The sequence below is a fragment of the Phaethon aethereus genome, assembly GCF_964289735.1.
Source record: "Phaethon aethereus genome assembly, chromosome: 12".
NCBI classification, from domain to species: Eukaryota; Metazoa; Chordata; class Aves; order Phaethontiformes; family Phaethontidae; genus Phaethon; species Phaethon aethereus.
The window spans coordinates 9,511,363-9,645,287 of record NC_138588.1 but is presented as its reverse complement, the minus strand read 5'-3'; the positions used below and the strand labels follow the sequence as shown (position 1 = coordinate 9,645,287).

The 133,925-nt window shown below is 41.0% G+C and overlaps 1 protein-coding gene across 1 annotated transcript; it reads right to left on the bottom strand.

Annotated features, from left to right (window-relative positions):
• Positions 1–15,917: 15,917 nt before the first annotated feature.
• ARNT2 (aryl hydrocarbon receptor nuclear translocator 2) lies at positions 15,918–116,897 on the bottom strand (the record flags this gene model as incomplete). Its single annotated transcript, XM_082005348.1, has 19 exons — positions 15,918–16,016; positions 18,470–18,606; positions 20,756–20,921; positions 23,062–23,200; positions 25,800–25,899; positions 30,047–30,170; positions 30,328–30,400; positions 37,786–37,937; positions 42,042–42,116; positions 42,990–43,124; positions 45,162–45,238; positions 54,278–54,363; positions 54,856–54,921; positions 56,919–57,021; positions 76,692–76,905; positions 79,058–79,271; positions 85,068–85,115; positions 91,337–91,448; positions 116,867–116,897. 19 exons carry the CDS (start codon positions 116,895–116,897, stop codon positions 15,918–15,920), a joined length of 2,151 nt encoding a protein of 716 aa, XP_081861474.1.
• Between the last annotated feature and the right edge of the window lie 17,028 nt (positions 116,898–133,925).

The following is a 133,925-nucleotide window of genomic DNA, read 5'->3' as shown; positions in this document are numbered from 1 at the left end:
GTCAAGTTCCTACTTCATGTATGACAAAAATGGCAAAAAACTTTGCTTTGTCAGATATCCATCGATACCATCAATAACCAACCCCACTTTTATTTAATTTCAAAGTCATTGGTACATGCTTGGCTTGGATGGTACTAGGCTTGTGTTATATTTAGGAGGGATAAGGAGGAAGAAAACAGAGGGGAGATAAACTAACTATGAAATATTCCTGAACTCTTTCTTTGTGTTTAAATGACAGGAAAAATGTTTTGTCACAGTAATTTTCTGGGGTTTCCAAATTGGAGTGAGAAGCTCCCAAACTCTGCAGACCCGTCTACCCGTGAATGTAGTGCCGCTTCTTGTTGTTGAATGGGAAAGGCTGAGTTAATTGCCAGGAAGTGGAAACTGTGCTATAATATCTTGGCGAAAGCGCGTATGATGAAGGGCTGCTTGCTGTACCGGGCTTGCAATGCTAATAACATACATGTGTCCGATGGACTATGTGCCATTTAGAAGCCCGCTGTAACTGTGGGCCTGCGCGGCGTTGGCGTGGATCAGGCATTAATCAGAACCTGGCAGCTGGGCCCGGGACGGCGCGGCGAGGAGAGCCGCAGGGACGGGCAGAGGAGCTGCAGAGCTGTCCCCGCGCCGGCGCCGCACGAGCGGACCCTCCCTGCGGCAGCGTTAGTCCGCGCCGGGCCCAGGGCATACACAGCCTTGGGGCTGCCGGGGTCTGGCGTCCTTCTCCGGTCTGAGCCAGGGCACCGGGGCAGGCGTACCCGCCCTCGGCACCGGTCAGGCACACGCGCTAAGTGGCTGTAACTAAGCGCTTACCAGTCTCTCATTACTAAAGATTATTCAATGTCTGCACCACTGGCAAAACCTGGAACTGGCCGGGTTTGTTCCTCTTGTTCCTCCCAGAAAGTATACGTGCCGTCAGCACTATTTAACCATTCCCAGGAAGAGATGAGTTTTCCTGACAGGAAATCAGTGTTTCATCCCCACCCAGAAAAATCAGCAGGACTGGATGAAATCCGCACTCTGAGGGGGCTGTGTGAGCCCAGGGGCATGGCTAGTGAGCATGGCTGTACGAGCCCTCTCAGTCCAAATGAAACATTCATGAAAATAGACTTAAGCGTCCAAATTTCTGTACTTTCAGTGTGAAACAGAGGAAGCCCAGCCTGGTTCGGTTCCCTGATCCCTTTCTTTCCCCTTGGCTTTCTGCCATCGTCTTCGGCAGAGGTGGGGCAGCTGCAGAAGCCCAGGGCAAGCGGGGCACTCTCTTCTCTTGCCCATCATGCTGATTATTCGTAGCCCTTAAAGGTATTTTCCAGCCCTTACATGTTTTGCTCGAGTGTCTGTAAACACACAGACACATATATACATTTATACATGCACACACACCTACTTTAGACATATATTCCTGAACATCCACACACTTGTACGGTGACCTTGGTCCTTCAGAAAGCGCGTCAGACTCATTTCTGCCATGCTCATATCTTTCCAACAACAAATGTACAACTCCCACCTCCTTTCCTGCAAAATGCTGACGCAGAAGGGCAGGAAGAACACACCATGGGAGCGTAGCCCGGCGCTGCCTTACACACTGGCACCCCAACGCCAAAGCGGGGGGCAACGGGTGGCCAAACTGGGCTTGTCTTTGGTGGTTGTGTAACACAGCTCGTCACAGCTCGGCTCCTAATTGCTGTCTCCATCCAGGAAGGACCCTAAACACCTACACAGCTTTTGCAACAGTGGCCTTCAGGCCAGGCTCTCGGGCTGCCGGGGCGTCGTTTAGTGCACCAGAGCCCTGGGCACCCTGAAGCAGCTTTCAACATCCTCCCTCCCCTCCGGGCAAACCCTGGCAGCAGTCCAGCCGCTGGAAGCTGCTTCACTTTGTGTCAGCAGTACCGGTCCCCTCCGCTGCCTGCACGCACCGCGTTTCGGTGTCACAAACGCATGCCCTTCCCGGACTCCTCTATTGCTTGGGAGACCCTGGGTCCAGGAGCAGCTTCCTGTAACTGCAGATTTTCAGGCTGCTGAGGTCGGCTTTTCTTCCCTTTCCTGTTCCTGGGACAGGCCAAGGCATCTGGCTTTCATTAGTTTTCAGTGCTATACTCTAGGAAGCAAATTCTAGTTTGAGAAGGACTTTTTGCTTTCCAGATCTTGCTTTGAAGAAACTACTGTTTAAAAAAAGATGTTTTCTCATCCAATGTCATCACTGGTAATGCTGAAAGGCTGCTTTCAGCCTGCCGGAAACTGGCCTCAGGGAGACCTCAACACCTGCTAAAATCCTGCCCTGAGCTGGGGCCTCAACAAAAACCCTCCACCACAGTTCCCGTCAGCAAAATTCAGAGCCAGTCCATCGCCTCGGACAGCTTACGAGGCAGCTGGGTGCTCTTCGTCCAGCCTCAGCGTAACGGAGAGCAGAGGAGCCTCACGCGAGAAAGCCAGGTCTGACAGACCCACCAGCAACATCACGCAGCTGCCAACAGGTGCCCGGCTGGGATGGGGCTGGTGAACCAAATGGCATCTCCTTGTGAATGCAGCACAGCTTCCCGGCATCTCCTCGGGAACCCGGCACAGCTTCTCCAGCCCGCCTGCTGCACGGCTGCACCGCGTGGGGCTTCGTGCCCCAGTAACGCTCGTCTTTATTGCTGGTGTAATGTAGAGAGGAGGCTCAGAATTGCCCACCTGGGTGAGCTGAACAACTCTACTGACCTACCAAGGCCAGAGAAGAGGTTACATCCCCAGTACCGCTAATGCTGGGGGCCAGCACAGCCCGGGCCAGCTCCAAATCACTGTGCACAGGGCATGGATCACACTGAATGCATCCAGAGAGGCATTTTCTCACCCGTCAGGTGGGGTTAACCCCTGGAGACAAATCCAGAGCAGAAAGGGCTCGGGATGGGAAAGGGGAGGGCAAAGAAGAAGGGGAAAATCATGGAAGTGATGGTCCCAGCGGGAAACCCAGATATGAAATAAGCCACGAAAGCTCCCTACCCATGATTTGCTCTGTGAGAAACACCTGCTCTCAGCCTTGCCAATGTAGGCACTTTCTTCAGCATCCAACACTCAGACTTTCTTCCTGCCCGTACTAGGCATTCGTGCTTAATTAACACACCTGGAATTTCTGAACCATCTTTCATTTACTTCACTAGGACAGAGACTGCCTTTTTATTTTTATTATCCACTGCCTAGCATGACAGCGTGAGAGGGGCTCGGCAGGCTCCAACACAACCCCACTAAACAAAGAACAAAAATCATACATCAGCAATACCCAGAGCCGTAGCCGGAGCTGTGCCCTTTTGCAGTGCTTGGCTCCTTACTTACTGCTGTCACTCAGACTCCAGCCCCAGAAGACCTCTGTGGACCTTGAGGACCCTGTGGGATAAGCTTGCTGCGAGTGACGCAGGAGGTGAAGGTCTCTCTTTCATGTTGTCTCCGTGCAGTCGGCAGCACAGGACCAGCACGCTGGGTCGCCAGCCCTGCGCGGGAGCAGCTCCCCGGGGAAGCCGGCTCTGCATGTAACTGCTGGAGAGGAACAGAGAAAATACTACTGATAAACGCTGCAGAAACAACGTGAAACACGCTGTCAGAGTCTGCTCCGGCAGATCAAGCTCCGCTCCTGTGGATAAAACTTTCTGCTGCTTTAGAGCAGAGTACGGAGCGGTGAGATCAGGGAAATGCTGTCACTCAGCAACTGCGTTAACACCAGAACCTGAACCAAACTGTTCAGAAGTGAGAAATTTCACTGTTTTTTGATGCAGCTGTGCCCACACACTAGAGCAAAGGGAAGTGATTGGAGTTCTGGAGTGCCTGTGCCACCTACACAGCCACGAGAAAGGCCCTTGACGGTGAACTAGGAAGCAAGTACAACAGTGATTTTTCTTTTAAGACATACATGAGTCCCACCGAAGCCTGAAATATTTTGTCCGAGAGGAATCAGCTCAGGCAAATGCTGGGGTACTTACCCAAAACCGCCGCTTTTGATCCTCTTACAGTGGTAATAAATGGCGACCCATCCTCTGTTTTTTATAACAGAAACCAGCAAAAATTAATTGTATCGGATGTTGCCACAACTGTGTTTGGGAAGATGGGTCACATTGGTGTTAAATACATCACTTGTTCTTCTATACTGTGCAATGCTCAGGAAGAAAAAGGGGATTTTTAGTAAAAGAATAAAGATCTCTCGTTGGGTGGTTGAATGTGTCCTACTCCAGGCAAAGTTTTGTCTTCCCATAATACAGGCAAAATGAGAAAACCTAATAATGAACATTGAGGGCGCTCAGACCTCATTATTATTCAGGAGTTTCAGAACTCATTGATGGCTTTGATTCTTACAGCAACTTATTTTCAAGTAGGGGAGAGGTGGTTGTTCGATGGCTCAGGAAACCTCATAAGGTGAAGAGAGAGGTGCCTTCCCCATGCGCCATATCGGCATCAGCCCATCCATCCCCAAAACCAGCTCTCCAACAAGAAGCCAGATTGGAAAGTAGTCTGGTAGAGGGGAAGAGGCTCACTGTTCAAGGGGAGATAAATTTGGGCATGTCACCCATAGCTCCAAACATCAACATTTGCTGGAATTATTTTGGTTTTCCTCATTTCCCTATATATATATAATTTTTTTTTTAAATATCATTTTGGAGGAGGGATTTAGGATTTGTGCTTACAAATAAAATACACTGTAACTTGCATAATGAGAGCAGTTCAATTTTATATGGTTGTCTCTTGACATGTTTACACAGCTGGACAGATACCATTAAAACATATTTTCTCAGGAGGCAGTGTGGTCTAGTGAAATGAGCACGGGCCTAGGAGTCAGGAACTCCCACGTTGTAATTTCGGGTCACCAGTGATTTGCCTTGGTGCACAGACTGAGTCATTTAACCCCTGTGTGCTTCAGCATCCCAAAAAGGACATCTCCTCACAGCTTGGTGTCGAGGATCAATGTGTTAATCCTGGGGTGGGAGAGGACTAGGTCCTGATGTGGTACCCAAGGTCGAAAGCACCCAAATAAAGACTGTGGAGGGGTGCATTGGCTCTAACTTTCTTCTCTGTCTTCACCTCTTGGGGGTTTGGGTTAGCCATCCTCTGAGTCGGAAATGATGCATCTGACATGGTCTTGTGCAAGTCTTTCTGCCCCAAACTGAGATCATCCATAAGCACGCGGCAAGAGTTTGTCACTTTTCCTAGCAGTAAAGGAACACAAGCCTTCTTGGTAAGACCACCACAGCTTTGCAGATCCTTAGTGAAGTGAAAAAGTGAGTAAGTAACAGTGCTAACTTTCAGCCCAGAAACATTAATGATTAAAAAGCATCAATTTCCAAAAAGCTGATGAACATACCGAATATTGCATCTGAACAGGAGCTGGCATAGCGATGGGTTTCTAAGTACCATGGAATGATTGGCTCTAGTTCTAGCTCAGGCAGTTAAAAATCAGAACCTAAACTGATATTGAACTAGGGCCTATACCGTGACGCCATTTGAAATGACAGCCCTCCTTCTTAGATTCCTTCAGGATGTTCAGGATGTTTTTGCCATATCATCGAGATTACCGAGTAGACATCGCATTTGACCTAGAAACGGCATGCCCACCCATCCATATCGCTTCTGGGTGATGACAATGGAAAGAATCCCACAGGAAGATACTTCACCTGGTAGCTAAATTGTGATCTTACCCATTAAATAGCCTTGTCGTTTACTTCTCCTACTGTTGTTACATCCGGTAACTGTCGTGTTTGCGCTTTACTCTGCTGTTAATAGGGGGTTTATTTGATGGAATATTGGAGATCATCCAGAAAAAAAATGCTCCAAATCAGGCAATGGCTATTTCGTTGCTTCCCTCCAGTTTCTTTCTTCCCTCTCTCGGTTTCTCAGGGCCTGTAATAAAAAGGGAAAGTTGCTTGCAAAACTCAGGGGCTGGCCTTGCTGATAGACTGTATCTCTGGGGTTTTGTCAGCAGCTTGAGGGGATTTTTGTCAACAGCTTGAGTCATTTTAGAGAACTGGTCTGCTCTTTGTAAAGCAAATTTCTGCAAAGGAGGGTGGGTGTGGGAACAGCTAGGCAGCACAACATCTGACAGGCACTGTGGTACAAACACTTTCTCAGGGCTACTGGATATGGGGAAAGGATGTGTCAAGGCGTGAAGGAGACAGCGCTGGAGGTGGCTGCAGCCCGAGAAAGTCCTGTGGCCATATACGTTCAGTCCTGCGGCTGCTCCAACTTGCTGAGGAGGCCAGGTGGACTTTTTAATTGTCTCAGGGTCAGCGACCACGTAAGTGTCTTGGTGCCTTCTACGACTCAGCGGTTGTGCTGAGCGCTGGAGCTGACCCCACCGAATCCAGGAACACCGGAGGTACAGGACCTGCGGGCCCACCTCTTCCAGCCCCTGGGGAAGCAGCGCTCTCCCCAGCTTGATACCTGGTCACCCAAGGCTCTGCCCAGCCCAGGATGGAGACAGCAGGACCCGGCAGCCTGTTCCCATGCTGCACAACTCTCTGAGTGAAGCAGCTTTTCCCAGTGTCCAAACTGAAGCTCCTGAGCCACAGGCTGTGGCTGCACAGCCCAGCTGCGACCTGCGGTTCAGAAATGAGACCTTCTCCTCCATTACTGCCGAGGTAACAGAGCATTTAGTGCATGTTCTCTTCATGAGAAAACAGAAAGAAACAGAAAGCTTTTTTTTTTTTTTCCTGAGATTATTCTCTTCTGGATGGCAGACTGTAACGGCAAAGAAATTTGAGCCTTCAGGGTATCTTTAACCCAATTTTAGAACCTCCTGGAAGTAGAAGTTATTAATGGACTTGTTGCTGGAAGCTCAGCTCCAGTGTTTTAAATGGCTGTGAAACATACTCCTGATGGGAGAACAAGCACGAAAACAAGAGAAAACCAGGAATCTGTTATCTGATATTCCCCCCTCTGCTAATAAAGTTCTCTCTTCAATGCTGAAGTCTTGCTTGGTTTTAAAACAGTCTTGTAAAATTGCCTTGACACCTTATTAACATCGGTACAAAATTCTACTCACCCACCCTTTACTGACACAGTGGTACAAGGGATAAAATGGAGATTTTACAAACCTGTCAAAGGAAATCTGTTGCCTGAGCTCGGAGTGGGTGTACAGTCTGCGATGAAGTGTCATGCATATCTATAGTGATCTATAAATATCAAATATTGCCACGTACTGAGTTAGGGCTTTTGTCTTTTAGTAGCCTTGTTTATATAATTGACACTTGCTTCAGTGGGTTTGCTGCAGTATTTCATTACCAGGTGATATATCCAGGTCAGCCTTGGTAGGTTAGTGTAGAACCCCACTCCCTCAGCAGGATCTGTAAATTTAGGTCAATTCGCATAACTTTGATGAATCTTTAGAACTAAAATGATTAAAGTGACAACTTCCACTGACTCCCTGCTGAGGTCTCTGACCTTAAATCATGGAGGTCACAAAAAATATGTTAAGAATCCAAATAAACCCCAATTCAGAACCCCTTTAGATTAAGCATCTCTGTGCAGTGGGGCCACCAATATGACTTAAAGGAAGCGCACAACACTTTGTAAATAGTTCAGTAATTAAAACTTTCCATAAGAATTTCACAGATTTCAATGCATACCTTTTTTCTCAACCCCACCAAATGCATTTTTTTAAAAGATAGTGGAAAAGGTAAGCACTTCAAGTTAACAAAGGATCAGTTCTGCAAGTTCTTCATAAAGCTGTAACCGTGTAGTTTCAGGGTTGCACAGAATAAAATCAAGACATTTTTCAGTTAACGGGTTTGATATTTTTCCACGCCGCATCAGGACAGATGCAAACACTCGGTGTTTGAGCTCCGTGGGTACAATGACAAAGGCTCCTTCCTACGTCACTGAACAAATCACCAGGCAAGAACTTTTCCTGACTACTCAAGACAACCACGATGACACATGTGCTTGGTATTAAAGGAGGAGGCTGAGATTAGTCGGTGCTGTGTAAAATCGATGTCCAAACCCAGATTTTCTTTTACTATAGCACAATTTGTTCTGTTCTGAAGAGCCCGGCAGGAGCTCTGGGGGTTGAGCGGTCACATACGGGAGAGCACCAGGGGGAACGGGGAGGACTGCAAGTCCACCGCTGTAAGCTGGTGCCAAAGAGATGCTGCAAGGGGGGTCGGGAGCTGTTTTTTCCAACTACCTCTTTTATGAGGAAAGGATGCTCCGTGCGCATTCATGCTTCCCACAGCAGACCGTTCTGGGGCACGTGGACCGCATCTTTCCCTCACACCCACAGAGCAGCCCCCATTACCTCAAGCAGCCCTAAATTTTCACGCAGAGTACTCCGTGCTCTCCTGGTGGCTGGAGAAGGTGGCAGCAGGAAACGGAGGGAGGATGTGGCGTACCCATTGACAGCTCCTTTTAAAAAAAAAGAAAAATGAATTTAATTCTGCAGTCACTGGCGTTGAACAGTGTTGCCTCCTGACGTCTTTTTCTCAGAATTACGTGAACCCGAAACAAAGCCGTGACATTTGGTTGAAAGAGGGTTATTTACACAAAGGAAGGAATCCCACAGCACTTGTGTCTCCTCTGTGAGTCATGTTTCGGTAGCCCTCGTCCTGGGCCTTCGCACACATTTGGCCCTGGACACGTTGAAATTGCACGCAACGAGGGAGATCAAAGAGAGGAGGGCTGCTTTTGAGAGAAAGCCCACAGTACAAATTCCTTCGTTAAGTGGAAAGTATTACGATCCAGTCTTCGCCTCCTGCTACATGTGCTGAAGAGAAGACAGCGTGGGCTGTGTGTGCGTGTGCCAGGGCAGCGTTTTCCCTTGTGTTTTTAGCGAAGTGGAGGTCTCAAAACAAGGAAAGCAGCAACTTAGGCCTTCAGTATCTTTGCTCCTCAGTGACAATGGGTCTGTCTGGCCAGTAATTCTAGCGTTAAGTGGAAAATTGTACTGTGATTTTATTTTGCAGACCAGAGCTGTCCCCCATCAGGGCCACACACGGAACTGCTGCGGGCTCCAAGGGAAGGGTCATTAGCCACAGCAACCAGGGATGGGCACATCTGGGGGGAGGCTCTGCGAGCCACCCAAAACATGCTTTGGATGATAGGGTGCACCAAAGTAGCTCAACTGCTTCTATGCTTCAAGTCCTCTTGTTTTTAAAAAGATTTCAAGTGTTTAAACCCTCAACTTCTTAGCTAAATGGAGGAACTTGCTATTTATAAGAGGCAGCAGCGCGCCGAAGCGTTGGGCGATCTAGTCTTCTCTAACTGGGTGTGTGCACTGGGGCAGGTTTTCAAGCTGTCCCTGAGAGTTGCGCCTGCATATTTGTAATTACAGCAGTGTGGGTACAGCTGTTATTTTTTTGTCTACAAGAACCATGGTAATTGCACTTAAGCACTGCTGCATCTTCCATGTGTGAGCCTTGGGTTGTCATTTTTTTTTCAATTGGGTCAAAAATGGCACATTTTGTATATTAGTATTTGGTGCCAGTCTATAATTAGAAGATAATTTTTTCCAGAGCTAATGAAACGATGCCCTAGCAACCTCTGGATCTGATCCCAAATCCATTAATACAGTTCAAGTAATTCCATCTTATTTTATGTGGGCCAGACCAAGAAGTTTGAAGAAAGATGCTGCCAAGTATTTCCAATCAGGAATATACTGAAACTTGGTGGAACAGGATGAAGAATCCATCCTGTAGCTGTCCCTGTTACATCCAAGTTGGAGAGAAACTGGGAAAATTAAATGAGTAACACTTCCTGAACTATGATGATATATTGATGGAAATGTGGCTAAGAATTAGGTCCCATGGAAAAATTAAGATAAATATATTTCTATCATCGTAATGAAGACTTAAGCTGTTGCTATTAGTCATTAGTGCCAGTTTGTAGAGCCAAAGATGATAAATGTAAGAATACAGTGAGCCTCAACTACGTTTCTCTCCTGTGCACCAGCCTTTGTGTGTGGATTTCTACGATGGTGTCCTGCTATGCTGAGCTGCAGCTACTTTTTGTCACCAAACATTTGGCTCTATTTCCCATATAGTGTCATTAAATCTGGATTCCGCACCAAAATTGCTAGCTCCCACCACTTTCACATCCAGTTGTCACCCTGGTGCCCAGAAGTACACTTGATTTAGCACATGAGAGCACAGGTTAATGACGATCAATCCGAAAGGACTGCTGGGGGGACCCTAAAACAGCCCAACCACACCATACTCTGCTTGGCATCGGTGCAGCACGCATTCTGTGTGCGCCTTTCTGTTTGGATAATGCTCTTCAAAAGCAACTAACAGCCTAATAAAATGCACCGAAAAGGCTCCAAACAGCCACCATGATAAAGGTACGCTGCATTTCCAAATGGGGTTCATGGTCTGGGCATATCCATTCATCAGAGATGTTCACAAGCGTCTGGGGAAATGCCAAAAGAGCATCACTTTGTTGAAAGTCCAATTTTCACAGTAAAACAGCGCGAACGGAACATTTTCACTGAGCAACCTCTCTCTTTGGGATGAGCACTTAGCGAGCAGAGCCTGACAGAACAGGTGGAGCTGGTGGCTGCATCTGACAAAGCACATCCCGGCGCACTGCTCTGACCGCGGCTTTCCCATCGGGTCCCCAGCAGAGCCCATGTCTGTCCTCCACAGGCTCCTGAGAACGGAGCGGGGGCTGTGAAAACCTACCCTGCACCAGGAACGCATGCCCGAGAGCACGGCGTCTTCAGTCTCTGCTGTGGTCCAGTCATCAGCTTGTTGGATTTATTAGCAAGGTAAATCCCGCTCACAAACTATCAAGTCGACAAAGAAATACAGTATAAAACCAATAAAGAACCACTGTGAAAGGCAAGTGCACTTTACATAAGAAAGTCTGAAAAGGTCACCAGAATGTTTGTGGGAAGGATACAAGTATTTTTTAACTTTGAACAATGAGACCAAAAGGTGGACAAAGAAACCACTGTGTTACCACCCTAGGGAGTGAATAAAAATTGCCACAGACCATGAATGAATTCTAAATCAATTGTGCTCTAATGAAACCCTCTACAATACAGATACCGATTCACACACCTCCGGGTCATCAGCAGAACTGGGCTGTTAATGAATGTTTTTCTGGAACTTCTTTTAAAAGCTGAGATCTCAAACTACCATTCCTCTCCCGCTCTCCCTTGGACAGCCTTTATACAAGACAGATAAAAGGGAACTTCCCATCCACAACCACACAGCACAGGAGGAGATTTCAAAGAGAAAGATCAATGCCTAATCTTCTGATTTTTGGCATGAATCTTGTAATTCAGGGTTATTTCCCAACAGCATAACTAACTTATTTACAGAAAGACAGGAATTAACAACAGCTCATGACATTTTTATTTTAATGAAATTTAAAAAGGCAGTTATTAGTTATACATACACACAACTGATTCTGTACTTGTTAGTCATAAATATAGAACATTCAGAAGTACAAAATACACTTTATCCACAGCACAATTTCACATCAATATGAAGAGTTTAAACAGATAAGTAACCAAGTGCCTAACAATGACAGAAGCCCATTTTTGGAGTTGTTTTCTTTTTTTTTTTTTAAAGACCACTAATCTACATAAAGTAATCAGTGCCCACAGACATCAGTTCCATGAAATGCATTCTGGTTTACAATAGGAAAAGACTGACCTTTTAAAGATAATTAGATGCCATCACCTTTTCTTTACTCCATTAACAGAAACAAAACCACATTCTCCTCTTCTCACAGCTAACAACTGTGAAAAATGGGACTCTGGCAAAAATCACCTGAAGCCAAACTTGAGCACTGCCAGGAAAAGTGAAAATATCTGAGCTAGAAATTAGTCCACTCGATACCTTGCAAACAAAGAGCAACAGCAGTATGACACTGATAAGGCATTAATGACAAAATGGCTGTATTATTCTCGAAAAAAGAGTACACCTATGTATAAAAATATATGTCATAGCAATTGGGTAAATCCAACACTATTTAACACTGTGCCCAAAGTAATTAAGAGTTAAAAAGGCAGTACTGCAAGAAGTATTTACAGTTTCATACTGTACTTCAAAAGAAAAAACAGGCAACAAAGCTACAAATGGAACTATCTGGTTAAAGCATCACCACAGATACTGCTAGTAGCACTTGTAACAAGTAATGCGATGGAGTCCCTCTTGTTAAACGGGATTGCTTGTCTGAATAAAGGAATGTAAATATTTAGTATCTAAAATCTTCTCAGTCTATATGCCCGCTCACTGACATATCTCACCCAGACCATTATTATTTGCAGTTTTTTGCTCTATCAGTTTAAAAACCAAATGATTCAGTTTCAAGAAACCCCGTGTTTGCAACACAGTTTGACAGAAATCACAGCTTTATTTCCAGCTTAAAAAATACAAAAGAAACAAGAAATCCACCACCTGTGAAATTCTGGAAACTGGCAGCCCAAGTGCCAGCAAAGCTACACCAATGGCACGTAATAAAAACATTAGCATTCCAAATGCGCTTTATAACTGCAGCTATAGGATAAGTTGCTTTAGTAATGTAACACGTGACAAAAAGGTACAGCACAGCCAACGCTATGCAGCTTTTTTGGCCACAAGACCTGGGACGAGGCTGTTTCAGAGGAGCAAGCCACTGACACGACAGCAGCACACGGCGAGGGCAGCGCAGGATGCCCAGCAGCGGTAGCAAATGCTGAACTTGCTCGTTCGCTCGGTCAGAAGCACAAAGTTGCCAAACTTTAAGCCCGTTAAGCGCTCCCTCCTCGCTGGCTCGGGAACGGTGACCCAACGCCTCCCACGCGGGCGTGGGAAAGCGCTGCAGAGACGGGATGGCCGGGAACGGGAGGGGAGGTGGGGAAGGGTGGAAACGCCAAGAAGAAAGCACTGGCTCAGGATGGCAGAACAGAAACGGGGGACGATAATGGCTCACAGGGAAAAAACAAACCTGGCACTATCTGGACTGCCCCTTAACTGAGTAGCCAGCCCCTTTCCCAGCCAGAAAGGCAGGAATGGTCTACAAGGCGAGAAGCAGTCCATGCTCTGATGCCTCAAGCATGCCGGCTTCAAAAAAATAATACTGTATTTAAAAAACAACAAAAAAGAGAGATGTGCTTGAAATTCTGCTAACAGTGCACTTCTAACTGCACAACCAAATTCTGTACATGAGAAGGCTTCTACAGTAGATTCAAAACCATGACACACTAAGGAAGCTATCATCGCTGATGCTAGGAGAAAGAAAATTACTTTAAAAAAATTATTTTTAGATTGAATTCAGTAACAAAAGTAAATTATAAATATACTTTGAGTAGTTTGTTGGGTAAAAACAGAGGAACAGTATTTTTTCAATTAATTTTTCACTTTACAGAGAGACTTTTTAAAAAATTTTAGAAGAACTGACATTCATCATGTCAAGCGTCTTCTGTGCAGAGATATAAACTGCTCATCTACTGCTCACTCTCTGTCATTAGCCCCTTTTAAAAGCACGCCTCACTGTACAGACGCTGACCACCTCGCTCCAGCCAGTGCAGCATCTCGGCACCTTTTATAGACATCAATGAATTTCATTCCGGGACAGCAGAGCTTTGCCTACCTAGTTCAATGAGCAGTCATTGGTCTGAGCAGCATGAGCTGAAAGGAAGAAGGCTCCAAGAGAATAAACATCCATGTATTTAAAAGAATAGCGCGTAAACTCATGGCTTGCTCACCTAAGAAGGTACTTTCCCAGTCTCTGGGAGTGAAGAGATACGAGGTTTTTCGTTTGTTCTCAGCGTGATTTTGGTGAGGCAAGTACAGACCAGGAGATCTGAGGCCTCTCCAGTACTGCATCTAGAGATATAAAAAATTCCTAAAAAAAGAGTCCCTAGCCCCATTTGCACACAGGGTAAGAGATTGGTCCCAGATTTAGCGAGAGAAGCAGTAGGAAGGACTCTTCCTGGATATTGAAAACTACATGCTGTTCTCGGAGAAGACCAGGAAAGCCAAGTCAGATGGGACCACCACCATGTGGTTAACTGCTAAACGCGCGTCCCTGGGTTGTGTTCTCTGCAGCCCAGCCGCCCACATTGCTCGTCAGCATGAAACCTGTGTGGCCAGAGCAGGCTGCAGGACAGGGGCCTACCTGCTTTTCAAGATATTATCATGACAAGATGGACTGCAGTGATGTGCACGGTGCCTCCTGTCAGAAGGCACCCCAGAATTCAAGAGGAGCTACGAGAAGGCAGACCTTAGTACTGTGAAGTCTAAGAATTGCTGTGGACATTGAGATCTTCTAGATGGGGCTATGCCCTGGGGTTGCTGTTTCAAGGTCCCTGATGGTCCCTGAATACACAAAGGCTGAAGGAAGCTGCCCCCTTCCTCCTCTGCAAAGGCTGGCTACCACCGTCCAGCCTCAAAGGTTACGAACAACCTGCACGCAGGAACTCTGGGCTCCTTGTCCTTCATGAGTGATACCTTCTCCTCCCATGTGAGAAGAAATGATCTGGATAAAAATGCTGACCTTACAACCCAACCTTTGTAACTTATCATGCTTATGAAATACCAAACAGAAAACTTTCTACCACATTTCTGATGAAGACATATGGTAGGTGATTCGCCCAAGAGGAAGGTGACGAACTTACCTCTGCAGAAAAGCATGTAGCATTCAGAATAGTCAAGAGTCCTCAACACACTTGGTAAGCTGAAAATCCCATATTTAACATAATAGTGTTAACAGGGTTTAACAGAAGCAATTGCTTGGGAATCCAAGCAAAAATTCAAGTTATCACTGTGTATGCAGTGGACAATCGTCCAACTGATATCTATTACCAACTCACTCTAAAAAAATTATACACTACAAAACCATCTCACTGCTTGCAGCAAATGAGCTTGAATGATTTCCTAGTAATAGGCCACCACCTTGCACTGTTAAAATATGAGGTTTCACAGTATAAAAAAGTACGTCACAGAAGGGAAATGCAGCTAATATAGAAAATGCAATCTTGATGTGTTTACAGTCATTTTTGATGAGGCAAATATTTTTAAGAAAGCAAGAACAATAGAAATTAAAGCAGCCAGTGAGAAATGTATAGAGTTATAGGCCTCAATATAGTGCAAAAACAGACTAATAGCTTACGTAAGTAAATGTTTGTTCTGATAGAGAACCACCCGAATTAAAAGTAAGAACACCTAGGTGAAGTGATGGAGACTCCCATGATATCTAAATCCTCCACATGTATCGTCAACCTTTTCAGTAGACTCCAGAACGGACCCTTTGTAAGGGCAAAAGAAACCAGTACAGGAAATTACTTCGTACAGCACAAGAGTTTGGTTGGACTCATTGATCTTAAAGGTCTTTTCCAACCTAAACAATTCTGTGAATCTAAGATATACATAAAGTAACAAAATGTACACACATTCAAGTTTAAGTTAGAAAAGGTGGAGCTGAATCTTCTGGTGAGAGAGGCCTACATTATGTTGCTTAATCTCCCATTTAAAGTGACCTAAAACCTACAAGAGTCAAAAAAAACAGAATATTGTGTCTGCTTCCAAAAACTTAAGCGTAAAGCAAGGCATCGAAATTGAGCGGTAGGCACTGTAACAAGACATGACCGTACCTTTTCTCTGTTAGTCTTTGTTACTTTGTTATCTATTTAAAAATTACCATTCAAAAGAAATATTAGGTATCATTCACATTCAAATATTTAAGACTCAGAGATTTTTTCTTTTAAATCAAGCAAAGTTTTTCATCTCTGAGGTAGATGACAATAAAATAAAAAAAATAAATGGAGCTGTCAGTGAACACTAACAAGTGCTGGAGCTCCTCTGTTGGCACTGACGCACCCCAGGGAGGAGAGAGCAAGCCCTACACCACTATTTGAAACATGAGAAATGTGTCTTCTGGTTTAGTTGCTTCTACAGAAATGCAACACAGAAAAAGCAGAGCCAAAATTACACTGAAATGGCCTTGGAGAAGAACTTCCATTTCTGCTTCACAAGCTACTCAGAAAATGGTGGAAACATGCCCAGGTCAGCAAAATCTTCAATGTTGTAATTGCCGGTACCCTGCGTCGGATCTCCCGGCATTGGCAGCATGTCCTGCATGATAAGAAAAAATCAAAGCAGAGTGTCACTTGCAAACACGTTATCCAGACACAAACTGTTTCCTGTTCATCTTTTCAGTCGAAAACCAGAAAGGCCAAAGGTTAGATAAATAAGGTGAAAACCAGACCTGTGCAGGGGGCTGGGCTAAGGTTTATGTGCTACTTACGTTTTGTTGGAGTGTTTCTGAATGGGAGGTGGGACTTTAGCAGGGCAGACGTTTTGGATTGCTCCTCTGAATAAGGGACATTTGAGCTGCCCCATACTTCTCCCAGGCTGAAACAGCTCCCCTTGGAATGGGTAGCTACATATGGAGAGAAGCAAACTCTGTGGTTTCACTATATGGGAAGTATTCAATGCCTCACACCCACACCCTACAGAATGGAGCTCTCACTCTATCAGCATGGGTTTGGGGAGGGTCTCACCTCCTGACTCTGTACGTGAATGTATTGCTGCTCTTCATCCTCTGAGGAACACTAAAGACTGGACATCCACCCCAGCTAACAAGATGCCCAAGCAGCCTTCATGCATGTACAAAGGCAGAGGAAATAGCAGGAACTTCTCAGGAGAAATGGGACTTCATGGTAATTGCTCCCACGTGTCTTGAGCCAAGTGAGGTCCCTGCAGGAGGCTTCAAAAAAACCTCAACCTTTCCTCTCCGCAGGGACTGAAGCCACAGGGAAAAGATATCCCTTCCTGAGAAAACCAGAGTTTACGCTTGCTTTTCCTGTCAGTCCTTATAATAATAAGCTTTTACTGCAAAGTCAAGTTTTGCCAGAGGGATGGCTCATTATTCTTACAGTAAAACAAAACCTGAAGAGCAAATAAGAAAGCTCACAGGATCCGCTCTGTGAAGGAATAACTACTGAGGGCTGCTGTGTATTGAGAAGTTACCCCAAAATAAAGACAGATTAAAATCCATCCCTGTAGCATCCCTGTCGATGGTGGTGAAAGAGGCTGTGAACACAACAGGCAGTTTCTCAGCTGCCAGGGTCAGCCTGTGTTTTCTGACCAAAACTTGCACTTACTAAGTTTTCCCACATTCCTCCCCAGCCAAGGGGAAGTTGGAGCTGCCCCTGCCTGTTTAAATTTCCATCTCTTTGAAGGCATTTCTGTTGCTGGGGCCTCTGAGGCAAGGTCTTCTTAGGTACAGACCTGTCAGGGTAGCTCCCCTCTCGCATCTGCCTCTCTCCTTATGTCCAGCTAACCCAGGGCTGGCTTCAGGTGCAAACAGTCCAAGCAACTTCTTGGTGGCCTTTGAACTGAGCTCATCCAAGCTTCTCATCACATCCAGCTATTATCCTAATTCCCTCCAAATGCACAGTCACGTCCAAGACCTCTGCAGGTGAGGCCAGTATTCCCTTTCTCCCTCGGCCCTCCTTCCCACTAATTTCATAAGATGTTTGCCAGGACACAGCACTTGCCTGAGACAAAGCAAGATGCTGCTTGGAACCCCGTGACTCTGTCGGTCATCAAACCATGCTGCCGTTGGCTCCACTGGAATTACCCTGAATATACTTTTGGGTTAAAGTACGTGCAAAACAATTAAACTTTGCTAACAGAGAGCGATGCAACAGATTAATCTTGCCTGGGCCATGGGGTAAGAGCATGCAGACAGGTAGTTATTCCAGATGTAGCGATGTTACTTGTTCCTGTGTGAAGCAATCGTTCATTCACACAGGAATATTTTCAGGCTAACATCTCTTCTGCAGTGTTCCTGCGAGCAAGTGAGCACGAGCCTGGTCTTGCAGGTGAATTTACTTTCTAAAAGATAATGAGGTGCCCCACTTCTAAACCTTGTTTGGGGCTTGAACTGGTTTTTTTGCATTTATCTGCATTGTTTTGTTGCAAACTGTCTTCTGGATCTAATTTAAAAGCAAGTTATACAAAGACAGACACTTATTAGTTAATTTATAAAGTCCCACTCCATCTGTAGTGAAGGCCCAAAATTATACTTAATAGTTCAAGATTAGGTAGTCAAAGAGGATTGTTCACCAGCTGATACCCAACTGCATTTAACCTTAAAAAATTATTGGCCACTATCATCTATGCAGTATCAGACTCCTTTCCTGCATGAACTATCAAAAGAGAATTACAGTGATGTTTAATTGGACTTGACCGGGATCTGAGAGGCCAGCACCAGGAAAAGACAGACACTCTATCTGGGACTATTTCACGGCTTCCCTGCAAAACACGCAAGTCTAAGAATAGGGTGCAAAGAGAATGGAAAACAGCATTTTAAATCAGCAAAAGTGCTGTTCTTTGGCAGAAAACAAAACCATCTCAGTTGTAGCTAATGCCAGCTAACAGCAGTGCAAACCCACGGCAGCACACGGCAAGAGGTAATTGCTCCAACGCCTGCTACCATCCCAGTCGTCGAGGGCCACAGTTCTTCAACTCAGCAACAAGAAACTGTCAGAGGGACTTTGAGCTCGCTGAACTCTCCTCACCTGGAACACCTCGGTCTGACTGGGCTGCGGGTGCGAATGCTGGTCGCCGCTTTGCTGGTTGTGATGTTGGCTCTGCCACTGGGACCAGACTTCGGAAGGTCTCCCCTGGAACTGGCCACTGCTCTGGCCACCTTCAGCTGGACAGGGAGAGGAGGGGCAGAAATCAGAGAGCAGCTCCTTCAAAATGCCTGCCTGCTTTTGAGGCTTTTTCTATCAATTCCTGTGTTTGCAAATGAGTCTTAGAAAAAAGACCCTGAGTAACACCCTGCCCTTGTGGGGTGGAAGCCGAAGGGAGTTTCAGCCCTGGTTGCAGGGTGGGGGCCAACCCGAGAGCAAAGCTCATTGCCGCGGCTGCACGGACGCAGCAGGTGAACTGCTCACAGCAAAACACAGTGACGCCACAAGCCAGGTACTGGAAGACAATTTTCAAGCATCCCCCCCGCCCCGCTTTTAACAGGAAAAAACATGATGCCACATAAATTTATTTGGTCACCTATTACACATACAATTTTCATGAGTACAGCCACAGGTCACACTTAAGCTGGACTCATTTTACCATGTACTTCTACAGACTGGCCCCAAATATATTAATTTTTGGATAATCTTCCTTCAATTATTTACAATGTCTCCTTCTAAGAATTAGCATTTTAGAAAGCTCGCCACCAGGCTTATGAGTTTCCTCCAAACATTTTTTCCTCTTTTTTTCCTCCTTTTTTATATAACTACTACAACTATTTTTGCCTATTTTCCCCTCACTACAGAGAACCAAGCTGGGCAGATCTGGTTCTCCGCAATTATCAGCACCCTCTGCCAAGGGTGCCAAATTTCCTGTGCCAAACTTCCACACACGTGTAATGTCAGGTCTCATAACCAGACTCGATCATGTCAAACCAGTCACTACTCATAGTCACGGCCTCAGAAAATACAGAAACATGTGCTTAATCCAATCCTTTGGGCTACCAGCTAAACAGTGCAAAACAGATAAAGTGAACATTTTACAGAAAAGTAAACAGGCTGTAGTGATGTATTTCTGTCACAACTGAAGTAGATAATTACAGCTCTTCCCTTACTGACATTACCACAACCAATAATTCAGCTGACTCAGAAACCCTGCAGGCATTTTATGGGCCAAACCAAAATTCATCTAAGTTACCCTTTAAAAGAAAGCTGCAAGTTTTGATTTTTTTTCTCAGAACAATACACTGAAATTAACTCAGTGAGGCAAACGATGCTTCTTTTCAGCAAAGGGGTTACTGCCAGCCGGAGGTTCAATACATTCATCTGTGTGAAGGCTGTGTTATTAATAGTATCCAAACTGATGTAGGTCAGGAAATGTTTCTCATTAGATGAAAGGGTTCTTGCCAAGTAGCTTAGGCCTGAAATGCAAGGCTGTCTTATAAACAAATGTACAAAGCCTGGTGGAAATGGAAATGGAGGCATGAATAAGCTCTGTGGGAAGAGCTCCGAGTTTCAATGCACTTTTTCAACACGGCGCAGGTCTGCACTCAGCGAGGCTAATCTGCAACAGGTCTGTGCCAATTTTATTCTCAAGAGACAAGAGAAAAATGACACACGTTAGCACACGGCTACCTATGCTTTTTGGAATTGCACATAATTATCAGCCAGCAATATTTTTCATGGACTCCATGTGTGTTTATCACTGATGGATCCATAATATTTTTTACTCTTGAATATTATTCTGTTGTGGAGTGCAGAAAACTTGCCACTGGGTCATGGTCTGAAAGCCACTAAATTAGCATGTAATAGGAAAAGAAAACCAGAAAACCATTTCAAAACATAGCACCTACTCTGATTAGGTTAGTAGCAGTGGGGCTACAAAAAAAATCCTGTCTCCAGCCAAACTCCAACAAGCCATCTCTGGGCAACAGGACACCACATGGAGTCATGAAAAGAATGTAAATTTATACCATACAAAAGTTCTCCTGAGAAGTGAAAAGAAATTGAACCTTCTGACCACAATTTGGGAGGATGTGTACTAGTGATGTAAACAACTTCTGATTCTTTCATGACACCATTTACTGGGAAAAAGGAGTTCCCTTGTACCATAAAACGCCACAATATGTTGAAGTGTGTTGGATGTGGAGGAGATGCAGCATGGAGGGAACTGGTCACCTCTGTCCTCTGTGCTCAACAGGAGAAAGCAAAACCCTTTCACCACCTGGGCTTCCCAACCAATCCACCAAAAGAACAGGTTGGAGGATTTTTAATGAAGTTAACGCTTTTCATTTTTATGGGCATTTCTGTGTTACATCATTTAAAACTTACCAAACCCTGCACTTCGGTTTGCTAAGCTAGAGTAGGCATTCCCACTCGGAGAAGAGGTGGCTGGGCTGGAAAGGGGGCTGTATGATGACGGGTCGGCTGGGTAGGTGTGACTTGTTCCAATTCCAAAGGGAGATGACTGAGCCTTGCCAGACTGAGATGGAATTTGCTGAGGAATAAAGGGTAAAAGAAGGAATGAGTTTTATTGTTGAGGATCAACACAGCAGACTCACTTTTTAACAACGTAAAGCAACGACTAAATAAACTCTGCAGAAGTGAACAGGCACATTATTCCTGTCTCAGCTATATTTCATTTCTGTCAAAGCCAACTTATTGCTGTGTAAGGAACACAACAGACTGCAAACCAACACTTACAGCTCTCCTGCTGATTAAATCACACGTACTCAATATCACAGCTATTTGGAAAAACATGATTTCCTTCACCTCTATTACAAGGATAAATCTCAAACTGAACAGGTATAAAGAATTCATCTTTATTTGCCAGATGTTTTCATTTTGCAGTGCCACAGTAAAACCACGGTTATCTGAATGCCTTGCAGAATATATACAGTTCTCAGATGACCAGAGTCTCCAGTGCTTGGGAGTAAAAAGTCAAAGACGTTTCAAAGCTAATGAGCTGCTTTCTCTCCCTGCCTAAGAGGTACAGGCAGCAAAATTATTTTGCCTTGTAAAAGGCTTGTGAGGGAATGTGAATCACCAGCCCTGGGAGGAGGGAAGGAACAGTCTAACTTCGCTTTAACTGGGCAACTGAGTTAATTCAAGGGTATTAAAAACCAACTTGTTGTCATTTTCATCTACCTAATGGCTTCATCATAGGATCCCAAGAATGTTACACAAATGATTAAACACTGCAGACTGGTATGAGACATGTACAACATGTACACTGAGACTCAGGGAGGTCAAGTGTCTCATCCAAAGTCATGTGCTACAGCAACGTATAACGCTACTGACAGAATCTGCTTATAAATCATTTCCCACATTATGAACAAATTCAGCAGTTCCAAGAAAAACTCACTGCCTAACCAATTCCACAAATAGAAATTAAAGGTGACTACATGTCTGGATACTTCTAATGATGTGTACTGTTACTGGCAATCAATGCACTCAAGTGAAGCTATTCTCTTGGACAAATGCAGAGGAGCTGGGGCAGGAAAACAGATCCCAACAGGCATATAACATGATGAAGATGCTACTAAGTCTTCAGCTCAGTTCAAAGCTAAGAAATCATACATTTCTAAAGGTTTCCACAATGACAGTGAGAACATGACGTGTCACTTCTGAAAGGCTTAACTCTATTTCACTTTATTTACAATGGATAAAAGAATTCCAGTTTTCCTACACTCACATACAAACTCTGTTGACTTGGACAGAATTTGGACAGTAAGAGTGATAAGTAATTTTTTTTTAGTTACTTTTAGCATCCTCCATATCATTTAAAAAAAAGTTAATGTTACGATTGGATTTCATTAAACAGGTGTGACAATAACCATGGCACACAGCAAGGGCTGGGAAGAATCAGTGATTAATGTGGAAATAATTCAGTTACTGAAAAATTATTTAGTGCCCGCCAACATGCCATTCTAGCCTATGGAACAATGGAAAGTCAAGAGTGATTAAGAACAGCATTAATGATAGATCAAACATGATTATTTCATATTATTTGTCTTTAACTGAGTTTCAAAACAGGGTTTTTTTGTTACACGGAACAAGAGGTGATTTCTGGGCTAACATCATCAAACACAGGGCATCTGATGGAGCGATGTGCTGTTTCCTCCAGCACATGACACAGTGTAAGCCACACCAGGCAGTACTAATGGAGGGGCAATGGGCTAAGTAGCCTCTGCTCTGACTTCATGCCTGGATTTGTATGTGCCCTTTCTGATAACTCTGCTAGCTGTGGGTAACATTGCTAGCTGCAAGGTCTTGGTCCAAGAAAGACGTAATTCACAGACTTAATACTAAAGCGTAACAGCTGTCCTCTTTTACTTCATTCAGTGCACATATAAAAATAAGTGCAGGACCGAGACCTCCCACTGGGATTTATGTCAGCATAGTCACTGCCACTATTATGAACACTACTACAAATTAAATGCAGTTATGCATAGGGCAGCTGTCTCAAATTATTATAACCTGCCAAGGAACAAAAATGGGGGAACCGATTTCTCTCGAACGATAACGACAAAGTATATTTAATCACGTTATGAGTAGGGTTTACTAATTCTTTTGTAAAAAGCACAGAGATTGCAAATCTTTAACAACCATGAAAATAAAACATCTTTAATCAATACCTGTCCTGGAAATGGTGGGCGATTTCCTGTCCAGGCAACCTGACTCTGATTTAGCTGGCGAGATATCTGTGTCAGATTCTGGCCTGTTGATGAAGAAGACTGGATGTCGTTCACACCAGGCACATGTACCACAGATGAACTAAAGGAACAAAAACAGAGCCTGATTTGTAGGATATATTCTCAATGCACAGATAATATTCTAGATATGGAAATTTTGATAATCATTTTAAAAGTAACTGTTCAATCTGCCTTAATAAAAAATGACTTAAAACCATCACAAAACTATGAAACACTGGCATTCTAAAATGTCAGTTCAAAAAGACACAGAGGGCAAAATTATTTTCTTTTATAGACTTCTATAATCTCTTTGAAAGGCCTGCAAGAATAAAATCAGTCTAAACACACAGTGCATAAACTCTTGGCTCCATACTAGTTTAGTATTTAATGCATTAAAAAACCTGCTTGCAGAGAGTATTCAAGCAAGTGCTTAATTTTAGATCTGTCCTGAAAGTCAACAATATTTAAGCATTTGCTTAAATGCCATCCTACATGAAGATGCAAAAAAAGACGATACTTAAAAGTACTTCTTTATTTGTTTCCTACCTGGGAAATGAAGAATTGTGTGTTATATATTAAAAATTTGAGCTTTTAATTCAAATTTTCACCAGTTGATGCTAAAAAAGAGCATGCAGTTATATACCCAGGCAAAAGAATAATCAAGACAAAAACTTAAACTAATGTAATAGCTTTGGACTTAAAAAAAAGTATTTTCAAAGGAACTTGTTTATATGTTGCCTGTTTCCTAATTAGTGAATTTCACTACAGAGAAATTTCTCAGAAATTCCTAATTAGAAGGAAAATTTTATGAAGGATTGCTCCACTTTATGATTTTATTCTCATGGAAGTCTTGAACAACTGAATTGATATAACAACACATTGTGAATGTGCTTTTATATATTTTATACATAAAAATATGTATGTATTATTTTACATGTCATATATAAATACATAAATGAATATAAATGAAGACACAACATATAAAAATGCTTTTGTGCATCAACTGAGACAGCTTGCTTTTTTCTCCAATCCCTTCCCTATTGTCTATTTTCACAATCATTTTACAGAGAAAGAAGAGAGAAGATTGGGAAAAGAAGTCCACAAGGCTGATCACAGAGGAAGCAGGAACCTGAATCCTCTGAGAAGACTGACAAAATCCCTCCCAGAGCGGTAAGCAAAACGTGGCAGGCATTTGAATATGGGAACTGTTATTCTGTCTTTCTTAAGCTGCCTAAAAGCAAAGTGTGTGCTTAGAAATTCTTTGTAGAGTTTGTTTTCTATTTTTTTATATTTGTTTTTTTAAGTTATACTACCACCGAGTCTCCAAAGCAGGAAATGTGGACCAGAAAGTCCATCTAAATTTGGCTGAACTCGGAAGCACCCAAGAGCTGCTAGGGAGGGCTGGCCTCACTGCCGACACCTTCCCAGCTGGACTGGCAAGTCCCATCATCTGAGGCGCTTGGACTGCATCTGCAATATATGCTTTGAAACCAGGAGTCTGCAAAATAGTGCCTAAAGGCTGCCCAGGCTCAGTGACCGAACGGATCAGCCTGGAGAGCATTCAGGGAGGATGGTTCATCGAGGGTGGAAATGCTGGCAGATGTGTCATTACTTGATGTAATAGAACAGCAGTAGGAAAAAACCCTATAGTTAAACATCAGGAATTAACAAAGGAAATGAACAAAGCACACACCAAACCCCAAGACGGCAAGTCAACCATCCAGTAATATACAATAGCCAATTAAAAGACATTTTAATTTACTGTCATATCCCCCCCAAGTTATTCTTGGTTTTAATTTGACAAAACACACGCACGGTAATTTCAGTTCTCCCTGATGAGTTCATTAGCAATTACAACTTTAAGAACATATTGGTTTAAATAAAATTATCGTTTGCAGATGTTTTCTAATTCCTGGAACTGACAGCCTCTGAAGGGCTGTTCTTCCACTTTCACAACCTTGGTTGGTCTAAAACAGGAGAATGAAACTTCAGTATCACAGTCCCAGAACAGTGATACAAAAGGCACTAAGATAAATATGATCACTGTTACCACACTCTCAAAAAGTGACTGGAAATGCAGGCAAACTCTTAAAATTCAGTTTAGCCAAATCTGTATTGCCAGCTGGTAGGCAACGACATGCACTTTGAATAACTCAAAAATGCCTCAGAAAATGCCAGACCACCACCTTATGAGTATTTGGAAGCTGCCTTAGAAAACTATTCATGCCTATGTCCTAGCCCTCACCAGGGACTATGGATGAAGCATCCCCCTATTCCATTTAGCAAGGTGTCCACACTGATGCCCTTCAAGGCAGCTTGCAGAAGTACCGCCAGTTGCAAGTGTAAAACAAATCTTTCCACCTTCCTAGCTTGATTGGTTGTTCCTCGGACCTCTGAGCCTGCCCCATCACCTCTAATTCCCTTCATGATTTGTTGCTGCTTAGATTTTTTCCAAAGACGTCATCACAGCTACAAGTATCTACTTACCAGCCACTACTTTTAACAGTGATATCCACATCATCTCAGCTTGCAAGCCTAGCCTGAAGGCTGAGACATCATGTAGTTCATCCATGTAAAGAAAGCCTTTGCTCTTTAGGTCAGTTTTGTTTCCACTAGATCAAAGACGACAGTCCCCCACTATCAGACAGAAGCTGATACGCTCAGGATCTGGTCTACAGTACCTGAAAGTCTTTCCTGAATGTCCTGGCTGAAATGGGCTTCCCTGTGAGTAAAGTTGCTGGTTTCCTGCTGTGGATGCTGAGGCCATCATTTTTTTATCTGCTACAAAAGAAAAGCAAACCACAGAAAGAGAAAAGTTTAGGGGATGTGAAAACAAAGGCAAAATTATTTAATGACAATCTCAACATATATACACAGCAGGGATTGTTCTTCCCTTCTTAAAGCTTCATGAAGCAGCCCTGTGTAACACATTAATGACACGAAAGGGCTATATGACAATTCAGTATGACACTAGAGGCACAGCTGTTTGTGTCTACCTCATACCCTCTCCCCAGAATGTCCCTCATTAATGCTATTGTTTGCATGGAACACAACACTCCTCTATGCCCTCCGGCCACGCGGCCCAGACCTTCTCTGGGCCTGCTGGAAGCTGCTCCCAACCACGCAGGCAGGAGGGGGAATGGGAAATGGAGAGCGGCTCTGGCCAAGGTGGGGAGTGATGAGTGCGTGGGTCCCAGCTACAGACTGGAAAAGGGAACAAAGCTCTTCTGGAAGGAGGATGGGAGAGTCTGCCCAGGGGAATGGAGGAATGCCACAGGAAACAAGCCTGGTCTGAAGAAGGTCTGATGCACATGCAGCTCTGTGGCCTACCTGGAGATGGCCTCAGATGAGGGCACATTTCTGGCTCCAGAAGCAGCCCTCCAGGGCTGCTGCTGTTATCACAGTCTCTTCGCACTGAGGTAGCAGCTGAGGGTACACACCCCGCTGGGTTAAACATCTCAAGGAATGGTGTCAAAGAGCCCCTGTCCTAATCACCTGTCAGCCCACTTCCCTCCAGAACCTGGAGAGCAGTACCCGACTCCCAACCAGCTTGGTGATCTCACCCTGCAGATCTCAAGGTGACCACCTGCAAACCTGGGTGATCCTGCAGCCCCTACCAGCACTTCAATCTCACAGGTGGCTGGAGGCACTCTGCTTCTGAGACTCTGCAAGACTTACGCACCTGAGCTACGGCAAGGCAAGACACCGGTGTCTCATGGGTTTTGCTGTCCTGTATGTGGCTTGAGGGAGCCATGAAATAAGATGCAAGCATCCCAGTGGGGCGAAAGACAGACTAGCGTAGTGAATAACACACTCATGGAGATGCCATTAACTTTTATAGTCTACTCTTAATGTGGCAACTGGAGATAAATCTCTAATTGAATGAAACGAGATTGGGTGAACAGTGCCATTTAGTTCCTTAATTTAATTTTCTGGCACTGGATTATTCCAAAGCCCAGGGAAACCTCACTGCTACCACTTTTCTTAAAATAATTTAAAGGTCTGCTCCACCACCATTTATTCACTTTCCCCATCTTTCTTTACTACCTCCAAGTGCAAACACCATGCAACTCGCTGATGATTTTGCAACCATTTGTTGCTACTCACCTCAGACGCCTAGAAATCGTCTGCCTCATTTTCCCCTTTGTTCTTTTCAGATTCCCACTCATTTCACAAGATGATCTCCTGGACACAAGGCCCACCCAACTCACAAGTAATAGTATTTTATAGTTTTCCCTAGCTTTTAGAGAGCTTGTGAGTGTGGCTCACAAAAGGCCTCCAACACACACCAGCTCTCCTCTGTTACCTAAATTCTTCTTATGTTATGTTCCTAATAAGAATCTAAACTCGCCTTCCCAGTGAAAAAAGGCACCTCCAATTACCTCACAGGAGCCTCAGAGAAGGAGCAAGTATGCCACTGTCTCAACCTGTCATTGCTTTTCCTCCGTAATGTAGAAATTTGTAGAAATTCCTCACTGGCTACATATTGCCCTGCACAGACACCGAGTCCGAGCTGCGAACCTATGCTCTTGTATAAAAAAGACAAGGAGAAATGGGGACAAAGTCTAGAGAAGGTGGCTTATGTAGTAGGAAGAATTGAGAATAGGTTAGGATAGCTCCAAGAAGGACAGATGATTTCGCCTTTTTTTGCAGTAATGTCATTCTTGCATGAGATGTCTCATTTTCTAAGGCCACCCTTTACAGGGATACCAAACTCTCAGGGTTGGAAGACACTGCACCAAAATCCCGCGGGTACTTTTGATATTTGAGAACAACTCACCAGCAACATTGAGAGTGCCCTAAATGAACTGGAATTCCTCAAGTGGAGCAGAGTTGCCATGGCAGCTACCGGGGTCTGTGCCACAGGATGAGACCAAGACAAAGGGAATAGCTAAACTAATCACAAGCATCAGCTTTAAAATATCTTTCCTGAGTTACATGAAACGCTCTTTAGCCTCTGAATATGGCCCAAATCTCTCCCAGCTGTATTCCCACTCAGGACTTTACACACTACTCTGCTTTCACTTTTGGAACAGCACTGAAAACCTATTTTGGTTTGGTGTTTTACCTGATCCTTAGACCTATTTCTCTCTAAACCTCATCACAGTACTGGTCAATGATATGCCCTTCTCCCAGCAGGAACAGTGTTTCTGCCTATAGAATGAAGATGTCTGCAAAAACCGCGTCATCCTGCGCTTCAAGGCACTTGTATGAATTGGTGAAGCCAGGCTTCTTCTCCCTACTTTTGTTTTTTAATTATGTGTGGTCACTGCATGCAATTATACCAACAATCTCCCTATGTCAAACCTGTATTTTTACAGAACATAGCAGAGAATGAGATCGGGTATCAACATAATGCAAATGTCTTGCAGGCAGCATGCAGGTTTGTCAATATTGGTTTTGGACAGCCTATCTCATCTCTAACTGTGAACCATCTCTTTTTATCATTCAGAGAAGACCTTGATCACAGCTCCCATGAGAAATTCACACAGGGTGAATGTCCCAAAAAAAGCATAGCCTGTAAATTGATAAGAATGAAAAGAGAAATGGCATTTCCAAGAACATAACCTCCCCGCTACCTCACAGCTTGCTAGACCCTTAACCCTAACCCCTCCCCACAAACAGCTGAGAGCTGCCTGAAAAAGAGCCAATAAGGCAGCCAAAAAGCAAGATGTTCTTGCTTGGAAAAACATATTCTGGTGTTTAGGGTTGGAGTCTTGCTACCTTCTAATGGACCCCTTTTATGGCCTCAGCTGTTGACTTCACTGTTAGAGTAGACAGACAAGGATGAAGAAGAATAACAGAGAAGTCCTAGCAACAGGAGGACAGAATATCAAGTCTATCCTGCAGTTACAATGCCTTCTCCATTTGAAAAGGCCAAGCCAGACATAAAAAACCGACGCAGTGAGGTCATCTCCCAACATCCCTGGAATCAAACCCTGTGGGTCGTTTCCTTCATGCACTGCATGACACTTGCACATTGATTTATTTAAAACAAATGTAAAAACGTCTCTTTTTCAGTGTGGACAGTTAAGAACAATAAACAATTAACGAGTTCTTCCACAAGCAGTGGAATTAATGAGCCTGGTTTCCTACAGATATATTTCGGATGACCCCTTCAGCTGCCAGTCTTCTCAACGACTTCTGTCTGTTAGGGCAACAGGCAGCATATGTTGGGGCTAGTTTGTGCCAGCTACATCTGTCCAACTGACAAGTTGGTTGCTACCTCTTGGAACAGGGCTGGGAAATCCTTTGGTGAGGGCACTCGGTAAGGACTCTGTCCTCACAGTAATTTTTACAAAATATAGAAGAACATACTATTTCTGTGACTCCTATCCCTCTTAAAAGAACTTGCCAACAAGTTTGAAAGCTGCGGGAAAAAGAGTAAGGACTCACTGACAGGTAACATGACTGGAAATGCCTCAACTGACTGGAAAACAAGTATATTACACTTCAAGGCAGTGTATGCCCCTGAAAGCATCAATGCAAAAGCTGGTGATTTGATAAAAAACTGCAGGCCTGCATTAAGACTACATGGTAACTTTCTTAATGAATGTCTATTTAGAGAGCTGAACTCACATCTGCTGTTTAAGAAAGAAAATATATACTTAGAAACGGCAAGGTCCGCTCACTATGTTTAGTATCAATGAACACTGCTTACGGCACCACTGTGAAATGAAGACAGAATCAAAAATAGGTAGCTCTGGTGACAGGAAAGCTGTCTTTCCCTCCTTGAATTTACTCCTGAACATCTTTAGGGGAAATATGAACTAAAGGTAATTTCTAGGAAATGTCCTGAAGATTGACGTTGCTTGGAAATTGCTCTGCCATGTTGTAGTTTCTCTTCATTCTCTTGAAGCTGTGCTCCACATCATGTAACCAAGCTTAACATAGTATTAAAAATCAAACATTGGAGACATTCGCTTACAAGCAGTTATTCCAGCAAACATCTCAGCAAATCTTGGATCTCTCTCTTGGGAGAAGATAGCATCAGGCTTTTCCACAGACTTTCCACCCTCATGAACGTTAGCTGATATATTTGGAACAGGCACCTGTTGAGATACACAGAGGAAGGTAATTCCCTCCATCATATTTGGCAAAAAGGAATTCAGAGACAGTCACACTGTATTTTTAATTTTGTTGAAATGTGCCATTGCTTTATGTTTTAAAAGACCGGAGGCATGAAAATAAAAACTTAAGAAATTTCACCTGAGATAAGTCATAGGATGACAGCCCATCTCGTTGATGTACTTCAAGTTCTGCTTGCTGCTGCTGAAGTTGTCTGCAAAAGAGACAAAATGACTTTGCTGCAAAAAACAATTAAGATAGAAAAAGGAACAGCCATGGTCTCCTGTTTTATGCTCCAAGTGAAACATCTCTCAGATGATTTAGTAAATCCTTTCCTGTGAGATTCATCTGTTTTTAAAGCTTTCTCATTGGGAAAGCTTGCACCACAGGAATGTAACAGGGAGCATGAAGACTTTTGCTGTAATAGCACAGAAATGTAGGTGGGTAAGTAATGGAGGATGGAATACAACCTCCTTATGAAGGATTTATGAACCCACTATGAAGAGACCAAGAAGTCTTCCTCATGTTAACTATGAATATACCAGACCACTTCACTGATCCTACTGAAGTAAACAGTGAACCTCCAGTAACATTAATGCAGAATTACACCAGCCAAGAAGAAAAAGTGATCAAAGCTCCCTCTGAAGCATGTCAAACAAAATGGAACAACCTGTTGAGCTAGAAAGGACTGCACGTAAATCCTTCTTTGTAATGAAACTTATTTAACATGCTTTGGTTCTACACTCTTCAGGATCCAAGTCCAGATTCTATTTAATTTTTGAAAGCTTTCAAGGCAGTGAATGTCCAGAAATAAATTGCTTGTGCTACTATATAAAATCGACATCACATAAAATCAATCTGTGTTGACAAATGCTACAGAAAACTCAAGTCTCCTTTTCATGCTAATCAGAACTGAACAAAAAATATCCATTGTTTAAATGAGATAAGAATCACTGGAAGTAATAGCCTTAATCTAATTATATGGATTTATGAAAAATTAAATGTGCAGCAGCAATAGAAAAATACTTCAAAAGAAACTGCCAGAGCCAATAAACCTCAGGGGCCGTATGCCAGAATGAGAAACTTCAGTGTTGAAAACTCTGCAGATCCTTGAAATGCACTCGATTTGTGTTAAGTGTCAGGCACTGTTACTTAACTATGACAATTAGCCAATATCAATAGATAAAATCACTGGAAATTGTGAGACTTAACTGACAGGAGACTTTTCTTACAGATGAAGACCTGTAGGGACAGCATGCAAGTGGTCCTTAAGTGGGGCATGTACACACACTACATGTGCAAATACCGACTATTCATAAAAACGTACACATCTTTTTTTATAATTGTAATATATTCTGAATCCAGTTCTTCACTTGCTTTTTAATTCTGTAAGGACATAAATTCAAAGCTTCTAATTAAAAAAAAAAAAAAAATCAGACACAGTTACATTAACTGTTGCTACTGGAAATTTTGAAGTTACCGTAACAAAACAACTTCAACACAAAAAGCCACTGTGCAGTACGGTTTATCACATATAAAACCCCAATCCTTTTCAAATGAAAGGCAAAAGTGCTGCCGATGCATTAAGACCAGAACTTTAACCATTAAAATGTGAATTCATGCTTTTTTCTTTGGACTTATACCATCCCCATGTCGAGTCATTAGGAACCTCACTTGTCTGGGCGTAGGTCTGTATGATTGTTTGCAGACAGACAAACCCAGCTTTGTCCCATTGCCGAGCTGGGACGGCAGAGCGCGACAGCCATACGATCTTGCCAGCACAGCGCCCTGTGCCCAGGCTCTAGCCTGATCAAGCAACAGTCCTGAACAGCACGGCCACAGCATCACCTTCGCTTCACAACTTCATGTTGAAAGCAGCTGTCAGCCAACAGGCCAGCTGATACACAGGCACAACAGCTTGAGATTTCCTTGTAGAAAGGAAAGACTCTGCCATGGTCCTTGTCTGAAGAAGCATCACTGCCATGGAGAAGGCAGAGTCCCTTGCTCTGGCATGGGGATACCACGAAGGGCACTGAACCAGTCTCTAGGGTGAAGCTGGGAGCTTGCTGACATCGCAGCGTCTCAAGGAAGACTGCCTGTGTAATGACAAAAAACCTCAGCAGCCGCAAAACTATCAAAAAGTTTTACACTTTCTATGAACAGTTGCTTTCTGTTGCTTGGTCACAATTAGCAAGATTACTTCTGGCCTGGGGATGCACATGCAGCATACTATCTCTGTGAGGCTCAGTTAGCAAAGAAGATACAAACCCCCCCAAATCATGCTAAAGCTCAGAGATTAGGATAAGATTGGAGTTGGACTGACAAGAAAGTAAGCTTGGTACTTGCAAATGATACTTGACAGTGCTCACAGTTTCTGTATGCTTCTGGTGTTTTTCTGAAGGAGAAACCGCTGAACAGACAGGGTTTACACACCACGCAGGCTTTCCCCCAGAGAGACACCATCACGTGACAGGTGGTAATAGATGAGATTTTGCAAAATGGCAAGATCGTGGATTTGAAACTCTGGAAAATTAGGATACATTTTTGGCCACAGGCTTGAATTCTAGATTTTTAGCCAAATCTTCTTTTAAATTTTGAGCTCGATAGATTCAAATGTCAAGGGACTGAGAGACAAACTTGCAGACAGTCAAATGAAAAATTAGGCACAAACTGATGGGAATGTGGGGGACCACTCAAACAAGCTACTGAAGTAAGTAGCGGATTTTTCCATCCCTTGATGCTTTTCCGGAAGACACTTCGCTCAGACACCAGTTACTAGGTCCCATGGCAAACTGGACAAAAAAATCTGTTACCTGCAGCAAACAGAAGATGGGAGTAGATGGCCAAAAGCCTTCTGTTAGCCTTACAGTGTGAGAACACATAATACACAGAATCACTTTCATCCTATAAGCAACATGCAAAAAAAGTCAGTCCTCCGGGTCATTAGAGAGCCATGGATTTTCCACATTATTTTAGCCAACAGAAAATTCCTAAAAATTACCTCTGGAATGCAAAGAAAATCTTTGTTCACAAACATAAAATGCATACTTTTCCAACAGAGCTATGGGAGGTAATTTAATCATGGCAAATCTATGGGGAAGTTTTTCTAAATACCACCCCGTGGACAATAAACACCCATTAAATCCTGTTGTTAACGTGAAAGCTAATTACACTGTTTCATTTGTTTTTATTACCAATGACTTGGTGCGTGTGTCAATAAACAGCACATTAGGTCTCTTCTGTGCCGTATAAAGTATGTTTTCCTGATTCAGCCATATACCTACAAATGAGCCAAACAAAACAGCATACTTACTAGTTATTTGTTTTGCAGGCACTTTAACTTAGTGTTCCTTCGCCCTTCTCTATCTTTCATCTCTAATTCTCATTAAGCTGCAGTACAATATAAATACCACACTGTGTTAACAGCACTGAACTTTGGGAACAACCTCCAAAATCCATTTCCTATAAAAACCAAATACTTAAGTGTATCTTCACTGAACTCTGTGCAAGCTATGCCGCACTTAATTACGATTGAAATGCAAAGCCAGGTTAGCATCTTCTGCTTTTGTTTGCTGCTACTGTATAAGTAGTTGAAATGATGCTTCAAACCTGAAAGAAACTGTGCAGCAATTCATGGACCAGCGGACCGGGGAGAGCTGAGCGCTGCTGTCGTGGTTGTTTCAGGCCCTGCCGTCTAACCAGCCCTTTTGACTGAACGGTCAGCACCTGCAGGTCCCTTCAGTCATCCAACTGCTAGATCATTTTTGTAAAGATGATACAGAACAAGAGCTTATTACCAGTTTGGGCAAAACTCAAACTGCCTTCTGACTTTGAAACCAAACCCCAAGCTACCCTTGGTTTCAATTTCAATTTCACAGCTTCAAGGAGTAAATAAAAGAGAAATTTCCTGTCTCTACAGGATACCCAACAAAGCCAGTAAGGTACTGTCTGGGTCAATGCAGGACTCTGCCTGTACTGGAGGAACTCTTGGCTCACCCACAGGTTCAGTATAAAACTGGGAAAGCCCTTGGCTTGAAGAAGGAATGGTTCAGTGAATCTGAAGGTTTTGACAGTTAATTCAAATTTACTTCAGTAAATATATTTGGAGGAAAAGGGAAGGTTCTGTGAAAGTTCCTTTGACACTGGAAAGGATTTCAGCCAAATTAATTCTATGAACACTGAAGCCACCTGTTCCTTTTCCAGGCACCAGAATAACCAGAAAAGGATTTGAACTTTAAAATTAACACTCTCTATGTTGGGAGAGAAACAACACTACCATATCCCTACCAAGCTATTTTTATGTAATACAAGCACATGTGCTTCCTGCGTCTGTTTTGGACAAAAGGGGAGTAATAAAAGCCTTTGGGCTGCCATTGTAAAATCCTCTTTCAGAAACTCTCAAAATCTTCCTCTTCTAGCCTACACTTCAATACACTCCTGTGAAAGGGTCTGTATAACACTGGCCTTAAGGGATCAGATAGCCCACAGATGGCACAGGGATCAAGTAAGTTTTTAGCACCACTACCATAGACTGGAATTTTATCAGAATAGTTGACCTCTTTAGTATTTTGGCCCATGAGAATCCCAACCAGAAAGCATCTCTCCCACAAGCTCGGGCTGATACATCCAGCAGGCAGCCTCCAGAAGTGACCTGTGCCAGCTCACTCCAAGACAAAAAGTCTTGAGACTCAGGATTCATAAAGGCACGCAGTGCACCATAGGACTCCAGGGCTTACAAAAATGAAACATCAGAATTTCCATTTCCATAAGGTCAGAAAAAGATCTTTCATATATATATATAAAAATAAAGACTTTTAGATAGTTTTATCTGTCACCATGACAGATTATTTTAGTCAAACGCTGCTCTATGTGTATGTTAAATAAACGTTGATGACAACTATTATTTCTTTTTGGAAATGAAACAGTCCCAACTACACAGGAAGATGTGGTCAAACGGGGGACTCGTCTTTTCAGCCGAACACAGCACAAATGCTAAACGCTAAATGCTTCACTTCTCCAGGAAGTTTCTCTTGGATGACTACACCCAAGTGAAACTCAGAAAAGTTTTCTTTTCTTATTTTGCAAGGAACTAAGTGAACATTTGAACCTAATGTTTCATTATCCTTCCGCACTAAAAGCAAGTTTGGAAAGTTGACTGTTTGAAGCTTCAAAGGAGTATCTTTATTTAAAAAAAAAAAAAGAAAAAAAAGAAACAAAACAAACCAAACCAACCAAACCAACAACAAAAAAATAAATTAATTCCTCCACAACTGGAACCACCACTGCCCTCTACAGTCTTTTGGGAAAACGCTGTTCACCAACCAACTCAAAATGAGAGAGATTCCGTTAACAGACACACACACAGAGACATAGGTACTGTGGCTTTAAACTACCCTAAGTCAAAAACTGATTTAAGCCTTAAACATTGTCTGTACAATTTCATGCTCAATTTTTAACTGCCTCAAACCTGTATTCTATGGAGCTGGCTAGGTTATCACAATTTGTCTCTGTGCAGAACTGCCTACAACTGCGCAGCGGAAGGCACCCCTGCTTGGCCTCCACGTGAAGCACTCTGCTGGACCCCAGAGCATCTGATACTTCCACCGACACGTAAAGATGGCCATGCACACTGGGGGCGGTGCTGAACAACCAGTCCCAGCAGGAGCTGAACGCGGAGGTGGAAATCAACAGTTACCATGACGTACAACTCCCCAAGGCATCTAGCAAATCAGAAGGCACCACATGACCCCAAATGTGAAAAAAAAAAAAAAATTAAAAAAAAAAAAATCCAGAAACATCCAGGAACAGCAGTACATTACAGTTAGTCCTCTTTGAAAATCTGAGAAGTGGGAGAGAACAGGGGGAAAAACATAAAACAGTTTGAATAATGCATTCTTTCTACTGTTCAAAAGCAGATGTATAATGGGCTGCATCTTGCCGTAAGACTAGAACATTTTCAACATGACAGGAAAGAGGGAACGTCCTGTCAAAGGAGCAGCAGGCAACTTCCATATTAGGTCAACATTTCTGGGTTGTTATTCAAACCTAGCAAGAGAGATATAACAAGAGCCAGAAGCTGGCACAGTCCTACTCATCACAGTGAGTGCTGCGATGCCAAACTGAACAGTATAGCGAAGGCTCGGAAAAAAACATTCCCAGAGACAACACAACATAAGTCTACAGCCCCACTTTTTTGATCTGCGGACTTCTGGGAACAAAGCACAATTAAGCCAGCCTGGGACAGATTTCAGAAGTTGCTTTTTATTTTGCAGCCTGTTTTTGCATATACAAATTATTTGGAAAAGAAATACGGGACAGCAGAAATGTGGAAATATCTATTTTGATGCACAGTGCAGACAGGAAGATATTTAGCTGTCCGATTTCAAGACACATTTGCTTGTTTTCAATGAGCTTAACTTTTCAGTTGTTTAAGCCCAACTTTTTAGGTATGCAGAAAAAAAATGAGCAAAATGATTGTGATGCTGGCTTTCAAGTGAGTGAAAACACAGCCCTTCTAGCCCAGGTATGTGTCATGTCCAAAGGAGCAAGTGAAGGAACACCCAGAGACACTTACTAGCTTTCTAACTTCAAATGCCAAAGCCCCAGGGGTTTGGTTTTGTAAGCGGAGCTCTCAGCATGCATCTCCACTAGTAGACTGCTCGTTCAGCATTTCCATTATACAGTCTAACAGGTTGAGATCTTAAAACCAATAATTTCCTCTGAGCTAAAAACTTGGCAAAAAATCTCTGGTCAGACCAGAGGCAGATTTTGTTTTAGAAATAGATTAAGTTTATATTGGAAAGAAGAACTATTTATAAAAAAACCCCACACTATAAAGCAATGGCTTTATCAAGGCCAGATTAGCTTCTGCAGTTACTGGCTCAGAACTCAGGAGACTCCAAAAGCATCCCTGCTTAGTTACACAGCAACGAACCTCCACTGTACTCCTAGGGTAACCTCCTTCTAATAGGTCAAGTAACAGATTTTTGAAAATATTAATTCCAAGACAGGATGATTTATTCCCCCTCTTAAGGTAAGAGTTTGGCTCTGTCCCCATACTTAGGGATATTCTACCAGATCTTAACTGAGTATCAGGAACCCTTCCCACTCAAGCCTACTAGGAAATAATTTTGACAGCTTTCAGAGGTCGTAAGAGTGGACACAGCCCAAGCAGAAGGTGCGCAGGACTATGGCATGGTATGATCACAGTGAACACGGACATGCAATTTTCTCTTTGGCTTAGGAATCAGGCTAACCATCCTCCAATATCAGGACAGCTGGTCTGCTGCTGGAAGCTCTGTGCTAGTTTAAGGCTGCCTGGACCGAGATCAGTGGGCTCGTCTAATGACATAACAGATAAGTGACATTTCTGCTCCGATGCAGCCAGGCTCTGGAAGCATTGCAGGATAATGACACAGAGAAACAGCTATGCTGTGAGATCTCATGATGCACAAAAAACCCAGTTACAGACTGTACTGTTAACGGAGAAACAAATGGAGCAAGAAACAGGCTACCACAAAATCCGTAATGTATTTACAGCAAAATGCAATGCTTAGATTCTTTCAAAACCAGGTATGTGAGCATCTGAAAGGCACATACTTTACATTAGTGTTGGTGCAGATGATGTATTCAATCTCATCGGAATAGGGATTCTGAAATGTGAAGCTGCTGGTTCTGATCAGCATCCATTCCCGGTTTTTGGTACGAAAACGATACATGACAGACAGGACTTGACCTTTCAGTTTCACCACCTGCAAAACCATTTGGAAGGGTTAATAAAAGGAGATTGCTACCTGCTGTGCAAATGAATAGTAAACAGCAGTAACTGGTGTGTTTTAAACTTAAATTACAGAACGCTTTGGACACAGCATGGCAATTCCTAATTTAAAGAGAATAAGCAAAATCTGATTCATGTTTGCAGCTATCTCCTTCAGAAAGAAACCTTCATGCTTTGTTGTATAAAATGCCATTTTCCAGCCTGCAGAAAGAATACAGATTCAGGACAACCAACATGTTGTGCTGTTATCCCAACAGGGAAGCTTTAAGAAGGGTTTAATGTGGGATGCTTATCAAGAAAGATTGACAGAAACCAGGTATTTCTATGTAAACCATAAACCAAATGCTGCAGCTGAAACAAATGCCCACAAGAAAAAACATTTTGAGGTTGACTATCTGCTTGGATACCTAGCTATACAATTCATATATGTGACATACCAAATCATACTTCAGCATCAAAATTTAGGATAATACTTAAACAGGATGGTGGAGGTTTTTTTAGAAACCATATGTGGTTGGGGTTTTTTTCCCCCCAAACACATTATAAGACTCCCTAGGATGGTAAAGTGCTAACAAGAAACACTTTCTTCAAAAGAGGAAAGAATGAACCAGTGTTTGAGTGGAGAGAACACAAATAAGCCACTGTTCATTTTAATAGTATTAAAGAAAACGGAGAGCAAATTCTTTGCTTGGACAGCCTATTTGTTAATAACTGAGAGTTCAGATGTCTGGCAACACTCAGTTCAAATTCTGGTTTTGGTAGCTGAAATCTTGATGAAGTCAATAGCTGGGCATCAAGTGAGAAGTAAGAAGCAGCCAGCTAAAGGAGTACGCTCAAAACAATACTTTGCACACTGGCACTGTAACTGCATTTTATGTGTTATCTAACAATCTCGGTTTAAGTCAGAAGAAAACTTAGATAGCTTCAAGTCATTCATCTGGCACTTACCTGAGCTATCTCTGCTTATTTTTTATTCTTTTCCACCATGCTACCTCAGGGGTGCCTCAGGGAAGGAAAGGTCTACCACAAATAAATGCCACCTCATTGTAGATTCTTAATCCTTATCCACTGGAATTTATTTTTTATTAGCTATCTGCAGCCTGTATTCTCTAAAAGTAGAAAACCCAGTATTTACCTTCTGTCTTTATTGAAAACAACTGGATTAGGAAAAATGCTCCAATCCTGTTTTTTCCAAAGGTCTGCATTTCAAATTGATCAACTGGGTACAGGATTAAATGGAAAGAATGCAAGCAGAAGACACAAAAAGCTTTAGCAATACCTAGCAAAGTTCAAAATAATACTGAGGTAAATGCCTTTTGAGTTTTTTTTTAAAAATGCTTTTGTAGTTTGAGTTGTGAGCAACATCCCTTTATCAGTAAGTTTCTACTACCACACCCAAGGTAAAAAACACAGAGCTTGTGTAAAAGTGTCCAATCTGAATAGCATCCTGGTGGATATCAAATAGCTGTATTCTGGATCCTTTGATACTAAACTGTATTTGTTGATCTTGGCCTTGAGATTTTCTTACTCTGGCCTGATTTTCCCACCCCGATGAATGAATTTATCTTCCCAAGGAAGTAAAAGTTTTGAGATGGATACTGGCAATTGACCAAAAACTGCAAAACCTGCCCTCCCTCCTGTTATGCACGAACCTCATTCTGATACTGTCAGCAAATCAGAAATGTCAAGTTTTAAGAGGGTTTTAGAAAAAAAAGTTTATTGAAAACCACAGTTACCTTTTTAATGAAGATTTCTATGGCCAAACTAACAATAATAAAACAAACTGCAGTGATCTATTGTCCTGAAGTTTGAATTAAGCAAACACTAATTCTGTAATAATATATAAAGCATAGAGATCGTTGGTGGGAAAATCCTGAACTGTCTTAAAACAGTGCACACAAACAAGATAGCGCAAAAAATTTCAAAGCTAATGTATAACCTTTACTTTCTTACATTCTTTGGAAATAAAAACCACCTGGTGCATAGCTTAACTGTTTACTTCAGTCTTTTATTGCATGATTGAAATAACAGCCCCAATCACACTGCTACCGTACCGAACAAAAATATACCGAAAAAGGAATTGCCTACTAAAGAAACAGCACAGTATTTTCATAGATTGGACACAGGTCGAGTGAACAGGAACTTTCACTTCTAATCTGCATTTTTTCCTCCTGTCCTTTTTGTATGACCTTAAGCAAATCATGTAGGTCCCTGATCCACCAAATCATTTATGCACATACCTAATAGTGAGTAGTGACAGCGAAATCCCCAGCAACTGAGTTCAGGGATACCCCAGCAGCCTCCCACGGCCTGATCTCACTCTGAGTGAAGGACCAAGTTATTAATTTGAACATTAGGTAGTTGGCTCTTCTGAGCCCCAGGCAATCACTTCAAAGATGGATGTTTGACATGTTATTATCCAGCAGCTCTCTGTCATTGTCTCTTAGATAAATTAGTGAAATCAATCATTTGGGCATTAGTGAAAAACAGCCTACGCGTTCTCGTGGCTCTTCTTGCGCCACTGATGTGATCAGGCGCAAGTTCAGGGAGATGAACCAGCTGAAAGCTAGTCCCATGCAAAACTGATTAGTCCCTTAGCTAGCCTACCTGGCAAGGCCATCTGTGCTAGGATCAGGACAGCGGGAAGGGTGGGGAGGAGGTCAGGGAGGAGAGAAGAGAGGTAGTAGGACCTGACTCCCCATGACAGCTACCCATTAGGTAGGTTCAGTTGCAGCATCACACCCTCAGCCAAGGTGAGGCAGAGAAGGCGACTGGGTGTGGCGACCTATTCAAACATCCAACTCCCACAGGGTCCTGCCTACAAATCAACATCTTGAATTTAAAAGGTCTTTAGCTTCTGTTTGGACTCAGTGCGTTCAAGGGATGTGAAGTGGATGCAGAATGCTCATGCAGTCTTTTCTGCTAGCTCAGCAATGGGGTTTGTAGTCTCTGCTTGAGGGAGGGGATGGTGAGAAATAGCTCAAGAGTACTTGAGCTAGCAGAGATATGTAAGATATCTTCCCCTATCTCAAACACTTCTGTAGAGACCATAACCTCAGTTTTACAATCTATTCTATGGACACAGAACAGCATTTAGTTGTTTTCTCTGGAGAAGCTTTTAAAGCTCCATTTTTGCATGCCATGCCTGAATAAATAGTTAGTTATACGAATTATTTTAGAAGTCACTTCATATCCACATTTCACAGTTGAAAATATATCTCAGCATCCAACACAAGATGTATCAACACAACTTGGTTCAGCTATAGGCTGTTGTCAGAAAACCTGGAACCACTTAGATCAACTGAACCTCAGTAGTTGGTTAAACATACTATGCCGCACTTTCTAGTGCAGCAGGGAAGGCGTTGAAAAGACTAGCAACAAGCAGAAGGCTTAGGGAAAGCACTCCTACTGCACATCCCAGACCTATTTGAAACAGTAAGATCTACAACAGAAGCAATGCCTTTGATATAGCTGATGTGAACGTGGCTCACTCTAAAAATGAATCCAAATCAGTAACTCCTTCCGTATGTTGTATTTCTTTTGTTACTTCTCTCTGCATTTCAATTCCTAATAGGGAAAAGGGCCAAATTCTCCGTTGATGTAAAGTGGTTGTAACTCCATTAAAGTATATGAAGCATGTCAGCTATGCTAGCAGAGAATTTAGGTCACAAATAATCCAGCATTAGAGAGGGATGCTGGGTACTTTCAAATCCACAACCCATCCTGGAAGACAAATACTTTCAGTTACTACTTAACATAGTGGGATCTATACAGGCATCTCCAAAACAGCTCAAACTGTGCAGTGAACACTCATTTGATTTTTTGTAAAAAGAAAACAAAATTTATAACTAGGTGACTTGTTTCTGAAAATACAGCCAACACATGCTGCAGTTAAAATTACCATTTATGCATCCTAACTGACTACTAACTGATCAACAAATTGTTTTGTATCTTGCCACTCCTTCTCCTGCATAACAGAAAAAATACCTTTAAATGTAAAATAAAAGCTACTTCTCTGAACAAAGTAATAACAAAAATAATAAATAAATTATGGAAAAAAAGGAGCAGGACGTAGCACCTGTTGGAAACTCTCTCTCAAATGGCTTTGATCTTCAGGATGGCAGAATTCTAAAATATCTTTCCCCAGAAGATCCTAGAATAGAACATAAAGCTGTGTGAAAAACTCAAACCACAGCATAAATCCATGAGCAGATCTGCAAGTAATCCTTGCAGACAGTAGATCTATCACCCTTAATAGGACTACTCAGTTAATCAGGGATGAATCATACAAACAAGGTTCGCAGGCATCGCGTCCCACATTATATTTGTACTGTTGCACAGTTATATGTATTTACAAACAATTTTTAAGTGATTTTTTTTTAATACCTGTGAACTTGTATCTTGAAGACACTAATATCCTCTACTACAGCTCATTTTATGGTAATATTTTTTTTAAGAACAGTTATTATAAAGCTACCTAAAAGAAAAATAAATGGGAAAAATAAATGAGCAAAAAATTATTTTTGCCTCTAAATTGCAACTGTTGAGAGTTATTCAAGGGAAAGTTGTGGTAGTCAGGAGTTCATTTACTATTATACTCAGTTCTGTGACTAGTCTCCTATTCAGAGGAGCAGATGTATGCCTAAATGAAAATAGATGCCATAAATTATATTTGCTTACTGTTCAATAGATAGGCAGTAGTAAAGATCTACAGGATTAAAACTCTCTCCAAGGACTGTTAACTTTCTATGACAGAAATGTCTTCACTGGAACACTGTGCAAGGTTTAAAGCACCTTGCTGTTAGAATTCTAATTGGATCTAAAAGGTGTAAAAAGATAGCCCACATAACAAAAGAGAAAACCGTAAATTTTAGAGGTGTGGACAGCAAAGAAAAATGAACAGCATTTAGTGCATGACATATGAATTGTCAGCTACAAATATTTCATGTTTTGCTGCTTTTGTTTTTAATGTGCAAATAGAATTTTATTCATTAACCGGTCTCTGCATTTCCAGTGACTCACTGACCTGGGGCTGGTAGCCAATGACACTGATGCACCTTGGGTCAACGAAGGTGATGACTCCATCAGAATTGTGCCTTGACAAGAACTCAGTGGGGACTGACATGCCATTCATGTCCATGCACACTGGAGAGCTGGTTACCTAGGGCCAATGAAATCCACAACATTTAGTTCACAGAACAGTTTGACCTTAAGTCAAATTTGATTACACAGCTAAAGAACAAAACCTGTTCACGGGCTGCTAACTACTGAAGGAAGTAATAAATAAAACAACAGCACAGATGAATGATACAGAACAGCCTTTAGTCTAGTTTGCAGGGCAAATACCTCACCCCATAGCACCTACCTAGGCTTAACAGCACAGCAGGAAAACAAATACACCAGAAGTTCCCAAGAAGCACGGATATAATAAAGATATAAGTATAGCTGTATAAAGATATAAGTACAGCTGTATTCATCTCACTTTGTGGCATCACATTAAAGTTAGGCATCTTGGTTCCTGCTTTTGTGAACCAAGAATTTGAGACTAGCAGAGGACAATTCAGTCCACACGTTTTAAGATAGGAAGGTCAATCCCTAGAAGAGGCCAACTCATTATCTGTAGACATATCCAACAGGAGTGCTCAGACTAAACACTCAACTTTCCGGTGAGATGAACCTCACCAGAAACACACAGAGAACCTGAACCTGAAGTTCTCCAGAGGTTGAGGTAAGGTGATATTAGGCTACCAAGTGGCTGCTTGTAATGAAAAAACACAGTCCTCCTATAAATGCTCTGTCAGAGACAACGATGCATTTCCAGCTCTCTGCCTAAAACCTGTGCAATCAGGTCACTTCATATCCATTCACTCCTACTGGGGCTACAAATGAGACCATTGTTTTTCTTGCAACCTCCAAAGCTATCTGTTAACAAGGTCCCAATGCAAAAAGAACAAAATCTCATTTTTTTGCTGTCTTGAAGCAGATTAGCCAGTTAACTGTATGCAAGATTTCAATTTGCTGCTGCAGAACAGAGTTTTTAATTTGTGCACCTTGACTCCTTTGTGATTAAACCCATCCACAGAGCCTCTTCTTGCCCTCCCTCAGACCCTGCTGGCTCTTCTAATGTAACAGATGTTTTGACATGTTATTTTCTTGGAAATCATCTTTCTTTGGCAGCTATAACATATGAAGCCCCATAACTTCCTTTTCTCCATTAGTGGAATGTATTACCCTCAATCACAAAAGCACGATTAACCTAAAAACCATCATGTGATACTTCGCAGCTCTGCCATCGCAATGGCAAATGCTAACACTTGCGGTAACATGCAGGCTGTTCACCTCAGACAAGATGGGCACCTGTGCTCTAATGAAAGGGTCACGCTACCTTGTCAGAAGGAGCGATGCCATCCTAGCAGATGGCAACGAGTGCAGGCCAACAGGAGATCATGCAGCAGGCTCAAACGCGTTCGCCCATGGCAGAATTCCCAGACTGGGAAGATAAAAACTAGCCTCCCTGCTGCAGTGAAGGAGATTCACTGTGACTGCTCTAGCTCCCGCTCAGAACTCTCGTCAGCAATGGACAAAGAAAGAAAAATGTAATAACATCAATTGCAACCATCTGGACAAAAAGGAAGTAAAATTTTATTCTCACAGTTCCTTCAGCTTACATCACATCTGAATGCACAATACAATACACACTGAGAATAAAGCTATTTGTGAAGGGCCTCTTGACTGCCTTATCTTTAACATTTTCAGAATAACTCCTGCAATCACAGTTTTTCAAGTAGTTGATTAGCCAGAGAGAGTGAGCGAGCGAATGAAAGAATAGCAGGAAACACATTACCAGCTTTGGGAGCCACCTTAACCTACCATCTGTGGCACCTGTACTCCCACGTATCTCAGTATCTAGAATGTCCCAGCCCTGTGCACCAGAGAGAATAGCAAGTCTGTATGCCCTCATCTTCTAGGATCGTCTCGCTGCTGTTGTTGGGTTAAACACACATATGCACCAAAAATCACATTGTCATTTTGCTCTGTTGACATGTTCTAAACAAGTCACCGGCTGCACACTGACTTCATGTTTTGGAAGCACATTAAAACAGTCTAGTACCAGAACTTTGTGCAAATCCTTTACAATTAAAGCACAAGACTGATTATGCTTTCAAAAGCAGCTTATATAAGGAAAGACTGGTGTTACCTGAAGCCTTCCTATTGCCACGAGGCAATATTTACTACCTTGTCCCACATCAGCGTCTTCTTCTGGTATAGTCATTCCTAGAGTAAACAATAACAAATAATGTTAGTTAGAAAATTGGGATGAGCAGAGATGCTGCTGGCCTGGTTCTATGCTATTCTATATGCTCTATATCATACAAAATAAACTCAATGTCTTCTTTAGGATTCAGGCATTATCTCTGGGTTCAGATCAGATGATCTTTCTCAGTCGTGCTCAATCCTACATAACTCACACGCATATACAGTACCCACGGCAGCAATTTTGGCAGATACACAAATTCCATTATACATCGCGACGGATGACATTTCCAGGAGTACTGCTCCACACCATGTTACCAGAACCATGTGGTCACTTAATACGTTCAGTAAATGCACATGATGTTCAGTTTCCTTTGTGAATAATGTATCATAATAAGCCTTAAAAACAAGGCACAGCCTAGATTTTTCCTAAAAACTTCGTGCTCATATTTAACAGCTGGTTTTACTTTTTTCTGTAATGGACTAAATCTGGGTCGTTACGTTGAAAGATTGGAAAAATGCAGATGCTTTGCTAACAGTGCTTGTTTCAGTTGTGTAACAGGAGTGATTTATAAACACAGGAATAATTTCAAAACATACATGTGTACTGTTTTCCATCTCAGTGTTTCACAAATAGGAATGTTCAGATTAGCTCTGTTTACTTGCTAGTTGGCTAAACCTTTAGTTAAGGCTATTTCCCAACTCCAGTTTTGAGATACCAATTTCCTATGAAGCACTTGAAAAACCATCTTCCAAGAGTGACAATGCTGACTTATTTTAGGTGATTTGTAAACTCTTTCACAAGGCTTTTCAAGGAATACAGCCACAACAGGCAGTGAATCATTTCAGAGGCACTTTAAAGCATTAATGAAATTAATTGCAAAGCAGCTACCAATTATGAAACAACGCCCATTTTATTCTCAAAACTTGTAATTCCCAATGTAAGTCAGTCTTTGGACCATGCAGAAGATGACAGCATACAACTTTCTTAAATGACGCCTCTGAAAAATGGCTATAAATGCTGCTGAATGCAACACTACTGAAGTAATCTCTGAAGGAAGTATTTGGTATCAATCAGTTTCTAAATATCACTTTATAGGTATCTTTCAGTTCCCATTCAGCTATAAAATAAAATATAAAAAGCATGAAAGAAATCCCCGTATTTTTCTAGAAGATGTTTAAGTGTTATCATAATCTCAAACTTTAATTGCAATGGAATTCACAATTTTGGGGACCCAATTTCATTTGCAGCCCACAACAGATAACGAGGATTTTACCAAGAGATTTCAAGAGTTTTACAAAGCAGGAGCTTTACTGTTCCTTCTAACAAGGGGGAAATTGAGGTGCAGAATGAATTTCTCTGTGACACACAAGGGCTGGGCAGGAGCCCCTTGTGTTCTACACCATGCTCCCTCTATGTGGAGGTACAAATTTGGCCCCAAATAAGTCCTTAGCTTCTATCTATGATATCCCTCACCAAAAGCTGGGATACTCCTTTGAAATGTTTTCTTAGAAGCTGTATGAGAAGATCAAGGTGGCAGTATGTGACCTTAGGAGTACATTTTAAGAGATCAATCATCAAACACATAAGTTAAAAATAACATTGTGCGGAATTGACACGTTATTTTTTAAGCAAATTTTATTTTCTGCTTCCAATAAAGGTTCTTCTGCAGGTTAATGGGAACCCAAACTTTTACTTGAGATCCTTCACCTGATTTAGAACGTCCTTGAAATGAAGACAACCTGCATTTATCCTCCCTGCGGGACTGTTCTGCACTGCCCGCGGCTTATCAGTTTACCCTTCAAGCAGTTAAATTACAAAGCATTTTTTTTATATTTCACACACCACTATTCCAGTCCCTTTTCTACTACACACTAGGCAAACCACACACAAGATCCCAAACACAAATAAGTCCCATGCTCTGAGACACCAGCATAACACAGAGAGCATAAACCATTGACATGAAACTACAGTTAAGAGATATTACAGAAGTATTTCGTTTTCCTTCCTTGCTGTGTTTACACACAGTTATTTCTTCAATATAAGACTTAGTAATTAGGTAATGACAGCTCCAATAGGCAAATGAAACAATTTGGGCTGCCTCTTGAGAGGCAGAGAAAATTACCCTGAAAAAGCAGCAGCAAACATATCTACCCAAAATAGTGTCCATTTAAGAAAAAATTTTGGCACACGTGGCTGCTATCTGTTCACATGTGCCCTATCTGTCCCTTGTGGGGTGCAAGGAAGGTTGAGCTCCCAAAACTAAACCTAGATTCCTCCACATAAACAATTTGAATTTTAAATAGGTAGAAAATGGTGAACTGAAAATTGTGTGCATTTTGCAGGGGATGGGAAGTGGAATCCAGCAGCTTCACCTGAAAAAGCAGTGACTGGAGGTGTGAGCTGAGGGCAGGAACAATTAAATGACGCAGCAGTTTAGGAAAGAGCATGAGGATGCTGACTCTGCTGTGTAAGAAATGCAGCAGTGTACAAAAGCAACCACAGGAGGAAAGAAAGCACCAGAGCAACCGAAGAGTTGACCTAATACTTTGGCTGGAAGATGGCAGCAAGGACTGCATCCCTTCAGGAGATGGATGAGGAGTCTCTCACTCCTCAGTCCTGAACTCCGCACCTACAAGTCCAACTGTCAGCGGAAAGAACAAACAGTTTAAAAGCTGGTGCCTGAAGCAATCACAATTACATTCAGACAGCTCGGTACAGGTGATCTGATTTCAAAGATGGTTGGCAATTCTAGGTCCTATCACCTTCAAAGGATTTTCTTGGTGGATGCCTGATACTTCTGAGAGTTAGGCCACTTAAACACAGGGGCCTAAGTGAATGTTCTAAGGAAATCATTCTAGGCATTCTAGTTGGGTAACCTTGACCAAAAGGTCCCTTTAAAATGGAGTTTGCCATTTGAGAAGGACAAATTTAAAGTATTTTCCCTCGACTTCAAAAGCTTTTTCAATCGTTTCCTTAGCGGCACAGTGTATTGCAAAGGACAGTGAAGATACTCAGCTGGATGGCTTCCACTTCACATAATCTTTTTTCTGCAGCTTTCAAGAACACTTTCCTTTTTAGGAACTTGGTACATGCTTGCTACTGCCCAAATAAACTCAAAGCAACAAAAACAATCTCCAAAATTAAACCTAGCTAAGAAACATCATTCCTGATGTCACTCTGTTGGCAAGGGAGGCTGTTGTTCTAATTTTCACCTTTTTTTTTTTTTTTGCGGAATGGATTACATTTGGTCTGTATAACACACTGGAAAATGTATTAGTTGGGTTATCCCACAAGACACCCTATGAAAAAAAAACAATCTGTCTGGAATTAATCAATATATGACCCAGTGAATTGCTAACCCTTCCCCAAAAGTGACTTGAGTAAAAATATGCCAAAATGATTGTCTGCTTGTCTGCAGTGTAGGTGCTATTACTGACAGCATTCCATAGAGGGAAATTATTTTATTTATTCTTTTGCTGATTTCTGTATTCAGTATTCTGATAAAGCAGGACAAAGATTCAACTGTGGGTGTGCTTATATATGAGGATGCATTCATAGAAGAGATTTGCTTTAGCATCCTTCCTATTGAACATACCACAACACAGACAGTTAAATAAAGATACGTGATTGCACTTAAGACTGGTTTATCCAGCTTTTAACATAATGTAATATTGCTCCTTAAAATCACTAAGTACCATCAGTATCTCCCAAAAAAGTTGCAAAAGCCTCGAGGAAAGCAGCCATGAAACTGATCTTTAGGGGACATCAACAAAATAAACACACATTAGTTATTCACATTCTTTATGTGTAACCCTGTGAAAGGCTTTATTTCTCAACACCAAATACATGCTCTTCTTGAATAATAAATATAGCGCTATGCTTGTTCAAGTTAATATCAACAACTTGCAAAGCTAAGCCTGCAACTGAGCAGGCAAATAGAGCAAATAGAATGCTGGGCCATTACAGGTTACATTTAATTTCCAAGTGTCCTTTATGCCAGCAAACAGTTTCCCACAGGGTAATGGCATGTGTTTGCGTGGACATAAGGAACTTTTTAGTTTTCCCAATGAGCTTCCAGTTGGCTTTAACAACAGAACAGCTTCATTTTCTGCCTTCTTTCTCTATCATTCTGCCCCATATTTTCTGTGAGACACGGAACAGTGTTAGTGGATTTGTGGTTTTACTTCACTACACTCAAAATAAATTATTTATGAGTCTTTAGAAGGACAAAATTTAAGTGCCCAGTGGTTACTAGCAATCCCTTATACTAATGCCTGTCTCCACCAAAACCATTACTGATAGTTACACACCTGTGCATGAAACTGCACTGTGTGACTTTTTCCATTGTTGTGCATGGGAGATAAAGATTTTCACAAGAAAAGGCTGTGGATGTTTACAACATACCAAGGAAAAGTCTTGTAAAAAATCCCAACAAAAACTACATTCTTTGTTGGTTTTTTTTGTGGGTTTTTTTTTAAAAGCCTTAAAAATTACAGCACTGCAAAGACTATTCAAGCAACTATTTTGTTTTGTATTGGAAGAGGGAGTACTTTGCACAAACGTCCAGATTCTGGCTAAAACTTTAAAATAACCTAACAGCTTTGGCATGTTGTGGTTAAGACGTTACCGTAAGTCTGACTTGGAAGACTAAAATGTTTCTTTTTTAAGATAAAAAACTAAGGGGAAAAAAAATATTTCAACATTATTTGAATTTAACATTACTCCGGGACTTTTTATTTGAAGTTTTCGAAATAAGTAACTATCTAAGCCTTTTCTTCACTATGTGTTTTTCTGCAGGTCCTGGCTTTGATTTACAGAAAACTAGCAACATCCTGACAGACTGTATCTTCTTTCTCTACCAAATATTTTCCATCAATTGTTATGGTATAAAAAAAAAACCCTACTAGGAAAATATCATATGGACCACATAAGATTCATTTCCTTCCAGGAATGAGATGCTCAGAGGGGAAAAAAAAAACAAGAAAAGCAAATGCTTGCTTAAACTGAAAGCTGAATGATCAGGAGAAGGTCAGCACTTCTCAGTTTTGTGAGTGGTTATGAACTTGAAGCATCGTCTAGGCTAAGGATCACAAGCTGCTTCACTGGAACAGAGGGACAAAGGCTGTAATTGGTGCTCAGTCAGTTTCAAACAAGGGGTCTTTTTAACTCATTCAAAACAATCCAACACTGCACTGCCATTATTTAATCTAACATAAATTCCACATAAGAAATGAACAATGTTAAGTGGTTGGAACGTTGATCTGGAATACTTGGTTCCTTCTTTGACTTCCACACAAAGTTTACCCTGTTGCAGAAAGCACACTTGAGTCCAACGTATAATTTGTGGAGGTATAAGCGTACATGTATCATGCGGTGGGTTTTGTACTTGAGCTTAGTTTTACCCTTCTCTTGCAGCCACAACAGAGGAAAATGAACAAACCATTAACAAACCCAGCCTGGAGGGACCTGCTCCTCAAAGCAGCTCTGTCTTTTCCCATGGCTCACTCACCCAGAGGCAAACACACTGTATTAAGGGAACAGCCAAATAGCTCCTTTTCCAGGGGAACATAGAGAGCGCACAGGCTGCAGGACTCCTGAGCCTGCTTTGTGAGGAAACGTGGGAGAGGCAGGTGCTGCCCATGGGTCCTGCATGCTCCGAGCTAAGTTCTGCGTGGACGATGAGGTATGATGCTTCCTCTGTTTTCTCTCCAATTTCTTGGTGAAAAAGAGGCTAGAGGCAGCCTGCCAATACATAAGCCTTGCTGCTCCATTAAGGACAAGAAAACAAAAAGTCAGGCTAGATGTGCAAAAGTGTTTTCATGCTGACCACAGACCTGAACCACAACAGAATTTGCTTTCTACTTTAGATCTCTGAAAAAAACAACACCCCAGTCCTTAAAATATGCCACCATACTGAAGCCAGCTGTCATTTGTTTTCACCTGTTTAGGGTATTTGAATTACTTAAGAGATTTAGCATAGACTACTCACAGCAGCAGCACTGTCAAACCTGACAGTCTATCACACTAGTAATAATGACAATGATAATAATAATAATTGTTCTTGTCTTGATATTTCTGTATCGGTACTGATTGCATTATACTCAGTGTGGGACTAAAAAACATTAACACATTAGCCACAGACAATGCAATACAACCCAGAAAAATAAAATACCAGGTGATAAACAAATTAAATTAAGTACAGATTAAGGGCATTTGCTAAATATTTATTTTTTTCATGAAAGTATGTTTTATGTGTTGTGTATTAGTTGTACAATGCACGTGCCACATTGCATGCTCTGGAAGAAACAGATATGGAGTTTGTATTACAGTGTCCACCTGGCAATTGAAAAATAAATGAAAATGATCCTTTCCAGAACTGAATTTTTAAACAGCTGCGATTTAGCACAAACTCGTTTATTCCCAAGAATCCAGAGACAATGCAAAGGCCAGGGGCTTGCTACTGTCTAACTGATTTGAACAAAAGTAATTTTATTACAGAGTAGAAAAGCCTTAGCAAATTCAATTACTGCTGCTGTTATTTCATTTGCTTTGCAGATTATGGTTGAATTACCATTGGAAATGAGAACAAATGCAATGATGTTGCCACTTATTTACCCAAACATACTGGGGACCAACTCAGCCCATGGATATTCCCATTCAACTCCGAAAGTCAATGACAATCACCAACACAAAGTGGGAAAGACTGGAAGGGCTCATAAACACTCATGAAGGAGGCCCCGATTCACTACTATAAGCTGTGAAAAAGGCACTCAGGCATGACTATTTTGAGTAACAATTTGGATGGTAACATAAAAGACCATTGAAACTCCACATAAGGCTGTCAAAATCGAAAACATCCCTTGGGATTGTGCTATAGTTTGGCGGCATTAACGTTGTGGAGGAGCATTGGGATATCATAAGAGAGCACCATGTGATTTTGCGGAGTGGAGTAATAGAAATGGAATGAAATTCAACATTACTAAATGCATAAGCATGCACTTGGGGAGTAATAACAGTCATAAACTACAGCAACAGAAATAGGATGAAACTTTGTATTACTAATTGAAAGATCACATAATTCAAAGCTATCTTTGCTATGAACTGGAAGATCTTTAGCTGACAACTGAGAAAAAGGCAGCCTGGTATATCAGGTGATTTAGGATGCCAGTAGGTTGCACTATACAAAAGAGAAGTATGCTATATCACATACTGCCAGTCAAGATAGGAAATACTGCTTACTACACATCACCACAATCTCACCTGGAAGAAGAGTGTATAGTGCTAGTGACACACATTTTGAAAAGCTAAGTGAAAACACAAACAAGTGCAGAGAAGAGACACATGGATAAAGCAGAGAATGCATTGTGAGAATGGAGATTACAAGAAGTCGGCTGGTTTAACTGTGCAAAGTCAAGACTGACAGGATATGATCTCTTTCTGGAAACGCATCAGAACGCTGGAGAGAGACAGAGACATGAGACTCCCGCTTGATCTTTGGTGAAATATAGTCCAAGAATACATTGGCATAAACTTCCCATAAACTAATGAGCACTGGAAATTACAGAGGTTGTTAAGCATGGGAGAGCAGTGAGGTTTTGGAAGAGCTGGAGACAGCAAAAATGCCTCACTAACACAAACTGGAACTTACAGTGTGATACCTGGCAAGTGGCACTCAAAGATCTAGAAGATCCTTTTCATCTCATGCTCCTGCACTGCAGTGCCTGCTCCCCTTCAGAATTGAGGGCTGGAAGGCATATACTGCTGTCATTGTTAACTGAGAGCTGACATGAGTTCATGCATTTGCAGTTCTGCATTAGCAACATCCACCCCTGAAGGGTTAGAACTCTTTAAACGCCCCATAACATGCAGCAAGCTTTTCATTCGAACTAAGCAAGGAGCTGCAAGAAATGTCATTTGACCTGCACTTTCCTGAACGGACATCCAGTATATCAAAACTAAATTCAATTATGTTTGGAATTACTGACAGAAAAGTTAGTATCTTTGTGGAAGAAAACAAAAAAAAAAACCCCAAACCCCTTTCATTTTCATAGATCAGTTTAAACACACTGTGCTCTCATTCTTTTGAGACAGAAATGAAATTTAAACATTTTGACTCCAAGAGCACACTGAAGTATATTAAATCCTATTAGCAACAAGAGGGGAGGTTTTCCTCGTTTGAAACTGCAATTCAGCAGGAGATCAACGCGAAGTTCCCATCCGCATGCTGATGTCTGCACACCACTGCGCAGACTTGGTGCAAACCACCTTTTAGCATTCAGAAACCCTGGATAAATGTGATTTATGCTTGTGGTATATGACTGCAAAAGGGCAAGACAACTCATGGTTTGATTCATGCCAGCAGGCGTTGTCATATTGCAAACAGCCTCTTCAACTACTGCAAACGCCAAGGTCAGCTAACCCAGCTCATGATGATGTCTGGATGAGCTCCACTGTCTCCTCTTTGAATTTTTCCAAAGGTAAATATTCCCACATGTGATACTGAGTTACAGCAGGTAAATGTTTTTCTCTGTAGTTCAAAGCAATATGCCAAGTCTCGTTTCCCAGAAAAACAGCCTCAGAACAGAACTTATCGCAAACACTGAACATTCTCCGCTAACACCACCACTGTGAAGACCTATGCGTCTAAACTGACATTACACATTTTCATACACAGGTGCTTGCAACTCAGTACTTAAACATAAAAGCACTAGTTGGTGTTTTCTAGAGGTAAAAATGCTTTGTGTTTACCTTCTGAAAATCAGGCCATTTTAATGTTGATTTATCAGATTGAAAACTTTTGGCCCCAGCTACTATAATCCCACATTACTGACAGCTTCTACAGCTCTGTGTGCCAACGAAATTGAGAAGGGTTTCACATGGAAAAATGGGGAGTCCCCGAGCGAGTAACAACAGCTAATTTGTTGATATCAAAAGCTTCTCAAGATGAGACTGAATGGGTTACCCCACTGAAATTCAGCCTGGTTTTGTACCAGCAAAGGGATCCCAAGCCAGGTTTTCAACTGTCTTGCGGATAGTTCAATGAGACAGATACACACCTGCTGGTGGCCAAGCCTTGATATAGCCAGTGCAATGGACAACAGCATACTGTGCTTCGCCTTCTTTTACTGGGCCAAGGCCATTCCTAAATGAAAAGGAAACACAAAAATATGTTGACTGACGTGCAGAATAGCTTTCTGTTTTTAAACTACTACTACTGATTTACTGATATTTGTAAGCTAGAAACAACCATCAACTTAAGAGTTCTGTACAATGTCAGCTCCATTACGAAGCTATTCAAGCCTTACTTGTTTTCCATAATACTTCTTGGAGAAAGATCTTGAAGCTTATTTCAGAGATGGAGCTGGTTAAGACAAACAAGCTGAGTGACTTGCGCAAGGCTTGCAAAAAGATCCAGTGACTCTGCCACAGTTGAATTCAGTGGAGAGTTCTCCTCTCCTGAGACCCAGTGCAATTTTACGCTATGTGCTAATGTAGATATTTGTCCTGCTATACTAGGATGTACTAATACCAGTAGTAGTACAACTCAGGTAGTACTCCTTGATTGAGCATTAGCCCAGTGGAAAATGAGAGTGCTTATGGCAACTAACTGTTGTGGTAAATTAAGTAATAGTACCTGTATCTTTTTCTCATGGTGGTTATTCTGTTCAGAGGTAAATGATCCAGAGGAGCATTTCCACACCTAAAAGTAAATTAATATTTGAAAGGGCTTAAAAATTAATATAAATACCCAAGATGAAAACACATTTTAAGATCTTTATTACTATATATAAGCAGACAATAATGGATATTTATTTCTGACAGTTGCACATTCATGTTTTCTTAGAACTTGCTGCTTCCACAGGCTGAGATTTTTGGGTGTGCTACAAACATTTTCTTTATTTTATAAAGAAAAATAGAAGCGACTACAAAGAGATTCCCTCTCGCCCCTCCAAACCTAAAGACTATTTGAAATAGATATTCCAAGAGTGACTAAAGAATAGATACACTTCAAAATACTATAAAACAAGGATGAAAACTGGAGAAGAATGTAAGTCAGGTCCCCAAATATCCACGCAAAACAATCTCGGTGTTCCAGTAGCTTCCCTGGATAGACCATTTTGACTGCCATACACCAGCTACAATGTTAGTAGACATTAATTTAATGTTTGCAAGAACAGACTATTTACACTGTCAAGTAACTTTGTTTAACACTTGTTCATGTATTTTTTGTGATATTTCTAACTGTGCCTAACTATAATTTTAACAATCCATTTGAAGCTAAGTAAATAGTTAGAAGGGTAAAACCAGTTCATTTTCAATGGAAAAAAGAACAATAACAGTGCAAGAAGTAAACACAAGGGAAGTTCACATTATTTGAGGCTCATTCTTCCCACAAGTTTTTTTTTAATTATTATTATTCTTTTTTTATACCAGTCACTGCCAAGGAGAAGGAATGAACCATTAAAATGAGATTTAGAATTACAAAAAACAATGGGGCTACTGGCATTTATAAAATTACTCTCATGCACTGGAGTTTACAGAATCAGGGTGCTAGGAAATAACTGCAGTCTGAAACGTTGTTTTAAAAGCTGGGGAGCAACTGTAAACAGGACATTAGGCCTGGTTTTCTTTGCACAAAAACATCTTCCTCACACAACCACTATGTGCAGCTTGGAGGAAGAGAAAGAAATGTTCCAACTGTCTCTCTGCCAGGCTGTATTTCTTTTCTCCCCAGTTAAGGGGAGAAAAGGAGCTACAGCTTTGAAGTCTAGTCTTGCAGGTATGAAGTATATAAACCCCTTACAAAGGCGCCCAAGAGCCATACATTCAGCTTCCTCACATGACTGGAAGAATTTCACCACATAAATGGTACAGGGATCTATTTTAATATACCAAATACTTTGTTTTGTGTGTTTCATTCCATAACAAATTTTGCATCATCTGTTTTCAACACATATATTGGATATAAGCTGCAGATGCAATTATGTACTTTCCCCCCCTAACCACACAGAGAGAAATTTATTGCAATAGCAACAGGCATTTTACCCTGTTAGCACTACAACAACAGAAGTGCCCACAAGTCCCAGTCAGAAGCACCAGGCAGGCAGATCTCTTTAAAGAAGCCCAAGCAATGCAGGAGAAGATGGAAAATTGCAAAATAAAAACCCTCTAACAATTACTCACTTATCTAGCATCAACCAGCTGACATTTGGTTAATTCATACCAGGCTTGGGTTAATTCCTACATAGCTGGCAAGTTTGCAACTGAATTCGTGTTTGTCTTCAAGATTCTTTTAATATTATTGGTTTGCTGAAAAAATACACAGAGTTGGGCTTTCATTACACTTGTGAAAGCTTTGTTCCCAGAGTATTGATTCAAGTAATTTGACTAAAAGAGACAATGGCTTACATTCCAGGGGTGAAGCTGTCATGAAGTTCTCTGGGGAAAGCTCCGACACCCCACACTGATAAAAATAACTGCAACACACAAATGAGGTGCTGCTTTGTCACTAATCATAAAGACAGACAGGGTTTGGTTTTACTCCAGTTCCAAAAGCAAGCATTCTGGAAATGCTTAATGGGAACGTCCCCTTACAGCTTTGTTTTTTAAGCAAGGTCAAATTAGTGCAACAAAATGTCTGAAGTCTAATCTGAGATGGGACTGGAACCATTACAGGAATATCAGGAAAATGTGTACCTCATCCTGCAAATGAAAGAGCGTCTTGATCCCATGCACATTCTCATGGAGGACTGCTGACCCTCTTTCTTTACTGTCCCAGTCTTCAAGTCGAGGATTCGTCCTAGAAAAGCCAGGAAAAGCAACTGATTTTCAGTACATAAATTTAATGCCATTTACTACAAACTAAGATGACAGTAAGTTCTAAATGCCGTTAGCCCGGTTAGGGGAAAAAATACCAACAAAAAATCTTGATCCTGGTCTCACATCAGTTATGTGCTGGCTTAACTAATGATGTCAGTGAAGCTGACTGAGTCACAACAGTGATGGCTCTTTTCTCGGTTGGCCCAAGACCAATTTCCAAGGCAAGGTCAAATGTCTGGAGGCAGAGAAGACAAGGACAGCAAGCATAACTTTTTAACTTGATCTACTCGCTCCACTCTTGATCAGGACTGCAGATAAAGCAACATGCATCATTTCCCTAACAGCTGCTCCTCTTTCCCTGTGCTCTCGTGTCTACCCAGAACGCACTCACCATAACACCACCTCATGTATTCAGGGCTGCACTGACAGCATGGAATACGTAAGACCAAGCTTTCTCCTTGATGATGAGATACAGGATATGTCACAGCAGCACTTGTGGTGGGGCCCTTTCAGAGTTGATTAAAAATACACTGACATGTCAGGTTTTGAAGTTGATTTTCAGCTGGATCAGTGAGATGATCTGACTCACCACACAGCAACATGAGTCTATGCAAGGTCCACGGCTGGACCCTGTTGATCAGCATAAGCTGACTATAAACCTCAGTATCTCACCCCACAGACTCAGCACTGAAAAGGGATGACCGCACCAAGTCACCTCAAGAGAGGACAGGAGAGAGGGAATGCTGAGCTGATGCTCCTACAGTAAGTTGGGGGAGGTCTTTATTAAAAAAACAGAAGTAGCAAGGCTGTAACAGATTCATTTTTCCATTCTCCTGAGAGGAAAGAGAAGGCAGTGATTACTACAGATAGGCTCAGATCAGTGATGGCAGGGTACAGGGTATCACCTAGAATCCTATTGTTTATCACCAAAGAACTAAGAGAATGGACTTTTGCATCTACAGCTCAATTGCTAACAGACGACTATAAAATTTCACACATCGGTAACATGAATCACTGGCCCAGAAGCACAATGCTTCAGGGCTGGATACAGCTGCAAAAGTGACAGTGGGCAAGAGGAACGCAGTGGAACAGCCGCTAGACAATTAAATGACAGCCACCAGTGCTGATGACACACGGCCATGAGCAAACCTCTATGTGTTTAAGGTAGGTACAGTATCTTCCAATAACTGAAACCATACAAGTCTAAGCCTTTGCCATGATAAAACTAGCCAAGTTTACAGCAGTGTAAGATACCATACTCTGACTGTGTTAAATTGAAGAAATCATGCAGAATACATTGTCTCCCTCATCAGATTCCTCAAAAGTCTCTGTCCAAAAATTAAGTTCTGAAATAATCCTATTGCCAAACATTAACTTCACAATTACTTTAACTGAAAATATTTACCTCCATCCAAGAATGGCAATAAAATCACTACAAAACAGTTTAAAGATCAGTATTTTAGATAAGGAACTAGGCAGTAGCATTTTATTCTTAAGGTATACTAAAGGTAATTACTTCTGGAGGAAAGCCATCTTTGTCGACAGAAGGTCAAACTGTGTCATTTGGTGTATCTCCAAGGTATATCTCAGATGGTTAAGAAGTTAGCGAGCCTGGGAGCAATTCCTAAAGATGCTTCAATTCAGAGCACTGGGCTATATATGAATATAATGTATGATTCAAGTGTGAGCTGGGAAAAATCATACCATCATATTTCCCAGCTCAGTTATGCTCACTCTGTGATGTAGGATGGATCTAAGGTTCGAACACACTTCCCTTCCCTGCATCAGAGAGTCAGTCTCTCTGCCTGATTTTCTACATCCAAAGCCACAGTCTATTTCACTATCCCCTCAAATAATGACACAATTTAGAGAAATAAAATTTTAGGCAGGAGGCGAACTGACTCACAAATGAAGGCAATACATGACGAAGCAAATAAAGACAGAATATATGTGCAGGACCCAATGGCTGTCCATATGAGCATATAGGCCAAATAAAACCATTAACAGCATTTTTCCCTTTGCACACAATAACTTTGTTATACACATAAAAAAAAGAAGAGTTTCTGTGCACTTTTTTTTTTCCCATTCCAACACAAATTCTTGAAGTGATATTAATAATCAACAAGCAGTGACAGCAAATGTAACTCAAACAGCTAATTAAAATGTCTCAGTTTTTCTCATCCAAGAGCATCTATAAAAATAAGTACACTTTACAATTACGTGGCTGCTAAGCCTAAAATTGCTGACACATGTTCCTTTGGCATGTCTGGAATCCCCGACAACAAAAGTCATAGTTTTTAAATTTAGCTTTTTATTTGGCAATGTCTTAGAAATATGTACCAGATAACAAACAGTAGTCTAAATTCTGCCCTGACTTACAAAATCACTGCAGGGGGTATGTGGGGGTATGAGTCAGAAAAATATGTGGTACATAGATATTATGACTAAACTCTCTCAGCAGCTTGTTTCAATAGTCTGTTGTGCATGTGTTAATCTTGTAGAGCTCTAACAATAGAGTGCAGATTTTGATAAAGAACAAGCAGTTTGTGTCTCATATTATTAGAAGCTTATGATCAAATTATATTAACCGAAGAAGAATTATAGTTTAACAGACTAAGGACAAAGCTTTCAATCTGACTCAAGCCTGTCAGTGCACTCTCTGGGATAAGAGGGATCTCCTAAGAAACAGCTTGCCAGGGCTCGTCTCTGTGTTGGAGTTTTTAAGTTAATAATGGAGTTGCCACGTGTGTAGAGTGTGTCTGGGAGACTAAACTGGGAAACAACCAGCTGAGATCTGTATGCAACCAGTGCGGCCATGCAGCACAGGTAAAGGCTAGCTTTGGAAAAAGGAACGGCATCATAATCCCAAGTGCTTGCACCCTGTGTCTGCCCACAGTATTGCATACGGACCACTGAGAGCGTTCGCTGTTTGGAGAGCCCTCCTGTTTAATGATGGCAATCTGGATACAGTGTTACTCCTTTTTATTTTCATGCTAACTGCCCTCAAAAAAATCTTAATTTCTAGACCTAGACTTACAGCATTTAGCTTTCACCAGATAATTCTAAAGAAGTGCGGAAAGGTGAAAAACAGTGAAGTCAGGACAAGCTGGAGTTGTACCATAGCATTTGTCATGACTTCTTATTGCTATGACAACTCGCAACTCCGACAATACAGTGTCACCTGCTCTCAAAACAACACTCACAGCCGTTCCTCCCCAGGCTCCTCACCACTCCACATGTGACTGAGAGGAGGACAGACCCACAGCACTCCACTTCTGCCAGCACGGAATTGCAAAATCCTCTTCTACCTGCTTTAATATCATCTACAGTTTGCTACAGCTGCTCATGTGATGGACCTTGGCAGGTCCCACACTGCAGCCAAGCAAACTGGCATAAATCACAACTCGGAGTCATACAGACAACTCAGTTCAAGGAGGTGGCATGCTCTGATGATAGCTCTGTCACAGAACCATAAAATACTCATATCTCCATGTGTTCCTGCATCTTTTAGACGAGTGCTGCTACCTTAGTAATAAATGCTCATTTAGGTTTCTCCACAGGAAACACACACTAAGTACATTTGATGTAAAAGTTGGTGATTATATTATTATTAATAAGAAATACTCTAGGATGCCCTGACAACTTCTGCTAACTGAATAGTGCATATGTGCATTTTTTAATTTCTTCTTCTAGTTTCTTCAGAAGAACAGTTTTAACAACGCGGTGCCACCACCAGCTGGTTCCCTTATGAGCTTCCCCATAAATTGGTAATTGCATGTAGCTCATTTTCATGTTAAACTTTTCCCCTCTCCGGCTTCCAGACATAACCCTCAGATACAGCAAATACAGGATGCCTGTCTCCATCACAGTACTACTGTGACTGTCTTATTACCATTTATAGCAGCTGCACAACTCAGAGGAAACCAGAGTTCACTCTGCTGCAAAAGAGAAAGCACATAAATGAGCACAACAGTTATTAAATCCAGCACATAAATCTCTGCAGCGGTCTGGGTATAATTGATAATTTGCTGAAATCTACCCACTACAGTCCCCATTCAGAAGGGGGTATTGCTTAAACCTGTAATAAACCACTTGTCCTCTGAGCAGGAATCAACCATATGACTCAGGAACCTGATATCAGCTGTCATTTCAGGAAAGGGTCGGCAAGGGGACCACAGAGGTGAGGACAATGTGCATGAGATTAATTATTTGTGTAAAATTAGAGAAGCCATATAAAGCTTTTCCCACCGAAGAGGTTAGTTAGTAGCCAACCCAAGTACTGAGGATACATGCCAGAAACATTCCCTGATGCTGCAGTGTGCTTTCAAAGACGCTCTAAAAACATTCTCATAATGATCAAGGGGACAAATGTTCATATTGGCACCAATACGTCTCTTGTGTGTGTAAATAGTGAACAGATTATGCATCCCCTTTTGGATCTTCAGTTGCTACGGTGAATGTTTTACCTTTTCTCTGCTTGCAATGTTTGAGATGAACCTAAGCCAAGGATTGGCCTGGGCCTACTGAAGTTCATGGGGTTTCAAATCTGGAATTTTGGCTAAAATCCATCTTTACACAATAGCACCAGCCTGTTAGAAAATTTGTTCCTCCATGTTTAAGCGCTGCATGCTAAGGTTTATAGCCTGGTAATCAAACACAGTCTGTCCTTTGTTACTGTTTTCAGTTATTTTCTTTTTTTTTTTGGCGGATTCAAAACTCCATAAGCTTAAACATCGAATTTTACCACAAATGATTTCTCTGTTGGATTTCCAGTTCCTAAGAATCCTGCAGTCTGCAATTAGAAAGAAGAGTTGTTACACAAGGGCATTTTGCATCTTCTGCAAAAATTTCAGTGCAAGTTGAAATGGCTGTCTCTAAAAACAATCATACAATATTCACATCCAGTTTACAGCATGGAAATACCCCTCTTTTGCAACAAAGACTACCTGTTTACAAAGATCAGAAGAAGTTTGGTTTGGCCTGATGCACACAAAAATGCTGTTAGCAAAGTACATGATGTGATTTTCTACTTCCTTCTACCTCATCAGTAGATGGCCTGCTGTCTTGCACAGAATCTTGGACTTTGTAAGGAAACAGTCTGAATTAATATATGGAGTCTCACCTTGCCCTCAGTACCTTCAGCAACCCAGCAAGCTTCGTGCTGTAGTTGATAGTGTCTTGTCTTACAAAGAACAAGTTAGATATTTCATAATTATTCTCAGCCACCGGATTGTCTACATATTTCTTTTCGGACAAAATAAAATAAAGGATAAATTAAGTTTGGTTTGGACAAGATAACAAAAGATTACTTTGTGCTCATCAAAAATATTCCACAGGCTACTCAGGGAAGACAAACAGGACACAGGAATACTGCACCCAAAAATCTTTATGAAAACTAAAACCACCTTTATCTTACTATAAAAACGCAAAAAACAAGACAGGGATGCAGGAAAACAAGAGGAAATAATTAAAAATAAAAGCAAAGTGATGGTCAAGGTACTGATGCTTCTGGACATAGCTCCAAATGTAAGCTGACCTTCAAACTGAAGGGTCAGAGAACAAAGGACGACTTCTATGGTGATGCTCTCTATTAGTACGTTAAGTCTTTAGAAAGCAGTGGGAGAGATCAGCTTAAAGACGTGTGTTCTCAACTAAAACTACTAGCTGCCAGCCCATCGTGCAGAAGTGCAACACTGCAAATGAACTATTTATCATCTGTAGGGAGGCAGCACAGAAAAGTCCGTATCACTCATGAGTGTAGCATCAAAAGCCAGCTGTTACTGCACCTCGGGATATGAAAGATGTGCATGAAGACAGCAGTGGCGGTTGGACACTGACTCCATAACAGTTTGTACAGATATAAGATACAGGTCACTGCTTGAGATAAACAATAAAGTTCCAGAAAATAAAATGAAACTCTTCTTTTTTTTAATTTTTCAGTTATCAGTTTACACATATGCACCGATTGCAGTTGAACATTCAGCTTTACACCGAGGTATTCAGCTGGCAGAGTTCCCCTTGAAAACAATGGATGCATTATGAATACATAAAAAAAAGTCTTCAATAAGAAGATTAAATATCCTAAATTTGATCAATTTGTATTAAATTACTCTTGATAAGCTCATGCTAGAGCAAAGCAACTATTCTGCATTAACTCAACAATTAAAATAAATAAAAACCTTTAAAAATTTATACCATTACAATTGTAAGGGATACAATTGTATCATGTTTAACGCTGCTCAGCAAGTGCTTTAAGCTCTATTAAGTTTAATAAACATACATGTGCCCTGCAGATCCCAATATAAAAAAAAATTCCATATTATTTAAGAACACATTAAGAATCAAAACTGAAATGCAAACATAGTATTTGAAGGCTCTCCTTCCAGGACCTCACATTTACATAAACCAGAAGCAGCTCGCAATACAGAAATAAAACAATATACATATTAAAAAAATAAAAATGGTCACACAGCTCTTCTGTCTGCATTCTGGGGTTTATTATTTACATAAAGGTAATGTTCATCAAAGCATAGCATATCTATCACATACATTAGAGTACTCGGTCCCTGTCCTGAAAGTCCAAGTCCCCGGCCTATAAATGACGAGATATCTACCATAGGGTTGGTGAGACTGAGAGCACCTGCCACAGCACAGAAATATGCTGCTGGACATACAAGTATCCTCCAAAAACAGAGCATCCCTTTGCTATCACACCACCAAAGACAGGAACTATGTGGAGTAAACACACTGAACAATACAATCCTAATAAATCCGTACCCACAAAAAATGCAAGGGGAAAGCAAACACATGAGCAATAAGAATAGCCTGGGCATTCAAAACATAGGTGGAGTTAAGACCATCCTAACTTCAAATTAAAAACTAAGGGCAGAACCACATCACTGGCATCAGCTATACTGTGCACCCAAAACCAACGCTGATTTTACAGCATGTCTCTCCCTCACATCAGAGGTAACAGCGCAGCTCTCACAGGCAACGCCCATTAACCTGTTGTTTATTTTAACACCACTACTTCGTATTTGCTAAGTAGTTAATAATCTTTTAAATCTTTAACAAAAAAATACACCAATTCTTGACAGCATTTAAAACCCACCGAGAGGCCACAAAGAATGCATAGTTCTAGAAAGTCTGAGCCTGATGAGGGTGTTTTTACAAAACCAATTTGCTAACTCGTGATGCTTAACTCATTCACCAAAATCCCCTGCTCACTCCCAAACCACCACAGCGTGCAGGCACCGGCACTCCCAACACGCCTTCCCCTGCATCAGACGCAGCACCGCCGCGTGGGACTGCTGCCAGGGCTCGCGATGACGCGGAGCAGATGGGCTCGTAACAGGCAGCAGGCTTTGCCCTTTCATACTTCAGATTCATGCAAAATGAGTATCACGACTGCATTGTTAGCAATGCATATATATTTTTAAATCACTTGTGGAAAGGGTCTGTTCTCCAGACTCTCTGTGCCGTGGGTGCAGGAGCCCCTGCGTTCTGCCTGGAAGGTGCCTGGTAGCACAGGTCATCCCTTACTGGTATCACAGCCTTTACGGACAATCACAACTTCAATCCCTGGTTTATGGGAAGCTCACGACATGGGAGTTCCTGATCATGTGGAGATGGTTGATGTGATCTAAATCTTTCCCAATATTAAAATCATGATCCTATCCGATCTTTCAAGGAGTGGGTCAGTAGGACTGTAGGTGGGAACAAGGTCTCCCCATGCACACTTCCCATCCTTGCTTCCCAGTTGCCCTGACCATACACAGAGAGGAGGCGACTGCACCCTACCAGCAAGGCTGTACAGCCAGACAACATTTATACCTCTGTCCTCTGCCATATAGGATCTTGTGCCCTGGACCAACTACTCTAGAAGAACGAAGGCACGGGGATGGTGACGTACCAGCACCACTTGTAAACACAGTGCAACTGTAAAATCAGTCAGCCTCACACAGTCTGGAACAAAATCAGGGACCACACAGGACTTCCCAGCTGTCATTATACTGCACACATATCAACCAAGAAGCTCGTGGGATGGCAGGGATAAAATGCAGTCACTCTTGCTCCAAAAGCTGGCAGTGCCTTCCACCCAAATGTTAGGAGACTGCTTTAGCTCTCACAGGCTGGGGCTTCACTGGGCTGGCCTGCTCATCTTATCGTGCAGCAGGAAGCAGCACCATATCCCTGCCTCACTGCACGTACCACTACCTTACAAAGCATCGCTAATACACTGATAAACAAAGGTATCAGTATACAAAATAAATAACTGGCTCCAAGCATGTACTTCTTGTTGTCAGACATTAAAGCAGCTTTCAGTGGAGATCCACAGCTTCACTCCTGTTTTAAAGGTGAGGACACTGAAGCCCAAAGGAATGACTGCTCCTGCCTGCAGTGAGCTAGCAGCAGAGGTGCAGCTAGGAAGAGGGTCCAAGCTCATTTAAGCAATATGGGTTCTCAAGACACTGTAGCTGCAGATGAAAATTCTCAATAATATAATCCACAGTGACCCTGAGAAAGTCCATAAAAATCTCATGATGACTATATGCTTATCAAGGCATAATCAGCTTAAATAAGAAATAAACACAATTATGCTACCAAAAGACTATAGGCTGGGCAGATGATTTATCTTTCTTTATATCCCGTGAGAACCTCTTGATATATAAATGTAGAACCTGCAATGAATTAGCCCAAATAAGGAAAAGAAATTTCACTTGAATGCACCGCTTTCACGATGCTACTTAGAAATAGGACATGCTCTCTATTGCTCATTTTTCCCTCTGCACTCATGAAAAAATTCCTGAACTACCTATCCTGTAACGATGGATAATATTCCACTTATAAATATAAACCATCAAAGCTCATTCTCCTCACTGGCCTAGCTTCTCAGGGGAACTATTTGAACCTCTGTAAATATGTTAAGGTTTACATCATCTAATTGCAAAAGGCGTTGTTTAAGCATTAGAGACAAGTTATGACATTCTTACAATAGAATGAAGAGTTGATCCAATCAAAAGCAAAGTTAAAAAAATAAAAAAGTAGTAATGCAATTGAAATGTAGCTATTTTTAAATAACTGTCTGTCCACTGCTTACCAACTGGAGAGACTGACCCGCAAAGGGGGAATTGAAAAGCTTTCTCACCCCCTCTTGTTTTTCAATAAGAAACCCCTCATGTTACACAGTTGTTTGCTTAATACAACTTGTTTTTATAAGAGCTCATGAGGCCAAAAGGTCCCTGCTGTGCCTGCCTTCATGTTTGACTAACCAGTCTGCATCATCTAATTCTCCACAGTGTTAGGCAAATATGCATCAATTTAATTAAATTAAAAAGGAAACTATGTGGGCATTTGAGCCTTGCTATTGAGTTAATTTTAAGGGACTATTTGAAGGGATAGTGTTACAGATCACATGCAAGTTTCTCTGCTGATGGACCTGGAAAAACTGGACAAAAAACCCAAGAAAATAATTCAAAGCACATGTCGAAAGTTAAGTTATAACATAAAAGAACCCCCAAAACGTTTTAAGGATTAAATGTATTTTGAACTCTCAACAATGGTTATTTTATGTATGGGAAATATTCAGCATGCTAAATAAAATAGCTTGTAGAAGGCCATATAGATGTGTAAACTCTCCCTAGACATACACACAATAGCATCTTTCTCCACTTCCAGTTTCCTATCTGCAAAGTGGGATGACAATCCTCTCTTTTTTCATCCTTGCATTGTCCATTTAAACTTTAGCAGTAGCAGCTTTATCTTGTTATAGCTTTGTATAAGTCCTGACACAGCCACATTCTGATCTCCGGAGGTACTTTCAGGCTCAGTCACTAAACAAATAAATACCACAAAGTTCATCGTTCCATGAGCTGGGCAGTTGGGGCAGCACTTCTGTTGAAATTATCACATGTATCTGAAGGAAAGCCTGAGCTGGAGAAAATTATCATACTAAAGTCTGCTAGTGATCCAAGATGCAAAGAGTTCCTCAAAAGACAGAGTAGACTTTCTACAGTGACAAAAGGGATGAAAACCCCAGAAACAGTTATTCCAAAGCACCATCAGCAGGGACTCCCATGACAGGACGGCTATCCAAAATAAGTCTATAAAATGTAATTTATCCTTTTACCATTCACATCTGCATAATGAATCAATACATAAAGGTTGCAAGTAGCTTTTAAATTAACCTATTTGTTTCACTTGAATGCTCAGCAGGAAGCTTTACTAAAAAACACTTCTGCCAAAAAAGCCTCAGCTCCTGGCATTCTGTATTAGTTGTACTTCATTATCAAACTCAAATAACTGAGATATATGCTTTATTAGTAAATAGCAGTATCATCTGGTTCTGAATTTGTCTGCGGTCTGTTCCACATGAGCCAGTGACACACCATGGAATAGTCCATTAGAGAAAATATATAATGACTGCAAGATGATTTTGTGAGACATTTTGCTGGGGACACAATTAAGTTTAAACACAAGAGGAGGGAGAGAAAGGAGGAGGAGAACAAAACGCCCAAGGACTCTGGTTATTTTTACAGGCTACTCCTTTAGTTCAATTAAAATAAGGTGTGTGGGTCTTTTGAAGACTCAAGACACTTACAAGTTACATGCAAAAATCTCCATACTATGAAAATAGAAAGAAGAATGTCTGATGACGTAAGTTCAGATCTAAGGCACTACAAATAAAACAGATCAAACCACAGAAAACTGACAATGGGCCATGTTTACCACTCTGGTTATGTGTTGCTGTATGGGAGGCATTTCCCTCCACGCAGTTTTGTGCAGGATACCAGTGAGGAGCAAGTGGGTACCATGGTCCCAGCAAGCTGGTGGGAGGCCAGGGAAGGGTTAAAGACCATGAAAGTCCTGCCTCTGCTGTTCCTGTATTATGAAATAGGAGAGTTTCTGCTAAGGAGACAGAGATGACAGCAGCATGGGGTAAGTCGGTTATCCCCCTTTTGAAGCAAGCAGACACTCATGGTGGACTACTGTCACTCCAAGGCACTGCTCCTACCTCTGCCTCCCTGGTCTGTTGCTACAACTCATCAAGTAATAATATAATATTTTAGTGCATTGTATTAATGTCATTGAGACAACAAAACATTCAAATTAGGCTAAAGGAAAAGCTAGTTCTCCACTGGGCAGATATTAAGGCTAATACAGCATCTTGTGGAGTTCCCATCAAAGCAGTGAAGCACCGGACATTTACAGAGGGTTGTAAGCAGGGCCAAAAGGCTCCATGAGGCATGCTCAGACTGCTTTACTGGCAATGTGTTAACAAAAGAAGTTAGTCAGGTATTTATGAAACACTAGTATTTTTTAAAGGGGGGGAAAAAATCACTAACTCTATATATTTCATCATGTTTAACAAAACACAGAAGGTTGAATAAATATTGAACATTAGAAAAAAATCACCACCCTTGAACCCAGCAACTGAAAATGATCCAGTCAAACATCTGTGATAACAGACCTAAGTACACGGCAGTTTCCAAGTGAGAAACTCATGAAGACTGAAGAGAAATAACAACCACAAAACCCACTGGCACAGGCATGCCCAAACACCTGAAAATCCACCCTAAAAGCATTCCCTAATGCTAATCTGGTGTAATAAGTCTGTCTCAGAGTACTAGGCTAAAGCTGATTCCTTATTTTGGTAAGAACATGTACTGACCTCTTTAAGCCACCATTATAATTACCAAAGTAATTAAAAAAATGCAACTTATCACTAGTTTTCCTTCCAGCACTATCCACCCGGAATGCCTCAGAACAGCAGAGAGACCTCTGGGTCGCTCTGTGTGTGTAGGAGTTGCTTTATGAACTGTTTTATACATAGCTGGCTTCTCCCAACATTTGGGATTTTTTTCCCCCCAGAGACAGCCCTAGAGACCAAAACAAAACAAAATTCTCTTGGAATAAGTTAGAGAGATTAAATGTACCATACGTTTAAATTATGATCATTCAAAAGTACCTATTTTTTGAGAGCAGACTGGGTTTTTCTTAGTTCTGTGGTATTGTATAGAGTGTCAAAGGGCAGGAATGGCCCTCTAAGGCCGTCAAGTCCTCTTTCTCACACAAACAACACAAAAAGCCAAATTCCACCCTCCACATTACCCTTGTAAGATCATGGGACCACAGTCACTGGTCACACAACCACAACTGAATGAAGGATTTGTTCCACTCACTTCAGCTGAAAAACAGGGCAATCCACTTGCAAAGGAAACGTTCAGTCCCATATGTGTAATTTAACGTGCAGAATGTTTAAAACTTTCCTAGTCTTCCTTCTGGAGAGCCCACCACATTCAGAGACTCGGATGGCTCTCACTTACCTACTAAGCTTTTTTATTTTGTCACACAGAGTTGGTTAACTGTGCTTGATCAAACCAAATAACAACAAAAGAGAAACTGAAGACATGGAGGCTTTGAGCATCACTTCTAAGCACACACTAGCGGGATAGCCAAGATGTAGATGCCATCTAGGCGTAGTTTCCTTGTTTTTTGCTCTTAAGCATCTACTGCACCAATTCATTTGCTTGCAAAGAGAATGAGGATGAGGGAAGCAGAACATTAATTTCTTCCACCTGACATGTAAAAAAACCCAACAGCTGAACAGACTAAAGCTGAAAACCCAGAAATTCCTATGCTTGACACTGCCCAAGTTCAAAAGCCACCTCTGGCTGGCGCTGTGATCTTTCTGCTATGAGAACAAGCAGTCCATAAAAACGTGGGCAGATTTTTTCTTTAGAACAATGGCACGGCAACAGGCTGGTGTGTACGGAAAGTCTGAAAGATCTGAAACATCCTCTTCACTCTCCACAATGCCGGTGGGACCACATAACTTTGCTGAAAAACAGGTATCACATGGTGATTTGGTAATTGTCAGCAATGAGCCAAATCTCTTCCCAAGATTTCACACTTGAAATAGGAAAAGATGCCTTGCCAAAATTCGCTTTTTCTACAGTAAAACCACACTGAAACCTGAAATACTCTGTTCACACGAATCACTCATATATAGTCTATACATGGCAATATGTTTCAAGAATTCATGTCCTGAAAAAGAGGGGATAACCTCAGTGTTGAAGCCTCTATTTTCAGAAATCTCTCCCCTTCCATTGCAGGTGCAATAATCCTGGCACAGCTGTCTCTGGCCTTCACCCTTCTAAGGAATAAAGTGGGGGGCCTGTGGGTATGCGTGTGTGGGTGGAAAATCCCATAAAATGTTAAGTTTCATGCAGTCCTGCAGAGACATTGAATATTTCAGGACATCTTGTATCATGTATATGGAAACTCTCTCTCCTCCCCATCCTGCCTGCTTTGCATCCTCTGTTGTTTACTGGGTGCCTGCTTGACTTCACCCTACAGGTTCTTACGTTTCATGGACATTCAATGACAACAGCTGGTGATGAACCACTGTTTTATCCTAGGACAAAAGGCACAAATAGCTATTAACTCTCTCTATAAACAAAAATTTATACAACTCATTCCCTACCTGCCCAGAGGCTAACGGTCTTACTGGGTCAGTCATCCTGTGCTAAGACATTAAAATATAAACTACTGAGATCTGGTTTTAATTCTCTGTACTCTGACTCCTAAGCTGCTGGGCTGGGCACGTTTCAGAGACGGATAGTTCTTTAGGGCTCATGTACTTAAAAGAGTTCACAGACAGAAGTAAAAAAATAAAAAAATCAAGTGCTATCAGTTGAAACAGTCCTTTACGCAGAGCAGCTTTCCAATCATAAACCTCTGATACATGTGCTCTTCAGAACTAAAGGCTAGAGAACAAAGTCCCAAAGGAGCTTTACTACAGCTCCTCATTTTGTCGACTGTCTCAGCAAGGTCACAATTCTCTGAACAGAAGGGATTTTTTATTTTTTATTGTTTTCAAGGAGAATTTCTGGGTAGAAAAGCATCCATCTTTGGCAAGTATCTTAATTTCTACAAAAGACACAGGGATGACAGAGCATTTGACAATTTATTTTTGTTATAAAATCTGTGGCACCAATACATAAAATAGACTTTCTTATCCCCTTTTTTTTTTTTTAAATAAATAGGCTGACCCACTTTTCAACTGGATGAGGAGAAGCTCCCTGGTTTGCTAATATAATGCAGAAGTCATCCCATTAATTAAATGTTTTGATAACATATTACTTTTTCACCAGACGTGAGTTTTACTGCTACCGATGACGACATTTAAGGCTTAACAATTATATTTGCTAGGGCTGAATTTCTGGTCATGCCTCAAATTAGGCCTTGAATTTTTCTGGAGAATTTTGCACGTGAAGCCAAACAGGAGTCTCTCCAGCTCTTCTCCATATCAGTTGCAGCTCACTAAATCATTCACTGAAGTCAGAGTTCAAAACAGTGATCATGAACAAGAGCCACATTTGCATTCACTCGCTGGCTCTGCGTATGAGAATTCCCTTTCTTCTAAGAAAGATCATGCAGAAATCAGAGTTGGAAAATTGACATGGGAGCATAGTACAGCTCACAGCACAAAAACTCCTGCACTGATTTTCAGGAAGAGGATCTGTTGTAAGAGAAGTTACTCCTAATTTTCTCTTTCACATGGTTATTTACCACTCGTTGAGCACTTCCCATCTGTTCAGTGCTGTGGAAAGCTTTACTTTCCTTCTCCACTGGTCTCTGGCACTGCCCTCTTTTGAGTTTAACATTATTTTTCTCATTTTTACAGACAATTTGACTCTATCTACAGCATCTGGATTTTGTGGTTGCATCTACAAACTGTGCGTGGTAACAGAAAGCTTTGCAGTTGGACAGAAAACTGCATATGCTGAAACCATCATTGCAAGACAACATATTATTTGAAGGTTCCATGACACAGGTTCCCCAATCCAAATCTCTGCTTGCATAACATGGAGTGATGTTTCCATAATATTCATCAACCACAGCGAATTGTCACACAATGGTCTTTTCTTCTAAAAAGGTACCTATCAGCTCAACTTTTGCTGGGGTCAGTCACCATTTCCATCATAAAGTTCTACTTTTTTGTACTTATAAAATATAGCAATAAAATATCATGCCAAGATTAAACTTGGTATACAAGTTCTGTCCAGAAGTAACCTCAATTAATCTTTTTCAGCAAGTAAATTGAGTTAGTCATTTTTAAATCACTTGAAAATTAAAGCTGAGGTTCTGGTTCCCATCATTTTCTTGCAGTCACAGGTCTGCAGTTTCAGCACCCCTTAACTACTCAGCTAGAAGAGTTTGCAAGGACTCCTGATCCTGAACGTCCTGAAGAGGTTTTGTGTCATGGATGGGATTACATATGCTGCTCCCTGTCTTGCCTTAGCTATAGAGACTGAGGCTGAAGGAAGGCTGGATTACTATGTGCTATGCTGCTTGGAGCTCAGAATTGAATGTAATAAACTTGGGCGTTTCCCATTTGCTCCACTGCAGATGCTGGCTGCAGGAACAGAGACCTCACAGCCTTGACAAGCATCTCTCAGACACATCATGGAATCACTTGGAGCATTTCCAGGCAACGATACAGAGGTATCCATATTTCTCATTCTACTCTTTCATGAACTGCCTATGGAGAATTAGACTGGGAGAAATCAGTCTGGCAAAGTGTTCTGGAACACCATATTTTAATGGAAGCAGAGTCTACTACAATACTTGCTCAGTCGTTTTTTGGAGAGTAAATGTAGCAGAGGTATTCTTCAAAAGCCGTTTTTCTTTGCACTTAGATTTAAGTTCTGTTCTCTGCGCCATCAGAGATTTGTTGTCTGCAGCTGTTTAGAGGCTCTCACTTGCATTAGGATTCCACCGTGCTGTGTGCTAGTCAGCCCTTCACAGCTTCCCATTCTGAACCTGCATCTGAACCCAACATCCATCAAGTGTCATCAGCACATCCTAAGGGCAAAGAGATCTTTGCTAATGGATCCTACTGTGGTATCTGATCTTCATCCATATTTGAAGTGATTTGGTTTCCCATCTGCAGATTTCCAAGAACAAAGAGGGGAAAATAAATTATTACTCTGAATATCTGCCCCATTCTGATTAATCATGCCCATGATGCATGTAAAGACTCCTTGGAAGCACTATTTGTTGCTATCATCAAGACTCAGCTGCTGTCGTTTCTAGAGCATTTCAAACCATACATCTACTTCACAGTTCAGCTTTCCTGTTGCTACAATGTGTTAGCAATTAATGTACAATAAAAAGCAGACAATTGTTCCATTTCCAGGGAATAAAATCTCCACGGATATAAAATGGAATAGAAACTATCCATCCTTCCCCATATCCTCAGAATTAAAAATAGAGCAAGCAATTAACTCCCCAAACACAGTACATGGTTTAGGCCATGGTTAAACAGCCACTTCAATTTGGCATATGCTTTTACTGCTCCTGAAGTCCTGTCCTCTCCTTATCCTCAGCTATTCACTCCCTGCTTCTCCTTGGTGTTAGCACAAGAATTCAAGTAACCCTATGTCAAGGTGGACCAAAGAACTGTCTCTGCCAAAACCAAGTTTTTTTTGCTTAGCTTGGCTTTCGTCTGGGTCAGCCCCCTTGATGTGACTCATTGTAGTACCACACAAATGCCAAAGGAGGAGAGGGTTAGATGAGGTGAGGATTGCATAAGCTGGTGTCACTGCCAAAGAAACACTCATGCAACCACAGCCTCAGTCCCAGTCTTATTCCTGGGGGCAGAAATGTGAGAGGGAGCCTGCTTTCTCCACCAACTTGTCTCTGTTGCTCCCCTTTGGCAGTGGCAGCCTCCCAAGTCCTCGAGGTCTGGAGCAGCTTCTCTGGGTAGCTGCATTGCTAAGAGGTGCTGGGAAAACCCCAGCAATGCAGCTCTAATGATCAGCACTTGTAAAAAAACAAAAAAAAAAACAACCTACAATCAAAGGACATTGCTCTGATCTGATGCAAGGCAAGTGAAATTTCTCCTTTGTCATTATGCTGTCATTGCTTCTCCGGTTCAAGGGCTGAAGGAGGAGGTTATAGGGTTGAGAAAATGGACCCTGAGAAGATGACAAAGAGAGCAATATTAAAAATTGTAACATTTCCTTACACTTTCACTTGCAAATCTCTTCTTTTCCCTAAGCAGATCCTGTGCTCAACAGCCCAGAGGTCACTAAAAGATGAGGATTTTCCTGCTGCCTGTGGTGAACTTCACCTTGAGCAGGAAAAATGTCAAACGCAGCTGGCTGGCTTGCAGTTTGCATCTCTTTCAAGTTCTGCATTGCCCTTTGCTCTGCATGAAACATAACTTTGGAAAGCCAAGAGAGACCTGGGGGTTGCCGAAATGGTTTGATAAACACTGACATAAAGGAAGTGCATTTGCCTACTTGACTTCTCTTAAAATGTCACTAAGGCATCCATTATTTCTGTTCACTGCAATATTTCATTTTATTCTTACCTGTTACAAAGTTGCTACTCTCAGTATGGCTTCTCTTACTGGAAGAAAAGTGTAACTGGTTGAAGGGACTCTAGAATTACCTTGCTCCCAGAAAGGTATCTCAAATGAGCAAGAGTGATGCTGCTGAAGTCCTGCTGGATGATGTTTATAAGCAAATTGATGCTGGACTGACAGTCCTTATACGAGACTGTTTCTCTTATATAATGGTACCTTACAGGGTCAAGGAAATGCAAGTTTAATATAACAAATCTAGAGCTTTCTGTTTATCTATATGCCCCTCAGACTGACAAAACTACTAGGATACTAACTAAATGTACTTCACCAGTCACACCTTTAAAACAAAACTACTCAAAAAGCAGGATTATATTATGATGTCACTTGCTCTGCACACTTTTTTATTAAAAAGCTAGAAAAATGCAGCAGACACCTTAAAAATCTGTTCTATGATGATCTTATCGAGAGTTGATGTACATACAACTGTACATCTATGCTTGATTCAGAAGCAGGCTGATGATTGTGTTTATGGCTTGTGAGATGTTCAGCTAGCCAAAGCAACAGCACTGTACATGTAACCACATGTGCCCATATAGTTAGGGCCAATTATGCACTGTTCTTGCTTGCACTTGCTTGGAACAGTTTTAACCACACACACTCTCCAGTCTCTAAGAAGCACCTTTCTATAGCCAAGCTGCCTCTGCACCTTAAGGAGTGTAGCTAAGGCAGGCTACCCTGGCTCTAAACAGGCTGATGCTTTCCTCACACTGGGAGGATGTTCAGCTGTCCATGTACAGCAGATTTACGAGTCTTCTGTGTCAATCTGACAACTCCAAAAGACTCAGGCAGGGAAAAGATTTAGCCCTATAAATACTATTATTTGAACTTCTCTTTCCACTGGCTACAGAACTCAGTGTAAAAGAAAAGCACATAGTTAAAACTGGAAAACACACGGTTGGGTTTTCAGAAGTGCTCTGCGTTTGTCTAGTCCTGCTCTAGTTTGAGCAAGTTAAACCCCATAACTGAGCACTTTTGGAAGTCAAAACATGACTGTTCACTGAGACTCTGGAGTAATTGCTTCTTGGAGGAAGATGGTACATACATTAAAATATATTACATGCTACATAATAAAAACAGAGGTTGTACTCTTTTGCAAGTATTGTGGTATGATGCTCATCTGTTTTGCTCTGCACAGGTTCCCCTAACCATTCACTTGGTTTCGATCCATCTGGATTTTCACCACAGAATTTTGCTTTGAGTTTCCAGTTTGAATATAGGCAAGCTCTGCCAAAACCACATCACATTCAAACCACAGGAAATCATGAATTTGGCACTGTTTTGACATGGAAGCTGTAAACAGTGTGCAGGTTCACTCAAAACTGGATCGCTGTCCTTTGAGTTATGAAACACAACAAAACTTTCAGCAAACCAGTTCAGAATTCTGAATTACTAAAGCAAGGAGAAATTATGTGATTTTTGTAAAGATTGGGATTTGTTACAAATATCTTCCCCTAGCTTTTTTGCTTTAGCTATAATCATACTATGTGGAAGAATAAAAAGAGAAGTTGGGTTTCCTCCTTTCCAAGTTTGAGTTAAAACAGGATTTAGCTCTAGCGTACAAGTATCCTATTAAAGACAAGGCTAGTTTCCTACTGGCAGTCTTGAGCATGAATAACTGTAAAAGCCAGAGTTATATGGAAGATATGAATATGGTTTAGTTTCATGTGCAAAATGACAGGTAGTCAACATACAGCTAAATTACACCACTGTTACGGGTGCAAGACTCCCATTTAAAACCCACTAGATTTCTCAGCTGCCAAACACTGGATTTTTTTTTGCCCAGGATTCCCGTTAGCAAACCACAAGGAAATTTTAGGAAAATGGAAAAGTCTAAAGTATGATTTTTGCCTTCAAAATAAACACTGCCCTAAAGAAACACATATTTGTAAGGAAGTCACAAGTTCATTGAGGATGAAAGGAAAACAATCTAGATTTCCGGACCAAGCCTGAAAACAATCCAGGTTCCAAACCTACCCAAGCCAGAAGTTTTAATGCAGAGCTATGTGAAGGTGGTTTGACTGAAGTCAAACTATTAGGAAACAAAAAGTAGTCATGCAAAAGAAGATTTATATTACTGCACTGCTTGCAAGAAAAAGGCAGTTTAATCTTGCTGAATTTCATTTTTACCAGATTTTTAAACCAGGCATTTTGAATGTCAGAAAAACTCTGCAAGGATCCATAACACACAGAACCATACACCTGACATATCTGACCTGTCATAGAGTTTTCGGATGTACATAGTTGCTCCCGCAGTTTTTCCACGTCATCTGGATGAACCTGTTCATACAAAGTGCTGCCAAACCATTCAGACTGTGGCTGGTTCAGCACAGGAGTCACAGAATCTGATACATAGATCACTCTTCCCGTCTCAGCTGCAACTACAAACAGGAACCCATCTGCGGCCTCCAGGATAAGATGCTTCAGTTCCTTCCAAAAAAAAGGATTTGATTAGAATGCCAGCAGAGAATGGAATTAAATAACACATCTGTCACTGCCAAAGAATATTGTTTTCTTGCTATCTTAGTAGCTGATTACAACTTAGGCAGAAGTTTTCACTGTAGTTTTGATGTAACAACACAACCAAACTTGCAGCAAGCCATAAATTGCTGATCTTAATAACAAACAATATTTTGTTTTCATTTATTGCCTTTCATCTGATGATCTCAATGCACTTTAGGAAAATTAAGTAACTAAAATGCGATGCATATTGTGTGATAGGCATCTAACATTAAAAAAAGAAAAAGTTATTTAAGAGTACAAACAGAGGAAATGAACAGCTATAACTCATATGCCAAACCCTTAATTAAACGTCCTGAATAATATAATTGGAGAGAAGCCAACAACTCTTTCTGGTTTTTTTGTTTGTTTGTTTTTTTCCCCTCAGAATGAGCTCTTTTTGCAAACTAAATAGTCACCGGATAAAAAGCAGAAAGTGTAATGGGAAGAAGGACAGGAATCCCCAGCCCCGCCTCCCATTAGGGGGCCCCAGCCACTACACATGAAGGTTGTATCACTTCTTACTTTCTTTTTCAGCCTGTGAATATGAAGCTTCAGAGATCTAAAGGGTCTGGAAAACCCCTGTCTTTGGCCTATCTTTACACGGTCCCTGGCTCAACACCCTGGGTATTTCTGGCCTGAGACACCCACACATCCACCTGAGATGCCCCACCTGGGGACTGGAAGGAGGACCATAGGCCTTTAAAGCAAGGTACTTCTGTCCTTCACTGTCAGACACTGGGTCTAAACACCCTTGACTTGCACATGCAAACAGCTGTTGCATGTATCAATAGAAACGGTACCTTTTCTTAACAGGGCTTGAAAACCTCTCATGGGAAAGGATGACAACTACCACTCCAATTCCTGGGAAACAAGCTCGAACAGCTTTTGCTTGGTGGCTCCAGTGACCACCAGAGCTTGTTAAGATTCTCCATCTGGAAGTCAGGCAGAGCACTTTGGACAACCTGAGTCCCATTCCAGGTTAGACAAGTCAGCACGGCTGGTGTGCAGGTGGCAGATATTAGCTGATAAGGTGAAGATCACAACCTGGTAAATTCTACTAAAGAAAGGATAACTCATCTCAAGAAACCGTCAACTTCTGCTGCTTTATCGTAGAAAAAGTATATCAATTCTGAGCCACTTACTAGAAAAAAAACCCTGAATGCATAGCTGGTTGCATTATACAGAGGATAATGAGACCTGTTTTGCATACATTGTTAACAAAGATGAAGATAAACTCTCTCATTATGCAAGGTTCAAAAAAACCCCAAAAAGTTGCAATGAGAGGTAGCTAGGGTCCCCTACCAACCACCTGCTGAACGGCACACTCCCTCCAGAAACACACTTCAGGAAAGCCAGAATAAGTAGAGATATGAACACCGAGAGGTCAGTAGCAGCTGCTGTTTCTCTAACAGAAAGAAGTATTGCCTCTAGCCATAACTTGCATGTTGAAGTGCTTAAATCCTTCAGACCACAAAAATGCACATTACACCCATAGGGCTTCAAAAACAATGAAGGTGGTAGGAATTTCCAGTGCACTCAGTTAAACGGTTTTCCTTCAAGAACTGGGTGCATCTTCCTTCTTCCATCAACAATGTAACCAAGGAAGCACCTCAGCCAGTACAGATGGGATTCATCTCTGCTCAGTTCAGCTGCTGGCAACTTAGGCATTAAGACTAAACAATGTTTTTAACCTTCTTCTAAACCCAGGAGAGTGAGGCAGGTCTTTCCAGATCAATTTTTACCTATTTTGTAGAATCTTTATTAGGATGGGAAGAACCCAGTTCTTTAGGTGAAAATTCCTTTCCAATGACAGAAGACAGCAAGTGACCTGCTTTTCAGACGGACAGACCTCAATGATAAGAATGCTGATTTTGTAGCTTCAGAGAGAAAGATCTGTCACATAGTTAAGATAAAGTCCAAACAGTCACAAAAAATTGTCTGTATTCACACCTTGGATGTAGCTTGTACAAGCAAGATACACAACAGCGAAGGATCAAGCTGTGACTCTACTCCTCTCAGCATTTCCTCACATCTTTTAAGACCATAAACCAGAAAAAACAGACATTTGCAAAAAATCTACCTGTTCTGTAAGAAACGAAGGCTTGTACGCTCCATCAGTAGATTTGTTTCCAGTGCCCCTCATTGATTTCATGTGTGAAACGGCCATCCGAAGAATTGTTAGCTTGTCAGGCTTACGAGCCAATGCGCTACAAGTGGGTACCATATCAGACAGTTCGGTGATATACTGTGTCATCTTATTTCTCCTGCGTCTCTCAATTTCACTATGATTCTCCCTGAACATTTAAAGAAACACCAAACCAACAGAACAGAAGACATGATCAGTGTAAGAATTTCAGCCAGAGGTAACGAATCATATTACTTTGCACTTATTTTGCTGTTTCACCCCAGGAGAGCAGAGTGCTTTACAAAGCTAAACACTATTATCCCGCAGTTTCTAGACAGAAAATACAGGCCACAGAAGGATAAATATGATTTGCCCATAGCTGTGAAAAGAACCCATATTTCTAACTACTGGCTTCTGGCCTTAATCTCTTAACCAGTTTAATCTTCTTTGGTTTAAGGACAAAAAATGACGTAGAAAGATGTGAGGAACTGACAGCTGCCAGCTCCAGCCAAACTCACAAATCTGCAAGAGCTGTGATGCATCTCACAGCTTCCAGGCCTTGCTCGAGGTGTTGGATCTGCTTATAAAAGCCTTCTTTTAGAGGAAACCTCTCAGTAACAGCTGGATCAGGTCAGCAGTGTCAGTGCTGACTTACAAAAAAACCCCACTGAATGACAACACAGATCTCCAGTCCTATGCTGCTGTGTGGAACGTTCTGCATCCGTGTAGAGGGACACTACAATGCCTACAGGATCAGACAGCAGGACTGGGACCATATATGGAATAACAGTACATAAAAAAAACCCTTAGTAAATAAATAAAATTACTACGTAAGACAGCAAATAAACATCTGGCTTGTCATACATAGATCGGAATTTATGTTTGAGAACAATCTAGCACAGCAGGGACATGCCAATGACAGTACTTGATGCTGCCCCACTTTGGGCTAAGCTCCAATGTTCTCATCCTTTATAGCAAACATATGACTGAGGTGGTGAGTTAAATTTGAGAATTCTCAAAATGGACAATCACCAAAATCTTTCAGAACTGAAGATCTAGGAGTTCAGTTTTCCCATACTGTAAATCACCATTGCTTGATCACTATTAAGGAATTACACCAATCTGAGATGGTCCAAATGGACCTAGAATACTTCAGTGCCTAGCACTTATTTTTCCCATACTGTACCTGTCACGTAGCAGCTAAATACAAGTACACGACAAGTACATGATGCTTCAGATGTCAAAGCAGCATCTTCCACTGATTTCAATGAGCTGTGCATGGCATTTTCTTGTGGGATCGCTGGCTGATCCAACAAGATGTGAAAGGTGATCACTTGGAGAGTCCACCAGCATTGACCGGTACAATAGAGAAACTGCAACATTTTTTGGAGCTGACTGTTATGTCATGAAAGCAGAAGCTAGGCTTGGCACACTTTTTGACTACATTTAATAATGGAGCCTTTTCTTAAAATGCAGGAAAGAATGCAAATTGTAGTATGCTGCTTCCTGAAATAGAGGAATGCATGGGCTTGCCCTGCTTTACAGTGTGTTTCCTGCCTCTGCACATACAGGTATTATATGCATGAGGCATCGTCTCCAGAAATACCACTTGTTAGGACTACACGCAGACTTATTATTCCTACTGATGTCTACACTTACTACCTGATACTCAGGAAACCCAGCTATGGGTCCCAGCAATGACAGCCCCTGGTCGTTCAGTAAATTACAGCCAGTCCCTTATTTAAGGTCATTAGCTAATTAACTATCTATTATATCGTAATAGTGAACCTTTCCATTTCAAATGGCTGATAAACAGCCTTTGTGCAGGTCTGCACAGATGTAGGAGAGAACACTGCCTGTGGGAGTTGGACCACATACACATACACAAGCAGAACAACTTGTGTGCCAGTGCACATGTACAGAAGAGCACACATGTGTACATGCCAGCATATACATGCAGATAAATATGGACAAGGAGAAGAAAAATGCATTTTTACATGATGAAATCTTGCTCTAAGTTCAGCGTTTTCACAGAAATGGTGATCAAGAGAAGAGAGAGAAAGACAAAAAACACACATATTCAACACATATTTTACATTTATGAATACATATTCCATTGTCTGTCACTAAAGTATTTTAGTACTACTGAACATTAAAAACAACCATTATAAACAGTAAACAGAGACTGCAAAACTTCCTGAGAAGACAGAGAAAAATATCTAACAGTCCATTTCATTTATGACCATAAAAGCTAAAAAGTAATAGTATGTTAATCAACTGGCCACGAAAATGTTCAAGCAAACAAAATCCTGAAACTTTCCTGAAACTAGTTCAAATTTAAACCCTTAAAACAAAAAGAGGGGCTGTGCTCCTCTTCCAAAAGTGTCTGCCCTAGGAATCCTGGCATTCATAAACATGTATACTGAATGATGTCCTAATTCTGTCATTTCTAACTTTGTTTTTATATGGAAATTTTGGAGGGACGTTAAATTTTGGGAGACTGCAGGAGCTGATCCAAACCCACTTTAGGTCCAGGGTTAGTATTTCTGTTTTCAAGCATTTTTGGATCAGCCAACCCTGATGCCTTTTCATCAGTCAAAATGGCATCGTATAAAATAAAAATGGGGGCAAACCATATTTGATTTTCCTTTTTCCTACCTGGCCATCCTTTCTGTGTCAGCAGTACTTTGATCATCATCCCACCTAGAAACAAAATAACCAGCTCTCTAAGCTAAGGCACACCTACAGAGTTTTTCTGGACACGACCATCCCCCTCTCTTCTCTCAGCAGAAGAGCTCTACAGAACACGCCTACCTTGCAAACTTTTCCTTATCACCAGAGATTTGATCACCATCATACCTAGAAACAAAAGATAGTAAGTAAATTCACAAGGGTTAAGCATTGCATGATAGTCAACACACAGCGGAAAGCAAAGAGGTTCACAACTGCAAACTATTACAAATACCATCAAGAAAAATGAGGGCATGAGAACGATAAAACAAAGAAAACGTAGAGTCTGATGAAACTTCCAAGCCATGCCGATTCAAAAGCTTCATTTGTATATTTTAAAAAGTTGGCGACATATTTCAGTGGATTTATGCAAACGCTTTGACATACACTTACTGCTTGGGAAACTTAACAACCAGCACCATTACAGAAAACAACACTGAGCTTTTATCGACAGCAGCCCATGAAATATTCATTGCTGTGTTGGAAGTGAAAGCTTTTCCAGCTTGCAACCAGAACTCACTCCATTCAGCAGAGGGCACTGATGGTCTACAGATAACATGGGAGGGCAGAGACATACGCTTAAGTGCAACGCATTATATAAGGACTCCTTCAGAAAAAAGCTCTAGTAGGTACAGACACTGTACTGTCTGTTGGGAAGACTGGCAAAAGTCAGGCAGGCAGATGAAACTGCTGGGTAAATAGAAGTGAAATTAAAACTGGCTTAAATCCCTAGAAGTAAATAGGTACCTCATTCCTACTCAAATCAACAGAAGTTAGATGCCCACACAGGTACGTGCAATTTATCAGCAGCAACTTTACGGGGGAAATCCTGATCAATGGGACTTTTGCTCCATGGGATTAAAGCTTCACTGTTTCTGAAGTGTCGTCCCAGAGACAGGCAGCAGTGCGACACTCTACTGAAAAATGATATTCTGCTCCTTCTTTCCCTTTCCTAAAAACATACTAATCCTTTGAAATCAGATTTTGCTAGAATAGTTACAAAAAGACACATTTTTTGGATAATGATCTTACTTTTCAAAATACCAAAATGCTTGTTCCAAAACAGAAAATGTAGATTTTAAAAAATAAGGCTAATGGCTTTTCTAGAATTGAAGATTATTACTGCTCAACAACAGTCAAGTGATATTTTGTATTAGAATTAGCTTTTCCAAAATGATGTCATGTATTACAACAGAGCCTATGAAGCTATGAAGCTTCCATGTATTAGCTAACAAGGTAATACAGCATAATTAAGCATCTTTTTTCTTCTAAAAACTAATAACGTTTTCCTTTTTGTCTTCTCAAATGAATCAAAACTAATTTTAAGTACCCCAACTGTGCAAATTCCTCTATAAGGCTTCATGTTTTCCTTCCCCAGTAAGACTTGTTCAAACGCTGAAGAGAAAGCTTAAGTGAGACTTGAGCGGTATTTCTTTCTAATTTGCGTTTAACACCAGCACCCTAAGAACATTGAAGTGAAAATGCCACTTTCTTCCCCTTGACTCTGCTCAGAGAACAGACTGAGCACAAAATTAAGAAAAAAAAAAAAAAGACAGATTCAACGAGGAATGGCAACATGCCATTATGTGAGAAGTACATGCATATGCCTCCATGTGATGATGAGATGCCATGCACAGATACCTGAGCTGGCTTGGAAGTCCCTGAGAAGCAAGGTGTGTTAACTCACGTGGAGTATCGTGCTAACACCACTATATCCTGTGCTCCCACTAGCTTGGGGCTTGTCTGCTCATCCTTCCCTGGCTGGTGGGGCTGAAGATGTTATTGCTTCCAACTACTGTTCTCTCCCTTCCAGTCTCTTAACCAACCTCTCTGCGTGCATGCTCCTTCAGGCATTTCAGTCAAAGCCAGCTGGGATAGCTTAAACATTTAAACAGCAGTTCTTTGCTAATGAAATAATTTTGACCGAGACAAGCTAGGAATCAGTCACATGAGCAATTTGGAGAAGGGAAAAGCCCTAAAAGGAGGCTCAACTAGAAGAGGATGTTTGAACATGGCCCTGGGTGTCTCTCCACTGTTTTTCCATATTCTCTAAAAGCAGAACAATTTGGAGTTTTTACAGCATTTAAGGTTTAAATATCAGATTTTGATCTGACATCTAAAAATCAACTGAGTCTAAGCACAGCACAGCATACCTCTCCAATAAAAATAATGGAACGATTGGCTCTCCCCACCATCAAACTTTGAAAGGCCAAAGCCAGGATGGAGACAGACCAACACATGTGCACCTCTGTGCCTGGAAACCCTGACACTTATGCAGGCACAAATCAGGTCACATTCATCACAAATCTTTTTTCCTTCACATGTATCTTCTAGTAAACATTAAGATTAGCCCTCAGATGACCAGTTTTAACACCAGAGTCTGGAATGGCCTTTCTGTAAATGACATCAGCTAAGCAGGGGTGCTACTGGTATTTTCCAGTGGGTTATGACATGGTGTTACAGCACATCTTCAGCACACTTATCTTTCAGACTGACTAGGAAGATCGTGTTAAAACCCTACGGTGACAGCTGTGTTTGAACATGGCTGCTGCTATAGAGCAGCAGTAACAATTTGGATAATCAGCAGTTATCGGTAGGCCTCAAAGTATCTACCCCTCACTGCAGCTGCTTGGTTTCCAATGAAAAAATGCAAACAGTGTGACCAGAAAAAAAGGAAAAGTGAAAAAATGGCAATGATGCTTTCATGCTTGTTTTTATTTCTAGCCTAGAATATTCCACGTCCATTAACATTTATTTTGGCAATTTTTACTATTCAGTCACACCTAATGGTACATAATGAGCTTTAATCTTAAAAAAACAATCCACACCCCTAAGATCTGTCATATTGTCTTAGCAAGAAGTTAACATCTGAAATAAATTCAAAATAGAACTCATTTTCAGTGTCAGAAAGACAAATTCAGCAACGTCAAATAACCAAAGTTCATCTACAGCAGTTGAAATAATAAGCTAAAAATCACAGATTTTCTCATTCAACATAGCTGCAGAAAGTATGACATACACATTGTCAGCTTTGTAAGCCAATAACTACATTAGGCAGATTTCTGCCAGAATGTCTAATTTGCACAGGAAGCCGATAAAAACACTAACAACGGTCAAGTTGTTGGCAAGTTCTTCAGCCCACATTCATATTGACTTTAAAACATCAGTAGTGAGACAGCCATCTTTCTCCACTGAAATAAGTCAGCGATGTGGCCAACTATTTGTAAATGCTCACCTTGAAAATTTGCTGGGCCCCTCCCCATCTTCATCATCGAAGTCCATTCTGTAAAAGCAAGATTTCCAAATCAGTAATCATGATGTTGACAATGGTGACATGAACATTCAAGCCAGCGGTTCTCAACCTTGTTTGATTTATATTTTGACTGGAGGTGTTAACAACTGTAGATTCCAGCCTTGCTCATATTCTCCAGACCCCCTAAAAGTAGCTCATCAGCTGCCAGGAGCACAAAGAACACAGTTGGTTTTTTTTAAATAAAGTAATAAATCACTGTCCTGCTCCACAGAAATCTGCACTGCTAAAATTAACAAATAAAAGGAAATATTAAATAAATGTTGTTCTTGTGACATGGTCAGAAGTAGTATCTCTTAGGCCTGATAGAAGTTTACAGAAATCAGTAGGGACTATGTTAGAGGACTGAAATTAAGACTAAGGAAAATAAAGTTGTAAAGCTGTACAGATAATAAACACCAGGCCACTATTTCTGCCCCAGTCTAAAGAAAGCATGTTAGAGGTAGAGCAGAGTAAACTCCCAGCCTCCCTGCTAAGAGGATTATCTACATCACTGATACTGACTAATTGTGGTACATTCTTTAGACTTGCCCAGTCATTTCACACAAATTACCAATCAGTCTGCAGATAGCAACTACTTTGTGGTATTCCTGTGGTCATTACTAAAATGACCTATGGGTCTACCGTGCACCTAACTTACCTGGTTTATGTCCCAGACCTTCTTCTTAAGTCAGTGGAAGAGACGACCTCCTCCTTGGGCCAAATGCCAGCCCTCCTGTCAGGCTCCTTCAGGGAGCCACAAAGAGCAGGAACCTCCTTCTTCACTTCTTACACAGAGAAACTAGGAAGATTAACTTCCTAAATAAGCCACCTAAATTAGGCTCCTATGTTAGGCAGCGTGATTGTCTCCTTCCCATTGATATTAAGTTACTACGAAGTTATGCGATAGTATAATTTCCAAAGCATCTTATACATGTTTATACCTTTAAAAAGAGGTGGACAAATATATATCCCAAGTATAAGGGGGTGACTCTGCCATTAAGGCAGACTAAGAACCAAGCTGATATAAAATTACCATATACAATTATTGTATTAGTGTATTTATTTTAATAAGAAAACACATTAGTATGATATAGAGACCTTGATCAGTCACTTAAATGTAATTCATGTAGATAGGTAATCATAGTTTTGCTTTGCAAACAATTTTGTCAGGTTTCGTTCACACTCTAAGCTTTCTAACATTTCAGTGTAATAAAACGTTATACAGTTACGGATTCCACGTCTCTAACACTCTTCATGTTATCAACAGGCAGAAGTCATATTAAAGGCCAAAACCCTGCAAAATGACAATATCTTTCTCAGTATTAAAAGAAACCCCTACCAATTAAAAATTAAGATTTGTATGTTCAGAGTGTGGGAACAATGATGTAAAAATGGTCTTTAAAACTACATCAGCATAGAGAAGTGTGAGTGCCGGTCAGGCAACACTGCCTTGCTCCCTAACTCTGATAACCCAGACAGGCTGGTCGATAAAAGATGTGTCCGAGTCACAGGAATCTACATACAATCAGGACGAGGGCAGCAAACAAGCACAGGAATTGGAAGCAGTATTAGAAAAGTCACAATAATATTTTCCAGATGGTAATCGTGATTATTCATTTCTGGGGGAAGCAGAGGGAAAAACATTTTCCACAGAGTCTTAAGAAAAGATGTGCATTTCATTCGGTTAAGTCTGATGCCGTCATCATTTCACTATAAATTACATTTTTGCTCACCTAATTATCTCCCAATGCAGTTGCAAAGCCAGTGACCGCCCTCTCAGCCGCCTCGCGCAGACCGACACCGACCTCCAGCGGCTGGCACGCTCGCTCGTCCACGGGGCCTGCAGCCACGCCAGGCCCAGGCCGACACGCCGCTGCCTGTCACCCCCAGCGCGGCCTTCAGCGCCGGCCCCAGCTGCCTGCGCTTCCCCGGGCCTGCGGCATATACCACGCTCTCCGCAATTTAACGCTTACGCGTTCTCGTCTAGCCGAAGGTCTGCTCTTACCTGCCTGCCTCTTCCCCACATATAGTAATGTGCCTGTAGGTGACATCCCAGAACAAACTGCCAAGTTACTGCAGTTGCAAGGTTTCTACCTACACCGAAAAGGTGAAAGCCGGCGGTACAGGAGATCTGTTCGTTTACAAGCGACGGGCGCACTCAGGCCGGCACTGGGCTGGCTCCACCTGGAGCCACTCACAAAAGCATCACGTCAGGCCTATCCTTCACTGGCCTCGCTGGCAACTGAAACACAACTGAGAGAAACCTCCCGTTTCAAAGTTGGGGGATAAGGGCAGCAGAAAAGTCATATGCCTATGGTGGGGAAAAGCCTCTTCTTCAAAGATTTAATAAGACATTGCTTTAATTTGGGATAGATTTATTTTGTAATTTCTTTTCTTCTTCAATAGACTAGAATCCAGTGCCTTGGTAGATTTTCTTAGCTTCCAGCCAAATACTCCAGCTGAGTGCTAAGAGATGGATTTCCCCCCCCCGAAATCAAATATTAGCTCTACTGCCTTTAGTCAAGTTTGTTATTACTGGAATATAATGCAAAGAATTACAGAGACCCTGATGACAGTTTAAGGCTCAATCCTGCTGCCCACAGTGTGTGCCTTCTTCCAAAGGAGTAAGCTGGGACTCACACACCTATTTATCTAGGTGGCTGGATATCAGCTTCTCGTAAGATCTTGATGGGTTAATATCCATCGGTAATACCAACCACATTTATAGTGGGCTCATCACAGCAGAATTTGAGTACCTAGGGTGCAATACCAGACTGTAGCAGACCAAATCTTTAAATAACACCTTTTCTTCGTTAAGATTTTTAAGTAGTTTGACTTTATTCCAAGTGTAAGTTTATTTAAAAAAAAAACTGGACATAAAGTTCATTAAAAATGTTAATACTTACAAAACTGCAACAGCACATCTCTCTCTGTCCTATCTTTGTTAATAAACATGTTTCATAATTTTACACTACACTGTGCGAAATGAAAAAATCTTTTCAAAACCTGAAAAAAAATCTCAGGTATAAAGCCAGTGATTCCAATGCCCTGCCTGAACCACGACGTCTGCTTTACAGTAAGGTAGAGTGAAAGATAGGGAATCAGATGGAACCTTTAGCAGAACACAGCAGAACACATAAAAATAATATTCCAACAAACTCCTCATACCCTGGCAGATAGGATCTTCTGTTCAGATATAATATATTGCACATTAGCAAAAGAGTAGAAGCAGCCTCCAAGAAGACAAATTATATCATTTCACAAGTTTCAAAAGAGTATCTTTTATCTTCATTTAAAATTCCCATTAAAAAGAGACTTTAAAAAAGAGCTGCACTAGGTTCTTTTGTTTTGAAGAGACAGCATAAATCTTGTTTTCATCTTTGATACTGTTCATGTCAATCGTGAAAAGGCCTGATGTATGAGGTACTTATTAAAATATATTTTCCTCAAAAGGTGTGTGGGTACCATAAATACCGTGACAAAAATATTTTTTTTAAATTATTTATTTTTCATTAGAAACACTTTCACACAAAAAAATCCCTCCAACAAACTGGTCCTGCACAGGTTAAAAAATTGAGTTGGGAGAAGATTTGAACATTGCAACAAAATCGTTAAGTAAAATTCCCAAGAAATGTCAAAAAATGGCTTGCCATGAATACACAGCATAGGAAGGGAGCAGGCAGGAATGATCAGGAGCAGATGCTGCTGAGAGGCAGATGCGGACCTGTACTACAGCCTTTTGTTCAGTAAAATATACGGGGGTACACCCAGGGAGGGAGGCTGGTGGGCTGAGGTCTCTTCCTCCCCACATCTCCCCCGATCTTACAGTTCTGGGTAGAGAAAGGACAAGACTATATGCTGAACTGAAACCAAACCAATGCAACTGTAAAACAACCAATCAAAAAAACCCCCCTCCCCAAGTACAGATAACCTAGGAAGGTGAAAAAGCCCCATATCCTCAAATACAGCAAAGCCTAAAGAAAAAACACGTTAAATAAAGAATTGAGGTTACATTCATCTAAGGCAGTCACTGACCGCTGCAGTGCATCATCTCATGCACTACTAGGCTGTCACTTTTTTCTATGAAGTACTTCGTATAATTTATAGAATGGAAAAATATTTTTCCAAGCTGTCAATGAAGCTGAATGCCTACAGCGCAGAAACACCTTCTGGGTAGCCAATGATTTTAACCTGATCTACATTCAAGTCCATGTAGCAATTATTCTGCCAGCTTGCCTCAGCAATTATGAGAAAAGAAACAATTTTCAGAGATAACAGAAGCTGGAAAAGATGACTCTGTTCACTAGATACATTCATTTATGTTTGACACAAAGCAGTCATTTCTAAAATGCCCAAGGATTTAGGTGTACAAAGATGTATCACCAGGATGGTAATGAAATGACCAGTGTTAGTTGCAACTTTGTTCAAAGAGAAGCTAGGAGGAATTAAACGCAGCTGGCATTCTTTCCCTCAAGGTCTGAATACATTCCCACTGAACAAAAAAAAAAACCAACAAACAAAACAAAACAGCACCTTGGCTCAGGCTTGGAGAAGGGCTATTTGTTTAGAGCTATGGCGCACATACCACCATCTGAGTATAACAGCAAATCCATACTATCTTACTCACTGAATTTGCATGTTAAATACATTTAAAATAATTTGATTTTATGTTCCTCTCACCCTCCCCCTACTCCACTTTCTTGCAAATAGATGAAGATACTTAAAATGCAATAGTTAAATAATAGCTTTCAATTAATATCAAGTCAGTATTTAATATAATCAGAAGATTTCACAGTCAGCAGCAACAACCCTTGGTTACAGTAATTTGCAAACTGGTATTTGCAGCTGACATGGTTTATGATCAAAAAACAGATCAACTATCCTGCAACTCATAAGTACAAAAGGTTATATATGTTATGTAGCAATGAAAAGATGTTAATACTTTGTTTTCTCTTCTGAGTGCAAGTTTGAAAAGGCTTTTTCATTGAACAATTTCAAAATAAAAAAGTGATACTTGTCAAAGGTTTCAGGAGTTTCTCAGACCAGTTTTATACTCAGCATATGGAAGCACATCCAATGGGGAGAAATCTCAAAATTGTCCTGTCCAAAGGAACGCCCTCAGAACAACCATCCTGAGTGTTCACATCACACCAACTTAACTCCACGTCCAAGGCAAGGTCCACTTTCTTCTCCCATCTTAATTCACCCCAGAAGTGAGACTTGAGCACTGTTACTTGAGCAGACACTTAACACTGGTGAACAATCCCTAGAGTAGCTCTCACAAGGAATAATGTCTTCTCCTTAGGTGTCTGTCAGTGAAGATTTTACTCACATTATTGATCCTCTAAGCCCTACTCATATTTAGGGCTAACTATAAGGCTTACCAAACTCTTTTGCAGGCACTCTCAGATCAGAGATATCTCTAAGAAAGGATCATCTAAAGACTGTTATTTGTGATCAAACTTTGGCAAAACCAGGATTTTTTGGTTAATACTAGAGTAGTTTTCTGTCCTTCTGCAGCTCTTGCTACATTTTTCTTCTAACACAGAGGATTATTATGAGTTGCCACAAAATAATCTAATGTGGAGAAACTATCCCTACATCGCACCAACCTCTGTAGTTGCATAAAACCAATTTTCTTCTTTAGCAGGGCACTCAGCTAGTGCAAAGGCTGAACTTGATTCAGGCCCTTTCTCCCAGAATTGGGGAAACTACGCTGCATTTCCAGCAAGACCCAGAATATTGCAGACCACAATCTGTGAAGAGTGACTGCTTGTGCTATTTCTGTACCTGGGGCTATAAAGAAAACATTTTTAACAGAAGGCCTCTATTTGAAAGATTTCAAGTGCAAACTTCAGATGAAGTCTACAGATGCAAGTAAGAACACATCTTGCTACTTTTATTCACATGATAAATCCTTTTGAGATTAAACAGATATAGGTAACATGCATTCCTTAGATGTACAACAGCCACGAGACCCAAACTCTGTTTCTGGATGCTTTGCCAAACCTGAAAGTCTTTTGAAGATGCAGAACAAACAATACACTTATCATCAAGTTTGATCTTGCAGGAAGAGCAGGTATGTTGAAGAGAAAAACAAAACATCAGTGACTAATGCCATAATGTAGTTTACATACAAACACATATAAGTACATTTTCAGTTTTTCAATGCCAGCCGTTTCCCGCTTCAGACCTGAAAAGAAAAGGCTTACCCAGAGCGGCGCTTTCCTCCTCTGGAAGGCATGGATCCTGCCATTCTCACTTGTCCACTTGCCATTGGTGCCACCGGCAAGGCTACCGAGCCAGGAATATCTGATGCCATTTCTGTAATGCAGAGGTAGGAAAGGAGGAGGAGGAGAAAAAAAAAAAAATCCTTTAATCAGTTACCGTCAAGGAGAAACATGTGGTGACAACATCAGAGAAAGGCCCTTTCAAGAACAAGCAGAGAAATCTTTCCTTTTTATTTGTAAGGAAAAGTAAAGCTCTCCTATCAAAGACCAGCAGATTCACAGCTTTCTTAGAAGCAGCCCAGTTCTGTCAATAGCCATGATGAGTGCCTCAGGAGACAGACAGAATTGCAGGTAGGTACATCTGTATTTCAATTTACCTAATAATTCTAATTTTACTTCGCTGAGGGGCTGTCAGATGAAGGCCAACATCCTTTTACAATAGTTCAACTGTCCTGTAGGGAAATGCAGAGCTGAATTCTCAAGACAAATGAAGCTGTGGATCATGGTAGCAGGGTACCAAGAAAAATAAAACTTCAAAAATTTCTCAGTTGGGCAGTGAGGTCAAAAGAGTTTAGAGCAGGGATGAATTATCAGGTGACACTGTTTTTTATTATTTATATTCTGGTGGCATTCAGAGGACCAGACTGAACTTAACAGAGCTCCAAGGCTTCCTGCACATCTGCATGGTGCCTTGCAGAGCAGAACGGAGCGCTAAACCCAGGCTGATGAATTCACCTCTGTGCCAGTACTCTGGGTATAGCCACAGGTTAATGAGATCTTCAAACCTCAAAACTTTGATCTGAGGAACAGCAAGAGCACACCTTATGCAACAGTTTTCAGACCGCTAATGGCAAGTACTTTTACAACCTACTAATAGCAGCTCATTATACTTCAAAAAAGTGGAATATAATGTATTTATACACTTTTCTCCTATCCCATGGATTAAGCATGTTTTGCCTCTGTGCAACTCTTGTAAACCATGTAAGCAATTTAAACTTTTAAAATGTAGACATACTTTACTCACTCTGGAGGTAAAATCCACAGTCGCAACATTTAATTATCTTGAAAGAAAAGGCATCCTCCTTCCAACTTCTCTTTTTTTTAAAAAAAAACTTGGCATAGTATCTGGAGCTACAGATAAATATATTTACTAATGGAAAGCAAATCTGTTAAAAAGTACTATTTTTTCCCAATAGATAAGTACAAAAGAACTTCAATTACGGAAACAGGAATCCATGTTCTGCCATTGTGTCTGGAGACCATCTCTGCCACACTTCATATAAACCCATTATGCAACATTATGCATTTCAAATAACATTTTATCTGTTCACTGATTTAGTGAATTTCGTCTAGTACATTTATTTTTATTAATTCCTTTTCAACTAAAAAGCAACAAAGTACTCATCCAATATTTTTCAACAAAGAGTGCAAGGACAAACAGTAAGACCTCTGCCTACGATACCACACCACGGAAAGTCCCACTGTGTCTAAAAGCTGCCGCTATGTGGAAACACTACATTAACGTATATTAGCATACTTCCATACAAATAAAAGCACGAGCATCTGAAAAACTGGTAAATCACTACTTCCAGAATAAGTCACTTTAGTGGTCTAATGCCACTGGAACATTCAAATTCACACTTCATGGATAGAACCGAAGGTTATTTCAAAATGCTCTGCTCACTTGTTCGTTAAAGCAGATGGTAAAAACCATAATAAATCTACCTGCAAAGTGTCCCTGTCACTCAGAAACACATTTCAGTGCAGATCATCACGGATATCAGATTTTTTTTAAAGTAGTAATTGTAAAACAATTTCAAATCAGCTCTGAGCAATATTTTGAGACAGTAAAAACAATACCGTATTTGTAACTGTGATGAGACATTCTTGTAACCTCATTTTCCTCCAATCTAAAAAGACGACAATGAAAAAACAAGCCAAGGGTTGGATTCATCTACCCCTAAAAGTCTAAAAGTCAAGGCTAATTATTTAAGGTAACTTTATAGACCACTAAAAGGGAAACAAAGCATCATCCTTGCACTACTATGCATCTCATGCTTAGAGGTGCATTCAAAATAGGTTGAGTAAATGTCTTTCTCTAGCTCCCTTGCTCTTGCCAATGACTACTCAGGGAGACCTACCAAATCCTAGTTTGGATCAGATGCCAAATTTAGGTTGTTGTGGCTCAGCAGAATGAGTTGTTTTTCTGCTCTTATATTCAGCCTTTAATGTTATGAAAACATGAGAGGCAAGGGTGGTTGGCAAATTTCAAGTAGTAAGGAAAAACAGAAACTGTGTATTTTTCATAAGAAAAAAAATAACAAAACACAAAGGCTTGAGGAATGACCAAACCACAGGCTTACATCAGTGTCTGTAACACCTGAACTAAAACATTCTGCAGAAAATAGGTGACGTCTATCAGGGTATAAGCTGAAAAGTTACTGTGTAGGTATCTTGAATTTCTAGAATGGCACATCGAAACAGCGCAGTGAAGAAAGTAACCTGTTACACAAAATTGCCTTCAAATATGTCTTCACAGTCCTGGAAGAACAAAACCAAGCTCATTGAGCTGAGCCCCTAAAAGGACATCTTCAAAAATTTCCATTTCCAAGATATAAGCACAAGGGGGGGGGGGGAAATCAAGGTATCCACACACATTAATCCATGTGAAAGCTCAACTAAGAGGGAAGACTTTCGATTATGCAACAGCCTGAAGGTGTCACAGACCTGCACATACACCAATGCGTAAGACACCTGAACTTACCTTTCCACTTCAGAGCTTCCTACGTCTAAGAGACACTAACCATTGTGTGACCTATTGCAGCTTTCATAAGACCCTCAAGGGTGGACATACACTGCTAACAAAAGCAGTCAGTTTTCCAAGATTTCTTTCTTGCCACAACAGATTTATTCCAAGTTCTGCAGATGGATAAACCAGAAGGGTTGGGTCTCTTTCAAGCCACATAGCAAATACAGAAAAGAAAGCAACTCCAAGGGCAACAACACCATGGAGCATGGAGCTCCATGCTCCTCAGTATGGAACACTCAGTATCTGACCTGCCTCAGCGAGAGCAGCCAGAGCAGCAGAGCAGCAGTAAATGACCTCACACACAGTCTCCATGTACAAGCAGCGACTTCAGAGCACTACAGGGAGAATTCAAGGGACAGGTTGCTCAGCTGCAGCCAGCTGGGTGTTGGAAGCTGTATCAAAGTTGGATGGTTGCTCAAAAACATAAGCAGTAGACTGTGGTTGTGAAAACTCTACTCAAAAATGGAGCAACTTCCTGCTGCAGGCTGCAAGAACTTCTGGGGAGACGATGGAATGGATCTGAGCTGCTCCACAAATTATTTCCAGCTCTACTCATCCACAAGCATCTAAAAGGACCAGATCATTGATGATATTTTTACATTTATAAAAAAGGGGTTTATAGATGCAATGGGGAAAAAAATGGGGTGGTCAGAAAAGTAGAAACATGTTATTTCAGGAAACAAGGGCCAATCTGGGAAGGCAGAGCCAGAAGAAAAATCTGATGGAACAGTCAGCTGCTTCCCTGACTGAGCACCAGAGAAGCTACCTGTCTGACATGGTCTGGGAAGAGAGACAGACAATGAGGGGGAAAAAAAACCCACCCATAGTCTGAAATCTCAGCTAGAAATGTTGTGGTAGATAGGTACTCCAGGGAGCCTATTACCACAAAAAAGAAGGAGTGTGCATCAGACACTGACCTAAAGAAGGGAAAAAAAAAAAAAAAAAAAAAAATCAGAAGGGTAACCTGCAATTGTCTGAACTTAAATTTAGGGCAGCCCACTGAAAGTAAATTAAGCTATTCTGTTGTAGCATAAACTAGTATGAAAGCTCAGCACCACAGAAGCAGGTGTCGAGTTGTTTATATATATGAAAAAAAAAAAAAACCCTAAAAAAAAAAAAAAGGACATGCTGGCTTAACAATCAAAGATCATGTTTCCAGGCTCATCTACACCCACGTCCAGACAGATGTTAACACTGATGCTCATAGAAATTTTTCGGGAGCAATGAACTTTAGAAAACAAGCTGTTCTCTTTCTGAGATTAGACATTCTGAGAGTGGACTTTCCTTCTGCCAACAGAAACAAGGCAAGCATTGCTTACTTAACCCAAAATTAAAACATGAGCATAAGGGTATAATGTTCAAAAAGTAAAACAAGGTCAGGCTGAATGTTCACAAAAATCATCTATAACTATCAAGGCAGTATTCTGAAAAAAAATTATTTAAATGAAGTTCCTTAGTGTCAACTAGAAATTGCTTTTCTGCTGAAAAAATACACATAGTATTTAATTTCAAAGTTAGAAAGTTACCTAGAGATCTGGCAAAAACCGCACAAATGTTATTAAAATACAACGTAGCACAACACTCACAACCTTTAGTGGATATTCTTCTTCCAGTCAGATGACACCTAACAGCTCTTGTCTTATCGCAGTCATGCCCGGACGCAGGCCTGATTCTGCCACTAATACAGATTAGTTCATCTTGGGGATCCCTGAGGAGCCACACTAAACCGGGACAATGTCAGTGCTCAATGTAAAAGCAGCAGAATTAGTCCCTCCATTTCTGTCCAGAATTAATTTCACTGCTGAACACCAAGCTTGGATATTACACTTTCCTCCAGCATCACATGTAGGTCACCCCCAAAATATTCAGGGATCATTTTGAAATAAAAGACAATCTGCAAATGTACATTAAAAATATAGGGATAAAATACAGGGACTTATTCCCAATAAATTTCATATTCATCTCAAACTTTTTTATAGAGATCTGCACAAAAAACAGTTACTGTACACTTCACAAAGCGAAACATGACAAGCAAGCTAAATGCTGCACAAAGATACCTTGAAAGTGCACGTGAACCACAATCACAGCAGGAATTACTGGACGGTGCAACACACCAGGATGAACTTGGGAGAATTAGTAAACCACGGCTCTTAAACTTCGAATCTCAAGCCCCACCCCAGATCCACCGCCTGAAATGCAGCTCTAACTCGTCTCTGACACAAATCTGCAACTTGCTGAGACACCCCCCAGAGAAGTGCAGCTCTTTGGCCAGGTATCTTCACAGCTTGCACCATACAGCTCTGGAGATGGTGGGCTTCCTGCTCTGCTCCTCTCCAGAAACCGCAGCCGTACGTCTGGCTGTGAAGCTTTGCAATACAACCAGTGCGTGACTAAGTCCATCTTACAAAAGGTCCCAGTAACCACATTACGTACAGCCACTCAGGCATCCCATCTCCTCTCACCTTCACACGCCAGACACGGACAGAGCCAGGTTTAAATCTAAAGCCTACTGGGGAAATGCTTTCACTGGCTTCAACAGACTTTGAATCGCCGACATTAACTTTAACAACCAGTTCCAGGTTTGCTATTCCATGTCAGGTATCACTGAGCATGCTCTCCACAGGGCTCTTTTACCCTTCAGTATCTACTCTAATAAATGGGATTAAAGTCAGACACCAGCCTCTGATTAAACAAACAAGATTCTACTTTTATCTATACAAATGTGACAGATTTCCGACTGCTAATCCATAGAATGACTGAGATGTCAATCGCCTCCAAGTAAATGTGGATCTAAGGCTAAATACAGAATTACGAACGTGCCCTCTCCCGTGAACAGCATGTACACAGAGATTTTAAATGTTCTAAGAAAGCAGATTTCAAAAACTTCTTTGGAAACTGTATTTTTCCATACCCTGAAGTCATACAGGAGTTAGATGCGTCTCGGCAAAAAGGTTTTGATTGCAGTCAGTTGCAAAGGGGATTTTCTGCCTAGCACAGAGGCATTTAAGAATAAACTAAATCGTATCTCTTACTTTAGAATATGCCAATGAAAATATGAAGCCATCATGTAGCCAAAAATATTTCACAGAAACACCTATGCTAAAAATCTAGCTGTATATTTAGTCATTGCTTTTACATGTTAACTACGGAGATTATAAAACAGAGCTCACTCTCAGAGAATACAAAAAATAAAACATTTTCATTGTTCCTTAATAACTGTTAATACTGTTTTACTTGCATTCCATTGCCAGATACTTTAAATAGACTCCAAATCAGAAAGATCTACTGTACAGAGAGGATATGCAAAAAAGCAAAAACATTCCTTTCCATGCTCTTAACAGAATTACAATAACAAATATACCAAGAAATATAATAAATCCCACCTTTAAGGAAGAATCTTACAAAGATGCTATTTCCTTCCTGTGAACAAAACCTTCTTGGAGAGATATTTTAGCCGCATATAAGAAGTGTCAGAAACCTCTGGGAAGAAATGTAGCAGCATTGGTATTCTGCTCAGAAAATGTCATCACAGATCTGTTTACCTTAACTGTGGACCATGATTCAGCCGGTGACAACCGTCTTGCATACTGATCAATTTATTTGCAGCAAAATTACTAACATTTTCTACTTTAACCATTTAGGTTCTGGAAACAGCTACTAAGATAGGGAGGGCTTTTATGACTAATATATAAATCCTACTTAATCAAAAAATTTCCCCTCCACCACGATGCCCTGTATTTTGGGGTGGGGGGGTCCTTCTATGATCTTGAAGAAAAATTAGGGCATACGGTAAGTAGTTACTAGACAAATGGTCCCTTTTTTAAAATTAAAATCAGAGCTTTATCATCCATCTGCATCATAGGTGAATGTTAAGTATACATGAAGGGGAGGGAGATGATGCGATTAAGCTGATCGCTTGGGGAGGACTGGCTTTTCAGCAGAGACAGTGACCAACCATTTAAGAGAGTGGCCTAACTGATGGTCTAGAGGCCAAATTCAGTTATCTTGCTCAATGCCTTTTCTGCTGTGGCTCCAGAAGAGATACCAAAGTTAGTGCAATGTAACAAATCAGAGAGATGTCTACCATATGTCCCATCAGTAGACTGGGAGAGCAGGTTTTGAAGCCAAAGAGGTGAAATTCTTTACGGTTCCTTCACACTTCACTGTTGTGTCCACACAACCCATTTGTGGAGTCCTAGAACCTCAGTACAAACCGTACTTTTTTGCATGCCCTGTAGTTCAACAGCACCACGGGGATGTGCAAAAGAAGATGGGATGCAGACACAGAATTAGAAGTAGACCTTGACAACAAGAGAGTCTCGGTCTACTTTAAGGGAATTCTTGCTTCAAGTGCTCAGCTTTGAGGGACAATGTGAGTCAGATCCCTGCAGGATGAACAGCTGACACTGAAAATCAGGGTCCTCTGAAGCATCCAAAACTAGGTACGCACCCAAAAGCCCAGTTGTGGAAACATCAATCTTATGATTTGTAACACCAAATATTATTTCATACAGTACTCCTAAGTGATTTTGAATGCTGCTTTGACAATACTTCTTTTTTATTTCCGATTTCATGCTTCCAGTCATGCCTGGTAATTCCATTCATCCAGATCTACACCATGATCAAGGCACAACAATTTCCACAGACATCAGAGCATAAGAAAAGGATGCGGACCGCATTCATGCTCACTACCTATGCCTTCTCCGCCTGAATGACCAAAAACCTACATACAACTGAATAAACTCAGAGTGACCTTTAGCATGATCCAGAAGAAGACTTGGAATCAAACCTCTGCACCTACTGCAAAGATTGTTATAGACTAAAAATTAAACTTGAAGCACAGACAGAAGATGCACATTACTACCTAAAGCTACGTTGGGAAGAAGGGAAAGGGTAGCTGCTGCTTCTTTCCTCCTATCTTCCTGACAAACGGCATGGCACCAATTCACTTTCTCACATATGCCCACGGATTTTTCCCTGGTTATTTTTCCACTTCTCATTCATAATTCCTTGTTATATCTTCTTGACCTATTCAGGCTCTGGCTTACATGAACTATTTCTTGTACTCCCTCCTCTAATAAGCCAGTACATCCAACTGCTGACAAGTCCTGCCAAACTATGACCATTCCCTTAAAGAAAAAGAGGTTGCTGGAATTCAAAACAAGGAGGAAAGATGAAAAAAGAGGCCTTAATGGCTCTCATTCTGAAAGAGTGTCTCTAGTCTTGGAAAATAATAAACCCCCTCAGAATTAAAACAATGCTGTAGCTGCACTTTAGAATTAACTTGAAGACGGTTACCTGAACCTACGCACCTGGGCTGCCTCTAAAATTCAGTAAGTCTTTCTCACTGCCGAAGTGCAGGCTTTAACTCAGGCAGAACAGCACCTGGACCTCCACGATGATTACGATGGACCGACGCATTAGAAGAAAAGCGCTTCTCGCATACAAAGTCTGAAAGTGCACCAAAAAGTGGGCTAGAAGCAAATCCAAGGACCTGGACCACCCTTGCACTGAAAACACAACCTAAGCCTCCAACACTTGGCAAGTCACTCAGGTATAAATAGTCACAACTGGGAAAGTGTACATGCAAATTGGGCAGGGAAGTAGGGCAGCTACTGTAAAAGGCCAGTTTGCAGAAATGATGAAAATCTGGCTTTGAAAGGCTGTTTTAGGAACCTTTATTAAAAGAAGAGAAGTCCTTAGCTTACATGAAGGGTCACAGTGATACTGCAGTCAACAGCAGCAGGATTATTTATGCTGTCTGAATGTGGCCCTACCTGGTCTTAGGCCATTATATACACCATCAGGCACTGATACAACACAATTCTTCACTTAACTGTTTTCTGCCTTAATTTGTCTTGGTTTTATTGATATTATTTCAGCTGATATTAGTGACACATGGCAAAAGTACTAAATAAATCACAAAAAAATTGGGCTCCCCCAACTATGCATCATTTCCATTTGAAATGAATGGTGATCCTCCCTCCTCCTCCGACATTTTGTATTTGCCAAAAATAACTGCATAATTAGAAGTTGTGTGCAAGAAACAAGGTAACATTCAAAGTTATTTTCCATAATTTTACTTAGTGTCAGAACTACCAAATACCATATATGGCTGTTGTGTTATGCAGAAGTGGCCAAAGCTAACCCATTAATGAACTCATAAAAATTGTAGAAGCACATGCCCAGCCTGGGCAAACAAACACGATGAAAAAATAATAAAGTGTAATGACTTCCCTTCAAGTTTCTCAGAGACAGATCACACTCAGTCCATTAACTCATTTAACAAGTCTGTTTCGCTTAGCTTGTTTTGGTTGGCATTCAGTTAGAAATTCATGTACAGGACATCTTTTTCCCTTTTTAAGACAGAACACTTACTGTTTCATCCAGTAAAACACCAGGAGGTAAAGTGGAAGCTACAAGACAAGCTAAAGCTATCCTAAAGCCAGGCACAATACTACTGAATTAGGCAAAACACCTGCACGTGGCCCTGCCCCACAAAATTATCACTAATTGTTTGTTAAAAACATTTGGTAAGATTTGTTGCTCAGCAGAAAAGCAAAGAGCCAACTGGGTAATTCTCAATTTGTTCTAGTGCAAGTTAGAAAAACAAGCCACAGCACCATGGCCAAGTTCTGTCGCATCTGCCTCTGCATTGCTGACTTGCTGAGATTGGATTTCTGTCTACACAGAAAGAAAAACCCTCTCACCCAACCCTTCCTCATTTCCTGCCTTGCTCAGTGTCACGTCCCTTGCTGGCCATCCTCATGACTAGATGTATAAAACAGATCAGCTAAACCTGGATTCCTTCTCCCACGGTGGTGTTTGTCCCCTCTTGGGAGCCACCCCAAGCCTGTGCACTCTTCAAGGGCAATGTGAAACTGTCTCAGCTACCATAAAACTGTCCCACAACTTCCACCTTTTCACCTTTTTATCTTCCCGCACCCTTACTACTTTTGCCAAGCCTTCCTGACCAGTCATGACTACCTCTGGATGTCCCAAACTCCCTGCAAGGGGAAGCTGTGGATGCTAGAAGTTTATATGGGTTTTTAGTAGAGCCTGTCCAAAATTGTGGAAAAGTAATCCACTGAGTGCTACAAAATACAAATGTCATGCCTGGCTCAAGAAGCCTCTGAGTCATACATGGCTGGAGGGTGGGAAAGTACCCAGGGGAAGCACCACACATGCTTGGTCTGATTTTATACTCCTGCAACCACCTGCTCTTGGCCAGTACTGGAAAAAGCATGCTGGGCTTGAAGGATCTTTCTTTTGGGACAGGACAGCCAGTTTCTACATCATGAGCACGGGACACAGCATTTCTCAAGTGTGCTGCTTCTATAAAGGTAAGAAATTAGCAAACTACCACTATTAATTGTTTGTTTCATTCACAATCAAATCAAGCATTTTCCATAATATGCTCTCGCTCTAGATCACCAATTACTAGTTTTATATCATCATTGCTATTTATCCTTCCCAAACTCCTCATCTTGTTTCATTTCCTTGTTCTATAAGTGTCGAAAGATGTTTACAAGCTAATGTCCTTTCACAAATTCCTATGCAACTGTTTTATGATAAATAAATAATAACAATGAGTGCAGATAAACTATTGAGCAGTTACTATGTCATCACCTGAGACTTCATTTTCATTCATTCATCTTCAAATTATTTATTTTAAAATAATATTTCTATTGTCTTCCATCAAGAAGTTTGGCTTTTTACTATCTATCTAGCATTTTTTTCCCCAGCAATAGAAGCTGGTTTAGATTTCAAACAAATATCAGTGCTTGATTGCAAATCTCTTTTGCTCATGTACAAGTTCAACTGTCACTTCACAGAAATAGTTTTGAAACTGCTATTAAAATACTTACACAAGAAAAACCCACAAAGATCAATACTGTGGTTCTCCAGAGTTTACATCATAACAAGATAACAGCACTCTAAACTCCTATTCAGTATGCTTTATGTAGTTGATAGCTGTAAATATGCAATGAAATAAAGGTAATGGGTAATAAATCTGCCTACAACATTGACCAAAACTGATTTTAACCAAATGCAGATCAGGGATAGCCTAGCTTTCCTAGGAATCTAAAGCCTTCTCTCGACTATTTTACTTCTCCTCTCTACCAAGAAATGCACAGAACTCACATGTAAGTGATTTTATGTGACTTGACAGCCAACATCACTTGATTCTTGTCCATATTTAACTACAATAGAAGTCAGATATCAGATTTCATGAGTGTGCAAGGCAGTATTTATGACTACAACTTTTGGTTCAAGTTGGAAGAAGTTTGAAAAGGTATTTCTTAAATAATGAGCAGAGATGTTTTTGTGAATGAATTCATGCCTGGTCCCCTCAAGTGGACAAGCACAGTAAGCATTGTCTAAGTTCACAGGTTTTAAAAAAAATTTTATCAAATTTTTCCTAAATTTAAAGATTTGAAAATTGAAGGAGCCAGATCGAGACAGAAGTGGTACGTTGCACCTGACCTGCCTCCTACAACACAGCACGGGTCAGTCACCAGGAGAAATTATCTCTGGTAGTCATCTTATTGAGCCAAGTCATGGAGGGTCTGGTAAGAAAGACCATGAAAGATCTGCACAAAGTATTTCTGAGGAAGTGGTGACTGTCAGACTACATCAGACTAAACGGACCACTACTGCCGTGGTGGTGGCCCATGAGCTGCCCTGTGAGCCACTGACCATGCTGGGGTCAAAGACCTGAGGCCTTTGCGATGCACCCAGGCATACTACAAAGATGGAAAATTTAGACCACTCTGATTTAAATTACTCATTGAAAATTACTTACGCGTGTTCGTCAAATGCCTTTATTATTTATTACAAAGGTTTTTTTTTACGTGTGCCTCAGAAGGGTATGTTAATTCTAGATTTCATTCAGAACAGCAACTTGCATTACCAACTACTTAATTATCAGTATATTTACAGTGTCCTTGGGCACTGCTGGGTAATCAGAATGCTATTGTTTTCATTAAACAGTATTTTACTGATAGCACTAATGACTTCAGTTCTGCTTGATCAAAAAGCAAATGATGCTTATTTGATGTTATGATAATTAATTGGCCTTTCAGGTGTTTCCACATCCCAATTTATTACCAAGAATAAGAATATTTATGTGAAACACCCTAAAAAGAATATCACTGTACATCATAAAACATGTTCTAAAAATAGGGTGTAGTTTAGTACTTCTCCCTTTCCTCACAATTTCTAATGCAATGTTCTCGGTCTAAAAATTGCAGGGGGGGAAAAAAACAAACCATATTTAACTCAATTTTTAAAACCCAGCCCAAGCCTTGCATATTAAATATTCATTTAATTTTACCCCTTACTGAACTTCCAGTAAGTCAATGGAGATTCTCTGATTAACATTTCTTTTATTTTTTTTCTCTAGAGATGGGAGAAAACAGCTGATCTCACTTTCCCATAGCAGCAGCAAGGATCAAAAACTTCATATGACTCAAACAAGATGTACAAGTGAATAGATTGCTTGTGTAATCTATTACTCCAAACCGTTATTTTTCCAACCTCCAGGCCCAGTTTATGAGGCACTATAGATATCAGACCATGGAAAGAGGCTGTGGATAAGAAAATTCCAGATTCAAATCAAACTGGACCTTTAAAAGCCACCTGAAAAGAGTACACCCACACATTCAACTGGCACCTATCAGAGATCTGGATGTGCTCAGTTTAACCTCCTGCAGAGGACAACCTTCAGAACATCTTCTGAAGTCTTAACTGCTCTGACATACCAACCATATTAGCAGCTACCCTCACCTTTGATGATGAGTTTCCCAAAACCTGAATTTTTCTGCAAGCAAAAAAAAAAGTTACAAATACAGGTCTTAGTGATTTTTCCACCCTTCACTGCCCCAGGATCTTAATTACACTTTCAGAACTTTCTGCCTTTTAGGTAATTTCACATATTACCTCTCATGTCTGCAAATAAAAAATATAATAAAAGCCCACAGGCTTTTGGAAGTTCAAAGGTAGCTGCATTTGCATTTTTTTGCACTACTTTCTAGAATTTTTCATTCCCACAAATACTCCAAATAGAACACTCCAACATTATGGCATAAGGGAAACCTTCATAGGCATATAGTAAATACAAAATACTGCTATGCTTTGCTGCAGAAGATTCCTTAAGTGTTACTTTAGGTTTACTACACACCCAAGAATTTGTCATGAAATTTGGAAAACTTTTTTCTGCTTAACTTCTTCACAGAGCTATTTCCTGAACAGCTTTTATAACACTGAATCTCATCCTTTGCTTTTTAAAAACACCAGTTTTAAAATAAGAGAGAAAATGAGGTTTCCAGGTAAGGTCTGCTAGGCTTTCAAGAAGCGATCAGCTGTAATGGCCATGCTCTTACTGCTTTTTCAGAATTACAAAATACAAGAATTCACTGAATGTTCTACTAGTGAACTACTAAACAAATGAAAACATGTAACAACAAAACATTATTTTTCCATGTCCCCATATTGATATTAAACAAGATTTGACATCCATTACAAGCCACTTGCTCCCGAAAGTATACAGACAGTTCTGTGAATACATCAAATACAGAAGTGAAGAAGGATACTGGAAAAAAACTCAGTATAAACAAACTGAATGTTTGTCAAAAAACAAGCTGAGTATTTCTCTGTAAATATTGACCAAACTAAGTTTTTTGCTTTGATATTTGCTGAGAGAAGAGCAGCACAACAAGTACAAAGGACATATAAAATTAGTCTGAATGCCAAACTTGGAGATCAGTTTCCAGCTACTACAGGGACTCTATACAACAAAGCAAATAACTAGTGGCAGACAAATGCACTTATCAATAAATAACTACAAATACTTTATCATTTCAACATTAGAAAAAATCATGACTTGATTTCTGAAAATATATTTACTTTCAGTGACAGGTCATTGACCTGATCCCAAGAGCAATTTGACTTAACGTACTAACCAAACACCCCCATATAATGCATTTTCCTGCTTTTTTAAATTCAACTCTCAAACACACAACAAACACTTTAAAGCTATCTCATAATTTTCACTCTGTATTTTTCATATAGTTTGATAATTTCTTTTGTGTATAAGGCAATGAATATTTTGCTCTCAATCTTAATTCAAACTGTAACTGGCTGAGAACAAACTAATCTGTTTTCAAAGGCAAATTAAGTGACAAAAGCAACCATAAGCAAGAAGTAAGTTGTAAAGCCTATACTAAGCCTTTAAAGCTAGGTGAATCATTGGTAGTTCAGAACTGAAATAGCTATCCATCTATGTGTATATTTTGCCAAGACGCTTAAAAAGCACATTATCCCAACATCATAAATACAAATTAATAGTTATTCATGTGCCTGGAATAAATAATATCTGCTGTTCCCACAGAGAAAGAAGCCATGTTCTGCTTTTTTATCTCCTTCCCAAAAGGAGAAAAAACCTTTGCTAATCGAACATAAATGTGGTTGCAATAAATATCTGTTATTAAAACATTCTCAATTAGTACATCACAATGAAAAAATAAAATATTCTCTGCTTGCTCCAGGATAAGCACTCCACACTCTCCTGCAAATAGGTCATTTTATAACAGATGCATATGAAGAAAGCATCTCAGAATACATAGTCTTATAAACAGGACATGCAAACTGGAGACAAGAGAAATGGAAACAAAAATCAGATGACTTAACTGTGGCATGGGGATATTACTTGTCAGAGGTTAAGTAGAAAGTCTGAAGTAAATTTGAATCCTGTCCAGTGTCTGTACCACTCTCTTCTATCCTTGGTCAGTTCTCAGACATGAGATAACCAGCCAGCAATAAAAGTGAAAAATGAAGGCACCTTGTAACAGCCAAGCATTTTCCTGCACGGTGAGAATTTATTGGTCTCTGAAATTCTTATTCATAATTACCATCATCTTCTCCAATTTAGCAATGATGAAAGAACATTCTGTCCTTAAGATCATCTTGAAAAACCAATACCAGCAAAGGGGTGTAGGTGGAGACACAATGAGCCCAGGAGCTGAACTGGGATACAACATTATTAACCTCCAAACATAACACTCTAAGAGATGGGGCCATGACCCTATGTACCCTGAAACATTTCCCACATGTATGACCTTCCTAGAGCAAAGTGAGGACTGGCAAGCTGCCTATGGCTTATTCAGTTCTGCCAAGGGCAGAAAGGCTTTTGTACATCATCAGTAGATGAGGCAGAACCAATTCCTTAATGTCATATCAACCTTTTCATCAAAGTAGTCAGATACTACTTTAAAGAAGGAATAAAAAGGCATGTGCCAGCTATGAGACTAATGAATAGTTTTCCTCAAGCAAAACATAATTCAGCATGAACTTCATGTTAATGTTCTTTCCACCCACTCACACATCTCCAACTGATTCTACTCAACCAAAATGCCAGCAAGTAAAACCACCCATCTTTTAATTCGGCTACTGTACCCTAGCACTAAGATTTTGTTTTATAGTGCCTTCCTACAGCTGCCTAACCTCAAGCATTACTTACATATTTACATGGCCTCCTTTTTTAAAACATGCACAGAACCTAGAGGGAGAAACACATGTAAGAAAGGGAAAACTTTGTAGGGCAAAAGATATTCAGACTGTCAGCTTTCACTAAAATGCTGAAAAACATCATAAAGCCTCAGTCCCATTTACAGTTCAGAACCAAAGGGCTTAAGAAGCAGAAGGACACCACTAGAAAAAATAAGATTAAGGCTTGAGTAAGGCAACAATTTGGAAACATATGATGTTAGCTTATTTGAAGAATGAAAGATATCAAGATATATTTAAACAGAAGACTACTGCATCTCAAAAAGGTACAGGTTCATTGGTTGTATCAGGAAAACATCACAGAGTACAGCAAGTCCAGAAACACTTGGTTTAGTTTAGAAGAAGTAAAACCAACAGATCATTCAAGATTCAAGTCTCAAGCTTGAATAAACTACAAGGAGCCCCAAAGACTTGTATAAACCGAAGTACTTCACAACGCCCATCAACAACAAAGGAGGAAGAAAATTCTCTATTGCTGTCTTATTCTGTAAGTATCCATAATGGAAAACTTTATTCTAAAATATCTGTGATGGGCTATTTTTGGATAGGGTTTCCATGTAGCACAAGTCTGATCTAGCATGTTTTGTTCTTAGTGAGAATCCAGTCCAGCCTCACCTATGTAACAACAGGAAAACAGTTTCACTTGGAACAACCTTAACTCATAGATGCAGAGAGCTTCTGGCAGAGAATCTACAAAGACATTACACATTTTTTTAAGGACTTGTGTAGGAACTGTGAAATTTGGATTCTGCAGGTCTCAACACATGGCATTTGGGGAAGATCGTTACGTTCATTTAAGACGTTCTTAATTCCAGCAGTCCACTGTCCTCTTTGCTGGAAAGCACTACCGTGACGAGAGAGCCAGGAAAATAGAGCGTGTCCTCAGCACCTCAACTGCTAATGGTTATCACTCAGAGCTGTAGCTCAAATCCACTCCCACTAGCCTTCAGTCGACACGGGGGCTGTGGTGCAGCCGAGGTGGAGCCGCGACCCCGGTGCCGGTTCAGCACCATGGATGGTAACGTCCCAGAACCGGCAGGCAGGAGGCCCCGCCGCGCGCCACCGCGGCCACCCCAGCTGCGCTTCCCCGTCGGTGAAGGTCTGAATCCCCCCGAAGTTACCGTCACAGAAACTCTGCTCGGACAAGACATCTGTAGGAGCCGACAAATAATTCTTAGGATTTTAGTCCACCTTTTCAATATGCCCATTCATTCAGAAAGTATTCTTACTTTTCGGTCCTCATAAGAGAGTTTGAAAATGCTCCTGTATTTTTCCTGGTGATGGTTCATTTACTTTAATTTCGACAATGAAAATGCATACTTCAAAACTTCACTGGTAAGCAAAAATATAATGCAGCTAAGATGCAATTGCTGCTCCCACAAACCTGATTGTGCAGCAAATTAAACTTTTTTCTTTTTTTTTACATAAACTAGAAAAAGTGTCTGTTTTACATGAAAACATTAACAAAAATTATCAAAGGAACATTTATCCCAGATACACTGAAACCTTTACATAGCTTGAATAATTTGCCATTGTATTCCTAAGGCTGCTGAAAATCTCATAAAAATAAAGGGAAGTTTTCATTATACAGCCTTGTTTTCCACTGGTCAAACCACTATTCACTACAGAAAGTGCAGAGCATTTTCAGGGTGACAGAGCTATATGCAGGAGGCCTGGCGATCTCTTAAAGATGCTTTTAAAAAAAAAATTTAATCTGAGGAAACCATTGGTTTCCCTATATATTACGTCATGAACATGACTCACAGCAGTAATCATCAGACTGACCTCTATTTTCACAAACTCTTTTACAGGGCTGGCCTCCACAAACTGCTGTTCAATGAGCTGCCTCTCAGTGGTTGGGAACACAAGAATTTAGGGCTTCAAACAAAGCTTTTCCAGCTAACAGTACTTAAAAGTCTTTAAAGTTGGATTAAAAATTGAGGTAGCAACTTTGCCTGTTGGACACGTAACAATGGAAACCCAGCTCATTGTGGCCATGTTGGCTCTGCAGTACCAACAGCAATAAAATTTTTTGTCAATGAACAGATCAAACATGACTCAGAGGACAGTGACATACAGTAGCTACTGCCATTTTATAGCTAATTTTATGAGTATAAACCACATCCCACAGCTACTGTTACAATCAGCACCTAATTTCAGGGGTTGACTTGTGCCACATGTTGAGGACCACCATGCTGGGCAGATTACCACTTTCGATGTAACAGAAGCTTAGCAAATTAAAATATTAGACTCATACTGACATGCTGGTCAGCCACATAACTTTACCAGCCTGCCCCTCCTCTGGACATTACTGAGTGACTTAGAGAGGCATACCAGATACAGTCTGTTTTTACTTAGTGCAGTAGGATCTGGAGACTGGGGATGCACTCTCCAAAGCACCATCCAAATAACAGAAGACTATCTGCCATTGTCAAAAGAATTAAACTGTAAGTTAAATAAGACCTGAGACTACTGACATGCTCAACTCATAAGAAGTTACTTTAATTCTCCTTGCATTCAGAATAATGTTTTATCCCGAGTTTTAAAAGCATTTCCAGTTCAGTTTGATTTTCCATCCAGATATTGCAGGCAATACAGTTTTAAAAAAAACGTGCATTGCAAGGGCATTTAACAGCACCCAGACGTCCACCTACCTTTACTAACACAGACAGCAAGCAGTAACAAATCCCTAAAATTATCTACTTGCATAAAATAGTGTTCTGGGTTATTACTGGGAAAGTACTGGAGACCATTTTTCAAAATCAGGCCTGTATATTCCACAGAAACAGGTTTTGCTTTTACTTCTGAGGAATACAAATATGCAGTGCTTTTGTTCTTTGCAGCTCAGTGATTTACTGGCATGCCTCTTCCCATAAAATATTTGCATATATCTGAGAGTCAAACTGTTCTGATACATTCTGTGCGTGCCAGGAAGTGAATGCTTCAGTTCAGTGTAACTGAACATTTTAAAAAGGACAGGCACCAGGACAAATGGCAGTGTAATTAACATACCAATGAAGAGCCAGTTGTTAATTACTATCCATTTCAGGCATTTTATATGAGCAACTTACCTGAAAAGCCTTCCCATCTGCATGCTGGCAAAGCCAGTAATTAAGCAATTCAACACCCCTTTTGCTTGATTGGAGAAAAAAATTATAATTATTTTATATTATTCTATTTGTCACATGCAGTTGACATTTAGATGAGAAGAACTGCAGCAGCCCAAATCTAAACATTTGAAATGAATGTTATGAGCTGTCCTTGAACAAAACAGCAAAATATATACATCCACAGCAGATGTAAGCTCAAAGAGGCTCCTAATTTGAGCCAACTGATTATATCTTATAGTACCTGCTGGGTTACGTGGAAGGCAGCACAGTTCCTATTTATAACAGAAAAAGTACCACTTTTCTCTAAGGGGGACGTCTGATGCTACCTACAGAATGGAATCAGAATTTATAAGTTGTTGAAAGGCTTGGGAGTAGCACCAGTACAATGCCAGGATTCATTTACATTTAAACAACAGTAACCGAGATGTCAATACATAGCTCAGCGTAGCACCAGTTAAAATATGGTAGTTTCGAGAGTTTTAAGACAGGTAGACACACGTAAGTGGAAAGCAGGATTGAACCCACAGAACAGAAATACTAAAGACAGGCAAAATGGAAATAAAAGCTGACCAAAAAAGAGAAGAAGCAGAAAGTTTAGAAACATCCATCAATATGTAGATTATCCAAAACAAAGGATTTCTCTTTCTCCCTGTGCAGATGGCTGTGCCCAAGGAAGACTAGCGTGCTTTGGGTACAAAAAAAGGAAATTATATTCTATCTTGAAAACATCTTCTAATTCATTACCCATTGCATTACTACAGCCATTAATCCATGTAAACAATAAAACCAAGATCCATTTGATATTTTGACTACCCAAATTCAAGTTTGAATCAGCTCGTTAAAAAATTGGCATTCTATATTTGATAGTAAAGTTTCAAACCATGTAATTTATGCATGTTAAAGGCCAGATTTTGCTGAAATCCTGTAACATTTTGTAACAAAGTAGTTCCTTCTGGAATAGCCAAAAAGTGGGTATTTGGTCCCCGTGGGTTTATCCAATCAATTAATTTTCATTTGTTTTTTATTTTAAACAATGAAAGATGATAACTTATTGATTTTTGAGGCTTTTCCTTTGCTAAAAATGTGCATCTATCTTCTTTGAATTATAACCTAAAATGTACAAATGCAGCCTTATAAAATTTTTCTTTTCCTCATTTGACAGAATGATTGATACAGATGGGGTGATAGGAAATGCTTTCCATCCGAGCAAAGGAAATACTGTTATCAAGAAGCAAACTTTACCAATTGTTTGTACAGCAAGCACCCACCCAACATTTCTGAAGTTTCAAATTTTTTGCCTGTATTGCCCAGCAAATCTAATTTTTTGCAGAAATTATCTTACAGAATGGGTGAAGGAGGACCTCTATCTTTGCAGATTTCTTTCCCACATAACCTGTATTAAGCACACTCTCAATAAAAGTCAAGAAAATAATGTAGCTTGGGTTGGTATCTGCACACTTCTGCACCCAAGGCAGCATCTCTGCACTCCAGTGCTGTCTAGACAGAACAGCTCATCCAGAGCTGATTCATCTCTCTAAGTACTGCTGGTCACCCAAAGACACTTTGCTATAGATAGACTGGAAAATCTGCCAGAGACCTACAAGAAGACCCGAGTTCTAAATTCCGATGTCTTAAACTCAAGACCCTTCTTTCCCTTTTCTATTGCAAATTTTAATAACATTGTACTTTCTGTAGGTAGCACTGAATTAATGTCTTTTCCATTCTTACTTGTCAGTTATGAAGCAGTAAGCCCCAAAAAATTACCCTAAATGACACACGTATCTGATCTTCACAAGCCATTTAAGCATAATCTCCCAATACATCTTCACAATGACAGCCCCATTTCTGTCCTCTTAATAACAATAATCACTACATCAACAGTGTTATTTTGCCTTGATTGTTTTGAAAAAGCTATTTTTTTTCCTTTGCTACCTAATCTTTATAGCAATTTTTCTTACTGGAAAGAAAAGTCAGCAATACATCTGGTATTACAGAAATCAGCAATACCTGTTTTTGTTTTGCATTTTTATCAAGAAACATGGAAAAGCATTATTCTATTTGAAAAAATATTTTGAACTAGCCACAAGCTATATATGCAAATTTTAAATATATATTCTGTGACAGAAGAGATATCCTGAAATCAAATCTTTTGTATGTCCTATATATTAGAAATATAAAAAAAAAATGGCATTTCTTCAATGCAAGTTACTGCTTGGTACACAGTCCTGAAGGACAGAACATATCACAGAGCAATTCAAGAGGCACTATCATCTCACACCACAGTTTGACTGAAATAAGAACCAATTCTGCAGTAAGAACATTAGGAAAATAAGAGAAGAAAAAGATCTGCAATTTAAACCTCCCATTAGCTAATGAGTGTTCCATTTTCGAGACCTTTGTTTTAACATTATCTTAGAACGAAGGCTGCTTTTTTGCATGCCAGAAACATCACAGCCCATCACTTCTCCGTCACTAGAACTCCATTTACTCCTTAGGATGATCTTAAGTTGATTTTGGAGTTTACTGGACAGTCTATATTATAATGAAGGGCAAAGCTGTCACTGCTGTAGCAATAAAACACATCAACTTTTGGGCTCTAAGCCAGATTTTTTTAATCATCAATTTCAAAACTGTATGAAAGCTAAAGAAAAGAATGGCCAGATTATCAACTTCAGAAAGCCAATTCCTTTTGCAAATATGGAATGGGCAGCATGAAGAAAATTAATCCACAGCACTTAATATCTTAGTAACTTGGGAGAAAATGTAAGACTGACTAACAGATGATTTGGTTCTCGGAATGTCCAGCTAAACAGGACAATGCTTTATCTCCACTTAACTCTCAAGTCAAACACACACATGCAAAGAAAACCAGCTCCCAGAACCCAACATGCTTGCCTAAAACAAGAGCCCAGATGTAGGGCTCAGTTACAAGTTTTCACCAATATGACATAAAATTTTCTGTTAAGTCATTACAAACTGAAAGTAAAGAGAGATTATTTAATAATCTTTTTTCAAGGTTCAACCCCAATATTTTTTATATCTTGGATTAGCCATAGGCTAAAAGCAACCCCCATCAGCTACTGTGGGTATAATAGTAATGTCTTAAGCCACAGTAACTGCTTCCTCTCATGGCCCACCACCTCTCTCCACACATCTCTAGTAGACACCCTTCCGGGGACATGTTGTTCTCCATACGTTTAGACTTTGAGCGCTCTGCTTAATAAGAAATCATTACAGGAGCTTTAGTGATTACATGAACAATCCAGTTACTTTTTTTTTTTTCCAATTAAATCCAAGTATACAATCCTAAGGATTCACAAAATCTTAAAACATAGCCAAAAATGCATCCTAAGGGATCTGCCCTCTACTGTAACTCTAGATAAACTCTGAAATCTCGTAATTTCTTCTGACTTGACTTACAAGTTTGTGGCATTTGGCAATACATCTGTGGGTACTACCCAGGGTGGCCCTTCCATCTAGGGATATCTCACCAGGAAGAACTGAAAGGATGCAACCAGTTCATTTCACATCACCTGATCACAGCAGAAAGTTGCTGCTCTGGGACCATCTGTCAGACTGAGCCAGAATGGAACTCATCACCCAAGACCAAGTAATGTCTCAGGAAAATAAAATGTTGAACTTATTAAGAGTTTTATGTTTTCATCCCAACTTGGCTAATACAAGAATCACCACATCATGTGCTGCACTCAAGCAAAATTTGACCCCAAATTAGCAATAGTTATGGACAAGTTTGCATTCCAAAAATATACACATTTAAAACAGCTATGGCACTAAGTTACTTTGCTGCAAGCAGTAATTTATGAAATGCTTGTTACACCTCCACAATTTTTTTGTTCTTAAATCCCATTTAACATGCCAATCTTATTTCAGGAGGAAATAAATTAACTCTGATGCTTTGTGCCAATGCAGATAAGCTTCCCACACACCTGTATTGTGTTTCACACTTCAGTTAGTCATCCAGATTACAACAAACGAACAAAATACTTCTAACCGGATCCCATTCCCAAGGCTGAGCATGTGGGAAAAGGAAGAAAGAAGACTATCTCACAGACCCCCCCCAGTTTTGTCAGTGCAATGTCTAGTTGCAGCTATGGAAAAACACCTTCACAAAAAGAACTATCAGTTTAGATCTAACACAGCCCAGGGAGCCCACAGAGGTGGCCTTACCCCAACACTGCAATTCCCGTGAGCCAGGAAAGGCTGCAAACTGCCCCCACTCCCATGAACTTCCGTAATTCAAAGTCTCCATTAAAAAAAGATCAGTGGGAAAATTGATAAATCTGCATCTAACACGAGAGAGGAGATGACGCTGCAAAGCAGTGCATGATTCTGTACTAGGAGATCCCACACTGAAAGACTTTCACATCCAGAACTACAGAACACCCAGCTTTTCTGTCTCTGCTAATCCCCATTCCACTATCTAGAATATGACTAAAATCACACATATTTGTATTGTGGTAGCTGCAAGTTAATGTCCTGCCTAAATTATCAACTGTTATTAGAACCCCAGACAATTGCTTAATAAAAATTTAATCATATTGTAATTTCTAATCATCATTAAAGATGCTTAACAAGTTAATCTCTCTATTGGTCTCCCCTAACATTGCAGATCAGAAACTCAACTGGTGTAAGGCAGCACAGCTCCACCAATACTCATAGGGCTACTTTCACATTACTCCTGCTGAGGATCTGGCCCCAAAAGAAAACAGCAGTATGAAAATCCTCTTGCTACAGTTTTTGATTGTTTCTCTGCATTACTTTGCAGTTAATCCAAAAAAATAACAAAAGCAGCAGATTGTGACTTTAAAAAAACACAGCATAAATCAACGTTTTTCATGCAGCTCTATCTTCTGCTGTCCGTGGTAGAGCAAACACAGCTCTACACTAGAGATCGAAGGTCTCATCTCCTCACCTCTCTTTACAGCTCAAAAATTCCTCATTTTGACTTTGTCCACGCACAGCTACATTTGTCTGACAGCAACGCTCACGCACGGAAAACATGGGAGGATCATTAACAGCCAGTGAGTTTGTCTTTCAGCTCAGATCTGTTCCAACTGCCTAGACGAGGAGTGAAATGATGCTCTGTAATCTCAGCCCTGCAGAAGTAGGTATTGGTTCACTTCAGGAAACCAACATGTTTCCTCATCCTTCCGGCGGACCGGCAATCTGTGCTTAAGCGAGTTTGAGGACTACACTGCAAGTCAACTTTAACTGTGTCAGACGGTTGCACAGAGATGAATACAGCCAACACACTTGGCTCGTTTCCCTCATATTTTTTTATGATTCTTCAATAATCCCATAAAGCTCTCTAAATTCACAAGGTGGTCATGGGAGAATAACCGTGAAGCACTACTCTGAGGCTGCTCTGTGGTGCATGCATACCATACCTCCTGCAACCACATCTTTTTATGGCTTCAGTGGCAGGCAGGTGAAAACAGAGAGTGGAAATGGTTGGTGCAAAAGGGCCACCAGGCTCTACTATAATTCAGCAGTTTCAGCATAGACCTCTAAGTGGGCAGAGTTGCTCCTTCACTGCATAGCTCCTCCTCTGCATGGAGGAGCAGACAGGAGAACAGCAAACGAAACTCAAGTCAAAAAATGCCATTTGCATGCCACTTTGTCTGCAAAACAGCCCACCAATCCTAGCTGTGTGTGCACGCAATTAAATTCTGCGTTATAATGTGTGACACGGTAGCCTGGAAGCTAAATAATATTCATTTAATAACCTTCCATTAAATACAGGTTTTCATTTAATATGTAGAATTCAGATATTAAAACTTAATCTGATTGGCAAAGATCTCTTTCTGCTTACTTTACTAACACTTACTGAACCAAATTAAGTGTTTATATCATAATATTTACTTCCAGCATGAGAACTACACGACCAACTACAGCAGGAGTTACTCTAAAGAACAATCTTTAAACATTAGCTGCCATTTACTCAAGCAAGCCCTCATCAGAACTGAGCCCGACTCTACAAAAAATGACAAAAAGCGATCGTACATTAAAAGTATGATCAAGTACAACTGGAATCCACCTTCAATAAAAAAAAAATCATTTGTATTTGAGCCAGGTGCAAGATCCATTGTCCCATTTATTTTTAGCGTCAGATACTTGTTGATCCAACACTAAGGTGACTGAAGTACATCTCCAAAATACATACTATGGCATTTCATCCAAACCTGTTTTACTCCATCATGCACTCAGCAAAATAGATGTTGCATCTCACAGACACATAATACGTCAGGGAATGCCTTGCCTCATGAAAAATTCGAAGAGAAAATTTTAGTAAGCAAGTTTCTTCTCTTAATAAATGTAGTATTAACATGAAGTATTTATTGCATCCTTTGGCACGAAAATAAACACATGGCAAAGACCCTGCACACACCGAGATACCCTCGGTCAGTTTCGACGCCGTTTTGGTTCCAAGCAATGCTTCGCAAGCCGGTTTTGCGTCCCGACAACAAACCTGGCCAAAGTACAGGCAGGAAAAGCAAATACTCCTTACCAGTTCCCAGCGCTGCCCCACTGCCACCCTTCCCGCCCGGCCTCGGCAGGGGAGCACGGCCTCTCTCCCGCCGTATGACCGCGTATGCTTATGCAAAACTGTTCATTTCTGCAGCGCCTACACCCCACGGCAGCGACCCGGAGCAGCCAGACTCCCGAAGCAGCCGGACTCCCGCAGCCCGCGGAACCCGCCAAGGGCTCCCGGCTCTCCGCCTCGACGCGGTCCCAGGGCGGGCGGCTCCTCGCCCGGGGCGGCCCGGCTCTCCCCGCCGCCGGCGTCGCGCCCCCTCCGGCCCGCAGCCGGCGGCCCTCGCCGACCCGCGGGACGAGCCCGGGAGGCGCGGGGGCGAGCGGCGGGGGCTGCCCGCCCTCATGGGCAAGCAGGGTGTGTGCCTACGGCGGGGGGGGGGGGTGGGGGGGCGTGTTGTGCGGCGGGGCCACATGAGGCGAGACGGACTCCCTGCAGCGCAGGGGGCGACGGCAGCAGCAGCTACTCACCGGGAGGGTTTACCGCCGCCGGCGTTGCCATCTTGTCTCTGAGAAGAATTAAGACAAATGCAAGAGGGGAGGAGGGATGCTCTGAGCAGCCCAGGGGAGGCGGGGGAGGGGAAGGCAGCCGGCGCCAGGGCGGACCGGGAGGCGCGGGGGCGGCGGGCTGCTCCCGCCCCGAGGCCTGGCGGCGGCGCTCCCCGCTCCGTGCGAGGCGGCCCAAGATGTCCGATGGCCCCCGCGCCGCGTCTGCTCATGCGCCGCGCGCAGTGAGCATGTGCCGGGCGGCCGCACATGTGCGCTGGGCCCGCGCCCGCCGGCGCCCGGGCGGGACCCCCCCCGCCTCTCGCCCCCCGCCTCTCGCCCCCCGCCCCCCAAGTAGCCGGGTGTACGTGCCCTATGCCCCGGTCCCAAACCAGCCGCCCCCCTCGGGGCTCGAACCGGCGGCCCCTGTGCGCGCGGCGCCTCACAGGGCGCGAACTCCCCTGAGGGAAAGTCTCCGGTGGAGGCCCGCGCCCCGGCGAGCGGGGCGCGGGGCGGCGGTTGGGGCGCTGCCCGCTGCCCCGAAACAGGGGAGGCGGTCGAGGTGCTGCCCGCCACCCCCAAAAGTGAGAGGGGTCGGTTGGGGTGCAGCTTATGGCCATTCAAAACTGAAGGCCCTGCTGAGGGGGTGCAGGAGGGGAACCAACCATTAGACAACATTAGTGCCATCCCCATCATCCCCAGGCGATGATGCCCCTTCTCCCCTGAGGTGGAGATGTCCTCTGGGAGATGGAAGTGTGACGGAGCCCCGTGAGTCCCGTCACCTGCAACGCTTCCTCCGCTCGGGGTTCAGCAGTGCCATCTCTGCGGGTCCCCGGGGTCAACACACATGCTGACATGGGGCTGGCGTTCGGCTTGGTCAAGCGTGAAGTGAGCCCTAGAGCTTCTGGGGGGAAAAGAGGAGCCATGATGTCATCTTCACGTTACAAATATGCTAAGGGTACGGATGACTGTAAGATGGATGACTTGGGTGCTTCAAATGGATAGTGGTATACAGAAGCATCTTAGTCCTTTGTTAATAATAGTAATTGACTGAAATTACAAAGGAAAAAATACTTTTAAAGAGCTCTTGGAGTTCCTTAAAAAACGTCCAAGAACTCAGAGACAGGTCATTCTTCACTCCTCCGGGTGGAGTATAAGAATTGTATCGTATCCCTCTAAAAACTGTGGTTTTCCTCACACTATGCAAGCTAAGTAGTGCAACTGAACAACTGATCCTTTGTGACTCTCTCGGCTCCCATTTTAAGATTTTCCACTACAAACACAAGGGCCAAAAATACATTTTCAATGAAATCTGAGATTTTTCTTGTGATCTCATAAATCAGGTCTTTAAGGGAAAAAACCCCGGTGCCACAGAATTAACAAACTGCAAGGTTTGTGAAAAGCCACCAGTGTAATAACTGCAGCAGTCACGTGTAGTATGTAATACTGAAAAAAAAAAAAATTTGATGGCTTTTTCACACCCCTGAATGCTGCGAAGGCCTGTTAATCTTTAAACGCCTCCTCATGGCTGTGCTCAGTTGCCCTGAACAGCTCTGCCGAAGTTAATGGAAGCACTCAAAATGAAAAGTTGCAAAGCAATCCCTTGCTTTGCTGAATAAGTAACCTGAAACAATTTAGCCATTAAGATGTAAATTGGCAGAAAGATGGGGAAAGCATGGAGGCTGTGTTTGCTCATTTCCTGTAGATGAGTTTAATCAGAGTAGCATTAAACGCTGCTGCTTATCTAGAAAGTTTACTTTATTTTTGATTTATTGTGCTTTTGCCTATCAGATGTTGAGCTGGTTTTCTAAGCCTCTTACTGCTTTAGTGCCTCCTGATGCTGTGGAGTTTTGGATGCTCAGCAGGCATTCTTAACTCTTATCTTACGGCAAATGCTTTAATACTAGCTAATAATACTGCCCTGCTAATACCAGCACACTGTGTTACTATCAGCAATTTCGTAAATACGGCTTATTTTAATTCAGATAAAACGTTGTGATTTTAGAGAACCTTGGTCACAGTAGTTCTAGAGTCTTACCTTTAATGAGGAAAGCAACGTTCGGAGTGCTTACCCTGCTGTGGGGAAAACAGGGCATAGCTCAATTCCTTTAGGTTTCTATAAAGTCCCATGTTCAAATTGCACAGGTAATACTGCTCCATCATGTCAAGTTATATAGATGCATAAAGGTTAAATAGCCCAACCCCTTATTTATAGTGTTAGGCACTTTGGAAGTGTCCTCTGAAGGCATTTACAAGTATTCATGGGTTACACCTTATCTCTCTTTTATCAGAAAATCATTAATATTTTTTATTTCATTTCTGTTTGAGAGATAAGGAAGCCACCCGGGAAGAAACAAACCCAGAGAGATCTGACAGTACTGAATAAGCCAAACAGCAACTGAATATAAACCAACAAAGCCATTCAACTGTGTGTGCTGTCCCCTTGCATGTCATCCCATGAGATATTAGATTAGCCCAGAAAGAGCACATTACAGCCAGTGCATTTGATACTGTGCTCCACCTAAATAAAACCTTAGGGCTTAGAATGGAACACGTTCTGTCAAATCTACTGTGATTCAGACAAAATTATGCAAAATAAAACTTCTTTTTTGTTTGGTGTGAGCTTTGTTGACTCGCTCCCTTCAGTTCCACATGCAATTATTTGTTCACTTAAATAGACTGAGAAATGAGATTGATTTTCCCTCATCCCCATCTTCTCTATCTCAATAGGCAGTGTTAGCAGGGTGTTTCAGAATCCCTGAAACAATCCATAAATGAATGGAACTATTCTCTGTTTATCTGAAATAAACTACTTCCTTGCTATCTCGTTCTGAGCCTTTCCGCATCTGTGATGAGATCTGTAAAATAGGTAGCTGAAGAAAGAAACCATCACTGCTCTTAAAAGTTTGTTCTAGTAGTGGTGGAAACGCATGCTCTGTGTGTTACTTTCGCTGTAATACAAAGAACACACAGAGTAAAGCATGAATTCATTCTACTTACTGAATTCACATTTCTCCAAGTTCATGCCAACCTGTGTACCTTGAAAGCCTAATTCCTATGGAATGGGGTTCCTCACAACAAAAGCAGGAACAGTTCTGGACTCTGCCCTTGCCCTTGCCAAGAGATTAAACAGCAATACATCAATACCAAGAGCAAAATATGATGCACATGCAAGATAGCAATATGCACAATTTTTACTGTTCATGTGGCACAACAGGGGATGCTTCACTTCCCATATTTATATAATTACAAACAAGTGTTGACATGATGTGTAGCAACAGGAAAGTAAACGAATTAAGTGATTTTTATCTCAATCTTGTTATTATGTACCAGAGAATGTCTGTTAGGTGTCTTCACAATGATTGTTTCCAATTTAGAGGGCTGTTACCACTGATACCAGCGCTCAGCGTACATGTGTATTCTGCATCTTGACACTAGAAGTAGAAATAGGTCAGTTGAGCACTGCAGCGTACTGTAACTGCTTTTCATTAATGTCTTTCCTTTGAAAGTTCAGCACTGGCCTGCAAATTGGAAAACCTGAACTTGTACCTTTCTGTGTGTTTTCATTCCATGCCATGCACTAATAATTTCTAAAAGGTTTTATTTCTTTTAAATGGGGAAAAGTTGGGGATTTTTATTATCTCCTTTGAAAAAAAATGAAGTCTTTACAAAATGGTTTACTCCATGTGAATGAGTAAAGTCCAGAAACAAAAATCACAAAAGAGGTAATAAATTGAAGCAAATGAGAATATATGTCAAAAAAGGATAAAAAAGGCCTTTGGCTTTTCTTACCAATTTATGACAATTCCACTTCAACAGAATTGAAAATCAAGGTCTGAAACCTTCAACCTACACTTCCCCAGTAGAATTTTCCTTTCTGGTGACATGAAGAACCTAAGTGAATTTTCAGACATTTTAATCCTGTATAATCAAAACCAGAGACATTTTAATAAAGTCTCATGCTTTAATAAGACCTCCCAGCTATATTTTTTGATCTGTGTTTCCATTGTAATTGAGTTAATATATTGCACCCAATTCATCCAAAAGTCTTGGATAGTTTGGAATGAGTATGATATATGTATATTAAGCAACCCCATCCACCCAAGTACTCCGAACCGGAACATTGCATGCCCTTTTTAAATTTGTTTCGTCACGTGTGGATGACCACACTTGCCTAAATAAGCTATAGAGAAAATGATGAAATTTAAAACATGAACTATCACAGGAAGGTCTTAAAAGCATTTGTTAAGGAAATTACAACCTTCTTCTTTAAACTATCCCATATAATTTAAAAGAAAATTGTATTCTTCCTCCAAAAATGCAATAAAATACCTTGATAAGAATGTGGAAGTTATATTAATCTCTATTCAGTCCTGGAGGTATAGAAATGTAATTTCTATGATGTTCTCTACAGTTACTGCTGTTAAATTCTGCAGTGCTTTTCCTTTAGGGAAAATAACACCGAGTATCAGAGAAACCCTCCTAAAGGTGAGATGTCTGTGGCAGAAGTCCTCTTACCTAAGAAATGTAACTGAGATCAGGCAAGTATTCCTATGCTATGGGCTAGGAACCAAACACAGAGACATCTTTCCTCTCTTAACTTCAACTCTAACATTTCAAGCTTCTTCTAAGTTTGTATAAATTCAACCATGTGTTAACAATTGAAATTTAAACAATGAAACTTGATTATCAAGCCTAAGAGAGGAATAGCTGGTGCAAACACATTAACACATACCTTGTTTTCTTTACAATGTTTAGTAAGCAGATCTTATTTTATTTCCTGATACTAACATCACTCACTGGAAGAAGCACTGCCAACAACAGACCCCATTAAGCTGATAGAGGCTGTTGGTGAACTGACCACATAGCATATGGGAATATAGTTTTCACAGTGCATACCTAATGATACCCCTGAAACTATTCTGCGAAGCAACCAGGTAAAACCCCAAAAGCTATAAACAATACTGGTCTACTTACCAAAGCCCCAAGACATGAATAAAAGGATAGATCCCAGAAATAGCACTGGGGCCTGAATCAGCAAACTGACACAGAGATCAGAACCACATGAGTAAAGCCTTTTCCCCCCAAATGCCATGTTTCTCCCTTTGAAATAAAAGGAAAGCTTATTCATTTGAAGGGATGTGTTTCTGGTATATTATAAACAGGATATTGTGATTTAAAGCATGAGGTGAGTGAGACCTGTTGGGTTGGAGTCATAGAAATGTAGTTCCAAGTTATGGAACAGTCCTGAACATCTTTATCCCTTTCCACTTGCAGAAATAAGGGCCTGAGCTGAATTCTGCAGAAACAAATACATTACTATCACCTCTAGCACCATGAAGGCTTTCTTTAACAATTCTGCCACTGTGTGACATCCCTCCAACTCGTTAGCCCTATAATACTAGCTGGATTAAAGCATTAGTCAGTTTAATAAAAACCAGAGCTGGTCCTTTGTGTGAAAAAAGGGCCTTTTTTCACGCACTGGTCAAGGTGGGACCAAACTGCCAGGTGCCCAGAATCCTGCTGCCCCAGCTGCTCTCTTACAAAGCCTATGAATGCAATAAAATGTGAAGATTCAAGTAACATCCATACATCTTGACAAATGTGTTCCATTTCTTTGTTGATGATACAACAATATTTCTAGAATTGTTTACAACAATATTTCTAGAATTGATCTGTCTGTAATCGACAAAGGATTGATACGTTCTGGCGTACAATAAAACTACCGGTAGGACTAGGACACGTTTACATTTACAGCATTGCGGTTTGAAAAGTGTACTTTAAGAATATTGTATATTAGAAAAATACTGTTGCCAACTTGGTGGACGCCTTTGCCTTGTTTGAAATGAGAATGTATGAAGAGTATTTTGGTAAGATTTATAAACAACATTTTATCCTCTTTACAGAGTTTTCTTTATCTCATCAGAGAGATTTACTGACGATCATAAGCTGCAAAAAGACTAAAATGGCAGAAAATCTCTCACAGTTAATTGCAACAAAACTGTCCGAGTCCCACGAGACATAGAATGCAATCTGTATCCTAAGGAAAATAAGAAATTATGAGGAAGCTGAAGCATGCTGTGCTATTTCAGTTGAGCACAGGACAGCTGGAAAAAACATATGTGAAGGAAGTGGCTGTCTGATATTTGCCCTCTATTCTAATGTGCTCTTCCTCTGCTTTCTCTAGCCCGTCTTTCTCCAGCTATACAGGATAACAATTTCCAAGAACCATAGAACAGAAACACATGCATTTAATTATCTTATAAATTGAATTATGATTTATGACAGGTTTTACATTTCACAGATAAGATATTATGCAAATTCTCAGCAGATCCTTTCATTTAAAAGCTTGCACAAAATATTTTTGGTAGCTTCCCACTTCATTTTATTTCTGAAATAGACAAACTGAACACGTGTACCTGTGTCTCAAAGACCAGACAGTACATGCTTAATTATGTTCAGAAACCTAATCCATGAATTATGGAATGCAGCATAATTCATTCCTACTTTAGCAAAAGTGTGCTTTAAAAGTGATGGAGCATCCCTTACCATATGCTTTATGGTTCTTCCATTTGCATTTACAAAGAAGGAACAACCATCTTGAATATTTTAATAGCTGGATATATAACCACAGCTCATTTTTCTTTCTTATCCATCCTATCAGATCACCTCAAATATAATCTTAATTCTTTTACCGTATCTGCTAAGATATAAAAATAAAAGTGTATCAGTATACTTATGTTGAAAACAGTGGCCAATATATAAGAACTAATCAGAAGATCCACCTGGCCAAGCATTTCATCTCTGACAACATCCACTAACTCTGCCATGCTTGAGAAAAGAGGGTAAAGCCAAGGCAAATACTGAGTGATACTTCCCTCTGCTGTACTCTTGCAGCTTCCAGCAAACTGTGACTGAGGGAATTCGTGAAGTAGGAGGTTTCATCTGCGTAATTAAAAGCCCTCTTAGCATTAGCCCGGTGTTCTGAGTTAATTGCAAAATGTCACATCAATTAATTTCTGTCCAGCTGGGCTGGATCACGTATTGATCCCCTCAAACAGGAGGCTGAGTGTCTGGATTTTAAACAGTGGAGTGATAGAGTTGGCACACAGATTCCTGTTTCGTAGCTGCATCTTTTGGGGTGGGAGATGAGGGTACAGTGCAAATAGCACTGAAAGGGACACCGAGATGAATGCTTACGAGAAAAGGACTGTGGCATAGAAATGCCTAAGGTGTGTGCTTCGAACTGGACAAAACAGGAGGGAAAATTATCACAAAATACCCTGGGTATCCAGAGATTGAAATGCGTTTTACTGTGTTCATCTCATCTGTACTCACTGTGCCTGAGTGTTTCACATCCACAAAGTTTTGTTGAGGATAAGGCTCCTGGACAATAGTAGACAAATGCGTTCTGGGTGTTTGGAAGCAGGAAAATAAACATCTCCCTTTCCCCTCTCATCTTTGTTTTAAGAAAAAAAGAAGAAAAAGTCATTAGCTGTTTCACAGTTCAATCGCCACATTGCAAAACACAGCATGATGAGGGCTAGGACGATACTTCGGGCTTTTCCCCTTTGTCTAGCAGACCAAGTCACACTTCTGGAAAAGCCACGTACTACTACTCCGGAGCAACGTTTTTCCCTGATCAAGCATGGGATTAACTCCAGGGCAGCATGCTTACAACAAACTGGGAAAGGACATACCTTTAAAGCTTTGTCAGTGGGATGTAAGCAGGACAGTTTTTTCATACTGTCACTTTCATGATGTATTTTATCCTGACCATTGGTGTGAGGCAGAAGGACAGACAAAGACAGAGAGACCAGAAGAATAATGGTGGGTTGGTGACTGATGCTTCAGAGCCTGAGCTATCATTTCATAACGTGATGTTTACAGGTTTTGTCAGGGATTTCCCATTCCAAGCACGTTGTGTTTCACCTCGAAGTTACGATCTATCAATTGTATTGAACGGTGATGGAAGGCAAAATCAGAGAACAGGATTTTCAAGAAATGCCCTTGGTGCGTTGGAGCTATAGACAACCACAGAGATTATGCTAATTCCCAAACCCCAGTAGGGAGGATATTAAGGTTATGCAGCTCTGTCTGCCCGGACAGAGCTACACGTTTTTCCCCGTGCTAGTTACGTTGCCGGCATCTGCGGCAGCGACTGCGCGTGGCGGTGACGGACCAGAGCACTGAGCAAGTGCAGGAGGGAGCTATGTGAGATGCCGTTAGCCGGAGCCTACGTAATAACATGGGATCACAGGGAAGTACTGCCCACAACGCGTCCGGGAACGGTGCTGGAGACAGCTGATCCTTGTCTAAATTCGCCTCTAATCATACTCAGCATCAGCCCAGTGTTTCCTCCGCTGCTCCTCTTGCCTGAAACAGATGATTTCCACAGAGAACAGTAAGACTTCCTAAGTGCGACCAGGCTGCCCAAAAGCTGCTGAATGTTACAGAGGCACATGGGTGGAAGGGCTGCTTGAATGGTCAAGGCCTGGTAATGAGGAACGTGTTCACACTTTTGACATTGTCCAACGCCAAAGTAAGGATTGGGTAAGTTCTGCATCCCGCCCAGCTACCTCACTTAATTGAGGATCTTCAAGGAAATGAAAGGTGGTCATCAAAAATAGGATTGAGCACTCTGCATTTTCCCGATGAAGAACATTCTCCTCTTCTCATTCCCAATGGACACATCCTTCAGGGTGTGTTTGGGGTATTTGCTGTGCTGCTAACTGCCTTAGCCCCGGAGCACAGGTGACCCAATAGTAGGGATGTGTCCTGAAGACTAGTATTTGCAAAATACATCTTGTCTTGCAGTATTTTTCATGGAAAACATATTGACACAATATTTTCATACTGTCATGACTAATATCAAATGCTGTTCTCAGACATTATTCGAATTGTTTAAAAAAAAAAGTGAACTTCTATTAATACCATATGGAATCAGATTAACCCTGCTGCTAAAATATTCATGAAGGCGGCAAATCCTTCCATCTTCTCCTGCTCAAAGCAATAGCAAAATAGACATAAGCTGTGTGACTACCAGTTTGTGGGTGATAGAATTCAAGGTCATGTTGAATTACTAATCATCTAACCATCACTTTGCGACACACAGTCACACATGCAAAGCCCACTCCACTGGGTTGTGTTACAACAGAATAGTGGTAATGGGAAAGAAAAGTAATTTCTTAAAATGCCAATGATTTTTCTGGAGTTCACACTATATTTACCCTATAATTATAAGTACACGTTAACGCTAAATTTTCTGGTTCTCTGTACTGTGTCTTTAAAAATAAAACTCTGCCACAGTCAAACGAAGGTTTAAGTACCTACAGTTAAATGGTGTGATTCAATGTTTTCAGATTCTCTAGTGTGATGCTGCAGGGCATGTCTCAGGATTAAAATAGAGGCGAACAACACAGCGGTAACTGCTCATTTTATTCCCGTCTTCACTGCCAGGCAGAAGAAATAATACTTGTTAAGTTCATGGCTTTCCCTCCCCACCGGCTCACGCGGGGTTGGAGCTTCACTCCCAGATCGTGTGAGACCCATTGTGTCGCTCATCAGCATCACCTTTTTCTGCAGAGGGGCATGGCAACCTGTCCTCTAGCTAGCTGGGCTTGCTCTTACTACCTGGGGCTGTTACGCTCGAAGGTAAATGAACTCCAAGTTTCTATTCCGCCAGGATTTGGAAGTTAGACGTGCACCTCTTGCTAGCAAGCCATGACCATGAATAGGAAGGGTTTTAAGGGACTTCGGTAGCGTACCGTCCTGCCCGGGTTTTATCGCTTTTCAGGCACGCATGCGTGCAAAAGTGGGTAAGAATTTGAGTTCCAATTAACAGCTAATATTGAGTCTTTGGCCTGATGCCACACACATCCTATGGTGCTACAGTCCTACTGTTTTCTAAAATTAATTTCCCTTTAAAAAACGTATCTCTAGTCCTTCTTGATTACAGCAGAGGAAAAAGAAGTATTAGCTTTTGTATTCATTAAATTGCCTGAACGAGCCCCAAGACAAAGGTCATTGACATTTCTTGAACGGAACATTTTTTTTTCCAGAATCTGCAGTTTCATCAAAGTATTCCTTTGGCACTTGCTTTTTTTTTCCAAAAAAGATTTTAGAAAAAAAGCATTTTTTACTTACTAATTTTATTTCAGTCATATCAAAATCATTAATTTCGACCAGAGAAAGCCATGTAGCTTTATCTACCATTCTTACGTATTTGGCTTAGACTTTTGTAATATATTTTAGAAATACTTTAGTATAAGAGTCAAAATAGGATAAATGGCAAAACTCAGCATCAAATAGTTCTGGCCTATTAAATGAAGCAAGTCATCCCAGCTTTCTGGACTTGAATACATTTTTGCTACATCAACCCCACCTAAAAGTTAGTGCTTTTAAGCTGATAATGAAGAAAAACCTTGAGGTGCTAGAATTCATTAAGAAATGGCAATTTTATTTTATGGTCTGCACTTTTTTAAAAGAATTATCTTGTATATATTTCCGAATACCTGTGCTTAGCATCAATAACGTTATCGGACTGTTGACAAATTTGACATTTCTCATTAGTGCCATTAGGCTTCAGAGTAAACAGTTCAATTGTTATTATTTTCAACAGGTCTATCCAGCTGCTCTGTTTGTCCTATGAGCCCAGGTGCCTCAAAATTCTGTCTAATTGCAAGAAAAAATAGACACACCTAAGACAGCAGCCGAATGGTCTGCAGAAGTTCTCAATACAAAAACCTGCAAGGTAATAAAATACTGAGATTGTGGTTACAGCATTGAAAAATAAAAGTAAAATTAAAATAAATGCAAGTGCAGTATACATACTACATCATTCATCTGCATTCTTCAGTTTTAAACAGAGTCTCAGTTTTAAAGCTATATTAAGCTGCTACACAATTTCCTTTTTACCAGACCAGATTGTGAAAGAACATCTAAATTCTTCTGCTAAATTTATGTTTCATTCTGTTGCAGAACACAAAGAGCTTTAATGCACAACACACAAATTGTCATGTTCTTGTCTGGGGAACAGTCTTGAAATCATTAGTCAGCGTGCCAGCATAAGGAACACAACACAGAATCTGTGAGATGCATATGGTAACAGCTTTAAGTCTTATGACCAATCTGTTTTTTATAACAGTTTGTGAATACCTTTAAAGTAAATTAGATCTATTAATCTATCTCTGATTTTGGATGGGGTTTTTATCTCGTGTCAATTGTTTCTTCACAGATTTTGATGTTTTCTGTTTTAAACTTATGTGCTGTGGTTGGAATACCAGAGTAGATAGGGATCATTAAAATCACATTTATCATCTTAAACTGTTATTGTTGGTTTTGGAACATATCCGGTCCTTTTAATGTGTTCTCCTTAAAGAGAAATAAATTACTTCATTTTCCTGGGAAAGTCCCATCTGTTCTTGAGAAAGCCTTGCTGTAAAGCTGCCTATACCGTCTACTTGGTTTTCATAATGCTTTTTATTCTTCTATTTTGTTTCGCCGGCGCCCATCTCCAGGAAGGCAATTTTGCCTGTGTGACAAGACTGGCACGTGGCATATTGCAGGGAAACACGCACCTCGCCAGAAAGGCCTAGTCCCACAAAGAAAAATTGTTTGTCTGAAAGCAGGCAGCACAGCTTTCGTTTGCTCTAATTAAAGCATAAATGGCATTGTTCTAAGGTTCTTTAAATCAGGTTTATTAAGCCGCATGCCACATTTTGGAATGCAATTAATGTGTGGCTAAGCTTTCCATTTCCTTTAATGTCACAGGGGATGTATTTGATAAAATATTATTTAATACTTTAACAGAGGCTACAGAAACTGAGATTAGGCAAGTTTCTAATAAATTAAAGACCAAATAGAGCTCAGTGAATCAACCTTTTTTTTCTGGCAAGAGTAATTTCTTCTGCATGTTACATTCCCCTGTACGTAACTTACATTTCAAAATCCTGCTCCCTAAAATCATGGTTTTATACACAGTTCATCCAGTTTATGGGCAAGATCATTTTGTTCGGTAATGACACGAACAGTAACAATCACACAAGGGTCATGGGAGGTTATTTAAATTATACAAGTGTCGTACAGATGTAAATGAACGCCCACGTTCTGCTTTCATTGCGCAGGTTAGACTGTGTATTAATCTATCAGCTGAGCCGCTGGAATCACGGGCATTACTCTGAACGCAAGGTTTAATTTCAGAAGTAGAAGAATCAGGTCCCAGAAAATCTCTTGGGTTTGCCATTTTAAGGGGCTAACTAAGAAGACTCGTAGACCAGTTTTATAGCAGGTTAACACAAGTGCTTGCAGGATCACATGCCATGAAACATTTTCATTAAAAATAAAATGTAAGGACAAAATGCCAAGTTGCAGCGTTACAGGTTGGGGCATGTCTATCCCAAAGTTCACATTCACCTATGGACAGCAGCAGGATGGAAACAGTTAGTAGCCACAAGTGCTAGGCTGCAAGTCCCTCACTCATATGAATGAGTAGGTCTGCAGGATCTGTTCCTTTGGACCTCCAGGAGTTCTGAGGAAACCAGATTATCCCACAAATAACATGACATCAATTTCTTACTGTCCACATGGTGGTCAATTACTCGCAAAACTTTAAATCAAAAGAGGAAATGATGACCAGGCAAGGTGTGGGACCAATGCACCATGGAAAAAACCCAGCCATTCAAGTTTGCTTTTATTAAAAATACGATAGGTTTACAATGATGAGAATTTCACATTGCATTTCTTAAAGTATTTTCTCTGCTTCATGTCAATATTAAATGAAATTCTGCAGTTCTTGCATAATGAGCAAGGGCTCATTAGTGTGAGTGGTTTAAAGAAGTATGCAGATGCAGGATCTTCTCATTGTAAGGAATGAGTATTAATGAACAGTAAAATGAGACTAAGGTACTGAATATAATTTAAATCACTGAGAGAGCAACTCTACATAACGTACAAGACTTGCGCTCTATGAGCAACTGAAAAAAGCACCAAAACTGAAAAAATCATGTAAAAGAGCATAACGTTACTTAACTATTAAGATCTCTTTCTTATTTGCTTCAATAATTTTGCATCTCTGTTCCCACGGTTAACACACACGGTACATTTGCCTGGTAACTGTGCAGCATTGAGGTATTCTAGCTGTCAAGGCTTATATTTTGCATTCTTCATTTCTGTTAAGGACATTGCTTGCAGCTAGGAAGACGTTTGGGCTTGAAAGTCTGACTCGTACAAGTAACCCTTAGTTTTACAAAGAGTCCAGACCACAGAGGCAGAAGCAGCAGAGAGGGATGGAGGTAAGGTAGTGAAGGAACAGCATGTCTGTTAATGTAGGTGCGGCGCTTAGGACAATGAAGTTAATTTTTTCTGAGTCTGCTCCATTGATGAGTAAAAGATTGATGTAAGGTCAGAAATAAGATATAGATTAGTTTATTAGCAGTAATAATTTTTCAGTAGATTCAGTCCATGAATCCAGTTTCCCTGAGGAGAAGGCATTATTTACCACCATCTAGATAAATAAGGAGTTTAACTTCAGGTCTACAGAAGAGCTCAAAACCAATTCATACAAGGGAAACCATCATTTGGATGGAAATAAAAGATCTGTGATATTGAGCCAAATGCACCCCCAGTGCAAAGGGTGGTTACAAGGTAAATAAAAGATCTAAGATGCAAAGGTAGATACAGTCACAGTGCAAACATTCCTGACTAATCCCTAATCCATATTTGTAATGAAAAAGAGTTTAGGATCCACAAAACTAGAATCTCGCATTGGTTATGTCATCTCTGATACGCTTCTTAGAGACAAACAACAGCATGTTAGTAAAGGCTTGCTAAACCAATGATCCCTAAATATGAGGAATGCAGAGACAATGGTATTGTTGTACCACTGTCATATCTGGCAAAAACGAGAAATAATATCTACCCAGACATCAGTTTGGCTTTGACACAGAACAGCACAAAGTCAAAAAATATTTCCTTCAGTCCAGTGGAATTACATCTGACCAGCATTTCCCGAAAGGCCTTTTAAAAATCCCCTAATAAACTCAGTGGGTTATGAAGTAATGTTGGATAGCAGACACAAAACAGCAAGAGATAATAATATATGTTGTTGGTTTTATTTACTTACTTATGACACAAGATTAGTGTTGGAATACGTGCTGGAAGAAGAAAATGCATGGACAGATATAGAAATGCTATGTTTCTGTCCTATGGGTAGGAACAATTTGGGAAAAAACAGGGAGCCAGCTTATCAAAATAGTGTAAGTAAGTGGATGAAAGTCATTTCTTCCTGTGGACTGCCTTCTTTGCAAATGAGTGTCAAGATAGAGCAAATACATTTTTACCATGATATTCAGTGAGTGTAAGTAGTATTAGATAGCAGTATAAAAAGATATTTTGCAATTTTATTGGAGCCAGCACAGCCTTCCTCTATCCAGCAGTAAAATTATAGATCAAAATGAAATTTTTGTTTCATACATACCAAGGTGCTATGTTCAGGGAGGTACTGTGAAAGAAACATAAAAGTAGACCCTCTCGATCCTACTCACGTACTGTCTCCTGATAATAGACAATATATTGTTTCTGTTGTCAAATAGGAAATGAAATTTATAAGTGGATTGAGAGTCTTAAATACCTCCAGCAAGCTGTTATGAAGTTCTTGATAACCCGTCCTATCTATTTAAGCATATCACCATTAATTTATCTATTCAGATATTTATTTAGCCCTTATCTCTCTCTCCCATGTGACTTTTCAACAAGGCACGGATTTAAAAAATGTACATTTAACCCCTATGCATATCTTCTTGTCTTTTATCCAGCTATAAATGACATCACTGTCAATGGGAAGACTCCAAATGACATCAGTCAGAGATGCTGAGTGCTTTTGATCATTAAAAATGTTTCATTATTTATTTGTAATATTTTTTTCCCAAGGAAAAAGGTTCTGTTGGTGGTGAGTTCAAAGAGTTTGTTACATTTGAAAACCAAACATAATGCTTGGTCCTGTTATGCTGAATAAGGGTAGAAAAAAAGCAAGAGAATTCATGGGAAAGGGTCAAGAGCTGTAGATGGAGCCAAAGCAAAAATACAGCCAGAATCCTGAAAATCACTATTGATGGAACACAATGAACTTCCTTGAAACCAGATGTGCTGCTCCCAGTTCTCACACCCCTGAACTGATATCCACTGGTGCTGCAGAAGACATTCTTCCCGTGTTTGTAGCCCCTACACAAGCACCTCTGAATGCAGCACTTCTTTTTTTTTTTCTTGCCAGGCCCAGAAGGCTTCATGGGGAAAGGTCACTGGGCGTTATGGCTGGTTCAGGGTACTTGAGTATTAAAATACCAGACTCACAACTGACTCTCCAGTCCTACCCACTCACTGAACATACCTGGCAGGGTGTCAGAGTAGGCTCTCTATGAGAAAAGTGCAGAACCAGAACCTTTAATGTCATCTTTTTTTTCAATCACCCTTCAAGTCTCACTTTTTCCAAGTCCACATGTTTCCTCCAGCGAGGATGCTGTTGAGTAATGAATTGGAGCTGTAAATCTGTGGTGATTTGAGACCTGGCCTTCCCATGGGTTTCACAAGGTTGTTAATGCCTCCTTTGTGATGGCAGTTTCTTGGGAGCGATCCTGAGCCTTCCTTTTCCCTGCCTTGGGCTGAGAGCTTGGTTGGCCCTCGGCCAAGATGCAGAGAGCTGCTTAGGTGGGTGTTAATTTTGAAAAGGCAGATGAGTAAGGATAATGCGTCACTCTGAAAACTCTGTGGCACGGTATTTCTGATAGACTTCATAATCTTCTGGCTGTATGAGCTAGCATCGTTTTATCTTCAGTGGAAACATTAAGCTAGTTCTCTACAGAGGTGGAGAAAAATGAGTTGTTGCATTGCTCAATACTCTGTGCTAACGTTAATCTGTGGGTGGACCTGGCCACCTGAGCCCACATTGACACAAACTGGGGCAGATGTGTGCCTATAAACGAGTGGCACACATTCGTTTCACTGAGGGGAGACTCAGCTACGCCGTAAGGGTCTGTTAGCAACTGCTCATCAAACTGAATTATAGTTAAAGCCCACTGAGAGAATCTTAAGCACCCATAAAAAAGCAATATTTACTCCAACATCCGCCAAAGATTCAATCCAAAATGGCGATCCTTTGCCACAGCTTAGAAGCATATTTAGGGCTTTGTGTTCCAACTGCACAGACTCCAACACGGAAGTCGCTATTGAATGATCTCTGTCCTGCTGTGGGCTATGGCTTTTGTACTGCGGAGGGATTTCCTCTGAGAAAACTTGGTATTTTCCTGAAGACTTGAACAAGAAATTCCAAATTCAAAAGCAATAATTCCGTGCTTAACTGAATCCCACTTGGACGGACTGTTGTTATTATTTTGAAGCAAATATTTACGTAGCATGTGGTGGCCAACATACTAAGGCATGAGGATAGTGACAATCCTTGCTTCATGGAGCCTGCAGCAAAACTGCTGAACCACAGCAGATAGACAAGACAAATCTGTGGGATGGGGTGGGAGGGCAGGCACGATGGGATTCCAAAAAATCCCAAACAAACCCCAGTCAGGGAATCAGCTTCCAGAATATTTATTAAGGTTTTCAAGGCGTCAAAGACAAAAGAGTCCTTCCAAACATAAACTCTCATCCCACACAGACAATGCTTGTACTTGCATGCTGTTGTCTCAGCGAGCTTTTGTTTTCAGTGGAAAACCTTCTTGCTCTTGAATATAGTTGCTGGGAGTTGAGTTGGCAGATGTGATGTTGACTGCAGAGAAGTGCGGCATGTGGAAGATCACGATTCGTTTACCAGAGGGCTGAGTATGGCTTGTTTTAGCCTGTATGGCTTGGGATCAGCGTTAAAGGAGAAAAAGAAGAAAAAGAGAAAAGGAGGGAGAAAAAGAAGGGGAAAAGGAGGGGGGAAAAGAAGAGGGGGAAAGGGAAGTGAAAAGGAAATATGTCACAATCGTGTTCAAACACAGTGTGTTTTCCAGAGGAGTTCAACCTAAAGGGACTTACTTCCCAGACAATTTCAATGCAA